The sequence below is a fragment of the Archocentrus centrarchus genome, unplaced genomic scaffold (assembly GCF_007364275.1).
Source record: "Archocentrus centrarchus isolate MPI-CPG fArcCen1 unplaced genomic scaffold, fArcCen1 scaffold_43_ctg1, whole genome shotgun sequence".
Lineage (NCBI taxonomy): Eukaryota > Metazoa > Chordata > Actinopteri > Cichliformes > Cichlidae > Archocentrus > Archocentrus centrarchus.
Window position 1 is genome coordinate 811,017 of NW_022060269.1, and position 144,179 is coordinate 955,195.

Here is a 144,179-nt window from a genome sequence, read left to right on the forward strand (position 1 = left end):
CATCTGGAAGGCCTGGGTTCGATTCCACCTTGGCCCAGGCCTCTCCCTCTCTCTGTGTGGAGTTTGCATGTTCTCCCCGTGCTTGCGTGGGTTTCCTCTGGGTACTCTGGTTTCCTCCCACATTCCAAAGACATGCACTTACTGGGGTTAGGTTAATTGGCTAATCTAAATTGCCCATAGGTGTGAATGAGAGCATGAATGTGAGTGTGAAAGGTCGTCTGTCCCTCTGTGTTGGCCCTGCAACAGGCTGGCGACCTGTTCAGGGTGTACCCTGCCTCTCGCCCTATGACAGCTGGGATAGGCTCCAGCCCCCCCCGCGACCCTTAACAGGATGTGCGGAAGCGAATGGATGGAAGGAAGGAAGGAAAGGTGGATGGACGGACGGATGGATGGATGGACATCTTTATGATCACCAAGACTTGAGAAAACATTCTGTGAACTGACACAACAAAAATGTAACTTTTTGAAAGGTTTGCGTGCCATTACATCTGCCATGAAACTAATACTGCATTTCATTAGCAACAGTCAAACATGGAGGTGGTAGTGTGATGTCTGGGGCTGCTTTGCTGCTTCAGGACCTCGATGACTTGATTGTATGGAACGATTAATTCTGAGCTCTATCCTGAAGAAGCCATCAGTTCATACCCTGAAGCTCAGGCACACTTAGGTTATGCAGCAGAACGATGATCTCTGGCCTTCAACCCAGCATGAGACATTGATCTTACCTGTTTTAATGTATTACAGTTTTTATTTATTTATTTATTTTTAAATGATTGCTTTTTTTCTCTCTCTTTTACTCATTTGGTGTACAGCACTTTGTATTTGCTGTGGCTTTTTAAAGTGCTTGATAAATAAAGCTTGATGATGATCTGAAAATACACCAGCAAGTGTTGGCGCATGTGATTGTGCACATGAACAATAGTGGGTCACAACTACTTCCAGGGGACTCCGCCCACTGCGGTGTAAATACCTGGGTCTCTCCACCTTTTGGTTTGAGAACTGAAGAAGCCTTTCAGATGAGAGATGAAACATCTTCAAGAAACAAAAAGAAGTCCAGTCGCTCCTTTTCAAGCTCCAGAGACGACTATGACCTGGAGAACCTACACAGACACCAGCAAGTCCAGCTCTGAGTGGTTAAAAAACAAAGACAAAATAAGAGTGGGCCAGAACTGCTCCACAGAGATTGAAAGACTCATTAGCAGTTGTTTCAAATGCTTCCTGCTGCTTTTGGGGTGGCTGTAGCTCAGGAGGTAGAGAAGGTCATCTACCAATGTGTGCTGTATAACCGCTTTGAGTGCTCAGACAGAGTAGAAAAGCACTATATGAGAACTAGTCCATTTACCAATCGGACTGCTCCAGTCTGCATGCCAGAGTATGCTTGGGGAAGATACTGAACCCCACGTTGCTCTCTGATGTCTCCACTGGAGTGTGAATGTCAGATAGAAAGCGCTTAGATGGAGAAAAAAGTGACTGAATCAGTATGAGTGGAGGTGAAAGAGGTGTGTTGTATAAAGAAAAGGGGGGAAAGGACAAAATTGATGTTTTGTAACTGAATCATAAAACCTTTTTATGAACAAGTATTTAGTAAGTGCCTGGTAAATAAAAATATCTATATATATATTAGCACTGTATGTTTTACAGGCAGAAGGAACCTAACAGAGCAGCTCTGGTCTGAGTCAGCCAGGAGAGTGTGTGTGTGTGTGTGTGTGTGTGTGTGTGTGTGTGTGTGTGTGTGTGTGTGTGTGTGTGTGTGTGTGTGTGTGTGTGTGTGTGTGTGTGTGTGTGTGTGTGTCATTCTCACTGATGACACTTTATTTTTTCAAAGAGGGTTTGGTACCTTTTTCTTCAAAAACGAATACTTCAAGCATCAACAATGAGTGTTAATATTCGTAATTACTAATTAGTTATTATTTAACAGTCCAACAACATGCTGTTAGGTTACTTGGTGACGCTAAACTAGCTGTGAGTGTGAATGGTTGTCTGTGTGTCGCCCCGTGACAGCCTGGTGACCTGTACGTACCCCACTTCTCACCCTAATGCAGCAGAGATAGGCTCATTGCCCAGTACGGAGCATACAATTTGGAATCTAGTGATTATTTCAGATTTCATCCAGACTAATATTTTTTTGATTGCATGTACTTTTATTTCAACCCAATTTCAGGCTGTACTTTCACCAAGCATTCAAGTAAGAGTTGCAGCAACCAGGTTAAACCTTACTGATGCTAAAAAAAATATTAATGCGTTTTACTTTTCAAACATTGAAAACTTCAAAAATTAAGAACCATTAACTATGACGTATTAAATCAAATATTGAGCTGAATCCCAAACTTTCCTCTATTACTACATTAAAGACTGTTAACACCAGGAGAAGAAAACCTACATTTCAAAAGCTTGTTTCAGGATTATTTCATGATAACATAATAATTAATAATAATTCACTTTCATTCAAAGTGGTTATGAGCACTCATTTTCGTCATTTTCGTCTTGGGACGAGCTGCAGGAGTGTGAGGCAGCCAGCCAATCAGATTACAGGAAAATAAAATCCAAACGAACAATTGGCTCGATGAGTTCAACAACGTGCCAGCTGACGTCACCGCTTTCCACAAATTATCTTCCAGACCACGCCTACAAAGATGAACGCCTTTCGAGCGCTCATTAATATTCATTAGGTTAGAAAAATTTGAATTCTGATTGGCCCGCAGTGCAAATCAATCCGACCTCCGCGGGTTTGAATGAATTAAACATAAAAATAAGAGTCCGTGAATGGACAAGGAAAGCATCTGAAACAGGATAAATATAGTTTTATTATCACTCTCACAAACTGGCAAACAGAAAAAGTATCTTTGCTTTAACAACATTCATATGTAAGCAAAATAATTCGTTTCTCTTTGGCCTTTTTCTCTTTTAAAATCTTTAATTATTAACAAAAAAATAATATTCTTTGTAACTTTGGCCACAAAATCCTGCACAATCCCATTGCCTCTAAAATGCATTCCCACGTACAGATTTTCATTCAATTCCTTTTTTCTGCAGCAGTAACACAGTGTCACAAAGCAGCAGTGTCAGAAAGCATCACTGCGTTTGCTTTCAGGCTTCAAATAAGCATTATGGAAAACATAAGTGGGAGGAGTCAGCTGACATTCAAAACAACAAACTTTGAGTATTATCTTGTGTATTCTTGTAGTGTTGTTAACATAGTACAAAATAATCTGGATGTGTAACACTGTCGCACAAAAAAAGAAGATTTTCAGCGTATTTTTCTTCTTCTTCTTTTTTTTTTTAAAGCAAAATACATCAAATAAACCAAATAAAGTCATGATCAGATCAGACTTCTTTTGATAAGGCTGGTACTGGATAGCTGCCTGGCTGTTACATTGTTTTTGGCCTGCTGAATGACATTTCTACACAAGTATGGGCAAAGTTCACTCCCAAACAAATTAAATATAGTCACACACAATAGAAAAAATGCTGTCACAGAAACAAACCAGATCGCTTATTTTCCCGGCTGGTGAGTTGCTGTATAAGGCAGCCTGTTGGCCATCACCTCAGTAACATCCTTCCTGTAAAAACAGCTTTGGGACTGGAATCATTCTTTTTGGAGAAACTCTTTTTTTTCAGTCATTTCAGTATAGACCATTTGATCTGCTCCTTGGCTGACTGCAAAACCTGGAAAAGGGAAAAGTCAAAAATAAATATTACATAATAATATAACAATGAATGACATCTGCTTTGTAAACCGTCTCTGAAGATTTTCTGGATGTTGCAGTAAAGTTGCTGCTGATGTAGTGTGTGTAAGTGTGTGTAAGTGCTGTGTAAGCTGTTTATGCTAACTTCTGCTAGCTATGTGGTTAGGCTTAGGCACCACAACTTTGTTAGCTTACAGTACAGTGAGCTGTAACTGCTCTTTACATGTGTATTTTCATATATACAATGGCTTTGACTAAACGGCCGTCTTTGATGACTGTCAGTAATAAACCCTTTATTACAAACTAAATAAGCTATTTTATGATCATTACAAAATGTGTATTATGCTAGAGAAGGTCAATGCCCTTCATGCTATTTTTTACTGCGCAAATTATTATCATTTCACAATCTGTTAATGGTAAAGTATCTACCCCAATTTGTTTAACTATGCAGTGGGAATAAGTGAGCCTCCACAGGTTTTAATAATTTACATAACCTATAAAGACTAACAATTCATTCACAGCGAGGAAGCGCTCAAGGAAAGAGGTTTTTGTTTATGGCTGCAGTGCGACGCTTCAAACACTAGAGGTCAGGCTGGGCTTATGTTCAGTCGTGCCACCATGTTAGAGAGCAACAAACCAAAACACGTTTTCATTCTCCCCATTCAAGAAATACAGTTAGTCAATACTTTCAAAATCTGCATGTTTCAATAATTTTATCTCTCCCTCTCTTTGTTGTTTATGTTTGGATTATTTTTCCACTCCTCAAACAGGCTCAAATTATAGATGATGCTGTTCCTCATACTGACGTTAGATGGCGACTTGAGCTCACTTTAAGGGTCCCTGGGACAGTATGGGGTTCTGGGAAATGCAGTCACTCTGTGAAAACCTTAAATCTCATCGCCTTATGATGACAGTGATCACTGGTCTTAATCATGGCACTGATCAACCAGTGGGGGAATGTAACTAAGTACAATTACTCAACTACGTCAACCTGACAGCATTAAAGGCACGTGGAATGCATATGATATTATAAAATACAAGTTGTTGTAACGATCAGTAATGGCAGTGTAGTAAATTGCTCCTGTTCTTTAAAGATGTGAATACTTTTAAATCCTGGTGTAGCTTGGTGTGTGCGTACTTTGGGAGGTAGTATATGCACCACTATGATTGTGAGACTGGGTTATATGAAACAGTACACTTCGTAGTCGTTGTGGGGAAACTACCCATGTTTCCGTTGAGTCAGTAGCATTGCACTGGCAACTTTCTAACATCACATACAGGCGGTGTAATTAGAAAACAATATAAATTAGATGAAAATTATTTAATTTTAGTAAATGGGGAAAATGTGGGAGGGCAGGATCTTTGAGTTCAATATTCAGTTCTCCTCCATCTATCCATCAATCAAGACCAATAAAATCCCACAGCATCGCCCCAGCTTTAAAGGCTAATCCAGCTCTAGCTGATAGCCAACAACTGGTGTGCTGCAAAAATCTTTTGGGTGAAACTTGTGCTTTAAAATTGGGAGAAAGATGACAAAGAGAGATGAGTGATCTAAAACCCAAAGCTGAGAACCAAAGGGTTTGGGGTTGAATGCTAGTACTTCCACTGACACGTTCTAATATTAAAGTGTGTAAAGTGCTGCATTAGAATATGCTTTGTAGTGCAATACAGGCTTGTTGTGATGTTGGCAAACACTTACGATAGCGGTCAGAGCCAGTTTCTCTGTTAGGTGCTCTCAGCGTGAAAGCAACAGAGTATGAGTACACACACAAGAAAGCTATTATAAGCAAGCACAAAAACATGTCCATGCAAATGTTCAGTCCTGCACACAAAAAGGACACATTAGCAGCTAACAGCAGCTAATTTAGTGATTTGGAGATGAAGCCATGCTAGCTGCTGCATTTACTCTGCATTCACTCTGCAAGGAACACTGAGCTTTGGGCTGAGGAGTCAGTGTGTAACTGTGAGTTAGTGTTAAGGTGTTGCACTATAGACTAAATGTAGCAGAGAAGTAGCTATAGAGGAAATATAGAACTAAGATAAGAATACTGTGCATGAAGCACAATGTGTGTATGGAGAGCATGCATGTCTATATCTGTGCATATCTGCTGGTGTTTACAAGCGAGGCTCGCTGTGTCAGTGAGGTTCTGACATCAGTTGTCTGGTCAGAGTGATTTGGCCCAAGTGAGATTTATTACAGAGCTTTATATCTGCCCATTTTCCCAACACCATAACTACTACAACCTGCCAATATTATTCATCTGTGAGTAGCTATAGTGTTTTGGCTTATTGTGGAATCATCCACTGAAGTTAATATAATGGAAAGCTGTTATTTTTTATATTCAGTGATCTAAAGCTGAAACAGAGAGTCTTGGCTAGGTTGGATGAAGAAGCTCTCTAACCCTTACTGTATTAAAGTCCATGTCAAAAGCTTCCTAACATGTGGGTCATTAAACTGAAAACCAAACGAGCCATGACCTGGCTTTAAAATGAGTGACTGAGGTATTTTTAAGTCAGACATTTTCGGCACATTACACAACAGGTAAAATATTGACCAAAATGACTGTGATAGTTACATAGAGCAGCAGGCTAATGTAAACTTAGCACAAAAAGTAAGTGTGTTTGGTTAATAATTTCTTGTTGTAACAATACTTAATGGCAATAAATCTTATACTATTGGAAAGCCTGTTTATTGGCCCTTAAATGATGCCAATTTATCCACTAATGTGTTTGTGGGTTTAGCAGCAGAGCTGAGTATGTGGGTTGTGCCCAAGAAAAACTTGCCAAATCTTTTCTGCCAATGCCAAACAGCTGATTCTGTTATGATTTATTTATCTTTATTAACAAGCTTTTAAAGTGGTGGTAGTTAAACCGTTAATTAAAAAATCTGTCATAACTGTCATAATTATAACCAATTTCTAACCTTCCTTTTATTTCAGAAGTTCTTGAAAGAGTAGTTGCCAAACAGCTAACTGATCATTTGCAGACGAACGGTTTATTTGAAGATTTTTCATCAGGAGTTAAGAGTTCATCAGAGTACAGAAGCAGCATTAGTGAAGGTTACAGATGACATGACCTTCTTATGGCCTCTGACAGTGGACTCAGCACAAGGTTCAATATGAATACCCAGCTGTTGTGGTGGCTGTGGTTCAGGAGGTCACCTACTAATTGGAAGGTTGGCGGTTCGCTTCCTGGTTGCTTTGGGCATGCCAAAGTATCCTTGGGCAAGATACTGAACCCCAAGTTGCTCTCCAATGAGTGTGAATATTAGACAGTAAAAGTGCTTAGTTTGATATGGAAGTTTTTGTGTGAATGCGAACGTGTTGTATTAGCGCTTTGAGTGCTCAGATACAGTAGAGAATATAAGAACTAGTCCATTGTTATTAAAGGTACTGCACTGCAGTGGTTTGAATCATATTTATCTAATAGACTCCAATTTGTTCATGTAAATGGGGAGTCTTCTTCACACACTAAGGTTAATTATGGAGTTCCACAGGGTTCTGTGCTAGGACCAGTAGTTTTTACATTATACATGCTTCCCTTAGGCAGTATTATTAGAAAGCACTGCAGAAATTTTCATTGCTATGCAGATGATACTCAGCTTTACCTATCAATGAAGCCAGATGACACACATCAATTAGCTAAACTGCAGGAATGTCTTGAAGACATTAAGGCCTGGATGACCTCTAATTTCCTGCTTCTAAATTCAGATAAAACTGAAATTCTTGTACTCTGCCCCACAAATCTTAGAAACATGGTGTCTAACCAGATACTCCAGTAACACTGTAGGCCACTGGAGTCATTTTTGACCAGGATATGTCCATCAGTGCACATATTAAACAAATATGTAGGACTCTCTAAAATTAGAAACATCTTTTCTCAGAGTGATGCTGAAAAGCTAATTCATGCATTTATTACTTCTAGGGTGGACTATTGTAATTCATTATTATCAGGCTGTCCTAAAAGCTCCCTGAAAAGCCTTCAGCTGATCCAAAATGCTGCAGCTAGAGTACTGACAGGGACTAGAAAGAGAGAGCAGATTTCTCCCATATTGGCTTCTCTTCATTGGCTCCCTGTTAAATCCAGAATTGAATTCCCCTCTCATACAAGGTCTTGAATAATCTGGCCCCATCCCAGCTCCCAGTTGGATTCAGGAGACGGCACCCTTTCTCTTTTTAAGATAAGTGACCCTGAACCCTCCCTTAGTTATGCTGCAATAGACCTAGGCTGCTGGGGGGTTCCCATGAGGCACTGAGTGTTTCTTCTTCACTCTCTTTTCACTCTGTGAGTTTATACAACATCACTGTATTTAATCATTAGTAATTATTAAACTCTGGCCTTCTCTCTCCCACGGTCTGCCTTTTGTACTGCCTCTCTTTGCTTTTGTCTTTCTCCCCTCACCCTCAACCGGTCGCAGCAGATGGTCTGCCCCTCCCTGAGCCTGGTTCTGCTGCAGGTTTCTTCCTGTGACACGGGAGATCATTGGGGTTCTTTCTGATATTGTAGGTCTTTAACTTACAATATAAATTGCCTTGAAGTGATTGCTGTTGTGCATTAGTGCTATATAAATAAAATGTAAGTAAACTGAACTGAACTGCATTTGTGTATGCATGTGGTGCCTTCATGCTTGTGTGTGCAGCTCTGGCAATGCTATTTACAGAGTTTGTTTGCGTGTGTGTTACCTGGGCCACACTTTGTTCAGTTAATGGGTTCTCATCCGCCTGCAACACACAATGACATTGTGTACATAAAAGAAAAAAATGCAAAAGTCAAATGCTTAATGTACACACACTAACACTCAGTGCAAAAACAGCACACTGCAAGCACTATTAGATCTGTGGAACAATGATATACTACAACCCAGTGACATTCAAACAGCGCTAGTTAACAACTCAGGCAATCACAACTTATAGTGGAGCTGGTAGCCATGCTAGTGGTGTAGCTCCAGGGTAAGCACTTTCTGCCTGGCAGTCAGTCTGTCACTTTAATTACTGGATGGATTGCTATTACATTTTGTACACAGTCCGCAGAGAATAAATTCTTATGACTCGGGTGATCCCTTCAGTTTTACTACAGCACCACCAGCAGGTCAAAGCTTTAAGGTATAGATTAATGACCTATATTAGTTCACATGCTCTCCCATCATGCATTTACCTTTTCTGTCTCACCCATTCCTCTTCAATCCCTTCATCGTGTACTCATTCATTCTCTCTCACTCTCTCTCTCTCTTTCCACTTTACTATCTTTCTCATCGACTTCCTCCCTCTCTCACCCTTGGTCTGTCTACAGCAGCTGGCTCCTGTCTGTTTGTGCCTCTAGGTTACCGGTGATGTAATCAAACAGGACGAAGCCATAGGCTGGCTCTGACATTAGCTGACACCAATCAGAAGAAAAGAGACAGGGACAGAAAGTGAAACAGGGAAGAGGAGGCAAGAAGGCAGTGGGAAAAGCTTTGGAGCTACAACAAGTCCTAACATAGCATTTCTGAACAGACCTGCACAGATCTGTAATTCTACAATCTAACACTAGTTTTCTATTAGAATTTACAATACAATGATATGATTTTTATTCAGATAATTGGTTTTTGGGGATAAATGACAGAAGTCTTACCCTATAATTGACCTTCTGTAGGACCTGCTGTGGGTCACTCTCCAGAATCACCCTGGCAACAGGAAAAAGCAACCAATCAGGACTGAGTTCTGTACGAGCTGGCATTTTACACACTAAACATTAATTTAAACATTTAATAATAGATTCGGCAATAGTACACTACAGGCAGAATGAACAAAATATACTCATGTGAACTATGCTAGCTGGATACATTTTATTTATTTATTTTCCTCTCACCCCCCATCAATGATTTCATCCACAATGAGAAACACTCCTTCCATATTGTCCAATAAACACCTCCGCTCCACATTTTTCCTGCAGGATAAATTCAGAAATTAGATGCATCCCCTTCATGTTACTCTGGATCCCTTATGATACATGATGTTAAGCTGATTTTTTGTATTGCTCTAACTTTCAGCAGGTTTACTTAAGAAATTTGGTGAAATGTGACTTTTTGTTTTCTCCACATATCTAGCAGCCGTGCAGCACATCGCTATCATCACAGGGGTTTCCAAATAGAAGTATTAAGGTTTGAGCCCCGTTCAAAAAAGCTGGCAACATACTTGCCAACAAAAACAGGAGCTTTACTTATAGCCAGAGCAAAGGATTCTGGCTCTGTTTACACCATATTGTGGGCTTTGATCACAAGTGCAGGTATCAAAGAGTTGCAGGATGCTTGGAGACATGATTGCTCAGCCACACTCTGAGGTGGTCTGAGCACAGGGGTCAGGGATGTTACTAACCTCATTTATGAGCATTTGCTCACAGAGTAGAATGCCCAACCGTGCCATCCAGTCTAGTGTCAACCAGCTTCTGATGGCATATTCACTAAAGAGGCTGCTTAGTACAACCTACAGAAGTGTTTTAAAGCCCATTGTTGCTTTTTGCGCTCACACTTTGGAGCTGTTACTCATTTCTGATTGTTGTTTTGTTTAATGAATAACCCTAAAGGATCATTAGCTCTTCAACACTCAGCTTAAAGCTGTTTGCTGTTGAATATTTAAAACACACGTTCATAGCAATGCTACCCCATGCTAGTCATCTTTTCCTCAGGGGATTCAAATTCAAATAAAGATTTAACAAGTGCATTATTATTATCTGACAGAGGTAACTGAAGGACACGGCACTGCGTTCACAGTTGCTCGAATATAACTGAGCAGCTTCATGAATCTTATACTGTTAAACTAAACTGCAGATGTTTGCAGCTGTTTACTGACTTCAGTAAGCTATTTAGAATAGCCTATAATCTTTTATACTGCATAATAGCTTAATCTCTCCTTGTCTCGATCATTCACACTCTACATTACTACTGCATCAGTTCCCATAGTAACCACATCCGGCACCGTTTGGCTAATAATGTTGCAATAAACAGTGAGGGATTGTGGTGTGAAACATACACACATACACAAGAGGCATGCAAGCTCTTTGAGCTTTAACAGGTTAAAATAATTTTAAAAAGAGCACTAGTCATTCAGTTAAGCTTGTTTGTTAGATATCATCTCCTAAAGTGTTGACTGCGTTTCCTGTAAAGACACACAGTACCACTGAATTCTACATCCAGTTCAACATGGACACTCATTATCTCCCTGAGAGGCTCTTATGGAGAGATGGCAGTGTTAGTGGATTTATATGACTTATTGCATTAATTTAATGATTCTGAGGCTACATGGATTAAAAAAGCTCTGATGCATTTGCATGGAGAAACGTCTAGAAACCAAGATTGTATATTTCTGTATTTGGGCTCTGATTTCCTCTGTATTATGCCAACTATCATTAATATATCAATGAAACCACTCACTTGTGTAATTTTTGTTTTTGAAAATTCAATAAGATTGTACCTGAGGATGTGACTGAGGGAGTCAAACAGGCAGTTAAGTACTGACATCAGCATGAGCTAGTGGGAGAAAAGGACAAAGTCAATATATGAGATACAAATTCATTTTAAAGCAGCATCAATCAGTTTTCATGGCCTAAATAAGGTAAATACATTCAATATGTAACGGCCTAGCAGAGTAGATATGGGGGTATGCTACATGGCTATTTCTTTTAGCAGACAAAGAGCAATGCTAGCATATACAGACATCAACAAAATTGTTGTTACGCTTCCATTAAAAAAAGAAAAACCCACAAATATCACTGACATCGTTAGTTGTTATGAATCTCTGGCTCTCTTCCACAGCATGTCTTTTGTCTTGTCTCTCTCCCCTCAGCCCCCCCTCAGCAGATGACCCCCCCTTCCTGAGCCTGGTTCTGATGGAGGTTTCTTCCTGTTAAAAGGGAGTTTTTCCTTCCCACTGTCACCAAAAGTGCTTCCTCATAGGGGGTCTTTTTGATTGTTGGGTTTTCTCTGTAATTATTGTGATTTGGCACTATCTAAATAAAACTGAACTGAATCAAAATAACTTAAAACTGAAAAAAATTATAATAAATCAAATTTCACCCAAAATTATTAATTATTAATTAAAAATCAGACATTGCTTTTGAATTATGGTTCAACAGAATTATTCTGAAAAGACAAATGAAACTGGCCTGGACAAACATGATGGTACCCTTAACTTGATATTTCCTTGCACAACCTTTTCATGCAATCACTGCAGAATATGGTTTAGATCAGGATTCATAGAAAGCCATTCCTGTGTGTGTTTGGGTCATTATTCTGTTGGAGGACCCATGCCCTGTGACTGAGACAAAGCTTTCTGACAATGGGCAGCACATTTCGCTCCACATAATCAAGCCTCCTCCATGTTTCACAGTAGATAACAGTGTTTTTTTTTCTTTACATACTTGGCAAAAAGCTCCAGTTTTGTCTCATCTGTCCAAAGGTCATCCTCCCTGAAGCTTTGTGGCTGTTCAATATGCATTTTGGAAAATTCCACTCTTGCATTTCTAAGATTTGCTTCAACAGTGGTGTCCTCCTCAGTCGTCCTCCATTAAGTCCAAATTAGCTCAAAACACAACGGGTGGTGCAGTCTGACACTGGTATACCGTGACCTTGTATTTCACCGCTAATGTCGTTGGAAGCTGTTCTGGGCTTTTTGGTTACATTCATATTATCCATCTCTTCAGTTTTTCATTAATTTTCCTCTTGCAGCCATGTCCAGGGAGGTTGGCTACAGTGCTGTGGAGCTTAAACTTCTGAATAATATGTACAGCTGTACTCACAGGAACATCAAGCTGCTTGGCGATGGTCTTGTAGCCTTTACCTTTAACATGCTTGTCAATAATTGTCTTTGTCATCTCCTGAGACAGCTCTCTGCCTCAGGAGATGACACCTGTGATGCTAATTACAGGACAAACCTTAGTTTAACACATTCCTATGGTCAACTTTTTTTTTTATGTTTTCTGTGGGTACTATCATTGTCGTCCAGGCCAGTTTCACTAGTTTGTTTTTAAAAATAATTCTGTTGAATCATATTTCAAAAGCAATGCCATCCATCCATCCATCCATTTTCTGTTTAGACAGCACCATAAGCAGAGAAGCCCAGGCCTTCCTGTCCCTGCTACCTCCACCAGCTCATCTGGGGGGACCCCAAGGCGTTCCCAGGCCAGCTGAGAAATATAATCTCTCCAGCGTGTCCTGGGTCTACCTTGGGGCCTCCTCCTGGTATGACACACCCGGAACACCTCACCCAAGAGGCACCCAGTAGGCATCCTCCTCAGATGCCTGAACCACCTCCACTGGCTCCTTTTGATGTGAAGGAGCAGCGACTTTACTCTGAACCCCTCCCGATGGCTGCACTACTCACCCTATCTCTAAGGTAGAGGCCAGCCACCCTTTGGAGGAAGCTCATTTCTGATGCTTCCAGCTGAGGACCATGGCCTCAGACTTAGAGGTGCTAATTCTCATGCCGGCCGCTTCACACTGTTCCACACTGCGAACTGTTCCACTGGAGGCCACCACCTGATGAAGCCAGCAGGACTGCATCATCCGTAAAGAGCAGAGATGAGATTCTGAAGGTGGAAGTCTTCTGCCACTTGGCTACACCTAGAAATTCTGTCCATAAAAATTATGAACAGAATTGTGACAAAGGCCAGCCCTGGCCCTAGCCTCAGTTGAAGTCAGCAGCGCCCCACCCGCACTATAGACTATAGAGGACTGTTATCGCCTCCTGAGTCGCCTGATGGTTTGCCAGAATCCCTTAGAGGCCCTCCAAAAGTCTTTTTCCATGGCCTCACTGAACTCCTCCCACACCTGAGTTTTTGCTTCGGCCACTACCCGAGCTGCATTCCACTTTGGCCTGCCGGTATCCGTCAGCTGCCTCCAGAGTCCCACAGGCTAACCAAGCCCGATAGGACTCCTTCTTCAGCTTGATGGCTCCCTTCACCTCCGGTGACCACCCTCTGGTTCGAGGATTATTACCATAACAGGCACCAACCACCTTGCAATCACAGCTCTGAGCAGCAGAGCACGGTCCATTTGGACTCAATGTCCTCAGCCTCCTTCAGAATGCTGCTGAAGTTCTGCCGGAGGTGGGAGTTGAAGGTGTCGTGGACTGGGGCTTCTGCCAGGCGTTTCCAGTGCACCCTCACGATACGTTTAGGTGCGCCGGGTCTGTCCAGCATCATCCTCACCACCTGATCCAACTCACCACCAGGTGGTGATCAGTTGACAGCTCAGCTCCTCTCTTCACCCAAGTGTTTAGAACATACGGCTGCAGATCTGATGATACGATTACAAAATCGATCATTGACCTGCGACCTAGGGTGTCCGGGTGCCATGTGCACTTATGAACGTCCTTATAATTGAACACGGTGTTTGTTATGGACAAACTGGTTTGCACAGAAGTCCAATAACAAAACACCATTCGGGTTCAGATCGGGCAGGCCGTTCCTCCCAATCACACCCCTCCAGGTCTCACTGTCATTGCCCACGTGAGTGTTTAAGTCTCCCAGCAGGATGATGGAGTCACCAGATAGAGCACCCTCGAGCACCCCGCCCAGCGACTCCAAAAAGGGTGGGTAATCTGAACTGTCATTTGGCGCATAAGCGCAAACAACAGTCAGGACCCGTTCTCCAGCCCGAAGGCGCAGGGAAGCAACCCTCTCGTCTACCGGTGAAAACTCCAACGCGCAGGCAAGCCGAGGGGATACAAGAATACCCACCCCAGCTCGCCGCCTCTCACCGAGGGCAACTCCAGACTGGAACAGAGTCCAGCCCCTCTCCAGGAGACTGCTTCCAGACCCAGGCCTGAGGTGAGCCTGACAATATCTAGCCAAGGGGTCTTCAACTCCAGGCCTCGAGAGCCGGTATCCTGCAGGTTTTAGATGCGTCTCTGCTTCAACACACCTGAGTCAAATATAGAAGTCATTAGCAGGACTCTGGAGAACTTGACTGCATACTAAGGAGGTAATTCAGCCATTTGATTCAGGTGTGTTGGATCAGGGACACCTCTAAAACCTGCAGGACACCGGCTCTCGAGGCCTGGAGTTGAAGACCCCTGATCTAGCCGGTACCTCTCAACCTCACGCAGTAGATCAGGCACGTTCCCCACCAGAACGGTGACATTCCATGTCCCACTAGCCGGGGATCAGTCCGCCACGGCCCTTGGCCACTGCCTGACTGATTTTCATTAGTTTATTTTCAGTAAATTTTTATTTATTATTACTTTTGTCAGTTTTGTTTCATCAGTGATCATTGTACCAACAATCTGTATTTCTCTGTTTTTATTCCTTTTTTACATTGTGCATATGAGCATTTATTGAAACATAAGGAATTAGTCTACATAGGAGACACGTTAAAATATGTTTTATATTCTCAATGCTTTGTAACGCTTCGTAACAGCTTAGTTACAATGAAGCAACAGTCTGAATGAGTTGCTGTGTTCAAACATTTGACTGGTGCTATATGTTAGAGTTTTGAAATATTTCATGGTGGTATTGAATGTTCCTTCTGACGATTCTTAGTGTTAATCTTGATAAAGTTTTGGATAAAATTTTGTCTATAAATGTATGATATTGCATGCATCCCTTAGTGTGGACTTTAAAAGGACCCTTATTCTTTCAAGTGATTGATTTCATGTTATTTTATTAACTTTAAATAGTATTTTACTCCTTTATTATTATTATTATTATTAAAGAACAGATAAAATAATTTAAAAGCTTTCATAAAAACCTTTAGCGAAGCCATGTAATAGATTTATAACTTATCCAAAAAACAAAAAAAAAACATTTCCCTAAAAGATTCAATTACTTCAATTCAATGCATTTATTTAGCGCCAAACCACAACAGCAGTCATCTCAGGGCACAAAGATTGTTTCTTATAGTCCAAAACCCTTTTTCCCATTTTGACTCAGTTCCATGTGTAACATCCCAGTGAACATGCTGACCTATTCAAATTTTTCTCTTTGTTTTTTCACTGTCATTAAGGCAAACAGCCACTGTTTGCCTTAATGACAGTGAAAAATTTATACAACTCTGAAAATACTGCCTAATAAATGCAACATTTCTCATATTTGAGTATAATTTGCTGGAAACTACATGTAGAAATGATCAAAATTCTGCAGATGAACATGATATAACACCTTTCTGTAAGGCTCGAGCAGTTACCTCAATTTATTACTGTAGAATTACTCCTCTGGCAGAGAAAGCTTAACTCACCTCATTTTCCTGAGCACTTCCCACAACATAGAAGAAGAGATCTATACTGCTCTTGTACACGATGGTCATCCCTTCCAGAAACGCTATCTCATCTACACAGAGAAGGAGAAGGGATAAGGGTAGCATAAGCATGACTTTATCCATTTATTTCACATTTCTATGCAGAACCAAAGTTCATTCAGTGGCACAACTGCCAAATACATATCCAGTGATGAGCAAGCAGAAGGGTGAGAGGAGAGGAAGGGAGAGGCAAATGAGGGAAAAGAAAGATGACAGGAAAAAATGTGGTAGAAACTTGGTAGAAAGAGAGGAAGGAGATGAGAGAGTAAGGGAAAACATACAAATGAATGTTGGGGTGGATGGCAGGAAGGAAGTGGGAGATAACGTATAAAAACAGAGAAGAAAGACAAGAAAGAAGCGGAGAAAGCGAGGAATGAAGAAGAAGTTTAGGACAAAAGGGGAGACAGCTCTAGGTGATAAGGAGGCCGGGGGCAGAGACTCAGGTATCAGTTGTTTAGAATCCTACAAAAAAGCATAAGGGTAGATCAGGTGTTTCCTCCAAATGAATGAAACAATCCAAAAGTCACCACAGATCTACAAAGGTAACACTAACTGCAGCGTTCTGTCACAAATAATGGGCTAGCGTGGTTCGTGGGTGGAAACCAGGCCAATGCAAGAACTGCTTTAGGTTACAAGTGACAAGAGAACAGTTGACACTGGAGACGTCTGTGAGCATTCAGCACAATACACGGGGAGGGAGCCGTGGGGGGGGCATGCAACACACAATAGAACAGATCCAGAAAAAAAACAGAAAAGAGTGGAACCTACTGTCTGCTTTGTGCGTCTTGTTGAAAACATTCCTCTCAAAGTTTTTCTGCTCCTTCATGGAGGGGTAAAGCTCTGGGTCATAGTACTGAAACAGACACATACACGACTTTCATGACTCAAACCCTGTTTTCTCCCACCTACAACAGATATGTCATTCATTACTCACACAGTAAGTGATAACCATGGCTAATTCATTCAAAGATGATAATTCAACTTTATCAAGTAGTTTTTTACTGTTACAAAGAAATCAATCAATTAATCAATCAAATTAACTTCTTAAGAATGACCAAGTGATTGGTACTTGGTGATATGGTTTGGTTAAGTCTGCCCCTCTGATTGAATTTTCATCTGTTCTGAACATCAAAAAGTATAAAAACTTGCTAATAAAACTGTATTCCCCAAATATATGACACTTAATTAGTGAATGTAACATATTCTAGTTTCTGAAAATGTTCTACTTTAGCATTTTGCTGAAACAAGATCCAACTCTACTCTACACACACTAAAGCTGCCACACTGGAAGCTCAGAGCACACCACTTTACTGGTCGCTTCCAGTTCATCTCAGGTTTGTCGACGTCACCCACAGCCACTTATTATGACTATTTACAGTCAACATTTATTCCATAAGCTTTTTAAAACGCTTACATCCAGTAACTATCAGTAGAGCAGTTTTCAGTGCTAGTGGAGTTCGACAGTGCAGAGCTGGATTCAAACTGATTTCCTCTAATATACTTTTAGGTTCCTGCTAAAAGAATTCAACATTTCTGGCAGCAGTTGGTGAAAATCAAGCCGTCACAGAAAACTCTGATTTTATAAATTTACAAATTTCCAAGCTAGCTGCCTCTTCTGTCATGTCCTGGGCCGTTGGCCCAGCGTTTTGTGTTAATTTCCTGAGTGTGTCCTCCCAGTAGGTTGATGTGTTATGATATGTCTGCGTCTCTGTCCTGAGTCTGTGCCTGTTTAGTCAGTATGTTCCTTGGTTTGTCACTTCCTGTTTATTTTGACAGTCTGGTTTTCCTGTGCTTTGTGTTCAGCTTTGCTTCCCCTGTGTAATTAGTTTCATTTGCCTCACCTGTTGTTCCCTGCTGTTTCCTCTTGCCCTGATTACCCAGTGTGTATTTAAGCCCTCAGTTTCCATGTGTTCCTTGTCGCGTCGTTGATGTTGTGTGCCCGTGTGTTCCCTGTGTTTGCCCGTCGTCTCCCTTCCAAGATTTTTGTATTTGTTTTTCCCCTGCTTAAATAAATCCCTTTTAAGTTACGCTGACTTCTGGAGTCCTTCGTGTCAGCCATTCCTCGCCTGTTTCCTCCCCGGCCTTGACAGAACGACGCGACCAGACTATGGACCCCGCGGATACCAGGAGCCCCTCCGAGCAAGAGGAAGTGATTTTGGAGCTCATAGATCTCTCCAGGAACATCATTCATGCCACTGATGAACCCCGTCAGATTATTCAGGCAATTTTCTGCTGCAGACTTTTTTCTTCCTCCACTTGGCTCCTCACCCATCCTGACACTGCCTCCCTTGCCCATTCCATAATCATGCTCCGGAAAAACTTACAAGCTAAACTGTATAATATTGGTCGCCCTGTCCAGGGCAAAGACACAACCTTTTTCCTCCAAGCCATCACTAATTCACCTCTCCTGCAGCCGGTCATCTCACCTCCGTCGTCTCCTCCGCACCACTGCAGCTCAGCACCACAGGCGCTGCCTCGCTTTCCGGATCCGCCGTCATCCCTTCAACTCACCTCTCCCACCTCGTCATTTTCATCCTTTCACCCACAGCCCACCGCCTCCCCAGACCTCTCTTGGCTGCCAGATGATGTGGAGATTATTGATTCACCTCTGCTGGTGGACATCCTGGATGCTGAGAATCGTGCTTCCCACTCCACCAGAACGCGAAGGAAGCAGCGCTCCCGGCGTCGCCGTGCTCCTCCCCAGCCACTCTCGCCTCAGTCAGCTGTAGCGCCTGCTCAGTCGCAGTCTTCCCAGTCAGCTGTAGCTCCAGCTCCCCCTCAGTCGCAGTCTTCCCAGTCAGCTGTAGCTCCAGCTCCCCCTCAGTCGCAGTGTTCCAAGTCAGCTGTAGCTCCAGCTCCCCCTCAGTCGCAGTGTTCCAAGTCAGCTGTAGCTCCAGCTCCCCCTCAGTCGCAGTGTTCCAAGTCAGCTGTAGCTCCAGCTCCCCCTCAGTCGCAGTGTTCCAAGTCAGCTGTAGCTCCAGCTCCCCCTCAGTCGCAGTGTTCCATGTCAGCTGTAGCTCCAGCTCCCCCTCAGTCGCAGTGTTCCATGTCAGCTGTAGCTCCAGCTCCCCCTCAGTCGCAGTGTTCCATGTCAGCTGTAGCTCCAGCTCCTCCTCAGTCGCAGTCCCAGACCCCTCAGTTAGCTCCAGCTCCCTCTGTTCACCCTGCTCCAGCTCCCTTAGCTCCAGCTTCCCCTGCACCTGTACCTGTTCCGCGGGTGGGGGCGGCCACGGACGGGCTGACCTCGGCACTCGCACCTGTTCCGCGGGGGGGGGCGGCCACGGACGGGCTGACCGCGGCACTCGCACCTGTTCCGCGGGTGGGGGCGGCCACGGACGGGCTGACCTCGGCACTCGCACCTGTTCCGCGGGTGGGGGCGGCCACGGACGGGCTGACCTCGGCACTCGCACCTGTTCCGCGGGTGGGGGCGGCCACGGACGGGCTGACCTCGGCACTCGCACCTGTTCCGCGGGTGGGGGCAGCCACGGACGGGCTGACCTCGGCACTCGCACCTGTTCCGCGGGTGGGGGCAGCCAGGTCCAAGCCTTCGCATCGGTTTTCTGTGTTAGCTGCAGCAGCAGGGTCTCAGTCAGCTCTAGCTCCAGTCGCTCTCCCTCGCCTTCAGTCAGCTCCAGTAACTCTTCCTCGGTCCCCAGTGTCAGCTGTTTCAGTGCCCTCTCAGTCAGTTCCCTCAGCCCCTGTCTTAGTTCCTTCGGTTTTGGTCCCAGTTCCCTCAGCTCCTGCTCCTTCTGTAGTGTCAGCTCCCTCACAGGCCCCAGTGTCAGCTAGCTCTCGGTCTGCTTCCACGCAGCCAGATCTCCCTAGCTCTCGGTCTGCTTCCACGCAGCCAGATCTCCCTAGCGCTCGGTCTGCTTCCACGCAGCCAGATCTCCCTAGCGCTCGGTCTGCTTCCACGCAGCCAGATCTCCCTAGCGCTCGGTCTGCTTCCACGCAGCCAGATCTCCCTAGCGCTCGGTCTGCTTCCACGCAGCCAGATCTCCCTAGCGCTCGGTCTGCTTCCACGCAGCCAGATCTCCCTAGCGCTCGGTCTGCTTCCACGCAGCCTGCTCTCTCTCGCTCGCGGTCTGTTTCCACGCAGCCAGATCTCCCTAGCTCGCAGTCTGTTTCCACGCAGCCAGATCTCCCTAGCTCACAGCCCGCTCTCTCTGGCTCCCGGCCTGCTTCCACGCAGCCAGTCGTCTCCCGGCCTGCTTCCACGCAGCCAGTCGTCTCCCGGCCTGCTTCCACGCAGCCAGTCGTCTCCCGGCCTGCTTCCACGCAGTCCCCTGCACCTCGGCTATTCCCCGAGCAGCCCCTGCTGCTCAATAAAGCAGCAGTGTGCCCTGTTCCGCGGTCCCAGCCTACGCATCCGGTGCCTCACTATGTAGGCCCCGTTCAGCCCATGGGCTCAGCTCACTCCGAGCCGATGGGGGTCTCCGCTCACTCCGAGCCGATGGGGGTCTCCGCTCACTCCGAGCCGATGGGGGTCTCCGCTCACTCCGAGCGCTCCGCGCCAGAGGGCCCCGCTCAGTCCGAGCGCTCCGCGCCAGAGGGCCCCGCTCAGTCAGAGCGCTCCGCGCCAGAGGGCCCCGCTCAGTCCGAGCCGATGGGGGTCTCCGCTCAGTCCGAGCCAGGGGGTCCCGCTCAGTCCGAGCGCTCCGCGCCAGAGGGTCCCGCTCAGTCCGAGCCGATGGGGGTCTCCGCTCAGTCCGAGCGCTCCGCGCCAGAGGGTCCCGCTCAGTCTGAGCCGATGGGGGTCTCCGCTCAGTCCGAGCCAGGGGGTCCCGCTCAGTCCGAGCGCTCCGCGCCAGAGGGTCCCGCTCAGTCCGAGCCGATGGGGGTCTCCGCTCAGTCCGAGCGCTCCGCGCCAGAGGGTCCCGCTCAGTCCGAGCCGATGGGGGTCTCCGCTCAGTCCGAGCGCTCCGCGCCAGAGGGTCCCGCTCAGTCCGAGCGCTCCGCGCCAGAGGGTCCCGCTCAGTCCGAGCCCTCCGCGCACGAGGGTCCCGCTCAGTCCGAGCCGATGGGGGTCTCCGCTCAGTCCGAGCGCTCCACGTCACCCGAGGGTTCCCCACCAGAGCCCGGGGTCGCCCTTCTCCGCCGCCGCATGCCCCGCGGTCGGCCTCCAGTGTCTGCTCCCCGTCGCCGCCGCCGCATGCCCCGCGGTCGGCCTCCAGTGACCCCTCCTCGTCGCCGCCGCCGCTGGGAGCGCGGTCGGCCTCCAGTGACCCCTCCTCGTCGCCGCCGCCGCTGGGAGCACGGTCGGCCGCCAGTGACCCCTCCTCGTCGCCGCCGCATGCCGCGCGGTCGGCCTCCAGTGTCTTCTCCTCGTCTCCGCCGCCGCCGCTGGAAGCACAGTCAGCCTCCGGTGCCTGCTCCCCGTCGCCGCCGCCGCTGGGAGCGCGGTCGGCCTCCAGTGACTCCTCCTCGTCGTCGTCGCCGCCGCCGCTGGGAGCGCGGTCGGCCTCCAGTGACTCCTCCTCGTCGTCGCCGCCGCCGCTGGGAGCGCGGTCGGCCTCCAGTGACTCCTCCTCGTCGTCGCCGCCGCCGCTGGGAGCGCGGTCGGCCTCCAGTGACTCCTCCTCGTCGTCGCCGCTGGGAGCGCGGTCGGCCTCCAGTGACTCCCCCTCGTCGTCGCCGCCGCTGCTGGGAGCGCGGTCGGCCTCCAGTGATTCCTTCTCGTCCTCGCCGCCGCCGCCGCTGGGAGCGCGGTCGGCCTCCCTCGTTGGGACTTTGCTTTGTGGCCCCTTGGCCTCTGCGGCCTCCTGAACTGTGTGTTTTTTGTTTTGGATTTCCCACTGACTCCCCTGAACTGTGGACTGTTTTTTTCCCCTGCTGTTTTTGTTTTGTCATAGCTCCTGGACTGTTCCTTGTTTCGACCCCCTGTTTTGGACATTGGAGCTCTCCGGCCTTGTGCCGTCGCTTTTTGTTTCATCCGGTTGTTTTTTTTTTTGTTTTCTCATCCCTGTGTTTTTGCTCTGGTTTTTGGACTGTATTCAGCTTGTGCCATTGCTTTTCATGGTTCGGTTCCTTGTGCTTATTGTTTTTTGCCCTTGTGCTCTACCCTTGCTCCAGTGCTTCCTTGTGTTTTTGGGTTTGTTCCTGACTTTGTTTGCTCCCTGTCTGTTTTTGTTTCGGGCCCTCCTTCCTGGTCCCCCGCCTCCCGCCCTGGTCTGGTTTTGTTTCTTGTTTTGGCCGTCGGGAGCCGGCCTTTGAGGGGGGGGTACTGTCATGTCCTGGGCCGTTGGCCCAGCGTTTTGTGTTAATTTCCTGAGTGTGTCCTCCCAGTAGGTTGATGTGTTATGATATGTCTGCGTCTCTGTCCTGAGTCTGTGCCTGTTTAGTCAGTATGTTCCTTGGTTTGTCACTTCCTGTTTATTTTGACAGTCTGGTTTTCCTGTGCTTTGTGTTCAGCTTTGCTTCCCCTGTGTAATTAGTTTCATTTGCCTCACCTGTTGTTCCCTGCTGTTTCCTCTTGCCCTGATTACCCAGTGTGTATTTAAGCCCTCAGTTTCCATGTGTTCCTTGTCGCGTCGTTGATGTTGTGTGCCCGTGTGTTCCCTGTGTTTGCCCGTCGTCTCCCTTCCAAGATTTTTGTATTTGTTTTTCCCCTGCTTAAATAAATCCCTTTTAAGTTACGCTGACTTCTGGAGTCCTTCGTGTCAGCCATTCCTCGCCTGTTTCCTCCCCGGCCATGACATCTTCCAGTCTTTGCACTAAGGTAAGCTAACCGACTGGCCTCATATTTACAACCACATTAATCATTCCTCAAAATGCTACATTACCCTACATTACATTACCCTATTGAACAATGTAAGTTTCATTTTTAAGTCTTATAATACTATGACTTCTAGCCCCTTTCACACTTTTTTCATACTACATAAAGTTTAGATTTAAGATCTTTGTTTCTTTTCCATGTGTAAAGATCACTTTAAACTTACCTTTGACAAAAGTCTGTTGCCATCATTGTCAAGAATAAAAACAGCCTTTACTGTGTAGAGGGAAGGTTCCTGCAACGATAAACAGGAAGAACATCTTAAATATTTTAGCTCTGCTGAGTCACTTTGGGGAAACATCTAGGATGTAATGCCGCAGCTACAGTCACATCCATTCTTCTCATACCTGGATAGTGTGTGATATCAACCCTTCAAAAATAAAGCCTTCTTTTCCAGCAACGCCCTCTTTTATGTACACTCTGGGCTACGCACACACACTGAAGCTGCCCAGTCCAACCAGTTTCTACACTTTAGGCTGCAGTTGCAGTTTATTCCATGTTTATTTTTGGTTGTTCGTCCTGGTTTGTTTAACAGTTTTCCAGCTGCGGGAATGATGACATATTTATATTTAATACATTTTCCATTCTCATTTTCCACATCTGTACAGATTTTTGTCCGTCTCTGTGATGATTTTTCAGACCCGGGACAAAGTTCTGTTATGCACTGACTTGCATAGATTCACAGTCAGAGTGTATCACAGAACTTAGACCAGAAACTTAGAACATCCAAAGTCCAGTATTCCCAGCTCACATTAGTCCCAGTGAGGGGACAAGGATGTAGACACTAATTATTTTATCAAACATGTTTCTTCCAATAAAAATACTGCCTTGCTAGTCTGATTGAACTTAAAGCAATGAGTAAAAATACATAGACTGACTCCAACATACTCTTCTAGCATAACATCTGTTGCCAGTAAATACTATTATTACCATATAGCATAGCAGTCATATTTAGGTGGGGGTGCCCCACTGACAAGTACTGTAGGGCTTTGGTTTTAACTGGTCGTGTAATAAAATCATTTTTTTTGCCATTTTTCTCTCTTTTCCCTTCTTTTCCTTTCTCCATGCAGCGTGGAAGCAGGTGAAGCTGCAGCAGAAATACCTGCTCTTAGCTACCTTCTTATTAGCATTCAACACAAAACGCACCTGAGGTTGATGGCAACATTTACGCTTCAGTGACAGCTGGCTGAAGGGAAGCTGGCAGCTAGCTCAGGTCATGGGGGGAGGACATCAGAATGAGTTGTCAATAATTTTTCTTCAGGAAAGCACAAACTCCAAAGTACAAAAAGAATCCCTGCAATAATTTTCTCCCCTCTTTGAGGCCAGGTCATGGCGTATAGGTTATTGTCAGCCTATAGGGTAAGACATATTCCATAAAAAAGCTCCCGTCAAATTGTTTTCATGAAGACTTTGGAGCACGTCTTAGCCTGTGAAGATGTCGCTGGAGACAAACATAGCGCTGTCCAGTCGAGCAGATGTGAGTTTCAGCCGTGAGCGTTGATGCTCGATATGACGCTGTGTTCTAAGCTGGAGTACGTTCAAGATCGAAGTTTTGTTAAGAGTTGAAGGCCTGTGAACCGCACAGCTGTGCTGAGCTCTCACTGAGGCCACGCTTGCTTCTGTTGGAAGCTCAGTACGTTATTCCAAACTTTAGGACCTGCTCCTTTTATACATTTATCCCCACAGTGAACTAAGCTTTTACATGTTAGCTTAGTTAACAGCTGCAACATGTAAATGGTCTAGTATCTAAGTGATGAATCCTATTTTGGCAAGAAATTTGAATATTCAAACTTCAGTGCAATCTGATCCTGTCTGTGCACATATGTAAGAGAAATCTGATATTTGTGAGTGTTCAGAAATAAACATTACAAATGTATAATCATTTAGTTAACTGTCAACTATATAGTCCATTCAACCACAGCCTTAGTATCAAATGCATCTGTAAAGGGAGGATTATTCACTGTATGTGAACCACTGTGATCAACAGCACAGTTAAATATAAAGCTGGCTGTCCGGTTCAAACATGTGTGCTTGTTTGTAACTGGATTATGGATTCAGACAAAACCAAAGGACAAATTTAGACATCTGGAGACTGTTTTCCAAAGTAAAAACCAAAAACAACATAAAAGACTTTCAGTTATTTGGACTTGGCAGTTGTCTCAGCTGGTATTTTGCTTTACTTTTAAATTATACCACAATTTGCACGATTTACTTACGATTGAACGCAATTTGCCAAAAAAGGATATTCTGAGGATTTAGCCAAAGTGTAATAAAAGAAATGCTAAGAGTGGCTCAGCCCATGTTAAAGTCAAACAATGACCGTAATGAAAAATGTTTAACTAAACTTTGCTGTCATCTGTTTTACTGAACAGAAGCAGCTCTGCACGAAGAGCAGGTTCAAAACCGAGCTTTCTGTGAACCAAACCCTAAATCTGGCACCGCACCACAACTTATACCAAGAGATTTACAGCACACGCACGCACGCACGCACGCACACACATATCATTCCCATCATCTTGTCATTTTCAATGAGGACATTTTTTTCTCGTTCCTGTTTGCTGATTTATTGTGTTTCTTCTTCGCTGAGGGGTTTGTGGGATGTTCGATATCGATTTTATCCCCATATTGCTTCGCTCCTAAAGGTTGTCCCCTGTGGCTGATAACTTTATTGTCCTCTGAATATGATTACACCTTCTAGCTTCAGGGTGCAACCAATGGCCTTCAAGTGAACATCCACTGCTTATTGGAACTGTTCTGGGACTCTGATATAATGTGAAACTTTTTGAAATGCTTTGTGGCTGCTTTACGTCTTTAGGACTCCCTACTGCCAACACACTGTCAGTCTCAGCTCATCAAATGCTGAGGAACCCCCTCTTGTTCCATATAATAAAACACCCACAGAGGTCTGCATCAGGAGATGGGCAGGATGGCAGTGGAATATTTCAGCATTTTCAAACAGGGGATTTCATGGTTTGTAAAAGTGAAAAGGATAACTCATCTCTCTGTGAGATGTGTGACGTGTAGGGGCTTTGTTTCCCTGCAAGTTCAGTTGTTTCAAATTACTCCATTTTTTAGTCTGTACTGATAACGGTGACCCAAAATCAGCAGAAGTCTGACAAAATAACCTGTAATGATGTCATCTGGGTTACAAAAAAAAAAGGAACCAGAAAAGCTCAGATTAATAACAGTTACTGCTCTATTACATTTTGGGAAATGTGAGTTTAACATCGCAGACATGCAGCAGTAAACTGCTGATGTGACTCTATAAGTAACTTGTGAATGCACGAGAAAGGAGCAGGACAGAGAGGAGCAGAAAGGGGCAGTGAGAGCACAGGAAGGCAGGAAAAAGAAAGAAGGAGTATGAGACAGACACATAACCAAAAAATCTGAACGGAAGTGAAAGAGCAAGATGCTGAGAAGAAGAAGAAAACCAAAAGAATGACTCAGATCATTAATTTTAGACAGGAGCAAATAAAGCTGCACAGCTGGCAGTGTAGGAAGAGTAAAACATGCTGAAGACGCAGTTCTGAGTATCATACAATAATGTACTTATGTCACTTCAATTCAAATGTCACCATCAGCACAAGTCAACATTTAACATCAGCAAGTGTGAAATGTTACTCTGCTGCATGTAAAAGTCCAGCACCTACAGTTACATAAAAATAAAAATATTCCACATGCAGCTGCAGACGCACTGACAGACATAAACACAGATGCATCAGGCCACTCGCTTTACATCTGAGTGTTCCCACATTTTGGCATTGATACTTTTACAAAAAGATCTATTTTTTCTGAGTAATGGCTCTATTTCCATTACTCAGTTTAAGCTCTAAATCAGCCATCTTCAACCGAAAACGACGGGTTACTGCTCAGATTGTTATTTTAAACATTGGCACTCATATCAACCATCTCTGAACATTTAGCCAGTGGAAAATGGTTGTACTAAAACAAACAGGCTGGTATGAGCGAACATATCGGTTGATATCTGCGTTTTGCCAAATATATTAATTCCTGTTATAAACATGTGAGCAGCAATTTTCTGTTGTAGTTGTTGAATCCAAATTACAGCTGAAAGAAAGGGACAAAAAAGCAGAGCTTTCACTTAAGTAACTACATTGTAGTACACACTATAATTACTTGAGTAGCAATGCCACAGTGTACTCAATAATGTAGCTTTATTACAACTATAAGACTACTTACATGGAGAGTGATAGGTAGAAAAGTGCACCTGCTGAGAGTATAAAAAATAAAGCACTTTTCTAAGTTTTTCTGTTGTAATTCATTCATGTTCAAGTGTTTCCTGTAGCGGATATCTGAGCTTCCAGGATAATAACAGGTTCTGTGTGCATGCCTTTGCTGCCTCTTGTTCAATAACAAAGCAACACACTGCACAGACTTATCGTGAGTTTTCTATGCAAAAATAGAGCAACGTAAAGTCATTTATGAGTAAAACTGTCATAAACAGGCTAAAATCTAATCTTGTGACTTTAAAGCGCTGAGAAAGAGTAAAGAAAGGATTGGAGTAGATGGAGTTATTTTGGAGGGGCAGGAAAGAGACACACACACACACACACACACACACACACACACACACACACACACACACACACACACACGCACACACAGAGAGAGAGAGAGAGAGAGAGAGAGAACAGTGGACGTGGCACCTGCTCTGCTCTACACGTCAGTCCACATATGCTCAGCACACGCAGACATTTAAATACGCAGACCCGCTTTAACTATAACACTTCTTCTATTAAAGATCACAGTCTCCTCTTTATACGCGAGATCCCTGCAGGAACCGAAGCTTCGCCCGATTATAGTGTAACGCCGTCCTGTTGCGCTCCACGCTGGACTCTGCGTGGATGTGGATCACAGCTGTGGCTCATCCGCTCCATTGGAATGGAATTCACTTAACAACGAGATAAGTTGTCGCACTGTGACCGACGCTCGCAATATCTACTATTTTTACACGCATACAAAAAAGTGTGACTTTAGCTTTATGACAAGCAGCGATCAGGCCTGCGCGCCCACAGTCACACAGTCAGAGTCCGCTCGCATTAAAGAAGGAATAAAAGCTGTTTCTGCTTTATGGACAATCTGCAGCCCCCCTCTCTGCCTCCCTCCCTCCCTCCCGCCTGCCTACCACCCCCACCTTCTTGCCCAACACCTTAACTGCTACAGTGCAACAAATGTCCTGCACACTGCTCAACAAAATACATAAACTCCCGAGCACATTAACATCCAGCCACCTACAAATTAAAGGACGCGGTTCCCGTTCCTGCTGGTGAAACGGCGGAGAAGCTCACCGGAGACGTGGAGTCCATTGCTGCTGCTGCTGCTGCCGCGGCTCCGCTCGCTCGGTGTGTTGACGTGGACAGCTCTGAGCTGTCACGCCGAGATCAGCGCTTTTATTTTTTTCTTCCTCTCTTTTTTTTTTTTTGACGGAGCCGCCCGGGCGCGCTCCCGCTGCCCGCAGCGGCCAACCGGATGGAACCACAGGAGCACAGAGGCACCGGCGGAGCGCGAACCCGATACATCTCCTCCTCCTCCTCCTGCTTCTCTACTCCAGCCTTTCAAAATAAAAGTCGAGGTGAGCCTGCAGAGGCTACTTTAGTTTAGAGCAGGGGGATCAGACTCACTTGCTCCAGTTTTTGAGTAAAATACTTGTTTTTAATCCTGCTGTGGTGATGTCACACATAAAGGAGGGAACGTGATTTAACAAATTAACGCTGGAAAAATTTTTGTTGTCAACGTTTTGTGTCTTTCTACTGTGATGTGTAAACTATCATGTAATGACAGCAGACTCAGTGAATTTGTAACACAACGTATTTTTACATTTTAAGAAAATATATTTGTATTTTTCTTAAGACAAAACTAATTATGGTCTGTTTTGTAAAAATGGCTCTCTCGGAAAATGAGAAAGATCAGAAATAAATCCAGAGTAGAAATCTGGCCTGGGAAACACTGGGTGCAATTTTGAATTGTTTCATGGAACAATTATTCTGATTCCTGAGTATTCATAACCCCACTTCATTAACAGTATGCAAGGTTTTGCATAAAAATATAACACCTATAGTAAAGAGTAAAGTACTCATTATGCAGGATCCTAAAATTATATTACTGGATTCCTGGACTATATTACTGGATCATAATAATAACAGATTGTTGCAGTACTTATGGCAGGATGTAAACCTAACCCTAAAATGGGTCTGGTGGACCTGGTGGATGTTAAGAGGTTTGGCAGGTTAGTCAAACAAGACCACTGCAAAAAAAAAAAAAAAAGTAGAAAAAGTAGAAAAAAAAAGTCCAAATTTGCTTTGGAAAAACAATCACGTTTTAATGAACTATCCACAAAGGGAGAACAGCCTGAGGTGTCATTTCAACAGTATGTGTCAGTTTTTCCACATTCATACAGCACAAACCAAAGGAGTTCACTGGTACAGCACTCTGTCAGTAACAAGGCTGTAAAACTGACCAAAGCATCTGGCTTGGAAGAATTCCCGACTCTTTTTTCTTAATGAATTGCAACACAATGCTTCTTTCTCTCCTCCTCTGCATCTTTCACTCTTTGCAAAGGCATAAAATAAATCAGTTCTCGTTATTGATAACTCTTGGTGCAGAGTTATCAATATGTGTGTAGCCTCTATAGGGTGAGTGGGGTACTTGAGGATAGTTGAGTGTGCGAGCAATGACAAGCAATCACACCCACTGTTCTGGTGTTAGGGTACTTTTAAATATCCACTGGAAAAAGAAAAAACTCCCTCACATGTTTCACTCTGTGAAATGTCAGTCTGTGGTCATGTGGTCTTAGCTGTCGCCTCTCATAAACTTGTACCCTAACTGCAAAACTCAAAAAGCAGTTTTATTTGCTGTTATCTGTCGTCCACTGTGTCCTTACTCTGATTTTCTGTTTGATTTATCAAACTTTTTATCTGATTTACTGCTCAGTTCAAATAAAAGAGCTACACTGGGTGATTTTAGCATCCATGTAGATGCTGAAACTGACCGCCTCAGCACTGCATCTACAACATGCCTCATTCACACATTCATACTAATTTCTACATATAAGTGCTTTCTATCTAACATTCACACTCCAGTGAACAACTTCCATTGCCAATGGCACGCAGACTGGAGTAGCCAGGGATCGAACTACCAACCGTCCAATTAGTAGATGTAGCCAGTCAGCACTGTAGCCAAGCTGACCAAGAGTTAGAGCTCTCCATAAATTTCTTCACAAATAAAATTTTAATCATTAGAAAAAAATATTCAGAACCATCTCACAGACAAATCATTGTGTACAGCAACTTTCAGTACAACTAATATTTATTTAGACTCTTTCTCTTCAATTGATCTTTCCAAGTTAATATCAGTAGTTTCTTCCTCCAAGCCATCAGCATGTCTATTAGACCCCATTCCTACTAGACTGCTCAAAGAAGTCCTACCATTATTTAATGTTTCAATCTTGAATATGATCAACCTGTCTCTATTAATGGGCTAAGTGCCACAGGCCTTTAAGGCAGCAATAATTAACCATAACATTTTATTACAGAGATTAGAGCATGTCGTAGGTGTTAGGGATGTGCATGATTAGTAAACTAGACAGCTAATGGTCATTACTGTCACTAGTCAGTAGCAGACATGCTAGTTTCATCTAAGTGTTAAGAGCTTAAAAAGTTCTTCAATTGTTGTTATGCAGCCATGTGTCACCAGATGGAGCTGCAGCCCAGACATCATTGTAGAAAAACACCATAATGCTGTTAATCTAGGCCTGAAATTTTTGTTATTGTTCATTATTATTGTTCATTATTTTGAAGACAGAAGAATGATACAAGCATGAATACAAGTGGTGGGAATGAGCTTTCTCTGAAGGCTGGCTGGGCTCTGCCTTAGAGACTGGGTGAGGAGTTCATTCATTTGGGAGGGGCTCAGAGTAGAGCTGCTATTCCTCCACATCGAAAGGAGCCAGCTGAGGTGCTTGCCTCCTGGGTGAGATGTTCCGGCCTCCCCTACTGGGAGGATGCCCAAGAATACCTTGGTGTTCCCCTGGATGAGCAGAAGGTGGCTGGTGAGAGGGAGGTCTGGGCTTCTCTGGTTAGGCTGCTGTCCTCAAATTGAACTTGCTATCTGAGTTTTTTTTGTTTGTTTGGTTTTTTTTAAGCTTAATACTAGTTGGTTAGGCTAATTTTTTCTTAGTCAACTAAGAAATTAGTTGCTAGGACATCTCTAGTAGGTATTAAAGGAACTGCGCTCCAGTGGTTTGAATCCTATCTCTTTAATAGACTCCAATTTGTTCATGTAAATGAATTAAGGTTAAATATGGAGTTTCGCAGGGTTCTGTGTTAGGACTAGTTTTATTTAGATTACAATAGCCAACCTGGGCAGCACCATGGTGTGGTGGCTAGCATCTTTGCTTCACAGCAAGAAGGTCATGGGTCTGAATCCACCATCTAGCCGGGGACTGCATCGAGTTTGTATGTTCTGCCTGTGTTTGCGTGGGTTCTCTCCAGGCATTCTGACTTCCTCCCACAGTCCAAAGACATGCAGTAAGTGGAGTTAGGTTAATTAGCAAATTACACACTTTTGCCATGTTTTAGAAGCTTTCTTCCATCTGTCCCAAGCTTTGTAACCTACCAATTTCTTCAAATTGGAAGAAGATAAAGTACAACATAGCTAATCCTTGGAGAAACTGGTTGACATGTCTGCAAGGCCACAGAATCAGCACCCTCATGTCTCCCCACACTCCAGTACATGCAGAAGAATAACCCATATGCTTCAACTGTGCTTCAACTCAACCCAGGGCTCTATGGTGCTGTCATCAAAATTTGATGGGATAAGAGTATCATCTCTTTCAGGGATCTCTGTACCGATGAACGTTTTTCAGCATTTGCAGCAGGCAAACAAACTCCCACTTTTGCAGCTTTTTAAAGGGCTCGTGGAACCTGCTTTGGATAGTTTCTTGACTACTGAACCCACTAAATGTACAGATTTCCTGCAAAATTCTGGTAGTCCATTATCAAACACATTTAGGGCATTCTGTCACGAGGAGTCCCTGACTTTAAAACATCCTCTGTATTTCTACATTTGGCATACTCTGATAGAGTTTAAAGTTGTGCACAGATTGCATTTTTCCTCCGCAAGATTACATCAAATATTCAGAAGTGTGAAATGTTCAGCAGAACACGGAACTCTGTCCCATCAGTTCCTTCAGTGTAATAGATTACAAATTTTCTCTGGTAATTTATTCAATTATTTTGCTATGGCTATTAACAGTGACTTTCCTCTTGCCCCTCTAACCATGCTTTTAAAGTTACAGTGTCCAGGATCAGTATGAAGATCAGGTCTATCCATACTACAGTGGAGAAAGTCTGAGATTTCCCCTACATTTCATAGATGTCTGAAATATTTAGGAAAATATATTTATGAATATATTTATGATCAGTTACATTTATATAAAATGAGTTAAAAGGAATAGTTGATGGGTTACATATTAACATTATATTAATGTAATATGCAAACACTTATTTGGTAGTTTAATTTCTGTCTCATGTCTCAGCAGTGTGTACATGTCTTTTGTGGTTTTTCTCTCATTTTTCTTTTTGTTTGTCTGTATTTTTCTCAGTAGGGGTGATCGGCTATGGTCTCGTCTCGCGGTATGCCTGCCAGATGGCTGGGTGTGGGCTGAGGGATTCGGGTGTCTGATGGAACTTGAACTGGAGACGGCGACTGCTGTTCTTTGGTTTTTGTGTACGGGCCCTGGTTGGTGGCCCCGGGCCGGATGGTCGGCTTCCTCTGTGGGTGTTGGGGTGCAGGGTCTGGGGCCCTGGTCCCCGGGGTTGCCCATTTCCCGGTTGGGCTCCTCCCTGTGCTGGAGGGGTCTGTGTCCCCTCGGGCACACCGCCGTGTGGGGTGGGTTGGGCCGGTTTGGGATGTCTGGCTGGCATTCCGGGATTCTGGGGTGCCCGCACATCCTGGGTGGGGCATGGGGCGCTCAATTGAGGGGGCAGTGGTTTCCACAGGGGGCCGGATGGTCCTGGACTCAGGACCACTGTGTGTGTGTATGTGTGTGGGTGTGATGTTTGTTGTAGTGGGTGTGGGTGTGGGTGTATGGGTGATGTTTGTTGTCTTTTGTATGCATGTGGGTGTGTGTGTGTTTGTGTCGTACTTGTGTGCGCTGTGGGTGGTAGGTGCTGGCCTTGAGCGTGGTGGTACCCTGACGGTGCCACTTCAGGCCCTGGACCTGCCTTCCCTGCCCTGCAGCTGGGTGTAGGGAACTGGGGTGTTTAGTGAGCCAGTAGTTAGCTGGCTCACTCCTTCCGGGAGTAGTTTTCTGCCTCCCTGTCATATATCTCTTGGCCCTTCCCCTCCTCCCACTCAATCAAACATTACATCACAAACACGTAGGGTCTTGGGGGAGGGGGGCTCATGCCTCAGTGAGTAGGGCCACTTCCTTGGCTCTGCTCGCTGTGCTGCATGATGTCCCACTCCTCCTTTTTAATTACATCATACAGCTCACGACACATCATGCTACACATAGGGCCTTGGGGGGCAGGCGTGTCACACAGTGCTTGGTGGGTGGAGCTGCTGAGGTGGTCCCACCTGTCTGTTCACTGCTGCCTGCTCCTCAATTTTATGTTTATGACTGTTACTCAGTGCTCATATTACATCTGACGCTGCGATTTTAATAGCACTGTAGCTTTCATACAGTCATACACATTCTTCCCACCACGTACACTCACATACACCCAACACATCACCCCCAATACATTGAGTGGGAGGAGGGGGTGGGCGGGTTTTCCCACACCCTGGTTTCATGCACCCTGCCTTGGGTAGGGACTGGCTAGTGGTTCGGGATTCTGGCTGCGGAGGGCAGGATTAACCCCCCCCCCACACACACACACACACACACACACACACTGCTCCCTGCTGCTCCCCACTGGTCGTCGCTGCCACCCCTGGGGTGTGGATGCCTGTGGATTCCGGGGTGCATGGCTGGATATCTTGGCATGGCTTTTGGCCCACTCCCCTAACAGTTGTGGCCTGGAGGTGGCTTGGGTCTCTTTGGCATTGGGGGGGGTCTCTGCTGGGTGTCGGGCGGTTCACCGGTGCCTGGGGCCTCGGGGCCGCATTCTCGGCTCGTGCTGGGGGGGCTGGCCTACGGTGGGGTGGGCTGCTCATTGCCTCTGGCTCTCTACGTTCTTGCCCTTTGACCGTGGGTGCTCCGTCTGAGGTCTCCCTCCTTCCTCCTCTAGGGTGTGCACGTGGTTGCCATCAGGATGTGTGGCCTCAGGTCTTCTGGGCTCCTGGTGGGCCGTGGATTGCCCGGGTCCCCTGGGTCCTTCCCTGTTTGCCTCGGGATCATGAGGGCAGTGGTTGCAGCTTCTTGGCCTCATTACTGAGTACGTTCCATGACAGAGGCACACACACACATTACTACAAACCAAAGCTATATATGTGTATGCGTATATGCATGCGTATAGACATGTGAAGATGTATATGCTTGTGTATTCACATTTCTGTATCTATTTTTCTGTTTTCTCCCATTTTTAAAATTTGTATTTATTTATTTATTTTCTTTCCTTCTCTCTTTCTCTCTCTTCTTACCCCTTCTCTCCTGCCTGTCAGGCCTGGCATGAGCAAATAAAATTAAAATTAAAATACAAGCATAAACAAGAGTAGCCTATTATTAATAATTCATGTCTGAAAATGGGCTGGTTGTTCCAGGCTTACTGACCAATCAGAGCGTTCTCTCTATCTCACATCTGCATTTAAAGGACCAGTCACCCTAACACACGTTTACTGGACTGCAGGTATAAGCCAAACCCACATCTGGGTTTAGAGCCTTCTTGCTGTGACGTGACAAGCTTCTGCATCATGTCAGCAGAGGTGGGAAGTAACGAAGTACAAATACTTCGTTACTGTACTTAAGTAGATTTTTCAGGTATCTGTACTTTACTTAAGTATTTATTTTTCTGACTACTTTTTACTTTTACTCCCTACATTTTTACACAAGTATCGGTACTTTCTACTTCTTACATTTTCAAACAGACTCGTTACTTTTTAACACGTCAGAGAGAAGTTTGCATTTCCGGTCAGTGCGCCTTCAAACATAAAACGATTTGAGCCTAAACGGAGGAATAATAACATATAAGAGACAATCGTACTGCGTATCCTCCATCACCGGGGCTTATCTCGTACAAAGGGATTAAATACGCACACCCATATAATTAATGTATCATTTATAGCGCTATAATCGGGCCGGACCGAGTCCGTAAGTTGCGCTGCGGCACATAAACAGCTTAGCTAGCGCTACTGAAGAGGAGCGAGCATGAAGGGAGTAACGTGTGGCAGGTAAATGCAACGTTTCTAAATGCTCAACAAATATCAGCAAACACACAAAGTATGTGCAGTTTGTTACACAGCTAGCTAAAAGCAGAGCTGCTGCATTTCAGGGAGAGCAAAGAGAGAGAAGTTCACTCAGAGATGGAGAAAGAGGACAGGAGAGGAAGGAGAGAGGTTTGAATTAAAGGTAAGGACTGGAAAACAAACTGAAGTATGCTGACTTTGTGTAATTCAAAGATTCTATGAAAATACTGCAGTTTAGGTTAGTTTGTTGTACTGTATTTACAGTAAAGCTCTGTGTTGGACTGGAGCACAGTGTTTCTGTTCATGGTCAGAGTTACAGGTTACATCAGTGCAGCAGAGATGAGTTTGAAGCTGCTGATGCTGAGATTCATTCACTGAATCCAACATTTCTACAGCCTGTATGCTGTCAGTGTAGGGGATGGAGATCAGCTCAGGTAGCTGTGAAATACTGGGTTACATCTTTGTGAGTTCACTTCATCCACACAGAGCAGTAAACCTCAGAGCAGCAGCAGCAGGTCAGCTGATCACAGCCTGCACACCAACATAATTTACTGCAGCTCACAATAGAAAGCTGTGATTCTTCTCCCCATGCAGAGCCACTACAGCTGATCTTAGGGTTCCTCCAACTTCTGAATCCCACTGTAACCCCTGAGTATCCTCATGTTGGTGTTTAGGTGGAGGCACAGTCACCCTCTACTATGGAGGACACAGAGAACAGAGCTGTGTTTAAATTCCCTTTCACAGTTTGTGTCCTACATAACAGATTCAAGCTGAGTGCATTCATTAGGATTAAAATTTAGATTGGAATAACATTTGTATTCTCATGTACTATTTTATATTATTACAATAATATATAATGAGGTTCGGTTTGTTTTACACAAAAATAGCAGGTAGAAACATCCTCCAAAGAACTACTTTTACTTTCTTACTTTGAGTACATTTCAGAGCCTGTACTTTTTTACTTTTACTTAAGTAGAGAAGTTGAACCAGTACTTTGACTTTTACTAAAGTATTTTTTAACATAAGTACTTGTACTTCTACTTAAGTACAGAATGTCAGTACTTTTGCCACCTCTGCATGTCAGCAACATACACCATAGATAGAACTTTTCAGAATGTGTTTAAAAATGTTTTATTTTACTTAAATAACCTTTGAAAACTTTAAAATTTAAGAATAAAAATCAATATTTTTACCTGATTGAAATAAAATAAATCACAAAGCAAATATGAATCTATTACAGCACATTACATGAGGTTCACCAAGGCTCATTTAGAGAACTTTATAGACATAGTGTGGTGGGTGCCTTTCAAAGTAATATTGTATAGTTTCCTGTGGCACATGTGCACTGTGTATAAATACAATCGATTATACTCCAATAGCGCTGCCACAGTAATCCTGATAAGATGAAAACTTTGGAGCTGACTGATTAAAATGTAAACATAGTAAAACTACATAAAAAAAATGTAACATGCTAAAATATGCACTCTATCCACTGCTTTAAATGAGTCCCATCCAAACAGGCAACAGGTGAGCCGTAATAAGAGGTATTAGTAAAAGTATTCCAGTATTTCCCGAGTACTGCAGGGCCGAGTGCGCATTCCCGGCGCTCGGGGGCGTCTCTGTGAGCGTCCCTCCACAGCGTTTCCGTCCCGCGTTGCACTCTGGGAAATCTAGTTTATTTATCCTTTAGAAAAGATGGCAGACGTGCGGCCGCCACCTCTCCGGAGTCTGGATGATTTCCTCCTGTGTTCGGCCCGGTTCGCCGTGCCAGATGTGCACAATCTGGACCGCTGGAACAACCGCATCATCAACAACCTGCTCTATTACCAGAGCAATTATTTCCTGTGCGCGCTTGGCTTCCTGCTCATAGTGGGGTAAGTTTCATTATTCTGACGTGGTCAGCACCCACCTCTCTCATTCCCCTAAACAGTGAAGTTGTGTGAATTGTCACTGTTTTGCTGAGCTGCTCTCAGGGCCTTGCATTTCAGCAGCAGCCAGAACGCGCAGCCTCCATGAGCGTGGCACAGTCTGGTGGCCACACAGTTTACCACATGGCACAGGTTTGAGTTAACCGATGAGCACTGAGTCAGATCTTCCACCGTCCTGTTCTCGGGAATGGAAGAAGGCAGCGGAGCTCCATGAAGTTAAACGCCACACCTTTCCTTCCAGCTCCATCCTTAAACTGTGCTTTGAGGTTGTGAAGCAGGGGCGATGCTAGGATGTTTTAACAATAGGGCAGCATATTGGGGACAAAAAACAAGTAACAGGGGACCCATGATGAATCAGAAAAATCTATCAGAAACAAATATGAGACCAAACAACCTGAAATGCAGTTTGAGTCTAATGATTTTAATTGTGGACAGACCTCCTGCCTCCATAAACATGCATGGAGATGAACCACACTGAACCACAAGATTGAAATTCAAGTTACCAAAATGCCGTGAACATGTTTTACTGTATTTAATGACAGAAGTCAAACTTTATATTCATGTAGAAGTTAGTAAATGTTAAGGAGCGGAGCAATTGGAGGCTTAAGAGGCATCTCATCTGATTTAAATTTTGTGTAGCTTGGTACTGTTTTCAGCACGGCTGCTTTTTTTTGTTTAATAATTCATTGAAAAATATGTTGTATTTCCACTGTAGCTGTTCCAGCATGTCAGAACTATGATCATTGTCCACTTCCCAAAAATGGGAAAAAAAAGTCACAGTTGAGTTCAATTTTATTGACAGAGCAGTTAGTGAGTCAGATCTGTGAAGTGAAGTTTGTGTTGCTGTGACCAAAGAACTCTCTGCTGGCACGATATGGCAGGTACGCACCACTGCTTAGACTGTTTCTGCTGAATGTGAGAACAACACTGTTTTCTCCAGAAACAGCAAATCCAACAACGTAGTCTTCAGCACAGCCTGAACCCTGAGGACGCTTTCATTGTTTTAGTAGCCTTCAGGAATAGTTCTCCGGTGCTTTTCAGATGGTGAATGGTGGATCAAAATCTGACAGTACTTTTCTGTGTTCATCATTTCATCAATTTTGACAAGACCATCAGCACCACTGGCTCAAAGGCAATTCAAACTATGACAGAGCCTCTGGTTTAAATCAAGACACTCACTTTTGAATTAAACCAGAGATTTCAAATTTGGATGCATCACTCCATAAGACTTGTTGTCACTGATTATTGGTCCAGTTTTTGTGTAATTTTGCATACCGGAGCCTTTTCTCCCTGTTTCTCTTCGTTAAGATGGCTTCCTGACAGCCCCCGTTCCACTCAAAGTATTTGTGATGAGGCTTCGGTGAACAGTAGATGGATCAGCTGAAGGGCTGGACGGATTTCTCGGGTCTTTGCTGGGTTTTTTCTGTTTCTTCCTGTTGATGCAGCTGTTGGACAAAATGTTTAATTTCCTCATTCATACAGTTGATCACATGTAAAAGCGCATTAATCTGCAGAAGCCTCTGTTTTTAGAACTATTCAAAGTCACAGTTATCAAGGCTCCTGTCTTTAACATGTGCTTTCATTATCAGTTCGGCATTGATGTGCACAGAATCAAATATGTACTTTGTTCTTTTTCATAACGTTGTGACTCTGTGGACAGTAAGGCAGCCGTCACAATGTTTGTTTTAAAAAGGGCTAATGATGTATCAGAGGAACAGCAGATGACCGATGTCTCAACCTGTAGCTGCTGGTACCTGTTTTATCTACAGGTGCAGAACACCTGTCAATACTTTCCTGAGGCCCAAAAGAAAAAAAAAAGAATGTTGTACTCATAAATACATGCAGGTTATAATGACATCATCCAACAAAGCATTCTCATAAACTTGGAATCTATAACAAATACATAGGAGTGGGCGTCAGTTTATGGAAGCCGCCATGTTACCCTGCCATTTTGAATACAGTGGCTGAGATGACATCACCATTCTGCCTAATTGTGGTTAATATATGTGGCTGGACCGGCAACATATGCAGTACGCCAGAGTTATTTGTCCTATAGCAGCCACTGTAGCAAGGAGGGTAAGTAAACCAAACTCAGTTATTTTATTAAGATCCCTGTTAGCTGCAGCAATGCAGCAGCTGTTCTTCCTGGTGTTTCCTCATCTTTGAATTGACTGCAATTTGCAATCTACTGACAACTAATGGTGAGATTTTCCACCCTGTAACATGAAAAAAGACATCTAAAAATGAGCTTTCAGTATGAATCTCATCATATTTTTAACTGCAAATCACAGTTTAAGTAAACTGTCACATCTGCTTGGTCCATATTTCGTTATTCAGCTCCTGTCACCTACAATTTGTCCATCAGGTTACAGCTTGATAAAAATCACATTTTGTCCTTTTAAGCTTTGGGGAAAATTCACATTTAAAAACTGTGTTTTTAGATAAATGTTATGGTCCACATTGACATTTGTATTTCTAAATCCACTGCTTTGAAATGGAGGTTCTCCTCCTCACTCATTCCTATTGTGAATCCTGGTATTGGAGCTCCATTGACAATGGCTTTTTTTCATGATTGACACACATGCTTAACCCAAAGTACAGTTCAAAGTTGAAAAGGCACAGACACGTATTTTGTAACAGTCTATATAGACAACAGGCATGCAAATGTAATATTGACACAAATGGAGCCTCGTAGAGGTAAATCTTGGAACTGTCCCAGGTACCAGTGCTCATATTAATAAAATAAAATTTCATATAAAAGCACAGAAGGTTTTTCGTTGAGTGGGAAGTTGAAGCCAGTGAAACAGTGTCAAGCGCGGACTGTGAATATAGGAAAAAAAAAAAATGACATTGCATATTCTCTGTCACTAAAGCCTCGTCTGCATCTGTTGTTAACCTCTTAACATCGCCACATGAGCAGAAGCCCATCTAGGGTTAGGTGAAGGTGAAGAGGTGAAGAACCACCTCTTTTTATAGAATTTTCACCTGTTTGCATCATCCAACTGCACTAAAAAATGAATGTAAAAATACTTCATTTTAAAGATTACATCTAGTTTCTGAATATTTACCTATTTAGCACGTGGCTAAAGCAAAACCCACCCCTAACCCTATAGATGGGTTGCTGGTGACCTGATGGATGTTAGGCCTCATTAACAGACCTACATACCTGTCAACAACCATCTGGTAGTCACCAGTCACAAGTGAAAAATGTATATTCCCCAACTGGGTGAAATCTGCAAAAATGAGGGTGTTGCATCAATATCCTCCTCATGGTTGCTTTGCTCATTAGTAGATTGCCACGGTTGCCCATAGTTTTCATGGAAGATGGCAACTTGTCTGCAGAGACTCCCCATTTGATCTCCAAGCTGCAGTGAAACTTGAAAAACTAAACATACATTTCAAAAGGCTCAGCTCCTGCTAGTGACCAGAGCAACCCAATGAGGTTTTCAGTACAACAGTGTATACCCCTTTCTGATGACTTTCACACCAGTGACTGCCTTCAACCAACGGGTCATGGAGTGCACACTTCTCCCTAGAGACTGATGGCAACCAGGGGAGTCACTGACCAGTCTATAGCCTTGAGTGAATGGGGCTTGAGCAATCAATTTCACTGTGACTGCCAGCAACCTCCAGAAACCACCGGCAAACTGTCAGGAATACATATTTGTTTTTCTCCTAAACAGATGGTTGCCAACAGGTCTTCAGGTCTGTGTAACTGAGCGCTTAAGATGCTAATCTCATCATGTCTAGCCATCACTTACAGTTATTTCTTTCTGCTCTTAGGTATTTCCAACCCTTCCAGCTTTTCACTGGGATGACGGTGGTCACCTTGTTGTTCATTGGTTTTGTCTGGGCTGCAGAGAACCAAGCTCCTATTCGCCGTTTCCGTAGAAACCACCCATCAGTCTCTATATTGGCCATCCTTGTGGCCAGTTACCTCTTCATATCAGTGCTGGGAGGAGTGGCCGTGTTCCTGTTTGGGATAGCCTTTCCTATATTCAGTAAGACAGAGAAACACACACTAAAACATACACCATAAATTTGACCAGAGCATGAAAACAGCTTCACCTGTTTGGGGTACCTGTGAACCTGGGTTCTTTTCAGAAGCGTAGGGGCCTGGTTTTGGTCTCCAGATTCAGGACAGTCGCAGAGAACAACTCACGGATGACAAAGTTATGAGGGGGGTCTTGCATGTATTCAAGAGTGGAAACTTTAAAGACATGCTGGTGAACATTTGCGTGGGTTTTCTCCTCCCACAGTCCAAACACATGCAGTTAGTGGGGTTAGGTTAACTGCTGATTCTAAATTGCCCATAGGTGTGAGTGTGAGTGGTTGTCTGTCTCTCTGTGTTAGTCCTGCGACAGGCTGGTGACCTGTCCAGGGTGGACCCTGCCTCTCGCCCTATGATGACTGGGACAGGCTCCACCCACCCCCGTGACCCTGAAAAGGTTAAGTGGAAGAAAATTGATTAAGGGATGGATGGAAATCAACATCTCTAAAGACCTTTTCAAAAATTGCTGGCTTCATCAGTCTACACTGCTCAAAAAAATTAAAGGAACCTTTTTTCTAATCAGAGTTCAGCATCACGTCAACTGAACCTCTGTGATATTGATGTGGTCAGTACGTATCAGGGGGGGTTATCAATCAGTTTCAGCTATTTTGAAAAAAATTACCAACAGGTGCACTAGAGGGGCAACAATGAGACAACCCCCCCAAACAGGAATGGTTTCACAGCTGGAGGACACTCACATTTTTCCCTCCTCATCTTTTCTGACTGGTTTTCACTAGTTCTGCATTTGGCTAGGGTCAGAGTCACTGCTGGTAGCATGAGGTCATACCTGGACCCTACAGAGGCTGCACAGGTAGTCCAACTCCTCCAGGATGCCACATCAATACGTGCCATTGGCAGAAGGTTTGCTGTGTCTCCCAGCACAGTCTCAGAGCATGGAGGAGACTCCAGGAGACAGGCAGTTACTCTAGGAGAGCTGGACAGGAGAAGGTCCTTAACCCATCAGCAGGACCAGGATCTGCTCCTTTGTACAAGGAGGAACAGGATGAGCTCTGCAGAGCTACAAAATGACCTCCAGCAGCCACTGGTGTGAATGTCTCTGAGCATCCACTCAGAAACAGACTTCATAAGGGGGGCCTGAGGGCCCAACGTCCTCTAGTGGGTGCTGTGCTCACTTCCCGGCACCAAGGAGCCTGATTGGCATTTACCATAGAATACCAGAACTGGCAGGTCCACCACTGGAGCCCTGTGCTTTTCACAGATGAGAGCAGGTTCACCCTGAGCACATGTGGCAGATGTCAAAGGGTCTGGAGAAGCCGTGGAGAACGTTACGCTGCCGGTAACATTGTTCAGCATGATGGGTTTGAATTCAGCCTCTGTAGGCTGATAATTTTCATTTCCATCAAATAATGTAGCACATTACTCAGTCCATATCAATATAGATATCCAGCATTTTTTCACATTGAGATAAGATCAGATAAAACTTTAATGATCCCATGATGGGGAAATTTGTGCATTACAGCAGCTCAAGAAGAAGGATGAATAAAACAAATGAAATAAAATAGAATAGAAACCACTATATACATAAAATATATATCAATACACATATACACACATATACATCAAAACACTATATACAGATATCACAAACACTATATACATTTGTAGCAAGTAAAGTATACAGCATACACAGTATGCATTATGTGGCTGAGAGTGTTCTAAATAAAATGTATATGTACTGTGTGCATAAGTGATGGCAGTGGGGGTAAACTGTCCAAGTGATTCATGACATGATGTGTTGTACAGTCTAACTGCTGCTGGGATGAATGAGCTGTGAAAGCGCTCCTTCCTGCAGCGAGGACGTTTAAGTCTCTGACTGAAGGAGCTGCTCAGCTCACCCACGGTCTCGTGCAGAGGGTGATGGGGGGGTCCATGATGGATGTCAGCTTTGCTAACATCCTCCTCTCACCCACCACCATCACAGATAGTACAGTCGTATACTGTGAAAAGGCTCCTGGACTGAACATCTGCAGCTGATGGCCTCATGTTTCTGTTGGACTCTCCTGAATTGTAGCTAACTTTTAGATCACTCAGGTCACAGGTTTGTAGAAAATGTGAAAGATAAAGGCCTTTATTGTAAAGTAATGTGTTACAGAGAAGAAAAGAGCTGCCTGGTCATCCAAACATACGTAACTTTTAGTGTCAGTATGGACATGTGCTAAATTTGAACAGAAGCTAGAAGGAAAACAAACAGTATGCAGAACTTGCCGATGGGTTAGTGTGTGTCTGAATGCATTGGCATGCTGCAGTGTGTCTGTGTGTGTGTCTGATGGAAACAAGAACCAGACGAGTTCTCTGCTGGACAGAAAGCCTTGTCTCTCTCTTTTCCAGTGGTTCTCGTCCATGCATCGGTGAGGCTGCGCAGTCTGAAGAACAAGCTGGAAAACAAACTTGAAAGCATCGGTCTGAAGAGGACTCCAATGGGACTTCTTTTAGAGGCCCTGGGACAGGAGCAGGAGGCGGGATCTTAAAGATGAAGAAGAGAAGAAAGTTTGAAGGAGAAGTGGAGGTGGAGATGTAGGTGGGCAATGGGAGGGAGAGAAAACAGAGCTGAAGAACATTACTACAGTGGGAAGGGGAAGTCATGAAAAAAATGACAAGTTGTGGTTTGATTTGTTTACTAAAAAAAAATCAGAAGGAAGAGAAAAAATGATGTGCTCAGAAGTCAACAGATATGAAGCCATTTCTGATCTGTTTTCATCTTGCACTTTAAGCACATCTTTTTGCTAAGACCCCTGTCACCCTGACACAAAGAAGCCTGCGGAGGGCTGCGGACGAGCGACTGTAAGCAATCCACAGAAATTCCTGACAGAAAGGAAATACGAACAATTGATAGTGTGCACTTTGCATGTGTCGCACAACCTGATGGCACGTGTGGAAAATTCTGCAGAGGGGTGGTGGACGTGTGTGCAGATGGCAGACGTTTGCAAAGAGTTGGCATGCTGAACACGTGCATTGAGGATGGCAGCTGATCAGTGTTGGTAGGACGTACTGACAGCAGATGTAGCGGAGTGAACACGGCATCCGCTGCTCGTCCGCGCCAAAAATCACCATGGGAGGGCTATAAAAAGTTGTTTTTCACCATTTTTCTGAAGCCTGCATTGTCCACCACCTTCAGCCTGTCTGCAGACGACTGTGGGCTGATGGCAGACTGAACACGTGCATTACAGAGCCATCACATGCGCTGCAGACTGATCAGGAACTCACCAAGTGCACTCCTGTCTGCAGCCGTCCGCCGTGTCTGCAGCCAAAAATCAACAAACTTTTGAAAACTCGTTCTGCAGACACGGCGGAGCATCGCGGACAGTTTCTGCCTTCTGTCTACGTGTGGCTGTGCATCGTGGTCTGCAGCCCTCCGCAGCTGACTTTGCATCAGTGTGACAGGGTTTTAGTTTATTAATGCACTATGTGTGAAGTGATGCACCCACAGTGTATTTAGCTTTCTGTGGATGACATTCCCAAGGGGCTTTTTATTATCTATTAAAAAAAACACTCACAGTGACTTAATCTTATCTATCCAGGATGTGATATTTAGAAATTTAATTTTACCCCCCAAATTTTGTATTTTGAAAAGAAAATATGTAATATGGAACAACAAAGCCATGTCTTAGAGGTTTGGATTTGATTCTGATGGCACAGGTACGCGTTTCTGCACACTCAGCTCTCTGAACCAGAAAACAGCAGAAACTGTCCTCCACCCTCTGCCTCACACTCAACATGAAGTTATCCTTTTTATTTCCATATTTTAAACTATGCGAGAATGCTTATTGTTAAGACCTACAATTTAAGATCATCAGCAGTATTCTTGTTAAAAGTGCCCAACCTGTTTACCATGAAGTATTTATTTAACCATGTTTTCTCACAGAATTACAGATTCATTTCATTTCTAGATTTCTGTATGTCTATGAGAAAGCAGCTCTTGGCTCCTTTGCTCTGTGAGCTCAGTAAACACTTTCCTTATGCTTTCATAGGTGCAGTGGCTGTTTGTAGTCATGTTAAATAAGCCATGATGATCATTTTGTAAATAATGGTGATTAATTGAGGCAGAAAGTAGGGTATGTTCATTAGCTAACAATGTGTCAGGGACTAATCAGCCAATGCCCCCCCCCCATGTTAAGTACATTCTATGGACATACAAATAAATATGTGTGCGCCAATGCAAGACAATAGAAGACAACATTAAAAACTATCTAACAATATAATGTAAGAGGCATATCCTGTAAATGTAGTGGAAACATTAAACTATAGCATTTAAGCTAATCCCTGTGAGTGCAAGCAGCAACAGAAACGACTAGACCTCTTTGTGTGCTAAACATGGAGTGATGTCAGAGGAAATCAGAGGTTTTCTATGACAAACGAGGTCAGGAGGAAACTGATTATTATAGAGGGAGCAGGAGGAGTGGTTATACGAAGGAAACAAGTTCACAGTTTAAAAGTCATTCTTTTGGATACCTCATTTCCAAGCTTGTTTTTCTCCAGGAGTATGCATCTCATTCACATAACTTTGCCGGTCTTTGGGATCTCCCAGTGCTGGCTGCTGGGAAAAGCACTTCAGGAAGAAATCAATAACCTAGAACATTCTCATCATTTCCTAATGAAGTAAATCTTTGTTACCAAAAATAACCACTAAAATGTATTTGTGGCTTTGATAACACTTGTGGTAACAGTACTGTGTTATAGCAGGCTGCTGCTTTGGTCCAGACTGACACGTCTCAGCACAGACCGGATGAACAGAAAGTCTGCTACAGTATTTTTCTGGAGCCTTGAGGACAATGATGATAGATTTTAGTGATCTTGCTTGCAATTAAATAGAGAGCAGAAGTCCTACATCACATTCTGATAGCTGACATTCATTTATCTGGTGGTCTGAAACACAGGTTTGCCTTTTTCTTTCTTTCTCTTTTTTTTTTTCTTTTCTTGTTTTGGATCAATGGAAGAAATTTAATGTGTTTCTTGATATTATTTGGGACCACATATAATGGAAAATAGTATAACATTTAGTATTAAAAGTAACTAATTAGCTAATATGAAGTAATCGTAAATGTTCATATAAGCAAAACTACGCTGCAAGCACTGAAGCTATGGATAAAACAAACACCCATTAATATCTGATTTGGATGTATGCATGGGTGGTTAGCCATGGAGGCTAATCTTAGAAACAGCCTAAATTAGATATTTTCTTAGAAAAAAGATCATATTGTTTCCTAACAGGTGAAACTAAATGGAGTATAGAAAAAAACGAGCTGAATGAGTAATTAGTGTTAATACTGGAGACCCTTTACATGCAAATCTGTCATGCATTTGATGTAAACTGTGTGCATGCTGGAGGCTAATGTTTGGCTTATTTCAGTAATATTTTTAATGAGTTATTAGACCTGTTTCACTGCCACTCCAGAACCACTCAGAGAAGTTCACATTCAGTTTTCATTAAACATGACTTCCACTTATAATTTGAGCTACACTGTCTGTGATTTCACATGATGTTTTCTTACTAATGGAACAGGACTGACATTCCAGTCAGCCTCTCCTACTTTGTACTTCATATTTATCAAATCTGCCAAAGTGACATATTAAAGAAATAAATGCTGATCATTAGCTGCTAATTATTGATAGCTTTGATAACATTGTGTGTTAGCATGTTATCATTTGCAATGTGCTAGATTACCTACACAGTCCCCACACAGGCGACGGCTGAAGACTTCTGTTGTGTGTTGAGGGAAGGAGGGGTTTTCAGTGCATGCTCATGTTCAGTCTAATAAGTACTTTTTTAAAAAACCTTTATTTTACCAGGTAAACTGTTTGAGAAGCGGTTCTCATTTACAAACGTGACCTGGCCAAGAGGCCCCAACAGAATCAGGTCCACAGTTTTGTCCTTTTGTACAAAAATCAGCTGCATTCCTCATATTAAAGATATTTGGCTAACTGAAGGCTGTTGTGTCACGCTCCAGCTGCCTGTTATGGGAGGTGTGCATCACAGTGCTGAGTTTAAACCTAACGGGGAAAAATGGAAAACTTTGTTGTAACCGTGCAGATGCCCGCCTGTGTCTTTTCATGCCTCTGGTGGCTACACTGACAGCTTATTCTGACCATTTTAATGTAAGTTTGTAAAACTGGCTTCATAAATTAAGAAGCGACGTGTGCCAGTTTTTGCTTTTATGTATGTAATTAATGGTATTGTTTAAAGAAGTTGTGACCCTGTTGTATGTGTGCCATTATAGCTTTGAACTTCTCTGTTAGTACATGTACAAACAGGGATTATGGTTCAGATACAGGTGATGATTCTGAATGTTCTGTGTTGCCTTCCAATCAGCTCAACATTTGAATTTTATTTCTTGAACAATGCGTCTTTGACTGTTTTGCCAAATGCTGAATATTTATAGCATTTTTATGAATAAAAAAGAATGTTTAAACTGCAGTCTGTGTTTGCTATCTAGCAGTCAAAACAAAAAGGGAAATATATTAAACTAAGGAAAGGGGATTTTCCTGGACTGAACATGTTCACTCAGCAAGACAAACACATGAACATGAAGTGAAAGCTGCTGGGAGGTGATCGCTTTAGCAAAAGCTGGAACTTTATTTGCTGTTGTCTGTAAATTAGATCCATGGACTTTTCATTGATGCCACTCGGGGGGGGGGGGGGGTTGCAGTGTTACTTCACTGATGAGGTTGTCGGGGCATCGTTTACATTTCATTTAGCATCAGATGAAGAAATATGCTAAAACTAACTAGCAATTGACATGCCTGTTTTTTTTTAATTAAACTGCAATTTCAGTGCCTCATGTGTTACCAATACACCGGAGCTGCAGTGTGTACTTTCCTAACAGCAGGCAGTGGTCTCACTCTCACTGTCATTCACACACAAACACACTGACAGAAAAACACACTTAAAGCGATTTTTCAAAGATTTTTTGGTTGGTTTCACAGCTACATCTGATTTGGTCATCAGGTTAGGATATTGATGATACTTGTTTAGTCAAAATGACATCTGAGCTGGTAAAAATGTTATAAAAAATGTGTCAAACACTTTCCTATCTTACCTCAACCAAAGTTATAAAAACAGTGTTTACTTTAACACTGTTACATTTAACTTGTGTCTGTACCTGTGGTTTTTCAGGTGAGTGGTGATTCACGGTCAGAACAAAGTGCACACAGGGAAAAGGAGCAGTATTGGTTTGTGGCCCCTGAGGGGTATCTGAAGGTGTGGAACATCGACTGTCAAGCACTTGAAAACGTTGATATTGTTTAGCTCTGGAGAAACTCCTTGTTTGCTGGAAGGTGACGGACAACAATGTGAGTCTATGTAACCCTAACCCTAACCCTTTCATACTTCCACAACTGATTTGTGTCTTGCTTAGTGCTTCTGTGCTCTGATTGGTCCATTCCTGCTGGGTTTTTGCAGGTGCATGCTTAGGTTCAGACTTGCTTGTTAGCCTCAGTTTCTTTGTACAACTTTGGTTGTAGACAAACAGAATATTTTCAGTCTTGGGGGTGTTGCTATAAAATCAGTTATACGCAGTACCGGTGAAAAGTGTGGTAGTGTATATAATACCCGTATAATGATTTGTTATACAGACACCTCCATTTAGTCTTCAGTCTTATTTTGAGCGTTGGGAGAAACAGACCAATCACGAGACCAGCTGACAGCAGAAATGTTCCTGCTTGTTTTCAGTAACACGCGCCAGTGATTTTTTTTTAATGTATTTTTTTTAGGGCGTGTTTATTATGACACGTCATCACGGGGGTGCAGTTTTAAGAAGGTCCCGCCCTCCGTGCCGGTTCTACTTAAGTGAAACCGAAGCCGGGAGAGTGGCAGAAATAACGAGAGCACGTTGATGCGCTGCGAAACACCCTGAATACACAACTGGTAAGACCGCTTCCTTTCATACCCTCCGTTATCCTCGCTTGTTCAGATGGTGATGCTTTTGTGTTATTAGCTCATGTCTACCTTTGTCTGTGTCCGAGGGTGCGTTTGGGAGTCGCCCGCGGAATCACGGCGGTAATGTTGTTATGATGTAGCCACACGGGCTGAGCTCCTGTTGTGTTGTCAGTGTGTTTTTGTGGGGTACTTCTGTGACTGCATCAAATGAGAGAACAGCGTCTCCGGGATAAAGTGTCCCAGTTATCGGGATGATCGGAAACATTGTGACCTGTTGCTCCGACTCTCCCACCGCTAGATTCCCGTCATATTTACAACCCAGCCTGATCTCACTGCAAGAGGCAATATTACATAATACATGCAAAAGGCAATAGCAGTTTACAAATGAACTCAAATGAGGAACATAGAGGGAATACTGCCACGTTTGCTAGGTGCCACATACAGTGCCAATTGATTATGGATCCAGCATAAGAGAACAGTTAAAAAGAACAGATTAAAATTACATTTTTTAAAAACTGAGCCTGTGGGATGAAAATCTTAAAGCTGATGTTACACCAGACTCTCTTTCATTTCCCCAGCACTAATACTACAGTTAGTTTTTTTTTTTTTTTCCTCTGGGTTTTAAGGTGGTACTGAAAAGTTTTCAAACTCCACTGTCAGTCTGTTGTTCAGTTCCCCTTCTCTAAACAGGTTACCAGGGAGGAAAAAGTAAACCCAGTTGCTTGGATGGGGTACATGGAGAGAGTTTTTCCAGGCAAACATTGGCAGTTACATCATGTGGCTGCTGTGAGTAACGCAGGCAGGGTGGGACAGGCAGGTGGTTACCAAAGACTTTCTAGAAGTAGGTCGAAGTTACTGAGAGTGGCGATACAGGCCAGCCCTGCCCAGTCAGTGTGCCCGTCTGCCTTATCTCCTCATATTAACTGTCAAAGCTCTCAGCTGCTCTCAGGCAGGATACACTGACAGTAGAAGATTAGATTTGATAGCTATTATTAGTTATTATCAACAGCGTAATGGTGGGGATGTAGTAAACATAGTAGCTGTAATTATAGACTAATTGAAAACTAATTCTAGTAGTGATACAGAGAGTATCAGTAACAGAGTTCTAACTAAAACAATCAGACTTTGTGAACTTGTGGGAAGGACAGAAGCTGCCTGGGCAGCATGGGTCTGCACGGGTTTGCACTGCTGCTAAAAGTAAGAAGGTTCTGGTTTGGAAACTCTTGGTCAGCTGGGGCTTTTCTGTACTCTGGGAACATTTCACCTTTCTCCCACAGTCCAGGCGTGTTAGGTTATTTCATGATACTAAACAGGCTGTAGGTCTTGATATGGGTGTGACTCATTTAGTAAGACGTGTCTGTATGTTTCTACAGGTTATTAAAAATGCATTTTCATATGCAGTAGACAAATATGTATTTAATATATTGTACTGATTATATAAGAAACAAAATCTAACAACAATTGGCAAATTGCCTTTTATAGTTGTTGTGTTAAGACTTGGTGTATTTTGCTTCTCTACGTTTCCACTGAGCCATCATACAGAGCAGAGCCTAAAAGAGTTTCCTTTTGTTTCTTGCAGAAGAACCACACAAAAGAAGAAACACCACAGTGGTGGTGACCAACATCAACCTTTATAGTCTGGTTTCCATCCAAAACCATGCTGTACCTCAAGAAATACTTTACTGAGGGCCTTATCCAGATGGCCATCATGTTGAGCCTCTGTGGAGTGATGGTGGACGTGGGACTGGAGCCCTACCTCCCTCCCTCCTTGCACGAGATGATCCTGGGTCCAACCTCAGCCCTGACCCAGACGCAGTTCCACAACCTGCGTAATCAGCTGGAGGAAGGCTTGCACCCCAAGAGTGTAGACCTGGATGGGTTCTCCAGAGCACAAAGGCTGTTGGGCTGGACCTGGTCTCTGGACAGACTACAAGTAGAAAAACATTTATTTTCTCTATCATTATTTCTTTAGGTTTATTTACATGGGATTTCAATTACAAGATTGTAAGCGTATGTAATACTCAGGATTAAAAGAACAGTTTACCAGTACTCTTACATAAGGCTATAGATAGATGTTGGGCTGTACAATAAGAAGTTGCAGCCAGCAGCAGATTTGCCTGGCTTAATATACAGACTTGAAACAAGGGAAACATGGAGTAGCTCAGTCTGAGCCAAGAAACTTGTCTGCTGACACCTTTAAAGTTAATCTCCTTAGCCGATTCATTTACCTCTTAAAATCCACCAGGTCACCAGCAAACTCCTTAGGGCAAGGGTGCCCAAACTCCCGGCCCGCGGGCCGCTTCCGGCCCTGCCCCTATATCCGGTCTGCGAATTTATGTCAAAAATAACATATAATTTGGCCCTTCAAGTTACTTTTTTGACATTTCGCCTTCCCCTCCAATTTGGAGGGTTAAGCGAAGGAGAGTCATGCACATGTAAATTAGGCATTTTATGATTTTAATAATGAATTGTGAAAGAAAATATGTACATTCAATCACAAATGACTTTTTAATTGATTTATGTAGTAATTAATAAAGTAATTATTATTTGGTAATTTAATGGACAATAAGAAGTGAAATTCATTAATAAATTCATTAATAAAAACTTCTAATGGAAAATTGATTTACAGAAAAAAACATTAAAATCTCAAAAACATCATTTAAAAAAACATTTTCAAATTCAGTATTATGAAGTGTAAGAAGCTGAAGTGTTTGGCACATTTCATTCGTTTTATCATTCCATGGCCCTGGTTTTGATGGTTTTCTCTTTCTTCAAGATATGGAGCTTAGCTTTTGTGGGAGAGACCAGAGTGTTTTTGGTAGGATTTCTGTAGTTTTATAAGAAAAAATGTGTAGAATTTTGAACCTTTCGCCACAGGTTCCACGTGCAGAACTGGAGACGTGGCTGGTCCAGCGGGAGCCTGATCCCCTCCCCATCAGATGTCCAGACCAGGCCTCCCCGCTTGAGAGAGCTCCTCTTGAAGCAGAGAGAGACCTGACTGTACAGCCTTTGGAGCCACGAGCTGGACTTGAGGATGAAGAGGAGGACGAGGAGGATACAGAGGTACATCAGCTTCATTCAAACTGTGTTGAAAGGTGTAAAAATGGTCTTCAATTATTTTTGTTTATTTTCATGTTCTGTGTGCAAACCAAAGTTTTGTCCTATGTTTGAACCACTGTGCAAAGTTTATTACATATTCTGTGATAAAATATCAGCGTGGTCCCACACGAAAACGCACAGCCTTAAATCCCAACAATCGCTGTATGAAACGGCCGTGAAAGTTCCACTTTTGGTTCATGAAAGTGGAAGTGTTTTGTACCATGTGCCTGACAAGCACTATTTTATATGCACTGAGGCACAGCAAGGATGAGTGAGCATGCTGATATGCTTGAGCTGTACCCATCCATCAAATAGTTCCACTTAAAACCACAAACGTGCTAAAAGAAAAAGTCGGGGATCTCCAAATCATTAGGATACGCTGTGTGAGTAAAGTCAAGTGAGCTGCTCGTAGAAGTCAAAATCATCTGCTTGTAAAACATTAGCAAATTCTAGAAGTCTGTGGGCCCAACCATACTGGCCCTGAAGTAGCAGTGTAAATATTTATGAATGAATAGAAACCAACAGTCATTATTTACATACAGTACCAGTCAAAAGTTCATACGAATGGGTAAGTGTGTCCGAACCTACTGTCTACAGTGCTGTTTTTGTTATTGACTTTCACCAAAAACTGAGCTTAAGTCATGTGAGAATGAGTCAGAGATAGATGAGTCACTAGGAAACCTCACCTCACCACACATGACCTCACCAGGAAACTGAAGCAATACAATCAATGCAGCTGAAACTGCACAATAGAAAGAGCCTGCTGAAGAGAAAATGTGCTCTGGCTCAGCACTCATTCAGCTGTAGCTGCCGACCCACCAACCCAAATGTCTGCAGCAACTGGATTGCTCTAACTTACTGTAAATAAGAACGGGAATCTAAAGTTTCCAACGAGCTTGAAAAAGGTCGTTCTTTTCCCACCGCTCCAGACCGACACACTAACCAGGGTTTTAAATAGAGAACTGTGACGATGATGATAATTTGTTGTTACCTGCCATAACCGTTTTCCTCAGCCCTGTGCAGCTTTTTAGATCTTTTGGCACCTTGTTTTGGTCGTGTGGCCAACAACCTTCTATCTTTTGGGTCCTTCTTGCTGTTCTCGCAGTGACGTTTTTTTCCCACAGTAATTAAATGTCATTTGTGTGCTTCATGTGCAGCACTTAATGGTACAACACATTAGGAAACTGCAAGCTGAACTTGTCCATTTAGCTCAGGCTTAAAAGTTAGGGCCCGGCCTCTTTGACAGGTGTCCAATTAGCAGTGTAACCCATAGCTATCTGCTAGGTTTCACTGCTAATTGGACCTCTCTGATGCGTTTGTGCCGTTGGTACCTTTCGGAGCATTACTAATGACAAACAGTGTGGCCTGCTGTGAGATATAGAGTCTGTTACTAAGCACTAATTCAGAGGTATCTGAGTCTGTGTATTGTACCCATACAGTCTATGGTAGCAGCTTGCTAACCGCTCCACAGTGTAACTTGTTGAATTCATGGCGATCCATCATGCAAGCCCCAAGACTTACAGTGTTAAGGGTTTAGACTGGAATTGTGGTTCTCGAAAGATCCATATAAAGATCTCCATGGGTCTCTGCAGGAAAAAAATATTTTACAGTATTTAGTAATCACTATGGACAGGGTTACACACACGAAGTTATGACTAAACAAAACACTGTGACCAATGCCAACAAACAGAATGTACAGTATAAAAATAGCCCACATGCTGGCTGGCATGTCCAGTCAGGACATGACACACACACACACACACACACACACACACACACACACACACACACACACACACACACACACAGGCAGCATGAAACAAAATTATGTGAAGCAGTGAATCAGGGTTCTGGTGTCAAACAGCGTAACAGGAGAAAATTTGTATTACTGGGAATGTTACTGGAGCACTGCACAACATCTGGGAAATTGTTCGTACTGACACACACGGCTGTTTGTAGGAACCCTGATTATTTCAGCTTGTTCACCATATGGTCTCCTATTAAAGCATACTGTTAAAAACAGGACATGTTTTAAAAATCTTAACACAACTGAACTTTGCATGTGCGGTGCATTCTAGGTACAAGTTTCTGTGCTTCAAAGCTGTAGTTACAAAACTGCCAGTTCGAAGTTTACAAAGCGTAAAAAAGCCACTGTGCTGCTCGTGGTTCCAGTTCCAGCTGAATGGAATTAATGAAAGTGATATTACTCTTTCCTGTTGATAAGAAGAGGACAAAGAAGGGGAAAATTCTTGTGTTCATGGACAAAGACCTGTAGCTGTGGTCTAGACTTTTCTGTTTTGATGGATTTAGCTGGAGAAAAGAGCTCACAAATCTTATTGGTTATATGTGAAATGCTCTGCCAGGATCTCCCAGGATTCTACACACCCTTGAACAACTAAAGAAAACTGATGTAAGAAATGGGATTCTGTTGCTTGTGCTCTCTGAAGCTCATTCTTGGGCTCTACTGTATGCACAAACTGAACAAAACAGTGATAAGACATACACAAGGTTTTCCTGCAGTATTATGTTGCACTGTTGTGTTTGTAAGTTATTCGGTAACTGACACGGGCGTGAAGTCGTCCTGCACCCTCAGCAGAAAACCACAGCAAACCAAAGCATAGTGTTTCCACCTCCGTTCTTGACTGTCCGTGTTATTCAGGTCATACTCAACATTTCTTTTCCAGTGACCACGGCACTTTCTCCAAAGCCTTCTCTGAATCATTTAGATGTTCTCTGGTAAACTTAAGATGGACCTGCATGTGTGCTTTCTTGGGTAGGGGGGGGCCTTGCGGACACTCTACTGATTTCAGTCCATTACAGCGTCGTGTGTTACCGAGGATGTTCTTGGTGACTGTGGTTATTAACAAGCTCCTCTTGTGTAGTTTTGGGCTGATCCACCGATCATCCTCACCCCATGAGGCAAGATCTAACATCTAGTTCCAGACTGAGGGCGACCAATGGTCATTTTATATTTCTTCCATTTCTGAATAATCGCTCCAACAGTTGCCACCTTCTCACTGAGCTTGGTGCCTGTCTTAGCTGTCACAGGGCAGAAGGTGGGATAGAAAATGAAAAAATCTCTGATCATACAGGACTGTTGGTTATGAGGAGCTGAAGCTCAGTGTCACTTTACTGCAGTCTCTCTCTCTCTCTCTCTCTCTCTCACACACAAACAGAACATTACCAACTTGATAGAGCTCTGAGTACATGTGGGTCTGATATCCCCTCTTCATCAAAATGAAAATGAATGGAATGGTGTTTTTGAATTCCCCTTCAGCCAGCAGTATCAAGTAGCACGCGTACACACAAGCAGGCACACGCATACAGAATAAACGGCTTATTAGTGTCCTTTAGCCTTGTGACTGACTGGCTTGTTTTGAAACCTGATAACTAACTTATTGCTTATTGACACACACTGACATCCCTGGGTTTTGCAATCCCTCCTGTTTACAGCAGCACTTCAGACATTCGCAAACAACGAGCCAGCATGCTTGTAAATAAAGGCACACTGAAATATGGAGTAAACAGGAGCAGCAGGTAGCAGGGGTGGTTCTAAGGGCGGGGCCACAGGGGCATTGGCCCCATCTGAAATCTGATTGGCCCCCTGAAGTGCCCCTGTCCTGTCACTCTTCTGTCCTTTGTCCGAGAACGAGGATCAAATTATAGGTGGATGCAATTCCATGCCGAAACACCAGTAGCGCTAATGAGCCAAATAGGAATGTCCAGCGTGAATAAAGCTTACAGAAGAAAAAGATCTGAACGATGTCGTAGAGAGTTTTTTTTAACTGACAACCGATGCCAGTTTGAGGAGTTTGTTGGTAATGATAAGTCATAAATCCCTTTTTACTCACAGCTGTCACAGCGCAAGTCTTATAAACATTAAAGTAAGAAGCAAAGTTAGTTAAGAGTAATGTTAACTGAGGCACTACTTGTGTTTGGACATGAATGTTAGCATTTCACTATTTCATGTACTTCTTTGTCATTTGCATTTGTGTGTTAACATTAACTATAATGTTTGGCAGTGATAGAGAAGAATATGAAAAGAAAGGGTCAGTCTCAGGCGGGTATATCACCACATCTACCACAAATACTTGGCCCCTCTATGAATACTGTGGCCCCTTGATGGCCCCTTACTCAGAAAAATCCTAGATCCGCCACTGGCAGGTAGTGATAAACTGATAATTGAAATGAGTAAATAAATACATAGTTACATTTCTAGTCACCACTGAAACAGTTTAGCAATCGTGATGAACGGAATGATCAGGATTCAAAATCAGGCACTGAGTTGGACTCATGTTATGGAGCAGCAGCTTAGCCATGACCTATATACTGCATGTTCAAAACCACATGTTTGTCCCTGCCGGCCAGCTGCTGGGGGTCTTAGGTTTGTCTCAATAGCCCCCAACCAGGTCAGGATAAGGTTAAAGATATTCTGAGCCAGCCTGTCTGTCTGTTGCCTGGTAAAACAGAAAAATGATTTGACTTCAAAATGACCAAATGTAATGTGATCTACATTAGTAATCTACAGTGTGAAGCCTCCTGGGAGCAGTAGTTGCTGGTTTTAATGACATAATCGCTCGTTTATCACGTATTACTGCATGGCTGTTATGGTAAATTATTACAAATCAGTTACCATCTTAGACATTTTTTGGTCATTTTTGAAAGTGGCCCCTCTATTAACTATAAGTAAAAGCTGTTTTCACACATAAGGTATGTGTGAATTTCACTCGGGGCCACAGAGCTCTGTTTTGCCTGTGGTGCGGCTCTCCTGAGCAGGCTGCGGTCAGTCCTGCCAGTGCTTGGGATTGCATCAGATGTTTCAGAAGCAGCTGTCCACTCTGCTCTCATAAAAAATAGATGTTGGCATATTTTTGAGGGAATCCTTGTCAAGCAGCAGAGAGCAGATCAAGCTGTACAGGAAGAATATGTCAACGATGCAGCCTCTAAAATTTCAAAATAAAACATTCACTGCAGACTCCTGTCTCATAAATCATTAACAAGAGAGAAAGCATTTTAAAAAATAAAATAGAGCCACCAGTCCTTGATCTAAGTTTTTTTTACCAAATACCCCAACTGTAACCCCCCTGCCTTCAAAATATGAATTTTTGAAATATGAAATTCTTCTCCCAGGTTTTGGCAGTTAGGGAACAGAAAAAAAATCATTCAAACTCGAAACCTTTTTACATTTTACAACAGTCTTTTTGTTCTTTTGCCAAACATACAGGGTTAGGTTTAGCCCTAACACCAAATCAGACCACTGATGTGTCTCATTGTGTGCTCAACTGTTAATGGAAAACAATAAAAAAGAAAGGAACACCATTTATTACAGTGTTCAAGATAGACCATTGGGTCTGCATTTGGACAGTGAAACAATGTTCCTGATATTACAGCAGGTCTGACATTAAAGTATATTACATGTACTTTTGGCCTTATAGTTCTTCAAATATGAGATTTCAATTTGTGGCAAAGTCTTTAGCAAGTAGAGTGCACAGCTAGGCTAGCAGCTCTGTGAGGGTAAACTGAGGCACAGTCACAATCTTAGCAGCCTGATGTTTAAGAGATGTTATGTTGACTATATTCAATGCCAATGATAACATGCTAGCAAATGATGCTTGGCTCCAAAACATAAACTACAACTGAAGATGAATAAAGAATAATTTGTTTTGCATGAAAGTCAGTGACAACTGTAGGACTTTTTCATTCTTTGATTGCCAGCAACTGGAAGAACAATCCAAAAGTTATCCAATAAAGATATGTTACTGAAAGTTAAATGCTAACATGCTGCCATCAAAGTCAAGTGCTAACTAAGGTTAATAACTTTCAGGACAGAATTTCAACGGTGGACTGCTAGACACCCAGATAAGTCAAACTCAGTTTTCTTTTTTCTTCCCTCAGACTTCCCTCCAGGAGTGTTTGAGGTTGTTGGAGGAAACCTTTCTCTTCACAGAGGACCAACAAGTAAGCTGCTACCATAGCCCTTTGTCTGTGTAGATTCTCAGTCATCCAGGTTACGGTAGTCTCAAGAGCTTGAAAATAAGGCGACTGGATGTCTTTAATTTTTTTGAAGAGGTTTCACTTCATCCAAGAGGCTTCTTTAGATCTAACACCAAAAGTTGGAGAGTCCCAGGTATCTAAACCCTACTGGAGGTTGTCCCTTTTGGAGGTGGTGGTTAATCATATGCATCATCACATGAGCCAAGGTGTGAAAAAAGGCATTTCGAGTGAAATCACTTTGAGGCCTTGCCCCACCCTATCATGTGACCTATTGAGGTCACCTGAAGTAAGGTGTGAGTCGGGGTTGAGGTGCCTGGGACGTTCCACTGTGAACGACCATTATCAAACAGGTGGCTTACCATACCAGCTATCAGCCCCCTACAATGTAGTCTTGAGGTCCTTTTCCACCCGCCTCAAACCCCACTCACACCTTACTTCAGGTGACCTCAGTAGGTTACATGATGGGGTCCAGTCGCCTTTTTGTTTTTTTCTTCCAGGCTCTCGAGACTACCATAGTCCCTTCTATTTTCATTCATTTATAGTCTTCTTCTTACCCTTTAACAGTGCTCAGAATTTCTTTTGGTTACTTTGCCCTCAGTTAAGTGATGTTATTGGTAGAACGGAGGACCTGGAGAGTCAGCCCTCAAACAGAGAGTCCTTCCTGCCCCCCATCATCCCCACTGATAACCCTTCCATGGACCTGGAGCTCCACTGGCAGGATCTGCTAGCTATCATGGAGCCTGAGGTGAATAAAAATAGATGAAAATATATTTGTTAAACAGAATGAGATAAAAGTATAAAAATCAATATACAATGAATTTAGATACATTTCTCATCTTCACCCTCCAGAACACAGACGTGGACATGACATTCGACCACGATCTAGATTCAAGACAGTCTGGAACCTTTCGAGGTATTGAGTCTGGAGCAGTGTCTCAGTACACCTGTGACAACGTTGTTACAGAGGCTGATCAGGATGCCCGTTTAATGGACACTCGTTTGCAGCACGGTAATTAATTTAATTATAAACACCATCCATACACTTCAAAACTTCAAATTCAGTTTTAAGGGTTTTTCTTGTTCTTGGAAGCCAAACGTTGACAAAAAATTCTCAACACAAGTTGTTAACTACTTACTGTTTCCATAGCTTTTAAAAATATCTTCTGACCTTCAGTAATGGGCGGAGGTGCTTGATAGTAAGAGATTCAGGACCTTGAGCTTAACTTAAAGAATTTTTTGGTCTTTAAAAATAGTATAAACATTGACCACTCTCATCTGAACATGTGACTTCACATAACCTTTGGAAACCTTTAGAAAACTATCATATAAGGGCCAAACATTTTATAAAAATATGATATAATTGGGTTCTCTTGTTTCCAGAATATCCTGTGAGTGATTCTTCCACTCTGTTGCAAATACTACATTTTTTAATTTTTTGCCACCATACCCAACTCTCTCTAGGTTTATTGGAGCCTCAAAACCACTCAGAGCCAGCCCTGCTCCCATTGACCTCTATTGCAGAGTTGGACGATCACGATTCAGCACTGAACATACAGGAGACTTTGAATACCATCAATGCACATCCCTTGAATAGTCCTCCAGACCAAACAGATCTGCTTGCAGAAGATCCTTCTGAAGACTTCGGCATGGGACTAACAGCAGAAGAAAACACGTCTCCCTTCATTATCGATTTGTTAACACAAGTTGCCGTGGCTCGGATGGAACCTGAAAATCTTCCCGGCACTGATGCTTACTTTCAACCTGCCGGTTTCACCCCAGCTTTGGAAGGGAATGTTATGACCCAAGACCTTCTGGGATCTCCTTCCGGTCGTGTACTTGTGGACGAAGACAATGATGATGATCTTCCTATTCCACTTAGTGATCTCTTAGAGGACGCTGCCATTTTGAATGAGATTAGATTGTTGGACCTGGCTCTGGAGGAAGGATTCAATCCTGAGATGGCAGCCAGGTTGGAAGAAAATCTTGGCCAACCATCAACACATCATCAAGGCAATTTCACAGGTAGACAATATAGTAACTATTTTATTTACAAAATGTGTAACTGTGTACAGTTCTTTAAAGAGCTTGATCATTCAAAAATTCAAGTAAACACAATGAAACTGTGAAACTTACTTTGACCTTCCTTTAACCTTAACCTTCCTAGATGGTGAGGATGAGCCAGATTCAGACTCTGGACTTTCCTTGGACTTCAGCCACAGCCCTGCTTCTCCATGTGTTTCTGAAGCCTCTTATTCCTCCTCCTCTTCATCAACATCCTCTTCATCAGCTATGGGAAGTCCCTTCTCCAAAGATGAGGATGAAGATGCTGAGGATGGCTTAGTTGGTTCAGATATGGAAGTAGAAATGATGATAAAGCAGGAAGAGCTGGAAGAGGAGGAGCTGGGGGCAGTAGGAGGGGCGTATCCTGAAAATGAAAATAAGCTTGTTCCTCCCAACTATGGTGATCACTGTCTATTTCATGGGTTTTCCCAGCTAGAGCATATCGGCCATGACCACACATACAACCAGCCCTGGTCCTCTGCCTGTTCTCTCCCCCTTGGCAAGATGCCCACCAAACACACCAAATCTGCTCCACGACACGAAAGTGCCAAACCTTACCGCTGCTCCTTTTCTAGACCCATCTCCAAGAACAAAATTTGGAGTCGGGATAAGCACCATGCACAAGCTCTGAAGATCCCTTTCTCCAATGAGCTAATTGTTAATCTGCCAGTAGAGGAGTTTAATGACCTGCTGTCCAATTACCAGCTCAATGAGGAGCAGCTTACTCTCATCAGGGACATACGACGTCGTGGTAAGAACAAGATAGCGGCCCAGAACTGCAGGAAAAGGAAACAAGATGTGCTGCTGGGCCTGGAGGACGATGTGTCCACTTTGAGGCGTCACCGTTCACGGCTACTAAGAGAAAAACAGGAAACCCTGAGGAATCTGCAGGAAATGAGACGCCAATTGGAAATGCTGTACAAAGAAGTCTTTTCCAGATTGGTGGGCGAGGAAGGGAGTCCCCTGGATGCTACAGAGTACATGCTTCATTTCAAACCCAATGGAAGAAACCGTAAGAAACAGAACCATAGGGACAAGAAGGAAACGTCAAGAATGTAAAGAGGTTCCTTAAAAGGGAGTGTGAACACACCAAAGGAAGGAGGGAACGGGTTGGTGAGGAAGGACCCCGGGAGTTGTTTACCTCTTCTGAAGAAATGTTCCTGAGTGTCCAAAACCTCAAACAAACAAGCATGTACCCCTGGTGGCAATGACTTTTCGGGATGATGGATGGATAGAGGAAGCTGAAATGGAATAGGAAATAAAAAAAGACTTGAATTCAGTCTCTGTTAAGCTTTGGGATAATTTGAGCGTCTACTTAAGTGGGTAGAGAACCTGGGACCATCGTTCTAGAATGCTAGTTCAGTGCCTAAGAATTTATTTTGGGCGAGACTCATAAAAATATTGTATTCAACAGCCAGCCAGGCTGGATCCTTGCTGCCAGCAAATAGGGCCCAGCAGTCGTAGACACTACGCTGACTGCAGGCCAGTGAAGACGAGTAGTTGATGCAGGAAGTCTACAGGGTGGAGACTTGGGTTGGAGATTGAACCTGAGTGTAGTTCCCAGACTGCTCTGTAACCGCACAGACAAAATTAATTATGCCAGTCACCAAAACTCAAAGACAGGTAGAATATTCAGATGTATATTTTAAATTATAGCCATGTTGGAAGCTTTATGGTATTGCATGTAAAAAAACAAAAACAAAGAAACTTCCTGAATATTGTCCCTACTTTAAATCAGTGTGTTAAGAACACGTAACTGACTGAGAAGGTTACTGAGGACATTTCACAAAAAGCTCATTTTTGGCCAAATAAGCTATATGAGAAAATTGTAGCATTTCATATATCCAACAAAAATATTAAATGTTACCAACATCATGCTCCATGATGGATAACGTCTGACACTGGAAATGTTGAATGGATGACAGACTGAGTATGCTGCAGTCAACTGACAAAAGTGCAATGTTGTTGTATGCTTAGTGTTTCAGGACTGATGTCTCATAATGTGTGTCAGACTCCTCAAACACATGTATATTTAACTGTAGTAGTATGTACATTTTTACTGTAGTAGAAATGACAGATTTTGCCATTAAACCATGAGACTAGATGATGAGTTTTACTGAAGTCGTGCAAACTGTTAAGTAATTGATTTGTTAGCAAAAAAAGGAAAATTAACAGGGATTTTCTCAGGAATTAACACAACCAGGTAGACTGTGATATACGCATGCAGTCAAATCTCTGGAAAACACTGGAATGGGCTTTCAGTGCGTCACATAGCGGATGGAACCAAAGGACTGTGATTGTCTGTGGTCCCTTTAAGGCAGAGAGGAGCAGGGAAATGAGAATCTTTGAAAGCTTGAACTTTCCCACCTGCATGTTTTACTACCACTGATGGCATAAGCCTCGATGAGTTTGTATTTTGTTAATGCCCAATGTGCTTGCTGGTATTCAAGGACTTGGGAACTTTTGTAATATTATAAAAACATAAAAAATAAATGAAAAATAAAGTGTTTCTTTGCAGTGAGCAGTGTTCTGTCTCTGGTCATGGGAGACACGGGGGCCTGTCCCAGCTGACTCCTGGTGAGAGCAGGGTACACACACAACTACACAAGCATGTCTCCAGACTGTAAGAAGAAGCCAGAGCAGGTAGAGGGAGAACATGCAAACTCCACACAGAAAGGCTCCAGCTGAGCACATGGTTCAAACCAGGAGCTTCCTTGCTGCTAAATATTTAGTACATATGCCTGGTATAATTTATTTATATTGTCTATACCGTACATAGTTTATAGTTTTTATCAATTTTTTTATTATTATTCTTTATACCCTACCTCCTGTATTTTTTATTGTTTATTTATTTTTATCTTTTTATACTTACTTATTGTGTTTATACTTACTGTGCTGCACCTTGCTGCTGCTACATTGAAATTTCCCCATTGTGGGACCAATAAAGCAATTTCTTATCCATTTAACTTAGGAGCTGAATATGTTGTCATTAACCAGCTGTAGTGTGTTGGTCTGAGTATGAGCTCCAGCACAAAGTAATAGCCAATTCTTCTGCTGAGTTCAGTTTCCACTTCTAACGTGACCTCGAACAAATTATAAAGAGATGATAAAATTCTGATGACTCTTAACAGTCATTGATCTCAGCAGCAAGAGTGAAAGGGAAGGTTCACAGGACAGTATTGGATGCTTTGGAGACTGTGGCACAGAAAAAGACAGGAGGCCGAGCTGGAGGTGGCAGCGCTGAAGATGCTAAGATTTTCACTGGGAGTGAGCAGGATGGACAGGATTAGACATGAGCACATCGCCACGTCGAGCACGTTGGAGGCAAAGATGGAGATGTAAGGTTGAGATGGTTTGGACATGTGGGGGTGGGGGGCAGTGGATACATGGGACAAAAGCTGCCAGGCAGGATGAAAAGAAGAAGACCACAGTCAAGATTCATGGTTGAAGTGAAGGAGGACATGCAGAGGGTTGGTAATGATGAAGATGCTGGGGACTGGGTGAGATGGAGGCAGATGTTCTGCTGTGGAGACCTGTAAAGAGAGCAGCTGCAGGATGAATTTTGGCATTATTTCTGGGGCTTTATTCTGATGTGCTCTTACAAAACTTGATCTTACTGTATCAACTTAGATTGTACTTATGTCCAAGTTCTCATCTTCATCATAAGATTAGAGCTTGGAAGATACAAAATCTCGAATCTTTTCAAGCCCTTATAGAAACCCAAAGTTTAAGGGTCCAAACTAAGCAAAATTGCCTTGTGCCATACCTGATCACGACCCCCGCCCCCCCAACACTCCCCTGCATTCACACTGCACTTGACCCAGACCTTCAGTTGATTTCAGCATCTCAGCTCCTTTTCTTTTGTTTGCACTTTCAAGTGTACAAACACTTCAACAAATTTTATTTTATGGCTAATATAAACTTGTTATGGATATTACACCAGGAGCCCACTGAAGCAACTAAGTTTGATTCCAGCAACTAAGGAATCAAACTACACAAACTGGACTTTGGAGGTCAGCCAGTCATGGTTTGGATTGTCTACTGCATTTGCACCTTCAATATTTTATCCTTGTGAGAAAAATAAGCAATCTGGTTCTTCTACTTTCACCCTGTACCAATATGCTTTTTGTATACATTAAGACTCTGAAGCAAAAATATTAAGAAAACGAAAAACATTTTATTGTTCAAAACAGTTAAATGTCCATCAGAAACATTGCAAAAGAAAAACATGCAACAGGACAACACAAGCTAACCCACTAAAAACAGAAAATACGTTTCTGAGACGAGATGGAAAAAGCTAAGCAGCAGATCCGGGTGCAGATAGTTCAGTTCCTTTCAGTCAGTGGTGAAGCAGTCAGGGTGCAGGATGTTTCAGAAACATACCTTCAAGACTTGCAACAGTAACAAAAACCAAAAAACTAGTTTAGCCTAATATGCTGGATTTAAATGTTAACTATAGAGACCTGTATCTGGTCTGGTTGCATGTAGCCTCAGGGGTTACTAGATTATGTATATAAAGATAAGCTAGACTATCCAAATGAATGGAGACACTGTAAAAGAAGAACATCAGGACAACTCATCCATTATCAACGACAACAGCAAAACACCACCTACAGTATGAACTGGTTTGAACTAGCTTACCCAGATGTGCCAGCTACTTCTCTAACTTTAATACAGTATACATAGAAATACACACAGCCGGGCTACATTCAACACAAAGTACATGACAAGTATTTCCTAAACTGATTCTGCTAAGCATGAAAACATTTTTAAGATGCATCCCATTTTATTCACCAAAATGTGTGTTAAGCAGAGAATGCCAAAGAATACTGTGTGTTGAGTGTTGCCCGGGCAGTGCGAGCGCAAATAATACAGCCCAGAGAACACAGGTGGCTGAATGTGTGAAGGTTAAAAACAAGGGAGTGGAAACGAGGATAATTTGATACACGTTCCAGCGTCTCCTGCACGAGCAGTGAGCCCCACCTGTTTGCTATGGAGCCAGTGTCTCATCAGGAAACACCGCCACCTACCAGCCAAAGTGGCAGCAAAGTTAGCGCGATGCCGCCATAGTTCAGCCAGCACTTCATCATCGTGTGGCTGCTTCTCTCTTCTTTTCCCAACACTACAGCTGACTTTTAGTGAATTTAGTTCACTGAAATGTTTCCACAGATTATCTCCAATCAGAACAACTTAAGTTAGGCCCCTTCAGAGATGCACTGCTTTTCTGTAAAAGTCAAAGTTAAGACAGCAACCTATTACTAGATGGGGCTAATTTGGCACAAGCCTGAAGGTGTGTGGTCACATGACTAGTCAGGAATCTTAGTCACTCTCCTGGTCTGTGCAAGAGGAGGTACACTTTTTTGTTTTTTTGCCCAAACAGCACAGTTACACATCCCTCGAGTCAAAGCGCGCTGCCAAAAAGCATGAAGTCTTTGCACAAAAGACAAAACAAATCACATGTAGCATATGAGCGCTCGGTGTCTTTAACAGAATGATGAAGTCAGCAATGTTACATATGCTATATCTGAAAGGGCCTTTAGTGTTATTATAATACTCTAGTTTGCTTACACGAAACACTGCATACAATGTCCACAAACAGCTGGGTTAAAGAGGACAGCAGTATTCCAGAGGTTAGCATAAGACACGGCCAATTGGGGGGGGTGTTTCCATTCCAGCTGATCTCCTCACAGTTCAAGTTCAATGACTGAGTGAAAACCTGCAGATCCTGAAGGAACTTAAGCAGAAATTGGAAACTGTAACCTGCCAGTTGAGGCTCTCACTGTAGCTATAAAGGTGTGCACACCCCACTCAACAGTATCAGGTAACAAACAGCTCAATTCTAAAATGGTAACACTGGCTTGAACAGTCTGGGAGTCAAACCAGCCACCAGTGCCAGGTACCAGTCTCCACATTTGAAATACTTGTAAACTAGCAGCTAATAAGAACACTGACAGCTTATAGCATGAAGTAGATTTGTTTCATCTGAGCTACTGTCATCGCAGCTAGCCTTTGTAGCTATACAGCAGTTTTTTTTTGTGGAAATGCTTTTATTTATTTATTGGTATTGAATCTGGCATTGGGAATCATGGAATTCCACTGGTCCACTTGCACTGTGACATCCGTAGCTGCCACACTGGCTGGTAGGATGTGTAAGGCTCTTCATGAAGTCTGTAACCTGTCACTATGAACAGTCAGTATGCGGTGATTGGGTTTAAAATCAACACGTCAACAATGATCAGAAAACAGGTGGCACATAGAACAGATACCAAAAGGACAAATGGTTTGTCCACTCTTTCACTCCTCACACCCACTCCATCCCAGTCAAAAGAATTTCCCACCGATGTATCCTGACAAAACATGAGGATGTAAACTTTGTTCTCTCTGCCACAATTCGGCACCTTCTTTCACGGCTTTTCTGTCGTTGGGGTTTCAAACATGGACGTCTAAAATAAGGAGCGCTGACTGGGAGAGGAAACAAAGTTGCGAGTCACAGCCAAACATTCAGCTTGCTTCTGCCACGAATGTGTGGCAGAGCGGTAACTCGACAGCTAGCTTTCATTCTGTGCCATTTTTCACTAAGTGTAGGAGACAAACACTCCAGTAATAATTTTCACTGTGTTCACTTGATTATTAAATGTGGTGGGGGGGGAAGGAACAAACTAAGTGTCACCATACCTCTTTTTTTTCTTTTTTTTTTAATTAATAAAAATCCATTTTCAGCAGAGATACAGGTGGGAGCATCTTTTGAAAACTCCTTGCAGGGCAGGAAAACAATTCTTACCCCCCCTCTGTCAGCCACACTGGCAGTTTTCTCCCCGCTTCTGCTGCCAAAGTTGCTGCTAGAGGTGGCCAACTTGGATGAAACTTCATTGTACAGTTGATTTCCTGCCCTGCACTGCCACACTTCTTCCTCATTCTCCTCTAAAAATCTAGTCTTTTTTGTCCTCATCTTTCTTCTCTTCCTCTTCTGTGGGGTACGAGTGCCATGTGAGGCGCTCCTCGTAGAAAGAGATCACCACTTGGGGACACTTGACGTTTGCCTCCTTGGCTGGGACAAGGTCGGCCTCATCTGAGTTTTTCCTGTTGGTTTTTATCCAAGAGAAAAATCGAATTACTTTCCAGAACCATGCTTTTATTTTGAAACCATAGCCAACTGACTCACTGGCCTACATACACTGCATATATTTGCTATGCAGATCATAAACAGTGCATTATTCTGTAAAATCAAAGCGGTGACAATATGAGGATTTCTTAAAGACACAGAAATGCCACACGTGTATTTTTAATTTAATTATTGTATTTGGCCACAAATGATCAGAAACAAATCAGACCAAACAGACACCTAACCTGGATGGGATTACTTTAACCTGAACAGCCTTCTTACATCTGTGCATTATTAGGAACATCCCGTCTCAAACTGTTGCTGAAAAACTAGTTAATGTATTTGTTACTATTAAGCTGTACTGTTGCAATTCCTCATCTGGTATTCCTTAAAACTCCCTGGAAAGCCTTCAGCTGATCCAAACACTGCAGCAAGAGCGCTAACAAGTAAAGAGTGACCATATTTCTCACCATCAGCTCCTCTTTATTGGTTCCCTGCTAAAATTTAATTTAAAAAGAGTCCTGAATGTGAGACCTCACACACTGCAGGCTTATTTGTGATTACTAATTTCCAGAAGAATAATCAATTTTCTAATCATGAATGAATAAACTTAACATTTATGGTAAAGCTCTGAGATGGCTTGAATTAGAATGCACAGGTGTTCCTAATAAAGTGCTCAGTGAATGCACACAGCACATTACATAAACCTCTCAGTGAGAGGAAAGCGTTTGCATTTCAAGACTTTTTTGTGAATTTGGAGACTCCTGATTTAATTTAAATGGGATTCATTATACGTTTGCAATGCGACAGTGAAAACCTACCACTTCATAAGGAACATCAGCTCGCCGCTCGAGTCTGTCGCTCCGATAATCCTCTCGGGCTGCAGTCCTCTGCCGAAACCTCGAGCCTTCTCACCCTGGACACAGGAAGTCAATCAACAAGAGATGGAAAAACAAGCAGGCAGGAGATTTCGCTGCATGGACAGTAGGGCTGCACGATATATCGAAAAAATATCGTCATCGCGATATTGGCACGTGCGATAGGCATATCTAAAAAATGCGCGATAATTTCTAATTATTTAATGTATAAATCACGTCTTTCTTTATGTCCGCCCTTTGACCAATCCCGCGCGACCTTAAATGTGAAGGTGCCGCGTCGCTATTGGCCAGAGCGAGCACATGCTCTCAGCGGCGCAGGGAGCACGTACACACACAGAAGGAAAACAAGCATGGCGGGAATTGATGAGACGAGTCGAGACGAAAACAGAGAGCATTTGGGACGACTACGGTTTTTCCACACAGGACGAGTCACAGACACAAGTTCTTTGCAAGTCATGCCGAAAAATCGTGGCTATGTCAAGAGGAAACACGACAAACCTCCTTCAATACAACCACAAGGAACTTTACAACGTATATTTAACATCTAAAAACCCACAGCCTACTCCGGTAAAGTCAAGCAAACGAAAGGCAAGTTCACAAACTAACATAAATGATAGTTTCGCTTCTGCCGCTCCTTATAAGAAGGCAGAGCTCAGTGAAGTGGATTTTTATGCTAGCACTACTGACTTGTGGTCCAGTCGAACCACTGAGCCATACATGAGTTTTACCGTGCACTTTTTGACATGCAAATTTGAGCTCATTACACGCTGCCTATAAGTAGCATACTTCCCCGAGACACACACTGGTGAAAACATTGCTGCTGCCCTGCGGGATGTTTTGAACAACTGGAACTTGCCCGAACACAAACAAGTGGCCATCACAACAGATAACGGAGCGAACGTGGTGAAGGCTGCTGAGGTCAACAACTGGTTCAGAGTGCAGTGCTTTGGCCATCGCCTGCATCTGGCAATTGGTAAGTGTTAACCACTTAACTGGCGGCTAAAAAAAACAAAAAACGCCTGAAAAAGCATACCCAAATTAAATCAGCTGCTGTTCCTGAACTCTTTGGAGTACACACAAAAGTTTAGTGTCTTTGCGAAGCAGACAACCTATATTTTTCATTTTTGTAGTCAAAAGCACTGTAACTGTAATGAGTTTGTAGCTATTAAGTTTGGAACACAGAAAAAGTAGACAATTTTTGCCTCGCCTAGATTTTTCCTGATTGTTATCATGTAACTACACACTGAATATAGAAGGTAACGACTGGAAAATACATTGGAGCTGTAGAATGAAGTCTTTTTGTCGTGCATGTCGAATTTCATCAAGATAGCACAAAAGCCTATTGTTTTGTAAAGGTTTTTGTGCATTGATGCCCTGGCGTGCTCTCTCATGTGCCATTTGGATAGTCCAAGTGCCGCATCTAAGCCCCCTTTGACATGCAAATTTTAAAGGGCTGTAACTCCTCAATGCTTCAACATACAGTCATCAATGAGGGCTCTAATCAAAGATACTGTCCTGAGGAATCCTGTACTACACACAAAATTACTGAATAAATCATAAATAAAGCCATATTAATCCAATAAAATATGAATGACACTATTGTACATTGTAAAAAAAAAAATAGTCACAAAACAAATCACCATTTCTGTAAATGCTATTTTATTTTTCAGAGTAATGTAAAAAAAAAAAACACAGCACAGCAAACTGCAACTATTTACAATTATTCTGCTCTACCCCCACCCCCCCTCACATGGAATTTTCAATGTGCCACTGGTTATAGCAGTCTCTGTTTGGGACAAAGCACAATGGCTTGTCACATGTGGTGCACTGGCCCTTCTGGCCTGTGCTGTAACAGGCATTAGATCCTCTTCATCAGATGAAGAAGCCTCTTCCACCATCTTCTCTTTGGCTGGCTGCCACTCATGATCAGAGGTTCCCCTAATTTGTAAAAGAAGGAAAATGTCAGGCCTTCATGCACCAAAAACCCAGTCATTTTTCAGTGATTCCCTTACACACACAAATAAATACATTGTATATCAAAAAAAGTTACAGTAAATGCAGACAGTGCATACACACATAAAATAAAAACCACACAATCCTCCCAGTAGTCCTTGTCTGATACAAAATGTACAACCTCCTCCCATACAATAACCCCCACCCCCAACTTGTAAAACTTTAGACACTTACTGGTCATCTCCATCGGAAAACAAATCTTCTTCTGATGTTGGATCATCAGTTGAACCCAAAAAGTCTGATGCTGAAATGTCGCTCTCTCTCCGTGTGAGCAATTCCACAACCTCCTGAGCGCTGAACTTGGTCTTGCCGGCGGCCCGCTGTGCCATTTCGCAAAACTCCAAAACAACGATGCGATCACGACGAATCTCAAATGAAGCTCTGAGACGTTGTCCACCTCACCTTGCCCTTTTATCGGGTGATGCTGACGTAATAGAGAAGCCCACGAAACCCCCAATCGATACTTACAGTACACCTTTCCCTACCCCCAAACACCTGGCACATTTCAATACGTAAATCACACCACTATACAGCGCCCACGCAAACACACAATATAAGTGGCGCCACAGCGGCGCACGGTTATATTTTCTGTGTAATGGTGCATGCCAAGCTCAGCATTACATACATATTTACATCAGAACGGCATATAATACGAGGACGAGCTGAGAATAAAAACTTACCTTCTGCCTTCTGAGTAACAGGTGTTCATTTGCAGCGATAAAACTGGTCAAATCAGCGACGACATTCTCTAATACAAAATAATCCACTCTCGTGAGTCATTTAGTCACTTCGTTGAATAAATGTAGTCTGTTTTTGATGCATTCTGACAATCCATTGCCGAGAGAAAACATTGTAAATACTGTTTATGCACGTCAGCGCATAGACTCCTACTTCCTGTTTGGTTTACGCATGGAGGACGCAGCAAATACGCACTGAATACGCAGGGAGTTTATGCCTTCATGTGAAAACACACCCCATAGTGCCATATACCCACGTGTCGGGAATTTTATTGGCTATCCATCTGTGGTTTTAGATTTCAGGTTAGAGTTGACCAATAAGAACGATTGGAGAACATTTGGGGGCATGTCCTTAAATGTCACATGACGCTCTCTGGATATTATTGGCTCTGGAAAATCCATTTCATAACATGATTGGCTAAATGAGGTGTCAATCGAATTCTGAGGGTCTAGTCTGTCATATAAAAGCATCGTGAGGGCGAACGGCAGCGTTACTGTGACGCTATGAGGCTTCAAAGTCGGAAATCGCTACAGAGGGCCCGGGGGCGGGCCCTTGCCAGTTAACAGGTTAAAGATAAAAAATTACTCTCAAGACATATAGCCCTAATGTACTATAACATTTAAATGAAAAACAAACAAACATGTGAACATGTTTGTTTATATGTTAAATAAATGCAACATTTGAAATGCATATTTGTTGTTGGTATACATTTTATAGATTTTTTTTTTCTTATTGGTCATGTATATTGCATTTTTAGGTAAAAAGAAAAAATATCGCGACAATATCGTTATCGCAATACTAGACCTCCATATCGCATATCGCACTAATTTCCAATATCGTGCAGCCCTAATGGACAGTAAAGCAACTTTTTTGGGGGGATTTAACTCAAACTCAAAAAAAAAAAAAAAGGTTTTTAAAAGTGAGGTTCTCACCTCCTCCTTCTTTCTTTTGCTTCCTCGCTCTTCTCCATCTCCTGAGGCCTCACTGGCTGCTTTCCTTTTGCTTTCCTTCTTTTTCTCTTCTTTCTCTTTGTGTTTCTGCATGTACTCGGCAATAAGGTCAGGACAGTCCAAGTTTTCCTCCGGCTCCCATGTATTGTCCTCACTAGACACACAGGTGCAGATGGAGAGATGTGATTTACAGAGACTTTAATTTAAGAGAAATTGATCTTTAATCTGGCAATTCCTCCTATCTCCAGTTCTGTTTCATGTTTCAATCCACTGCTTTGTTCTCCTAATGAGCATATTAGCAGGAGTAATGTAAAAGCTTAGGGGAAAAAAAGAAGATGAAATCTGGAATGTGGAACACTCATGAGCACTCACTCTGAGAAGCCCTTCCACTTTAGCAGAAACTCCACTTTGCCCTTTACCACTCGGCGGTCCAAAACCTTTTCCACCACATACTCCTCCTCTTCTTCCTCCTCAGCTGCTGCTGCTCCTGCTGCTGCTCCTGCTGCTGCTGCTGCTGCTGCTGGTGGTGGTGGTGCTGCTGCTGCTGCTGCTGCTGTTGCTGCCACAGCCGCCGCCGGCTGCTCCTCCTCCTCGGCCTTCTTGGCCTTCTTTCCTGCTTGGGTTGCCAGCTTGACGTCTGCTAAGGGCACCTCTGGAGGTCCCAAGAGAAAGCGTGCACAGGCAACGATGAAACGGTTAGAAAGTTAAAGTTATGTTTGATTCTGATTAAAAGACATTCAAAAGACACCACAGAGGACTTTGGGGTATACTTTATCCCCTGGATCAAACACTGAAATTAGGAATGAAATTTTATCACAGCACGTGTCTGATCAGCAGCACCTGGTCAGCCTGTGGGTGGGGAATGACATGTAGTTAGCAGAGACTAAACTTCTATAATGTGAGTGAATGGGCTGTCTCCAGGTAAAACAAATATCAACACAGATGCTTCTCAGATTGAAGTTAACAATAGCACACATGCATGAGTGGGACACACTAAACTGCATTATCCTTCTACAGTGCCCAGCATAATATTTTTCTCTCAACTGGCCCGACAGCCCAGCAGATCAGACTTTTACTGACCCACAAAAAAGCTAATTTATATTATATACTGCCAACTTAACCATTAACAACATAGCATAATTGATTAGAATTTATATTACATCTTAATATAAATCTGCAAATAAATAAAGCTTTAAAATAAATGTAGACTCAGGCCTGCCATACTAGAGATGCAGCTGTGTAAAACAAACTGGAGGTGGATCAGAACAGGTGAAAAGATGGTTATATGCCTGCCAAGCTGTATCACTCCAGCAGACAACTATACAGCTTACTTTAAACATCTACATGGTTGGCAAAAATTGGGATACCGACATTGGATTTATTGAGATTTTCGATCAACTGGAAGCATGGTATAAGAAAGGCGTTCCCCAGGTGTTTACCAGGGAACACCTAATGATTGTCACATAATACTACAATTCCATGTGAAATCCTAGACTGCTTAGTTTGTCTGATTATTAGTTACACTTTATGTGTGAGAACTTCAGTGTCTAAGGACAACTGACTACTGAGGAGCTCCCAGAAAACTGAATACCTTAAAAGGGCTTCTTGTTTTCACTTGCACTTCCAGCTGGAATGTTAACATTAGGTTTTAGCCTTGCCCTGTGACAGCTGGGATAGGCTCCAGCCTGCTGCGACCTTGGATAAGCAGAAGCAGATAGATGGATGGATGGATGGATGTTTTAGCCAGCTAAAAGCTGGAACTGCAACAACTGAGGCTACTCAGCTCATTTATAGAAAGAAAAATTCATTTCATTTTTAGTTTATGCCCTTGAACTGGAAATATATTTTAAATGAAAAATTAAGTGATGAGGACACAAGGCCACCTGATTTGTAGTTAACAGACTGGCAAACTGGAGAATACTGCAATTATTAAGGTTTGTGCTGAGAACAGGTGGCAGGATTGAGCTTTACTTCCTATGTAGAGATCTTTTCATTTACTCAACCAAAGGCTCTCTTTTAGAGAAGTGAAGAATGTGGTGGACTGTGTTCAGAGAATAATCTGTCTCTGAACACGACAAAGACTAAGAAGCTCATTATCAACTTCAGGAAGTCAGGATGTTGTTGGACACTGTGGTCCTCTTACACAGTGTGTGTGGGGTGGGGTGGGTGTCCAGTATCAGGTTCCTGGGAGTTCATCTCTTAGAGGACCTCACATGTACTCAAACCAACATTGCACAGGGAAAAAGGCACAGCAGTGGCTGTTCTGAGGACTCTGAAAAAGAGTGGTCTTCCAAGAGAGAGAGATGCTGGTCACTTTTACCGTTGCTTCATAGAGAGCCTCTTAACATGCTGCAGCTCATCTTAGTACCTCAGCTGCTTTGCAGGATTCGGCTCTCAGTACTGGAGAAAATCTACAACACTCTGCATCAGGAAAGCCATCAGCATCCATGAAGACCCCACACACCCATGCCATCACCTCTTTAAACTACTGCCACCTGAAAGACCTTACAGAGCCATTTGCACCCACACAGCCACACAGAACAATAGCTTTTTTCCCAGAGCTGCGGTTGCTCTGAACCAGGCCAGAAATAATAACTTTAGAATACTGGAAATATTCTTGCAGTGCAACACACTGTTCTGTATGCATTATCCACTATTCATTTTCATAGAAAATGCTGTTGCACATGCCACTTTATTCATCCTGCTAAACTGTTGCACAATATTGTATTACTACTGTTGCCTGCATGATTATTTTTATATTTTTTAACTTAATTTTTGGAACATCTGTAGGTCTGCAACCCAAATTTCACTGCACTGCATAATATATGCATGGCAGTGACAATAAACATATATTCTATTCTACTCAGAGCCAAACAACCAGTGACTTTGCACTTTCAGCTAGAGGTTTAAGGGTACCACATGAAGACTTAATGTAGAAAAAAAAGCTATACTGCTAAAAACCTAGCAGCATATCAGAGGCATTCAATTAGGACTGCACAATAATATAAGTAACACGGTAGTGGCAAACAAAGACCAGCTGGAGTGGGAATCAGTTTCTTGTTTTGACCATACTCTACAACTGAACATAAATGACAGATTAACAGCAGATGCCATCAGTAAGTTCTTTGGTGCATCTACAAGACTAAGCCACTTTCACCATTGTGGCACTAATGAAAAAGCAGGCGTAACAAGAGATGCACACAAAAACCTCCAAAACACACTGGAACTGTCAGCGACATGTTCCAGCACATCCACCAACAGTGACAGGACTAAGATACCAGGACTTTGGAGCAGTCGGATAAAAACCGGTACACAACTGAGCGTATGCTCCCTCAAAAGGGCTACCTCTGCTTTCTCCGGCAGTAAGATGAGCTGGAGCACTACAGGATGGAAAGTTGCATTCCACCTAAAAAAGATCTACTTCAGCGATGGCACAGGCAGGAACAGTCTGCATCCCAGAACAATGCCAGCTTGCAACATCTATTTCTATTTTTTTTCTATTGCTTGAGGTACTCTCAATAGCTATAGTCTTTCACTCAGAGATGTTGGGTGAGTGGCTGAGTAAATACTTTGAACAGTATGCTGTTGCAGACAAGCACCATAACTCTGTTGATCTTGGCCTGATGGGTTTTTGTGGGGCAATTATTTTGAAGGTTGAGGATTTTTTTTATTTAAGATTTTAACCATCATCAAGGCGGTTTATTTTCAGAATGCATGAACAAAATAATTTATTTCAAATATTTTTTTTATTTTTAAAGTAAACCTGATTCTTAAAGCATGTGACTAACAGATTTGAATGGCAAATACACGGAATAGTTATTCAGACAATGTTTATGTCAATCAAATTGCCCTCAATTTAGAATAATTACAGTAATTTCTTACTTTTAGACTAGTCGATCTTTTTTCTCACGGACTACAAGTCACCAGGATCATCCTTAAACTAGACCAGCAGCTGTACACACTATCAGTTACGACGGGTTTGTGCTGCATCCTGATGTTGGAGCTACAAAAACTGTGTTCTGAACATTTTTGCAACCTCTCAATACTGAATACCAGCCAGTAATAAAGGACGGTGCTGTCGGTTTAATGTCTTGACCAGTTCACATAATGGCATGCTGCTGTTCCACGTGAGGCAACAAATGGATGTCCGCCTGCAACCAAAGCTAAACTTTTCCCTGCGGTTTCTAGCATCAAACTCAAACATGGATTCACCGAGGCGGTAAAACGCCACTGGATGCATACAAGTGTTCCCTTAAACGCGTAAGGATATGAGACGAGCCTCAGTCGGCGGCTAACGTCTACTTGCACGGAATCCGTTTAAATATCTGGAGCTTCGGTGGTTTGCTAGCGAAGAAAAACGCCCGCCTCCATGTTGCCTGTAACACCACGATTGTAATTTGCAGCCTGCTACCACAGACAAGCGCACACTGCGACAGCCTGAATTTCACACACAAATTCAATCAAGAATCATTGCACGCTGAATAAAGTCAATGTGTTCAGTCTGTTTTCAAGCGCCAAAGATGACCAGTGGGGTTCACACGGTTTGTCCATTGTGCATGCACACGACGTGCGCCCCTTGCGCTGCACTAGCTTAATAATGGACGAATGCTAATATTATTTTCAGACTAGTTGGTTTTACTCGAACTAAACTCAACAGAAATTTGAAATTCAGAACAGCATGAGCACGGAGACTTGCCAGCACGGTCTGCCTCCTGCAACGAAAGGGCAACATGGCTGGCGTGTTTTGCCTCAGCAAGCTAGCGAACACGAGCCTTACCTTTGAGGAGAAAGCTTCAGAGCGCTTTTACGGGTTAATGGCAGGCCCGAGGGAGAACACTGATTCAGCCGTCTCCTACAGCCGAGTAAAAAACTGGAGGCACGCCAGTGGCTACAAAAAAACTATCCGCGGGCTTAGCAGCGTGCTTTAGAGCGATGTTTCTGAATGTGCTTTACTGATGAATCACACAATAACCTCTGCCGCGCTGCTAACAATCCGCACGACCACCTTCTGCCCGCCAACAGCCACCGGATGTTACGTCAGTAGGTAGCGTTACATGCAGGACATTGTGGGACTCTTTTATAACGTTTATGCTTAGAACAGTGGGACAGTGGATTAAATCACAATTTAATGTTGCCTACTTTCAGAAAGCTAAACTATTGGTAAACACAGGTGTCAAACAAGTGGCCACCCCCAGGGCAGAAAAATGTGGAAATCATAAAAACTGCAGTTCCTGTCAAAAAGTGAGTCCCCATAACCCTCAGCTTTATAAAATGCCCAACTTTACTGCAGCCAGATGCAAAAAATGTTTTGGCCTCTATGGATAGTCTCCCCCTTCATAACAACTCCTTCATCTACCTGGCACTTTCTTAGGCAGGTGCTCCAACACAGTCAGGTGTTGGAACTTTGTGTCCTAGGCCTCACTGCCACTAACTGGAGTCACTTAACTGGACCTCTCCACCATGTTTCTGATTGGTTTTAGAGAATTTTAATGGATTTATCTGACAAACAATAGGCTTGCTGTCTGACACAGTATGTAAATGTTAAGCAGTTATCTGTGTCTGTGCAAGCAACCTAGCATTAACTTAACAGTTCATTCTATCATCCAAGTATGGTAACTGCTTCGTCTAAATATATTTAACCTCCTGAGATCTGAGCTCCTGCATTTTTAATTTCTCCTGGATATTTGTGATTAGATGGACCTGATATGTATATAAACTAAGCTGCCTCTTTGAACAGGAAGTTGTATTTTGTTACATGGTTGTTACATAATTTTCTGGAAAAAAAATATCCTCAGATGTGGACAATGGGATTATTTTATAGCATAACACAACAAAAACAACATGACTTAACAAAGTATAAAACACTATTGAGCAGAATGAAGTATAAGGTGCAGCAATGCCAAAATGTAATATCCGCATATGTGGACGCAGGGTCTCAGGAGATTAAGATAATCATTTCCTAGACCTGATGTTTGCCTTTTTAGATTCTTCACATCAGGTGGAAGGGACAGTGTAGGCACAGCACTGATCTGTTGTACACTAGTTTTTATTTCATGTCTGACTTGAGGAAGCAGGGTCTGTTTCATCAAGATATAATGTTTTAATATGTAGTATATTGTGTAATTTTCCTTTGAATTTAATGTACTTTTGCTTAATGAGGCCAGCGAGGATGGAATTTTGTGCCTTTTGTACATGATTATATTATTAATCATATAGCACCACCAAATGGTGACATTTTTGAGACATCTAGCATATGGAAGCTGTTGACATGCTGTGTGGCTTTTTGCAAAGTTTAAATGAAATGAATCAAAGATTCCTTGTAGATTCTGAGTTCCCCTGCGTCATGAAACGCTCTGTAGCAGGCAGGATATGGACCCAAATGCAGAATTTGGGCAACAGAACTTGAACTTAAACTCAGCTTTTATTACTGGTAACTCACATAAAGCAGAAACTAAAAAACACGAGACACAGACTCAAACATTCAAACTTGACACAGAAAAAAAAGGTAAACAAACACAGAGACAAGACTGACTTCCCACAGAAGCCACTAAAGGAAAGAACACCGAGGTGAAACTAGGACAGAATAGACACAAATGGGAACTCACTAACCTAACATCATCTAAAGAAGAACTAAAAACTAGGAGCATAGATAACAAAACTCAGAAGCACTAGGAAATAATACCAAATCCAAAGGACTAAATAATATATACCTTGAATATGAATCACTTCGCAAACCCAAAACTCAAAACCAACCATGACGCCCTAGGTGTCATACAATCATTGCCTACACAGTCTTTGCCTGTGTAGGCAATGACTGAGTGTTGGAAAACACACTCTACTCAAAGGCATGTTTAAAATGTCCTCAATTCTTTGTTGATATAGAGTAACCTATTTTGTCATTTGTAGTAAATATTTAATCTAATGACACTACATTACAAAATAATGTATTTGTTCAAAAAGTACTTAAGCCCTGCCATCAGGATTTTTTTAAAACGTTTTTTTGATCAGTAAAATTAACCTGTTCTTTCCCCATCTCTGGCTTTACTTTACTTTACTAAGTCTTCCTGTATCTGGGTGCAGAACTGAAGTCCATCGTTTGATTGTTGGGTTTTCTCTCTATTATACTTTACAATATAAAGCACCTTGAGGAGGCTGTTGTTGTGATTTGGCGCTTTATAAATTGAATTAAAATGAACTGAATTGGATTGGATTAAATTGAATTAAGATTGGCTGGTACAAAAAAAGAAGACCCTGTTTTGACTGTTGGGTTTTCTCTGTATTATAGTCTTTACCTACAATATAAAGCGCCTTGAGGTGACTGTTTGTTGTGATTTGGCGCTATATAAATAAAATTGAACTGAATTAAATTGAATTGAAATGACTGAAACCCTTCAAATAAACCATTGCTCTGGTTTGTAAAACTGCAGTGGTTTGAATAATATCTATCTAATAGACTTCAATTTGTGTATGTAAATGGGGAGTCTTCTTCACAGACTAGAGTTGGTTATGGAGTTCCACAGGGTTCTGTGTTTGGACCAATTCTATTTACATTATACATGCTTCTCTTAGGCAGTATTATTAGAAGGCATTGCATACATTGCCATTGCTATGCAGATGATACCCAGCTCAGCCGACAAGAGCCAGCTAAACAACAACAGCTGGTTACAAGCTAACATTATGCTAGCTAATGTTGGGCTCCAGTATCCTATAAATCACACTTTCTCTCTGATAAACAGTTTGATTACATTCTCACATTGTATGAGAGTTTATTCACAAAGCATTAGAGTCCAAAACAGTTGCATCCCCTTCAAAGACAGTTTCACTAACACTGGCTAACAAAGCAGCTAACAGAAGAAACTGCATTTTCTGGTACAATTCTGTAAGCTTCATTTTTCAAGCCCTGAGGTTGCCACTTGGCTGGCACTAAGACAAAACAATGGAATAACATTTATTTCTGTAATTCCATCATTACTTGGAGGAGGATTTCTCTGAATGTTTTCTTTCACTTTACATGTCTGCATGTTTCTCCCAGACAGTGCACCAGATATTGGAGACGTCAAAGAACCCAGGAGCTCTGTCTGTTCTGCAGGTAAAAGGATGAAAGTAAAGGTCTATCAGTTTTCTGTGTGAGTGGTAACTCTACCACTCTCAACTGCAAACAGCTCAACAAATAGCAAATGCACAAGCAGGTTCTCTGGAGTTTGACACAGTCTTTCTGTGGGCTAAAGGCACACTGGCTATTTTTATTAATCAGATAGTAGATCTGTTGCTGAAGTTATTTACTGTTGTGATGAGTCTTTTTTACTGATAAAAAGAACTATAACGTTTGAACTGTATCATAATTTTATTCAGTTCAACGGTTATAGTGGGCAGACCTTTCCCCCTACACACAGCCATTGTACCAGGAGCTAACAGATAGTTTGTGTACCAAACTGCACAGAAATTGTGTGTTTGTGATATTTGTTGAGCTGTTTGAAACTGAACATTTGAAATCACCTGCCACTTTACAAAAAGTGACTCCATTTATGCTCATTCCCCTTATTGCCAGCTTGATGACTAGATGCTAAAGATAAATACTGTAAAGCCACTTGAGTGTGTTTTGCTTGCATGAAGGTATGGCGCAGATGAGAAGGAAAAACTAAAGGTGCCATTTGGGACCATTCTGACCCAATTTAACTCGTGGGTGCTGGCTAAACCGAAAATTACAGTGTGGTACATTTTACAGGAGGAGTGCTGGGCAGACTGCATGATCACTATTAGGTTAGGTAGGACAGCAGTCAGCATGAATTTAAGCTGATGATGCTCTTCACTTGCCAAATTCTACCTTCATACTAGCTTTATACGGGCTTGGAAAGCAGTCACGTAAAAATTGCTTACATATTATAAAAATCAGTTTGCTAAACCTCAGAGCCACAGCAGCACATGTCAGCTAATGATAAATGCAGTGGTTCTTATACAGTGGCTTGCAAAAGTATTCATAGCCCTTGAACTTTTCCATATTTTGTCACATTACAACCACAAACATTATTATATTTCACTGGAATGTAATGTGAAAGACCAACACAAAGTGGTATACAATTGTGAAGTGGAAAGAAAATTATAAATGATTCAAAACATTTTTTAGAAATAAAAAACTGAGTGCGGTGTGTAAAAGTATTCAGCCCCCTTTTCTCTGATTGCAACCAGTTGCATTCAGAAGTTGCCTGATGACTGCTAATGACTAAAAAGAGTCCACCTGTGTGTAATCTAACCTCAGTACAAATACAGCTGCTCCGTGACAGCCTCAGAGGTTGGTTTAGAGAATATTGGGGAGTAAACAGCATCATGAAGTCCAAAGAACACAGCAGACAGGTCAGGAATAAGTTTGTGGAGAAGTTTAAAGGAGGCTTAGGCTATAAAAAGATTTCCCAAGCTTTGAACATCTCACGGAGCACTGTTCAATCCATTATCTGGAAATGGAAAGAGTACGGCACAACTGTAAACCTACCAAGACAAGGCCGTCCACCAGCTGAATTTCCTGAAGGAGAGAAGGTTTTGTTTTGCAGAGCATATTCACAAATCCATCAGGGATAGTTGGGATATGCAAGAGGGGGCTCTTAATTCCGTCTTCACAAAACTGTAGGCATCACGAAGCACCAACTGTGATGAGAGTAAATTTAAACTTCTGTTTGTGATTGATTGATCAACTTAACACTGACTTCTGTGTGATGGTGACTGTTCTATAAGTGAGTTGATATTTGTGTGTGAACTCTTATACCTTATGAAGGAGAATCTTCTCCCATCTGCTCACCACTGGAGCACCACCCAGCCAGCAGCCCAGAGAGTGAGCTGCCATGGTGGACCTCATGACCCCGTTCATCTTCATACTACAGCTCTCTTGTTGACTTTAATGCTAATACTAATTACATCAGAAAATGACAACTAATGGTTATTCAAAGTATTTATAAAAGTGCTGATGTTTAAGACTTGCTAATGAAAACTTATACAATTTCCCCACCTAGTGACCAAACAATAAAAGTGCAGATTTTGTGGCAAAAGTAAAAAAAAAAAAAAAAAAACTAAAAAAATAATAATAGCAATACAAAAAAGTGATCTTGGGATTAACATGAAGTATTAAAACAACAACAACAAATAAAAAACAAAAGAACAAAAAATTAAACAAAAACAGATTAATTAAAACACACACACACACACACACACACACACACTATGTAAGGATGAGGTCTCAGGTTTTCTAGTGTTCTCTAAAATATCAGTGGAGTTTCTTCATTTAAAATTTTGACTGTTGGAACATAAAACAGATCCCAGACCAGTTAAGAGGTCGGGACAGTAGAGCCTTACTAACCATCAGTATAATTTAAAATATTTTGTTCCACAAGAGAGGAAAATGAAATAATAAACTATGTGAATCTGAACCTTGTCTTATGGTACAGCAGCTTGGTCCCGGTCCTGTCACTGCACTATAGCAGTCAAGCACAAATTCTTTCATCCAGGACTTCAAATAAATATTGATGTTTATATTGGATTGTATGTACATGCAGTACAAGTCAAAGGTTTGGACATATATATATATATATATATATATATATATATATATATATATATATATATATATATATATATATATATATATATATATATATAAGTGTGGACAGCCATCATTTCATTTTCGCTCTTTTTCTTGTTCCTCGCATTTTGTGCCTGCAGTGTCGGTATTAACCACCAGATGTCACTTGGTAGCCAGCTACGCCTCGGATAACTCATCCAAGCCGACTGGTAGGTACCACAGGCAGCTACAGTGATCTCATCATCACCACTTCTACAGATCACAAATACACAACAGCTTTTTACTTTGGTGTGAGCAGATCTGCAGTGACACAGAGCAGGGGATGTGTGGGAAGCTCTTGTCTGAGGTAATAAAGTCAGAGAGAATGCTGAACACTAAATAACTGCAGGAACTCTTGAACACCGCAGACTGCTGGTGTGTAAGAGCACTAGAGGATCAGCAGGGGATTTCATCACTATAAAAGACCGTGAATAAAGTAACATAATACTTCTCTAAATGGTGTGGAAATGCATAAATATAATTTCATTTGGCAAACACAATATGATATAATTTGAAATATGTAACCTTGTTACAGAAGTAACAGTTTATTTATTTTTATCTTCCAAGCAGGAGAGACACAAACAAACAAACACACAGTTAAAACAGAGTCTGCATTTTTAAACGTGGAGCCTTTTTATTGTTTTCTGTTATAAAGTAACCTACACATGATGTGTGAGACAGCCTACGTATTAAATGTTACCTAAGTTATTTGTTCTTTACTTATTAAAATAACTCTTTTATGCATTTACAATACACATCTTTTCATTAGAAATAAATATATTAAAATATACATCTGTTTTCTGTCTACAATTCCTGACAACCTAATGTTAACTACATTATTCTAATATTTTTACATCTAATGTTGTTAGGTTATTTTATTATGTAAATTTAGGCAGTAAATATTTAACTTTGTCAATTTTTAAAAGTCCTGTTAAATCATAATTTACAATTTTATATTTTTAAAACAAAAAATGTATTAAATGTATTAGATAATAAAACAGAATGAATGTGTTTTAATATTTTCTTTTGTGTATAACATAAACTTTAATGTTTTCTATATAAACCAGATTTTGGAATTCTGATGATTTTTAGGGCAGTGACATCACACACACACACACACACACACACACACACACACACACACACACACACACACACACACACACACACACACACACACACACACACAAACTATTACATATGCTTGTACAAATATTGAAACTTTTAAATAAATATTTAAGGGCTTTAAAAGTATTTCAGCAGTTTAGTTAGATTCTAGTTTTCTGCTGTTTAAATAGACATTAAAGCAACATTAAGATGACCCCATCTGTTAAATATGATATGAAAGTACACACATATAAAATAATTACAATTACGTATAATAATCCTGTTCATTGTGTTTATATGTTTATTATGTATAAAAATTAAAACAGTATTCAACATTATTATGCATGTTTTAGATTATGCCCATTTTCCATTTTACCTAATTAATTCAATTTAAAGGGAGTCATTTGATGTAATATTATTTTCAGGCAGCAGAGGGCGCAGTGCTGCAGTCCAGCCTTTGAGGTCAGCAGTCAGTGCAGGCAGATTTTTCTGATGAAAGGAGGATCGTTATTAGATCTTCTGTTTATATCAAAGCAGAAAAAACACTTCAAACAAACAAACAAACAAACAAACAAACAAACAAACAAACAAACAAACAAACAAACAAACAAACAAACAAACAAACAAACAAACAAACGTCTTTCACCTGCCACCTTGTCTGTGTGAAAGGAATGCAGACAGTTAGCAAAGGGCCCATCTGTGCCTCCTGCGTGGTCTTACCCACAGACAGGGCAGCTTTCTCACAGTCTGAATCTCCTGGCAGAGTTTGGAGTTCAGGAGTGAAAACAGCTGAATACAAGATACTGTGGGTAACTATTAAATAGGGCCTGTTTAATAAGCTGCTTAGTCCGTCTGTCCGTCCGTCTTCTGCTGCTAACCTTATTCAGGGTCACAGGGGGCTGAAGCTGAGAGGCAGGGTACACCTGGACAGGTCACCAGCCTGTCACAGGGCTAACACAGAGAGACAGACAACCATTCACACTCACACCTTTGGGAAATTTAGAATCAGCAGTTAACCTAACCCCACAAACTGCATGTTTTTGGACTGTGGGAGGAAACTGGAGTACCTGCAGAGAACCCACACAGACACGGGGAGAACATGCAGACTCCACACAGAAAGGTCCCAGCCAGTGCTAATCACTGTGCTGCCCCCTATGCTACTTAGTTTGTTTTATTTAGTTAGTTTTTCAGTTTTATTTCAATTAAAATGTATTTATATAGTGCCAAATCACAACAGTCACCTCAAGGCGTTTTATATTGTAAGGTAAAGCCCACATAATTAATATCATAATGGTAAAAGTATACCATAAGCCCAGGTTTCGTGCTACCACCACACTTCAGTATATAAACAGTGTCTGCTTTTCTTCAGACACAGTGCTTGGAATTCTTCCAGGTTTCCCCCTTGGAACAGATTCCCTTTCTCATGCTGTGGAAATCCCTTAAATGCCATCTGACACCAGGCTGAGTGAGCTCCAGTGAAGACACACGTCAGGGGTTATTTAAGCAAACAGGAAGCACCTATAACCATAATTTGGAATATCACAGCAAAAAGTATGAATTTTAGAAACAGATTTGTTTCTGATTTTTAATAAATGTGCACGTTTCTAAACATCTGTAGTTATGGGTTATTGGACACAGCTAATGTAGAAAAATGTCAGTTTAAACTAAATATACACCATAACACTGTACTATAATTCATATGATTTTTCTCTGTGCTTGAAATAAAATAATTTAAAAAATGATGTCTTGTGAAGTCTCTCTCTCTCACACACACTCACACACACACACTGACACACACACACACACACACACACACACACACACACACACACACACACACACACACACACACACACACACACACACACACACACACGCAATAATCATTCTCACTCGGTTGAACATAAGCACCATCTGAAGGAATGATCAATATTAGTGATCAGTTAAACATCAGCTGCACCATCAGCACACCTCAGTACCTAACATGCTGTGTGAGTGTGTGAGATGGAGGGAGTTGATACTGACTGGTGCAATAGTCTATATGAAATCAGTCTCAATAACAAACACTGTGAAATTCTTGAACACTGACCCTGCAGCTGGATGCAGAGGATTACAGGGGAACAGCTGAAGGACCCGTTAGTTTGGTCATCAAACCTGTGAGACTACAGCATGGAGTCCTTACAGTTTAACCTGCTCTAACCCCTCAGTCCCCCTTTAGAGCACCGCAGGCTCCGCAGTGAAGTCAAAAACCCAGCTGAGGAGCAAACCAGTGAAGCACGGAGGACGGGTGGAACGTGGACAAATAACAGACTGGTGAACACAACCAGACAATCACAAAGGAGGGAAAACGAAATGAAATGTAAGATTTATTGAGCTTTATTGTTGCAGTTAATGAATAAATTGCTCCAAAGCTGCTTAAATCCTTTGAAACCAAATATTTTGGAACACTGGTACGTGAAAAAGCTTCATCCTGATCCAAGCTGGAAACACGCTCCAGCTGTGAATGACTTGATACCGTCTTTAAAATAATAATAATAATAATAAAAAATAACAGGACTTCTACTCTCCAGTTCATATTTCTATTAACATTTTACATCTTGGCATTTTGAGCTGCCTGTTTTTCTAGACCAGTCTACATTTTTTACATTTGAAATTGTAAATCCCAATAAAAATATTAAATGTGGCTCTTTCAAAATAGTGTAATCGCTGCAAGAGAAGATACAATACGTATAGATTGGCAAGAGCAGAGATCAAAGAGGAGAAGAGAGCAGAAACACGGGAGATACACGTGAAGATGAGAACACAGCAAGCGATGGGAGGATGAGAGATTTTCATCAGTGGCAAGCAGGCATCTCATTTTTCCTCCCGACCTCACAATGACCTGAGAGTCGATGGAGAGCGATGCAGGAGGAAGACAGATAAGCGCAGAGCGCTTCGCCGTATTGGAGAGACACACAGAGAGCATGAACACACTTACACACATGCATACCGAGCTGGTTATTGTTGTCTTTTTTCTCCCCAGTTTCCAATCTAGCAAACACACTCATTGCTTTCAGGATGGAGAAGAAAGGAAGAGCCCAACAGTGTGTGTCTGTCCTTCAGGTTACCATGACAACACGTGTGCCACCATGTGTTTAGCCCTAGGAGACGGTGTTTGTGTTTGTGTGTGACTTACTCCAATTCTTGTTCATATTTCTATCCTTGCTGAAAGGGAGGTGAGGTCATTAAAAGGTTAAGGAGAGCAAAAGCAAATCAGACAGTTTTTTTTCTTACACACTGAGTTGTGTTTATCCTCTGAGTAATCAAAGGTGACAACCCTAACCCTAAATAGCTCCATTTCCTGTTGCCTACATTGTGGATGTGTGACTTCACACCTAAACAAAAAAAGTAAGTGCAGTCAGGGGTTAAAGGGGGATTAGGCAGGTGTGGGAACCTTAAGATTGGTTGTAGTGGTGCAGCGTGGGGAAAAGATCACTGAGAAATAAGTCATAATAATCACTATTGTAAACACAAGGTCCAGCCTGTGATCAGCTGACCTGAGCTGCTGCCCTGTGGATTTAACCAACCAAATTCAATGAGATATGAGCAGATGTTACATGAGCAGCGATCATGACTGATTTCCCACCTAGACGACGTAAAGTGAATATAAAGGGGGGACACAGTGAGTGAATCTAATCAGCTACACATGATGTCTGCCACCCTTGATGGTCATCACTGCAGCTCTGCACCAGTGCAACATAGTGCATCACTGTACACTTCACTATACTACTGCCAAACAACTGTAGCCTGCACTAAACTGCCTGATATATTCATGCAACATCTGAATAACCCAAAGTTCGTATACATCAATTTGTTCTTCAGGATGTTTCACAATATGAAAAAAAAACCCTTCACATCTTGTCTTCCATCTTTCTCCATCTCTGAGTGAAGTTATCTCACCTTCTTTTCTCTCCCTGGAAGATACAGCAGCTGTACCTTTAGCTGGCAGATGCTGCTGGACATCGGAGCAGATGATCTGGAACTGGCACTCTGAATATAGTCTGAGTATAGTGCTATGAATGATGCATCTCTTCATGTACAATAGGCACCCTCTGCTCCCTCCATTTAGGTTCTAATGTTGAAGGTACACAGAGACAGGCATTAATGACTCTCCTCAAGTGTTTTAAACCTAAATTAACAAGTAGAAGGTAGAAAAATGTGTGTTAAAATGTAGGAAGTAAAAGTAAGAAGTTGTCAAAAAAACTCAAGTAGAGTACAGATACCTGCAAATTCTACTTAAGCAACAAAGTACTAGAGGTGGGAAGTACTTTGTTACTTTACAGCAATAACCTCTGACCATTTTGCAGGTTTCTTGCCTTTTCAGTTACACATGTGTTATATCACCATGTGCTGCACAATGTTTTCACTGTATGAGTACAGCAAACAAAATGTTTCACTGGTTTTAGCCTATTTAGTAAAAAGGTGTAAAACTGTTATAACACAGTTATTCATCAGCAGACACATTAATTCTTCGTTAAGTGCTCTCAGGGTCGTCCTCATCGGCAGACTTTAGTTTAGCTTAGTTCTTGCACTGAAGTCATTTTTGATGTTAGTGACTGATGTGAGGCTACAGACTGCATACCTCAATCCACACATTACATCCAATCTGTCACACTACAGCCCGATCCAAGGGGGGGGTGGGCAGCTAATCTCTGCACAGGCAGACCAGTTAGTTAGTTGCTTCACCACTTTGGCTCTCTGATACACGTCATAAACTGTTCAATTTTTATTTGTTTATTCATCTCAAAACACTTTACACTGTAAGGTAAAGACCCTTCAGTATTACAGCAAGAGCTCCAACAATTAGATGATCCCCTATGAGCGAGCACTTGGCAATAGTGGGAAGGAAGAAGAGGAAGAGAGCTTGGGCAGAAACAGGCTCAGGGAGGGGCAGCAATCTGCCGCAACCAGCTGGGCAGTAGGAGAAAGAGGAGAAAGAAAAGAGGAGCATGAGAGACCATGAACAAATGAAAGAGCCTCTTCTCTCCAAAAAGAACATGGCACCATGGCTTAGGTTTGCAGTTTGGACAGACAAGACTGAAGTGGAGATGTTTGGCCATAATGCACTGCATCATGTTTGGTGAAACCCATGCACAGCTTATCAGAACAGCAAACGCACAACTCATACCAGCTGCAAACATGGTGGCAATTTGGGCTTTTGTAGCCATGAATTGTATAGCAAAGTAGAGTCATTGCGAGGTCATCTGTCCAACAGCTAAAGCTGAGCCAATATTGGGTCATGCAACAGGACAATAATCCCAAGTCCAGCAGTAAATCTATAACAGAATGTCTGAAAATGAAAAGCTTCAAGGTGCACTGGCCCAGTCACAGTCCGGACCTCTACACGCATCTAATGCTATGGCAGGATCCTTAAGAGGTCTGTGCATAAACGCCCACAAACCTCAATGAACTGAAAGCAGAGTGATCCCAAATTCCCCCACAGCAATATGAGAAACTGATAAAATCATGCAGAAAAAGAATACTTCAAATTATTGCTGCTAAACACGATATTAAATCATTGGCTGTATGCTTTTTTCACATGACTGTATATGACCTACCCAAATGGAAACCACATGACAGAAGACCTGTGTGGGTAAAATGCTCAGAAGAGAGTTGATTTCTTCTAGTTTCTGAAACTAGAAGAAACTGAACATGCCCGTTTAGCATAAGGCTACATTTCAAAAACTTTACCCTTTATGTCTTGCTAGTGACCTGGTGGATGTTAAGAGGTTAATCTGAAAGAACCCAGTGTACGATAGCTTTCTGCACTCCTTCTCTTTCTATTACGCACACCTCTCCCTCCACAGTCACTCACTGAGCCAGAGCAACCAGAAGGTGCTCATTTGGTGTATCTGCACACTCACACGCACACTCCTTAATGCATGGCAGCATGCTGTGTCGCTTATCCCTAGGGTGTGTGTGTGTGTGTGTGTGTGTGTGTGTGTGTGTGTGTGTGTGTGTGTGTGTGATGGAGAATAGGAAGAGAGTCATTGCCCTGCTCATGAACCCACTAGGCTTCTGCCCTCTTCCATCTCCTTCCTGGGTCTGACATACGCAGTGCAGTGATGGCAACCCTGAAACCTTTCCTGTCCGTCTTCATTTCCAAAACATCCAAATAAACTAAAGGAGTTTACAGAATTAATGTGAATATCAGCCCTGTAGGGGTGTGTGTGCACACCTCTCCTCTCCATCCCCTTCTTGTGTTGGTGCCAATGTGAAGCTGTCCTCATAAATTTGAAAATGTTAATATAGATCAGTCTATATGGCAGAACAACTTTAAACACACAAACTGGCTCATTTACTGCAGTCAGAGCCATTCTCCACACATCCTGCTGTTCAGCTTGTTGTTTTGCACCTGTCCAAAACCTTTATTGGTACATCAGTAAAATTGTTGCAAAGCTGTAAGAAGGTTCACTTTTGGAGTTCCTAATTCATAAGAAATGGGAGAACAGCTTAATAAAAACAAAAATTACATATTTGGTTTGCCTAGGGTTAAAGTTATGGTTAAGGTTGGGGTCATCATTGATGATGACTTAGACCTCACAGGGTTAAACTTGGCTAGCAATTAACCAGACTACCAATGGGAGTGAAGGATACAACTGAGTGACATATTATGAAGTGCTAAATGCATACAAGTTAGTGGAGTTAGTGGAATGTCCACTAGCAACCACCTGCCTCCCATAAAACAATTAATAAATCACTTTATATGCAGATGGAGCTCTATGGAAGCCACACACAGAACCTACAATTTAAATGGCTTTTCATTTTCTAAGTGTCTAAATTGGGTAAACGTACTCATATGCTTACTCACGCCAATAAGCTACCACACATGTTAGGACCACAGGAAGAAGCTGCAATACTTGCAGGAAACTGATGCATCCATCCAGAATCTCTCTGTGCTGTAGAAGGTCCTCAACCCATCAGCAGGACCGGGATCTGCTCCTTTGTACAAGGAGGAACAGGATGAGCACTGCAGAGCTACAAAATGACCTCCAGCAGCCACTGGTGTGAATGTCTCTGACCAAACAATCAGAAACAGACTTCATGAGGGTGGCCTGAGCGCCCGATGTCCTCTAGTGGGCCCCGTGCTCACTGCCTGGCACCGTGGAGCCTGGTTGGCATTTGCCATAGAATACCAGAACTGGCAGGTCCACCACTGGAGCCCTGTGCTTTTCACAGATGAGAGCAGGTTCACCCTGAGCACATGTGAGAGAAGTGAAAGGGTCTGCAGAAGCTGTGGAGAACGTTATGCTGCCTGTAACAACATTCAGCATGATGGGTTTGTTAGTGGTCAGTGATGTCTGGAGAGGCATATCCATGCAGGGAAGCACAGAACTCTACAGGCAACGACACCCTGACTGCCATCAGGATAAAATCCTTGGAGCCCTGTCAGACCCTACGCTGGTGCAGTGGGTCCTGGGTTCCTCCTGGTACACAGAACAATGCCCAGCATCATGTGGTGAGAGTATGCAGGCAGTTCCTGGGGTGGCTCTGGCTCAGGAGGCCAAAACGAGACTTGGTCCTCAGAGTGTCATTGTGTGCATGAATGTTAGAAAGCTCTCTGATATAGGTATGCTAAGAATACAAGCATTGCTTGTATGGATATTTGTGTGAGAATGGGTGAATGAGACATGTTGTATAAAGGCCTCTGAGTGTTCATGTAGAGTAGAAAAGTGCTGTATCAGAACCATTTTCCATTTCTGGAGGATGAAGGGATTGATACCACCGACTGGCCCCCACACTGGTCTGACCTAAATCCAGTAGGACACTTCAGGGACATTATGATGCAATCCATCTGACTGATGCCGCCAAGTTGCACCTCAGACAGTCCAGGAGCTCAGTGATGCTCTGGTCCAGGTCTGGGAGGAGATCCCTCAGGACATTAGGAGTCCCGATGTTATCAGGCATGCATACAAGCACGTGGGGCCATACAAACTACTGAGGACCATTGTGAGCTGCTGCAGTGAAGTTTCAGTAAAATGTTCTCGCCTGCTGCATCATTTTTTCAAGGTCAGCCTCTGTAGGTTGATTATTTTCATTTCCATCAAACGATGTGGCATCCTTTCATTCATCACTCAGTCCATATCAGATATGCAGCATGACTTTTACCCATTGAGATCTGATGTGCTTTCACATTGTTCCTTTCTCTTTTTGAGCAGTGTATGTTGACCTTTATGCACCCTCCTGGATGAGAATGAACTGGTTATCAGTGAAAACCCCAAACAAACTAGAAGAGCAGAAAAAAATTAAAAAGTACACAAATTCAATTGTGATGATGTAGCTGAACAGACTGATGAGGAGATGAACTTTGGATGGCTTTCTCTTGGCTCAATCTGACCTGGATTTGAACCCTGGATGAACCCTTGTCGACCCGCTTTGTTGACCTGCGTGACAAGACACAATAGAAGCCAGTTAGCATATTTCTGTGAACAAACATAGCCCACTTACAAGGGTTACCCCACGTTAATACCCCATTTTCCTAAAAAGGCCTAATGCTCATTTGTTTTGGTGCCATTTAATTGACACTTGTATTGTGTTAAAGGGCAGCATCTTCCAGTACTTTGAGAGCTCTATTGTAGTATTTTTATTGTTTATAGTACAGAACTTTGAACGTGAAGGTCAGAATTTGTGCCCACTGTGAAGTTTGGTATTAATTACATGAAGAAAAATTCAAACACATTTGCAGACAACCTTTGCTGAAGATGCTGAGACATAAATGTACACATGGATTATCTTCAGTACCGATAAATGACACTAGAAAGGGTTTTGAAAATAAAAATAAACAAACTAAAATCTATAATGCTTCAAATAATTAACATGGAAAATTTAGGAGAGAAAATTACTAAATTACTAATAACTGATTTAAAACAGTTGGTTATAATTAGAAAAATGGGTATTGATTAAATATGAACATGTAAATGAATCTTTTTACGAAACGTTCCCCAGTTTCAGCCACAGCAGATATAGTATCAGTGAACCCTGTAGTTTTCTGGATAAGCCAGGTATTATTGTTTATTAAATGCTCATATAATTAATTTCTTCATCATGTCAGATTTTTCCGTTTTTCATATTCCAAATTAAATTGCATATCAATTAAAATTTAGAGCAGTGTTTTTTTTCCTTTTCTTTAAAAAAATAATAATAAAAAATAATGATAATCATCTCCAGTGATAGTAATGGCAATGGAGAAAATTTCACATTCAAACATCTAAAGTTGGTAATTGGATGTTTTTTGTTTTGTTTTCCATGCACAGCACACTTATATGTGCATAAAAATACAATCTTTTGAACTTTGTTTGACCCCATTTAGAACCCACGAGGACTCTCCCAGTGTTCAAAGCCTGAAATTTATGAGGCTATTATTGTAGCAAAAGCATTTCTATATGTGTGTGTGTGTGTGTGTGTGTGTATCTCAATCTGCCTATGTATATTTCGATTTGTTTGTAGAGCTGTGTGTGCAAACTGAGATCCGTGTGTGCGTAGTCAGGTCTGTGTGTGCATACTGAGATCTGTCTGTGTGTATTCAGATCTGAGTGTGTGTAATCAGATTAGTAAATGTATAAATAAATGTGCATGGATATTATTGGCTGAAAAGTCTTAAAGTTTTGCCCGAAGCACTAAAAATACACAGAAGCCATCAGTTACAGGTTGCCCAGCTTTGTAATTGGCTGTCTTTTCACACGTGACATTTGCTACCCTCCTCCCACAGCAGATCCGTGCAGTGATCTGTGTGTGTGTGTGTGTATATGTGTGTGTGATTGTGTAAAATTGTAAGTCAAGGGTTCATTGACCCTGAGCTCTGGCTCACAGGCTCACACTGCCTCTCTCGCTCTGTACATACCACCAGGTGGCGTATTACTCAGTTTTCAAGTGTGACATTCGTCAGCTTGTAGTGATTGCTGTGCCGATGAAAGCCTGGCTCAGATGAACAAACCACAAAAATGACCATTTGGCTGATGTAAACACATGTTTAGCTCATACTGGAGCTTTATAAAAAAAGTTATCTGTAACTGGGAACAGCGGTGATTACTCAGTTTATGGTTCACTTAGCAGACTGTAACATCTAACTAGAAGTGCGAGTGATGTGCCTGAAACCCACAGTTTAACCTCAATGCAGATGCTGAAGAGAATATGAATTAGCTTTGAGCCTGCACAGCTCTGGCTCATCATATAGCTGCAACAGCATGAATGGCAATAATTGTGCTATTATGATCACAGCATATGTGTGCATGTTTATATGCTTATATGTTCTCTGTCTCCTCCTGGACGAGCGGCACAGTCTTGACGAAACGTGGCCTAAATGTGACCTAGGGCACTGTGAGTGCCAGCAGCTATATGGCATATATATATATATATATATATATATATATATATATATATATATATATATATATATATATATATATATATATATATATATATATATATAATGGAATGTCATAGAATGGAATGGCAGATTAGAATGGAGTGTCACAATATAATGTATTATAGTTTTTATGCAAACCTCATGAGGTTTGCATAAAATCACTACAGCTATACACAGTAGGATACAGTTTATTCAGAGTAATTTAGAGTCAGAAGTTAACCTAACCCCACTACATGCATGTGTTTGGTCTGTTGGAGGAAGCTGGAGAACCTGGAGAGAGGAGAACATGCAAATGTACCACTATGCTGCTAATGTTGCTGGCAAAAATACTACATGATATTCATCTGACATTTATTTATTTTTGAATGAGTTCCACATGAAACTTTTTCTTTCTCTTTCTCCTGTTTGTATGGTAGCAGCAGCAAAAGTTTTACTCATATTTGGTAGGTAGCAGTGTTCATTAGTAGTATTCCATCTCAGTGACGTTAGTGTGATGGGAATCAACTGTCAGTCCCTAAAGCAGCTCTATCCAGAGCAGCAGGTGACCAACAGTACCTGCCCACTGACCACTCTCTGAACCCGCTTTGTGTGAGAGCGCCGACCCCAAGCTGAACTAGTTGGTAGGGGGTAGGGGAAAAGGTCAGGGTTGAATGCCAGGTCCCTGTGCTTCTGCAGAGGCACAGAGTTGAAGGCCAGGTCACTGTTGATGATTCATTCCCTGTGAGGGCAGAGCCTCCTGCTGGACAAAAATGGCTGCACCATTTTTAAAAAATCTGTTAGTGCCTGATCATATCTGTGCAAAGCAGTACTGCTTCTAATTTTATTCAGAAGCATATTGAGTGTAGCATAATATGTAAATCTGTAAATATATGTCTAAAATTAAAATGTTTTTGCTACATGTCGACTGTATATTAAATAGAAAATTATCATTGCATTCAGGATGGAAGTGGCCCAAGGAACGAGGAAAACAAACAAACAAAACCCCCCAAAACAAAAAACAACCAGCCAAACAAAACTATGTTTTTTTCTTCTTTTCAAAGTGAGTGCACACTAGAATTATTGGTATTTATTATAATTTTTTGTAGTGTTTGTAAGCACATTAAACCATTTTAGAAATGAAAAAGCCATACAATAAATAAATAAAGATAAGCATACAAATAAATACATTCAAAAACAATAGCATGGTGGCTTATTCCAGAACTTGCTGTCCTTTCATTAGTTATGAATATTGGTTTAGAACAGGTTTCAGAGGGTCGGATGTGGAACGAAAATGAGTCTGAATGTTAACACGTCAGGAAATTTTGTTTTGGGTTTTTTTAGAGTATGTTTCTTTTTATGTTAGATTGATTTAAATAAACATTTTAAATAAACATTATATTTGAAAAATTAAATCCAATTAAAACCAAAACAAGAGCAGTATTTACAGTACATGTAAGAATAAATTAGATAAATCTCAGTTTATTCTGTTTCACTACACTAACTTTCACAAAAACCGTTTACATCAAAATATCAAGCAACCAAATTATCTAATTTATTAGGAATGCACTGGTAGTTTAGTTTGAATGTGTAATTCCAGCCTTTCATAATGCAGCTGCGGTCAGTGTGATCCAGGTCAAAGCCCACAGCCATGACAACAACAGCATTTACTGAGGAAAATATTGATTCCAATGCAAAAAGTCAGCACTGTACTTGGAGATGGATGTAGCAATCTTAAACGATGGGACATTACTGATTACTGAATTACTGATGTTCTTGCTGTTAGTAGTATTGTTATTAATAAACTACAAACAGCGATTGTAAAAGAACCTTAAACATGGACTGCACTAACTACAAGATTATTCTTACTATCTGTAACTGCAATTTTAGTGTGTAATTTAGTTTGATTTTAGCTGAAAGCATTTATTTTTGCTTATACTTCATTTACAAAAGTAGGATCAAGATGTGAAACTTGATGGATGGTCCACAAACGTGTAACAACACTAGCAATGCCTCACCTGGCTCTCAAACAGGTTTAGGATATTGAAGAAGGAGAACACGAAAGCTTATTAATCTGGAGAGATAGGTATTTGTTAGTTAATGATGCATTTTATATTTTTTGAGAAACAGTTGTCACAGCTTTCTTATGCACAATTTCAAAATTTTAGACAATTGTATTTTTTTCTAACAAAACTCCCACAATTTCATGGACTCTGCTGTTTTTTGTTTGAAGAATCCATCCATCCATCCATCCATTTTCTGCTGCTTTGCTGTGTCTGGGGGGTAGCAGTCTAAGTAGAGACGCCTAGAGCTCCAAGGGGTCCCCAAGCCAAGAAATGTAATCTCTCTAGCGTGTCCTGGGTCAGCACCGGGGCCTTCTCCTGGTAGGACATGCTCAGGACACCTCACCTAGGAGGTGCCAGGGAGAGATCCCGAGCACCTCCTAGGTGAAAGTTAAAATCCCAGTTTTAGGAAGTTAAGATCTACAAATGTTTTGACATTTTACAATGTATGCTCATTACAGTTAATGATTTCCTTCATCAGCGTGAAAGAAGTTTGCGATCTTTGTGGAAACGATTTAATTACAGCTGAGGTTGAAAATCAGCTCCAGTGAATGGCAGGAGTGCACTGCAGTCCAGGTAGCTGATCCATCATTGCTGTGTTATTTTTTACTTTTTAAAATTTTTGTTTCTCACATGTGGTGGCTGCAGTCAGGAGGTAGAGCTGGTCATCTACTTATCAGAAGGTTGTTGGTTCAATCCCTGCTGCTGCAGTCTGAGGAGAAAAGTGCTACATAAGAACCATTCCATTTACATCCTTTGGGGTGTTTTTCTGCACAGAAGAAAATTGGGATGTTTTTTACTCCACCTCTGCCTTTGAAATGAACTGGGGGTTAAACTCGTCCCCCTCTGTGTACCAGGCTGCTCAGCTATAGCTCGGCCGGTGCGTTAACGCAGCCTTGCCTCCCTGCAGTCAGACTGTTAGGATCAGTTGCCATCTGTCTATCTGGTTTCAGATGAATTCACATTTGTTGAGACACTTTTGTTTTTGTGATATTATGTGTGTGTGCGTGTGTACAATCCAGTCTTGGCATTTGACCATTTACTGACCCTGGGCCGATGTTTGACCGCTGAGTGACTCTAGTCTCTGTTGCCTTGGTAACATAGTGACCCCAGACTGACCCTCGGATTGGTCACTGTGGCTGCTGACTCCTTTCTCAGGACTAGAAATGTGTGTGTGTGTGTGTCTGTGTGTGCGTGTGTCTCAGATGGCCACTGGGTGACCACCACTTTTGCTGGTCAATGTGTGTATGTGTGGGTACAGAAAAAGAAAAAAGTATAGGGTAGCACACAGACATAAAAAGCTTGAATACATAGAAATTCAATCAGTCCCTCCAAATACTGATTGTTTATTATTTCCACCTATCTGTTGCTGCCAAGATGTCTGCTCTGTTAAGTGGAATAGATGAAAGCATCCATAGGCCAACTCTATAAGATCAAGAGCCTTAAATGGCTCCTGCTGAGGTTGTGTTGTTGCTTTAGTGATTGAATTTAGCTTTCTCAGTATATGAGTTTTTAGGAAACAGGCCGCTTGCCTCAAGATAGATAAGAAGATAGATCCTGTTTTGTTGTCCTCGTGTCTTCTCTCCTCAAGCTTAGCTTAGTGTAAAAAGCGGAAATGCAGGAAGAAAGCTAGCCAGGTAACACAATCCAGCTAACAACTAACAACAGTATATTTTTATTCTTAAAGGAGGCTCAGGTATTTCCTGAGCTCTTGAGTTCTTATCAATCTTTGTTCAGACAGGAGGAAACGGCGCATTGGTTTGGGGCTGTTCTCAGAGTGGATAAATCTACTTTGGTTTTTTTATAGGGAACTGAGAGGAGAGTGTATGTGAGACTCAGCCAACACTAACTGTGAAATCATGGTGTGCAACAGTGTGGCCTGCTCATGTGTTTGCTGCTACGGCTCAAAGCAATAACTTAAAACAGGGCTTTGATAGCCACATAATATTATTATTAAGCAGAATACAGTTATTAATAAATTAGGTCTTTTAGGAGATCTTGTAAAAGCAATTTTTTAACCATTCTTTTAATTTAAAGCAAATCAACAAAATAAGCATTTCCTCTAAGAGGATAAATGGAGTAATTTTCCAAATGAATATGCCGTGGCAAAAGTGTCCGAGAAAGGACGACAGAAGTGTGGGAGCAAATTAACAGAGAAGGTCAGACAGAGAAAGTGAGACAAATGAGGAGTCATCAGGTCAGAGGTCAGAGAAGAGCCTCTTTATGTGTATATATGTTGAGGAGGAGCGTGGTCTGGCACCTTTGCCCTCTGGACGTCCCTCTCTGATAGACAGAGTGACTGCACACACACTGAGACAATATGGACTTGGTGAGAGACTCTGCATGTTTCCTCTGCTGCCCCAAAGCATCCACTGGAAAATTATGAATTCTGAATTAAGAAACTTTTCTTTTGCATCACTTAGAAGCCAACAGTGGGTCGTGGATTATCGATAATGATGATAAGTCGGCTCTTCTGTTCTCTTCTGGGATGAGGGAATAGCACAAGCACGTCTCTTCAGTCTGACTGAATTCTCCTAATAGAGGATGTAGAGTAATGATGGCATTCATAGAGGCATCAGTGCACTGCAACCAAACTCACTTCAGCCAGTCGCTGTTCAAATCCTGGAACATCTCAAAATCCAAATACAGCGTTTGAATGGTTCACTCGTTTTTGTTTTCTTTTTAATAAAGTGAGCCATTCACTTTGTAGTGATGTTTGAAATCTCAGTGATAAATTTCATGGGCTATACAGGTGCTACAAAATAATTAAAAATATGGAAGTCTTCATGTTCCAAATAGACACAACATGAAGAGAACATTTGTAGCCATACAAAAAAAAAAGGATGATGATAGTGATGCCAGACAGCAAAAGCTGTCCTGAACAAACATCTGTATTTTGAGGTAACAGAGGTGCCCAGCAGATACTGCATTTATTGTGTGTCTCTATTTGTCCAAACAGGGTAATTGTAAGCCTGCAGATGCAGAAGAAGGCAGATGCTTGCATGCTGCAGCTTTATACAGTTTCTCCATGTTCTTCAGTGTCCAGTGATTTCTCTATGATTGCACGCTGACTTTAAAGTGTGGCTCAGAGAACTTATTCAGACCTTTTTCAAAAGAGACGTTTGACTTTTCGTGACAAAAGAAGCACAGATGAAATCAATTTCTCCATTTGGAGGTTCAGTTCAGTGAAGGGTCGCCGTAAGCCATTTCAGTGAGTCAATTGCCAATTACTGCATCAAGCTCTGCCCTGTCTGTAAGTCAAAATGTCTGCAGTGCAACATTCCTACTGAACTCCTCTTATTATCCACATTTTACGGCAGTTTGTTCCTGTGAAAAATGGGAAAAAAAATCATGTTTATTCGCATGTCATTTTTCATGTTATTTTACATTAGACACAATAATTCACGATATTTCATATATTAAAAAAACAGGAAAATTCTGTAAAATTTATAGAATAAATTCTGTTAAAAACAGTTCTTTTTTTACAGTGCATGGTTTAATATTAACAGATATTTCAACACACAAAAAGGCATTATGGTTAGAATTCAGCACTTTTTTAAAGGTTTTCTTCTGGTTCTTTGTGGCACTGATATGATTGTTGGTCATCATGACATTGGCTGCATTATATTATCTGTACATTTGACATTGTTTCCTATTTTATGCACTTTGTATTTTATATTTTTCTGTTGCCCTTCAACACGTCAGATGCTTTCTGTTATTTGCTTGATCCTTAAGTCAAATTCTATACCTATGATGTAACATAGTCACTTTTTATTTTTGACTCACCAGGAACAAAACAGCAACAAGTTTGGTGAATTAAATATGTTGTTATGGAAACAAGGTAATAGGCCTTGTGGTTCACTGTCACATTTTCCTCCCTAAAAATGAGAAAAATTCACATGTAAGCTCCGTGTGATGGTGTCATTTCATTCTTATCTCTTGTATCTGTGTTTGCCACGTTACAAAGACAGTTTGTTTAAGAGGAAATGTAATTTACTGACAGCAGTGGTGATGAGAGGAAGAGGGAGTAATGATGGAGAAGACAGAGGAATGGAGGAGGAGAGAGAGGGGGAAGAAGAAGAAAGGCTGAAGGAGGTGTAAGCAAAGCAGATGGATGATGCTACTGGACAGTATTTCATGTCCGACTGTGCTGACTGCCACTGGGCTCGCAGCGGGGTGTGTGCATGTGTACTTGCTTATCTTGTGCTTCAAATGGGAAATGGTACATGTGCATGTGGGAGAGCGAGCATATGTGTTATCCTTAGGTTACAAAATCAGAGCACAGTGTGTGTATGTGTGTGGGTCTGCTGTGAGAGTAATTCAGCCCAATTAATTGGTTTGAGATTGAAAATGAGATGAGGACACAGCTGAGCTCATCCCTCCTGCTTTTTCGCTGTCCCTGCCTGCACACCCCCCTCTTTCCTTTCCCCCGCCTTCTTTCTGGCAGTCATTTGCTATCACTCATTTAAATCCTTTAGATTTAAATACATACATATGTATTTTGCATAGCACACATCTGGTAACCCACTTCTACACATACACACACAAAGGACACTGATTGTCAGTGGAATTACAGGTATTTCACACAAGAAAAGCCCTGAGAGGAATGCAGAGAGAGATGTGACATGTAGAAATGATGTGTGCATGTGAGTCTGTGTGAGAACAAGAGTAATGTCTGTGTGAGAGATGTGTTTAACAATGACCTTTTCAGAGAAAGGAGATGGACCAGTTTAACTCTGATGTATTGGCTGAGCATGTGTGAGTGCAGTGTGTGGAGCTCAGGCTCCCTCTCTCTCTGCAGGGTGACACACAGAGTGCTGATTGGTCCTCGGTCTGTTGAACAACTCAATTATTCCTCTTAATATCAGTAACACCATGAGACCTCAAACAGCGAGCCTATTAACACCACACACAGTAATGTTTCCATTACTTCAGAGGACATCATATAGACTTACATTCACTTCCTGTAGACTTACCCCAACCATAATCACTACTACTCCTGCTGGCTTAACCCTAAAGCTTAGACAGTACTGAACATGTGGGCTGTACCAGTAAAACCACTGCCTAACAAAACACCTTCCAATTTATTAATACCACCAATTTATAAAACTGATGATGAGCAGCCTGAAAAATCTAAGGAAATGTAATTTTTTTTTTTTTTTGCATTTTTGGCCACAGCAGCTTTTATTGACAGTGGAGAGAGAGACAGGAAATGGGGAAAGATACAGGGCAAGACACGCGGGCAAACTGGCGACAGGCCGGGACGCAAACCCGCGCTGCTCGCACCGCAGTGCGGCATGTATATGTGGTCGCTGGCTTCACCACTAAGCCACCCAGGCACCCAAAGGAAAGGTAATTTTAACAGTATGTCTCATTTTTTCCACAATATAAAGAAATACTACTGCAGTAAATCAAAGAAACCCATTTGTATGGCTCTTTGGGCTCGAACGAGAGAGAAAGCACAACAGCTCATTACCTGGACTTTTTCCTGTAATAATAGAAAACAGAAAGTCTCTGTAAATGAACAGAACTGACATTTCAAAAAAATATTTATGTATTTATTTTACTGTGGACCCATTGTAAAAAAATGAATGAATAAAAAGCGCAGACTTGTGAGCTGTTTTTCCAGTGTAACAGCAACAGCTTGATTTCTATCATTTCATGATAGAAGGTGTCTGTCTTGAGGTGTTCACTTACTTTGGTGTAGTACGCCAGATTAAGGTAACCTTAATAATTTAACTCACTGTTGGACAAAGGCAACTTTGTTTCCCAAAGATAAGTTAATTAATAGTTAGATTTATAATCTATTTTGTGTCAATTTTATTCTTTTACTTTTTTCTTTGCTAAGTAGCCACACTATGTATCAGCTACACTGTATCAAGTGGGGGTTCTGTCCTGGGTCCTGACAAGCATGTCAGTATTTCTTTTACCACTACAAGAAGCAAATCACTTCATTCCCTACACAGCTGCAGCAGGTGGAGTACGATGAGGCAACCGTAGGTGCGCCTTGGGATTTTGCAACAACTAAACGTATTACTGCAATATACAACAGTACGTGGATACACAAAGTAATGATACATTTTGAATTTACTCTATCAATACTTTATTGCACCCATGTGGTTTTAGAGTCAAAATACATAACCTATTTTTTTTTTTTCAAAAAACTTCTGTCAATGGGAACCCAAGTCAGTTTGGGCAGCAGGCAGATGGATGATTATTACAGTACGACACAGCTAACAACGAGTACAACCCAACATGTAAAGTAAAGAGAAGAGAAACCTGTCTGTAGAAAATATGATGAAAGCTACTTGTTGTAGGGCTTCAGCTATACCGAGGATGTCAATAGCTGGAGTCATTTGTTGGGAGAAGCTGGCTAATTCTGATGTGTCTCCAAGCTGAAGAAGCACTTTAAAAACCACACATTTGTTTTGCCTGAAAGAAAATTGGCCTACTTCAAAGAAGTGCTGAATCTGAGCCAGAGTCAGCAAGACTGTTTGTTGGACTGTGTGAAAGTGTCTGAGGCAACTTATATGCTCATTATTGCTCTAAACCACAGAAAGTAAGCCTTTGAATTCATTTGACAAAGTTACATAATTCCAATTAGAATCTCAGTGTGATTCTTTCTTTTTCAATTTTACCCCAACATTTAGCATCCTGACAGATCTTCTTCTGTACAAATGAAAACTACTAAATGATGTTAAAACACTGCATTTGAGCTAAAATACCACATTCTGTTCTTGGGAAGAAAACAGGCTACTGTTGGTCCATCTGGAGTCAAGCTATAGCTTAATCACCAGAATATGAAAGCTGCTTTTGCTGCATAAATGTTTGTCTGTGTGGTTCCGGTCAAAGGGTCAGACAGAAGGAATGGGTGGAAGATGTTGGGATTTTGGAAGAGGGATCCCTGTGGAGGAGGACAGGATGGATGGATGGCCGGATCACACGGAGAGGAGGGAGAAAGGGAGGAAAAATGGAGGGAGGCGAAGGAATACAGGATGGAGACAAGGAATGAATGGGACCCTGTGTGTGTGTGTGTGTGTGTGTGTGTGTGTGTGTGTGTGTGTGTGTGTGTGTGTGTGTGTGTGTGCGTGTGTGTGTGTGTGTGTGTTCATGCACATGTGTGTGTGTGTCTGCGTGTATGTGCGTGTGTGTGTGTGTGTGTGATGAGGTTGAGTGTGTTTTTTTGTAATGTTTGTCATGATAAAATATTGTCACAAAGATGACAAAAACTCATTTTGTGTATCCTAGCCAAAACTGAATTATGTAGTCAAAATAAATAAAACAGCCACACGTGTAGCTTTTCTCGAACAATCTATTGCTTTTCTAATAGTTAGTAGGTGTACTGTAACTACTTTAGAGCTCTTTGTCTCATACCTTTTGTTGAGGTTTTGTTTGGATTTTTTGATTAATGTCAAAAAAGCAAATAAAAAGCCACGTGAATGTGATCCAGAAATACTGCTGTCTGCTCTGGGCTTCTCTGCACTCCATTGAGTGCCCATTCAGTTTAAAATGGACTGAGGCAAAGCAGAAAACTGTTCTTTGGTCAGACGAATCTAAATTTGAAATTCTTAATGGAAAAAACGAATGCTGTGTACTCCAGTGGAGAGGGACCATCTGGCTTGTTATCAGTGCACAGTTCAAAAGCTTGCATGTCTGGTGGCACATTAGTGCCTGTGGAATTGGTAGTTTACACATCTGGAAAGGCACCATCAATGCTGAAGGTGTATACAGGTTTTAGAGCAACATATGCTCCCTTGCATATGACAACTTTTCTAGGAAAGGCCTTTTGTCTTTCAGCAAGACATTGCTAAACTGCAATCTGCATCTATTAAAACAACATGGCTTGATAGTAGAAGAGTCTGGGTGTCAATGCCAGGCTTGGCAACTAGGCTAAATGGACTCATTTGCAGGACCCAACTCATACTGGAGCACAAAAGGTTTATTTACAACAGAGAGTCGTGCACAGGTATTAACAGGGTAAGACTACAAGAGAATGGTTTAATCTGACATGGAAGTCTGGAAAAATGTCAAGAGATGGTAGCAATTTCTGCTGAACTGCTGAGGGACTGATGGTAAATGGACTAGCTCTTATATAGCGCTTTTCTACTCAGTATGAGCACTCAAAGCGCTATTACAACATGTTTACATTCACCCATGCACTCCCATTCATACAAGCACTTCCATATTTACTAAGCTAAGTGCTTTTTTTTAAGTAACTATCATTCACACACATTCATACTCCGACGGGACAGTCAGAGAGCAACTTGGGGTTAAGTATCTTGCCCAAGGATACATTGGCATGTAGCCTGGAGTAGCCAGGAATCGAACCACTGACCTTCTGATCAGTAGGTGACCTGCTCTACCTACTGAGCTACAGCCACCACTGATGACAGTATTGCGCTTGTACGGGCTGATGTAGCAGGAAACCACCTTCCTGGAGAGACACTTTAACAGAAAGTCTTTAGAGGAAAGTCAAACTTGCTGACCCGAAGAATATCAAGGGGCCGGGGTCCTCCGAGGTTCTGCCAAACTATGATTTTGTTCCGCTGTACGTTGCTGGCCGTGGCTTGCTGCCTGAACTGTTGACATCTCTGCAGGTGATGTTGAATCGAAGGAATGGCTAACTCCTCTTCTAATGAAGGGACCAGAGGTGGCTGATATCCCAGAGAAACTTTAAATGGTGAAATTCCTTTGGCTGAGGAGGTGAGAGAATTATGCGTATATTTAATCTAAGCCAGCTGAGAACTCCAAGAGGCAGGGTTAGTGGAAACCACACAATGGAGAGCTGCCTATAACTCCTGATTGATTCTTTTTGTTTTCCCATTTTTTTGTGGTTGAAACTCCGAACTGTGGCTCCTAAAGTCACACAGGATGTCTTCCAGACTTGGGAGATAAACTGGGGCTCTCTTTCTGAAACAGTTTCAATGGGTTTCCTGTGCAGTCTGAACACATGATCTAACTGTATATTAGCTGTTTTAGTGGCTGTTGGAAGTTTCACTAGGGCAAAGATGTGAACTGCTTTGGAGAATCTGTCCACTGTGGAGAGAATGACTATCTTCCCATAGGAAGTGGGTAAACCAATAACGAAATCTAAGACTATATGTGACCATGGCCTTCCAGGGACAGACAGGGGTTACAATAAACCTCATATGCTGCTTTTATTGTGGGAATTAATGGCGCATGGTGAAACGTATTCACTATTGTTCTTGTCTAGGATGGGTCACCAGAAGTACCTATATAAAAAAGATATGGTTCTGCTTACCTCTGGATAACAGGTGAACCTGGCAGTGTGGTCCCAGTGGAACACAACTGAGCATGTGGAGGAGGGCACATAACGACAGCTGGGGGGACTGTTAGCTGGATCTGACTCTACTTGTAGTCCATCCTGGATGGTGTTTTCTATTTCCCATGTTAGAATTCCAACTGTGCAGGTGGGTTGAAGAATGTTTTCAGGTTCAGAGACGCCTCGGTCTGCAGAGAATTGCCGAGAAAGAGTGTCAGGTTTTATATTTCTAGAGCCGGGGTGGTAGGAGATGGAGATGTTGAACCAACCAAAAAACTGTGACCAACGTGCATCTTTTAGCTGACTAGCGGTAAGAGAGGTTTTTGTGGTCTGTCCATATTACAAAATGTAACTCGGCCCCTTACAGCTAATGCCACCACTCCCCTAAAACCAGTTTAAAGGCTAATAGCTCACAGTTCCCAAAGTTGTAGTTCTGCTTGGTAGAAAAATGCACATGGGTGCAGCTTACCTTCCTGACCAGATCACTGAGACAGAATGACAGCACCACCGAAATCTGAATTGTCTAACTCAACAATGAACTGGAGCTTGGGGTCAGGCTGGACTAGGATGGGTGCCGAGGCAAATCTATTTTTTAGCTGCCAGAAGGCAGGAGTCAGCTTCAGGGGACCAATTGAAAGTAATATTAGGAGAGCTTAAATTAGTTAGGGGTGTGGATACCTGGCTGAAGTTGTAAAGCATCATCGATAGAAGTTGGAAAATCCCAGGAATCACTGCAGCTGCTTGTGAGTGACTGGAGTGGGCCATTCCACCACTTCCTTGACCTGCTCTGGGTCTCTGTTCACCTGCTCACCCTCAAATACATAACCCAGAAATGTTACCGATGTGGTCAGGGTCAGTTTTACATAGAATCTGCTTTCCAGCTTAGAAGAGGCAACAAGGAGCTGAGGTCATTGAGCCATATATCTTTTTGTTACAGAATAATAATCAAATAGCTAGGCTAGCAGCTATATAAGGCTGTGCTTCTAGATACTAGATTGGGTCCTCTCCCACAGGCCTGGGAGCTTGAGGATCCTGCGTAGATCTTGGATGTTGTTCCAGGAATCTGCTGGAGCCATTCTCCTAGTTTGGGGGTCACTGTCCCGAGTGTTCTGATTATCACGGGGATCACTGTTGCCTTCACCTTCTACATCCTCTCTAGCTCCTCTCTTAGTCCTTGGTATTTGTCGAGCTTCTCGTGTACCTTCTTCCTGATGTTGCTATTGTTTGGTATTGCTGCATTTATCACCACGGCTTTCTTCCTCTGCTTCTTCACCACTGGTTGCTTAGCCATCACCAATTTGTCCATCTGCATTTGAAAGTCCCACAGGATCTTATCTTGGTCACTCTCAACCACCTTTGGGGGCGTATCCCATTTTGACCTTGGATTTCCAGGCCATACACGGCACAGATGTTCCTGTATACTATGCCAGGCACTTGGTTATGGCATTCCATGTATGCCCTGCCTGCTAGCATCTTGCACCCTGTTGTTATGTGCTGGATCATCTCAGAGTCATCTCTGCATAGCACCTGGGGCCTTGCCTGGTGTGGTAGACTCCAGGCTCCATCAATCTTGTGCTTAGAGCTTTGGCCTTTTGCTGCCATGATTAGTACCTCTGTGCTGTTTTCAGTCCAGCTTTGTCCAACCATTGGTAGGATTTTTCAATACATATGCTGCAAGCACTGTTATCGAGACGGTGATCTCAGGTGGAGTGAAAGGAAACCTTTTCTAGCATCCACAACAGCAGTGCTTTTTCTTGTAACCAACATTAAAACCTTTACTGCGAAACAGCTGGAGGTCCTTCATCAACCACCTGATCAGTGTCAACATGAAGAAAAGAGAACTTTGTAGCTGCTCCATCCACTGCTGTTTGTTTCACACTGCAAAAAATCTACAGTAAATCTACAGAACCTGAAATACGCAGATAAACTGTTAACAAGGCAAAAGTATTTGTAAGTGCAGTTAACTTCTTTAGCCAGTAGGTGTTGAATCATGTCAGGGCCTGGTGCTGTCCAGCTGTTTATATTTGAAACTCTTCCTGGATGTCTGCCACTGTGATGTTAACTACTGGAACCTTTTCAGGGAGGTTGCTGTGGTCTGCTCTTAAATCCACTATCCACTTACAGTAGCAGTCCAAAGTTTGGACACAACACACACACACACACACACACACACACACACACACACACACACACACACACACACACACACACACACACACACACACACACACATATATATATATATATATATCCCCCACAAAGGCACCATATTTTGAGGAACAGAGAACAACTGCAACAACTGATTGAAAAGAGAGAGAAAGTACACAGTAGAGACAGATAGATATGTATTTTTACTTGCCCCCGTGCTGTGCCAAGTCATTGGTGTGTACAATTTTGTATGATTCTCACGGTGTGAAAAGTGTCCCTTGTGTCTGAATAGGAGGAGAATTATCATCAAGGAAATGACCTTCCTGACATCTCAACTCTGACCTCTGCTGTGAACCCTGAGAAAAGCAGGAGTGCGTTGCAGGATAAGCAGAAAGACAGTTACAACACAGTAGGAGGTAAAAATACTCACACAGACACACACACACACACACACACACACACACACACACACACACACACACACACACACACACACACACACACACACACACACACACAAGGAAAAATACAATTAAATGGTTTTGTGAGCATAAATACACATACAAAGTCCATATGAAAACATATAGTATTTATACACAGTATCAACACATGCACTGCCCTGGGAACTGCTGCTAGAACATATGAAAAATGTTCGACTTATTTCCCTTTGCTGTCTTACTGTGTGTTTATTATAAAAGAAGCCTAGGCTCAGAGGAATACAAAACATGGTATTAAAGCATTAGGATTACTTCAGACATTTTTATACATAGTTCGCCAATTTCAGAGACTCAAAAATAATTGTATAATTGGCTGACAAGCAGTTTCTTGGCCAAGCGAGTAACTAAATTTACTTATTTAGTGCAACAGCAGCAAAAGCCTGACCCTCCTTTCGGGACAGTTAAGAATGACTGGAAAGCAGATCTTAATGATCTTGAGGGAGGTATGACCCTGTGCATCTAAGCCGTGAGTTTTTCCTATGTTCTTTGTCATGTCGTCCCTCCTAGGTACCGTGTTTTCTTGTTCTGCATTTTCCTTACAATCTTAGTCTGGTGGATTATTTCCTTTCCATGTTACTTTGTATCTCATGAGTAACCAGCAATAACGCGGTGTGTTTTTGAGCTCACGTTCAGCCTCCTGAGTCCTGCATTTGGGTTCTATTTTGTTTGCTGCACTGTTGAACACTGACAGAACAACGTGTCCATGATGGACCCAGCGGACATCGGCACTGAGGAGCAGCTCCTGGAGAAAGCGGGGTCCTGGCCGCTGGCACACCTTGCTACAAATACTGACATGTGTATAACTCAAGAACCTGACATGCTAGAGAACTAGAGAAATGCCTTATATCAGGTATTTTTCTCCAGGTAGCAAAATCATTGTTGATCGGTGTAATAAATCAATTTGTGTGTATGAGCTGGCAAATAAGACTATAACATCTGTTCTTGAGCCAGCTCAAGTAGAGACTGAATATTGTGTTTGCTAACCTGGAAGAACTAAGACTTTTTCCAGCTCAGAGACTTTTCAGGTCCCACAGCATGCACCTTCCAAGACTGTTTATCATGCATGTGAGCAGGACTCACCACAGACTGTTTATGGGTCAGAGCCTGCACCTCAAGAGATTGTAAATCATCCTTGTGAACAGGCATTGTCAGAGACCATTTTTGTTCCACTATCTACCTCCTCAGGGACTGCTGGCTGCTTCACCTGCACCTAAACCTGCTCCTATGCTGCAGCATTCTGCTCAGCCTATCTCCTGTTCCTGTTCCCAAGATGAGAACAGGTAGGCCTCTGCTTCAGCCTCTGGACTCAGCAGTGGGCATTACTGAGCATCCCAAGTTGTTGGGAGAGACAGCTGTGTGCCCTGCTGAGCAGCATGAGTCTTCAGAATCATCAGAGCAACCTGCACGTCATGAATCTTCTGAGTTCTGAGCTACCTGAGCCTGAGGGTCCCGAGCCACCTGAACCTGCACTAGAGCCAAAGGGTCTGGAGCCTGAGCCTGAGCTTCAGCATTCTGCTCCGCCTGAGTGTCCCATGCCTGAGTCTAAGAGTCTGACGTCACCTGTGTCACAGGTGTCCTATCGCCCCCAGCAGCATTGGTCTCTTGAAGGACACCTTCGCTGACTATCAGAGAGACTGTAAAAACAAGACAATGAACAGGGCTATGCCCTCTGCTCAGTTTCAGCCAAATGCTACAAAACTGATTGGGCAGCACTTCAAAGCGCAACTGGACAGTGACCCAAAACTTACTTCAATAGTTTCTCAAGACAAGGAAATTTAATATTCTTCAACACAACTGAGCATGCTTTTCAGTTATTAAAACTGAAGGTAAAAAGACCCCAAACAGAGGTGGGAAGTAAACAAAGTACAAATACAGTATCTATACTTTCCTTGAGTATTTATTTTTCTTACTACTTTTTACTTTTACTCGCTACATTTTTGCACAAATATCTGTACTTTCTACCCCTAACATTTTCAAAAGAGACTCATTACTTTAGGTTTAAGACATTTGAGGGAAGTTATTTCCCAGCACTGCACTTTCTAAAGGGGAGGGAACAATAACACACAAGCCAATCGTATTGGTGTATCTATCACCGGGGATTATTGCATATAAAGAAATGAAAGAGGCTAAACCATATAATTTATAGCACTGTACTCAGGGGCTACTGTGGGCCAGATCGAGTGCAGATGGCTGTAAGTTGTGGCGATGGTACTTCAGCATCTAGCTAGCACTACTGAAGAGGCGCGATGATGAATGGAGTAATGTGTGGCAGGTAATTTTAAATGCAATGTTTCTATCACACTCAACAAATATCAGCAAACACACAAACTGTTTGTGTGAAGTTTGTCACACAGTGTGTCTGCTAGCTAAAGGTCCAGCTGCTGTTTCCAGAGAGAGAAAATATGTGAGATAACTTCACTCAGAGATGAAAGAAAGACAGGACAGAAGAGGAAGAAGAGAGGTTATGTTTAAAGGATAGGACTGCTCAACTGGATATTTAAAGTTTATATGTAATGTACTAATTTTGAAATCAAATATTGGATCTGTATATGATGTGAAGTTATGTTTTGTCATACCGTGAAACAGCCTGCAAAAAACCCTGAGGTCTACTAACTTTGTGTTATTCAAAGGCTGCATGAAAATGCTGCAGTTTAATGCAGGATAAACAGGTTTGCTGTACTGTGGTGAATTTACAGTAAAGCTCTGTGTTGGACTGGTGTGTAGCAGCTGTGGTGTTCATGGTCAGAGTTAGAGTACATGAAGTGCAGCAGAGATGAGTTTGAATTTAAGCTGATGCTGCTTAGATTCATTCACTGAATTCCACCTTTATACCGACTGTATACTTTCTAGTATAAAGACAGTATAAACAATAAACTGTCAGTGTAGAGGATGGAAATCAGCCAAGGTAGCTTGTGAAACATCTTCTTACATCTGGTTGAATTCAGTCCATCCACAAAGAGCAGTAAACCTCAGAGCAGCAGCACCAGCACATGTCAACTGGTCAGAGCCTGCACACAAAGAAAATCTACTGGAGCGCACAACAGAAAGTTGCGATTCTTTTCAACACATGGAGTCACTACAATTGATCTTAGGGTTCCCCCAGTAAACCCCTTGAATTAAAGCTGAAAGTCTGCACTTCAGTCATATCTTGATTGTTTAAAATCTACTGCAGTGAATTAAAAAATCGTGTCACTGTTCAAATGTTTATGGACCTAACTGTACATCAACGAGAGGACCCCCCCCCCCCCCATTGATGGTTTTAGTTTAAACAGATCTGAGTTCTGCTGGGCATTATATTTTGGGACCAGCTTTACTAAGATTTTAAAAATGGCTTAGCTCAAACAAGACTTTAGACAGTTGTGCTGTCACCACTGCTGCATCGATGGCTCTGAGGAAGAGGTACTCCCCTTTGTACTCCCTCCAAAATCAAGTTTGAATGTTTTTCGAGGGTAGCCAGCTCTTTAGCTGGTTAAATGTACTGCTTACCACTTTTGACTTTTAACATTTATGTACAAGGTGTGATCAAAGGTTTCCCAGAAGGGTTGTCTTAAAGTCCAAAAACGTTACCTGATTTAAATTTGTTGATCTTCTGTTCAAGAACTTGACATGATATTACTTTTCATTGTTGTTATTCCACTGTTTCTTTGCATATACTCGCTTTACCTTTTTACCATTCAATCCAATCTTTTGAGACACAGCCTAATTTATTTTATGTAAGTATACAACATCCCAGAAACACTAAGAAAGTATGAACCACTTACAAGAGTGGAATTATTCCCAGGCTGTAGGACTTTGTACCCATGTGGGACGTGGGGAAGGAATTTGATCAACAAACTCAGATGTTTTTTAAAGTCTAGTTTCACTAATGATGAAATACAAAAAAAAGGTCCAATTTATCAATCATAATAAATATTTTAGCTTCAAAATGATTTTGAATTCAGGAAAAATATTTGAAATGTTAAAATGCATTTTCTACTTTGAAATAGAAAAAAAGTATGTTACTGTGCTGGAAAAGGATGACTCAAACCTCTGATAATGTGACCATCCGCATAAACTTCTAATGACTTCCTGTCTCCTCTCCTTCCCCAAATTCTCCGTATTCTTCAGTGAACTGTGGAAGATTCTTTCTTTGCTTTCCTGTTTCTTTTACCTCCTCGTTTCCCTTCTGTCTTCCTTCTCTCTCTTCAAAGAGACTTTGGTGTATGCACGAGTGTGTGAGAGTCTTCTGCTCTCTTTAGGGGTGGCTGTAGCTCAGAAGGTAGAGGAGGTCACCTACTAATTGAAAGGTTGGCAGTTCAATCCCTGGCTGCTCCAGTCCAAGATACTGAACCCCAAATTGCAACCGCCAGAGTATGAACGTGTGTGAATGTTAGACAGAAAGCATTTAAGCTTAGAAAGAAGTGCTTGTATGAATGTGGGTGAATGAGGCATGCTGTGTAAAGCGCATTGAGTGCTCAACATAAAGTAGAAAAGTGCTATATAAGAAGCAGCCCATTTACCATTCTTTATTCCATGACTCTGTCACTGAGGAGGTATGAGAGAGAGAGAGACACTGAGATACACTGAGGAGAGAGAGCACTATGTCCTGGTTGGATGCAGGCACAGGCACCATTAATGGAACAGTTAATATGTTTACTATTAAATAGATCTGACTTTTGTTCTAATTGTTATGTATACAGTTATGTATTCAGTTGTCATTTACTACAGGATATTGTTCCACATGGCACTAACTGAAGAAACTGCTCAGCTCTTGTAATTCACTAACTACAGTCATGGTAGTAACTGTGTAAGGCTGCAGTCACATGTGTAAGGCTGGTGCTAGATTGGATCAGCTGAGGGACCTTTAGATGTGATTGGTTGTTATGGCATTAGCCACATCTAACTAAGGACTTTCTTCTTTGACCCATGTGGCAACCTGAATTGCCACATTGAAACCAGTCTTCATCTTGAAGATTGAAACCACATGAAGATGAAGTAAGATAGAGGGATAGGAAGGAAGGAGGAATAGGAGGAGGAGCAGAAGGTGAGAAGGAGAAAAGACTGAGGAGAGGAGGATAACAGACTGTTTGAAAGAAACAATTTGATTCAATTTTCCACTCAATAAAATACAACCATCAGCGCTGCATACACACACACACACACCCTCTTACACAGTGTATGTCTCCAGAGTGGTGTTTTAATTGAAGCAGGTTATGGTCGTATCTCGGTGAAATTGGAAAAATTAATCAGCTGGAAAATGGTGTGTTTTCTTCCCTTGGGCTTTCCAGCTATCACTCTCTCTCCCTCTCTCTCTCCATCAGTCTGATATGAGATAGCTGGCAAATTAATTTGCATGAGCCAACTTTGTGTGTGTAATGGTTTACTTGGTGTGTGTATTTGGATAAAGCCTATGTGCATATAAACCATCATATGTATGTGTTTTGTATGTTTATCTACTTTAGACCGATGTGTGTGTGTATACATGCATCATGACATCAAACTTTTGGTCCCAAAAGTCACCCTCTCATGGACATTCACACATCACTTTAGTTCTTCATGTGTGAAGTCATTATAGTAATGATGACTGACAAATTCATTAATTAGCTTGTTAGAGTTTGATGTGGCAGTGGTGGAGCAGAGTGGAATGATGCAAAGAGAGCATTATTTAGTTGTACTGCTTACTAGCACAAAGGCAGTCAAGGCTGAAACCAGAATTTTAGAAACGCTAACACCGTAAAAAGTGCCCTGTAAGAGATTTGGAAGTAGTATACCAACATCAGAAAATAGTCATATATCACTATTCATAACAATCACAGTATATGTTAGAGCAGACACTCAAACAGATGATGAAGATGTCTTTTTCAGGGTAATCATAAAAACCAAATGAATGTTGGGCCAAGATATGCAGCAATATTTGACTGGACACAAAGTCACCAAGAATAGTAGTTTAGAATAATAACAAAGTTTATCTGATATATCTGTGTTATGAACTGGCATACCCTCTGGAGCTCGATAAAATCGTTGTGTTTGAGCCACTTCCGTTTTACACAGATTTTTTCTAACCAAAGCACAGACCACTGGATATCCTTAGCTGTAGGTTTTTCTTTAAATGAACATCTTCTACTGTTTTGTAGTATCAATGTCATGTTGTGGTAGGAGAAAACAGGTAGAACTTTTGGACCCACGGAGACACTTTGGTTCTCACGGTCCTGAAAATAATACAAAATACATTCATGTTGTCCATGTATTTAGTATGTAAAATTCAAAAAATGTCGTGGGGATGTAAAGCAGAAAAATAATCACTCACTGAAGTCAACATTCCTCTGTGACTTAGTTTGATTCTCTGAGTAGGAGAACAACACTTTTGGGAGTGTGATGGTAGCTGACAGCAGTAATCTGATTGGTCGTCTGTGCTCGACTATACTGGAATTTCATCTCCTCTCCTTGTGCATGTGTAATGACCTTGAGAGTTAGAGACAGGTCAGCAGAATATATAAGTGGACAGCAACAGACAGATGGACAGAATGTGATGTAATCCTGTTTCCTCCAGTGTGAGGGAGGAGACAGACTGTCACCCCCCCGGGCTGGAAGTGGATGACTGATCGTCCAATCACTTAAAGTGTTGCTGTCCATGCAACATTACTTCAGCCAATTGAGCATCACTTTATATTAATATGGCCATCAGTCTGCCTGTTTACAATGAAAAAACAGTTAGAGGAATCTGGTCTGACTACAAAGACAATAAGTGGTATAAATTGCAAAGCACACATCAACAGCAAAAGTCATAATGCAAATGTACTAAAACTGTAATAATATGAGAAGGTTTAATTCTCTGTTTGGATGCATTAATCAGTATATTTGATGACAGTCTTTTTACGCCATCAAATTAATGTGTAAAATTTTGGGAAGGATAATCGTGGTTCATGAAAAGCTGAGGTATTCTCAGAGGGGTTTCGAGTGATTACTAGGCTACATGAATGCACTGGCAGCTAACACTGCAGTGCAGCACAGTCTGTCACAGAGCAAGAGCTGGTAACATCAACTTAAACTCTTCAATGCCATTCATCTAGATGGAGGGTGGATGTGCTCAAAATGAACCGTTAACTGTAGAGTTTACATAAAAGATTTATGTGGCCACTATAACATCACCCACTGGTTTGTTTACTGCCATTGAAACCTTTGAAGTTTGGCATTTTTGTTGTTGCCATCTTGACATGACCATATTTGGACAAGACAGTAATCAGCCTTGGTTAGCTGTAATAATAAATGAGATACAAACATTGGGAAAAACAAAACAAAACAAAACAAAACACACTTAGTATAAGTTGTACTTACTAGAAATACTGAATAGATGAATGTTAGGCTGTCACTGAAAACAGGAAAGCCTTTAATGTTAAACAGCTTTAGCCTTAATACAATTTAAATACATCAGTTATATATCTACCTATATATAAAACAATACAACCCCTATGTGCACTTTGATGTTTACTTCATTTATGACCTTGGAAGATTTCTGATCTTTGAAATTTGAAAAGAGTTTTTGTGGTATACCAGAAAATTTGCAAGCAAACACTTTTAGTTTCCAGACCACGGTGAGGTGTCCAAACAGGTGCAACTCAGTGTTTGCAAAAATGAATTACATAAATGCATAAATGAATGCGGGTGGTTACACAGCTATCAGTCTTTCTTTATCATTGCTATTCTGTACTATCATCAAAATCCTTAAAGCTCCAGATTTAAGGAAGTAGTTATAAAGCTTTTGTTAAAGAAGTGTTACAATCACCAAGTACCAAGTAGCTGTATTCACGTAGCTGTTTGAAATTAGTCATGGGCAAATGCATAATGTTTTACCTGAACGACTACTTTTTAATTTGATGTAATTCATATAATGTTACCACCAACCCTATACACAAAGCATAGACATTACCAAAAAAAATTACTTTCCTACCTTGGCAACCAGCATGTAAGATCAGGGAGGAAGAGGGTCAACACTTAAAAGATAAAATGACTCCTGTCTTATCCTTGACTGGTGGAATTGGTGTGTTACAACTATACCTTTTAACAATGTAAAAGAAACTATATATATATAAACTTGTGTGTACATATATATGTGTACATATTATAAAGTGCTCAATATAGTAACATAACCTCAAACCACATCCACATCCACCCATCTCTCCCTGGTTGATCTGTGTTTCCTGGTATCTAAATAATATCTTACCCACTATGAAATGAGATAGAGTTAAGCAGGGTGTGTGTGTGGGTATATATGCTCCTTTGCTTCAGCGCCTCCTGGGCTAATGTGCTTCATGATCTACAAGCCATCGCCTTCCCTTTGGCACTGCAATGCTAATGACTAACCCTGGGGTAACACACACACACACACACACACACACACACACACACACACACACACACACACACACACACACACACACACGCACACACAAACTAATTCCTTGGTTAGCTAATATCTAAGAGGTGATAGTGAGACCAAGCTGGAATCAGTGATGAGGATCTGAGTTTAAACCTCATTAACTAACCTAACAGAAACCCGAGGGAAAGAAAGAGAGAGGGAGAGAGCTGGAGGGAAGGGCAGGAGAAAAGTTAGTGAGATAAAGAAGGTAAGTAATATAAGAAGGAGAAACATAATGGAAAAAGGAAAGTAAAGTTTTTTCTTAAATATGATTGAGAGGTCCGCTTTGGTGATTGAATTATTGGTGAGGTAGCTGTTGGCTACACCTGCCTTTATTGGCACACCTTTTAATCAAAGCCCTGTACATTTAAGTGCTAACAAAATTCAAATGATTAAAAAAAAAAAAAATCATACACCTTACAGTTGTTGGTGTGGGGAATAGAGACCCAAACTGTTTTTGGTAAACATGTTATTTAATTCTGTTAGTTTGGGCATTTTAGCACTGAAGTCGACTTGCTTTTGGAAAGTGCTGGAAGTCCGAGGAATGGCAGTTTTTGGCACTTCCTCTCTGGCCTGATACTTCATTACAGCTTTTTTGTCTGTTTTTCAACATCAATACAATTTTCCATTCATGTACATAGTCAGGACATGATGACAATGTTTCCACTACAGTCTCACATATCAATTTTGCCTTTGCAACTTTTTACAACTTTTACCACCACCTCAAAGATATCCCCGCAACCAACCAACCAACCAACCAACCAACCAACCAACCAACCAACCAACCAATTAAAAATTTCAATTAAATTTTATTTATATAGCACCAAATCACAACAAACAATCACCTCAGGGCATGATATATAGTAAGGTAAAGACCCTACAGTAATTACAGAGAAAACCCCACAGTCATAACGACCCCCTATGAGCAGCACTTGGTGACAGTGGGAAGGAAAAACTCCCTTTTAACAGGAAGAAACCTCCAGCAGAACCAGGCTCAGGGAGGGGGGGTCATCTGCTGAGACTGCCTGGGGGTGAGGAGAGAGAGACAGGACAAAAGACATGCTGTGGAAGAGAGCCAGAGATTAATAATAACTAATGATTAAATGTAGAGTAAAGTATAAACAGAGTGAAAAGACGTGGAAACATTCAGTGCATCATGGGAACCCCCCCAGCAGACTAGGTCTATAGCAGCATAATTAAGGGATGGTTCAGGGTCACCTGATCAGCCCTAACTATAAGTCAGTCAGTCAGTCAGTCAGTCAGAATACTTTATTGATCCCAAAGGGAAATTACTACTGTTACAGCTGCAACCGTTTCATTTAAACGAGTAAACCTAAAACACAATAACATACACTAAAGGCATAAAAGTATAAAGACTATATACACATCTAAATCTATACACATAAGAAAATTGTGAGTGCAAAAATTTTTAAATAGGTGTCATTATATATATATGCACAGTCCTTTTTTGTACAATGTATAAGTGTATGTACAATGTACAATGTACAATGTATATAGTGTATGTACAATGTATATGGAAATTTAAACAATTTTATGTACAATTGAGTACTGATAAATGAATGACACTGATGAACCACAATGTCACCTATTAAGGGAGGAGTTATAGAGTCTGATGGCCACAGGTAGAAATGACCTCCTGTGGCGCTCTGTGGTGCATTTTGGTGGGATGAGTCTTGCACTGAATGTGCTCCTGTGTCCCATCACTGTGTTGTAGAGTGGGTGGGAGCCATTGTTCATAATGGCCTGCAGCTTAGACAGCATCCTCCTCTCCGACACTGCCATAAGCGAATCCAGCTCCACTCCCACCACATCACTGGCTTTGTGGATCAGTTTATTGAGTCTGTTGGCGTCTGCCGCCCTCAGTCTGCTGCCCCAGCATGCAACAGCATAGAGGATGGCACTCGCCACCACAGACTCATAGAAGATCCTGAGCATAGTCCGGCAGATGTTGAAGGACCTCAGGCGTCTCAGAAAATAGAGGCGACTTTGGCCCTTCTTGTATACGGCATCAGTGTTCTTAGCCCAGTCCAGTTTGTTGTTAATGTGTACTCCCAGATATTTGTAGTCCTTAACGGTGTCCACACTGACCCCTCCGATGGACATAGGGGCCACCGGTGCCTTGTCTTTCCTCAAGTCCACCACCAGTTCCTTTGTCTTTGTCACGTTGAGCTCTAGATGGTTCCGCTTGCACCATGTGACAAAGTCCTTCACTGTCCACCTGTACTCATCCTCATCACCCCTGCTGATACATCCAACTATTGCAGAGTCATCAGAAAACTTTTGAAGATGGCAGGTCTCTGAGCAGTAGCTGAAGTCTGTGGTGTAGAGGGTGAAGAGGAAGGGAGAGAGGACAGTCCCTTGTGGGGCTCCAGTGTTGCTAACTACTCTGTCAGACACACAGTGCTGCAGCCGTACATACTGTGGTCTGCCAGTCAGGTAGTCAACAATCCAGGACACAAGGGGGACATCTACCTGCATCTCTGTCAACTTATCACCCAGAAGAGCAGGCTGAATTGTGTTGAATGCACTTGAGAAGTCAAAGAACATGACCCTCACAGTGCTGGCCGGCTTATCCAGGTGAGCGTAGACTCGGTTTAGCAGGTAGATAATGGCATCCTCAACTCCCAGGCGGGGCTGGTAGGCGAACTGGAGGGGGTCCAGAAATGACTGGACAATGGGCCGGAGCTGATCCAGGACGAACCTCTCCATGGTCTTCATTATGTGGGAAGTCAGTGCCACTGGCCTGTAATCCTTGACGTCACTGGGTCGCGTCATCTTCGGGACCGGAACGATGCAAGATGTCTTCCACATCACAGGGACCCTCTGAAGATCCAGGCTCATATTGAAGACATGGTGCAGTACTCCACAAAGCTGGGTGGCACAGGCTTTAAGCACCCTGGGGGAGACCCTGTCAGGGCCTGCAGCCTTGTTTTTGTGGAGTCTCTTAAGTTGTCTTCTCACCTGGTCAGCAGTGAGACTAACTGTAGAGGTGGCGGTCTACTAACTGTAGAACTGTATGATAAGCTTGATCATAAAGGAAAGTTTTAAGCCTAATCTTAAAAATAGAGAGGGTGTCTGTCTCCCGAATCCAAGCTGGGAGCTGGTTCCACAGAAGAGGCGCCTGAAAGCTGAAGGCTCTGCCTCCCATTCTACTCTTAAGTATCCTAGGAACCACAAGTAAGCCAGCAGTCTGAGAGCGAAGTGCTCTATTGGGGTGATATGGTACTATAAGGTCTTTGAGATAAGATGGGGCCTGATTATTCAAGACCTTGTATGTGAGGAGAAGGATTTTAAATTCTATTCTAGATTTAACAGGGAGCCAATGAAGAGAAGCCAATATGGGAGAAATCTGCTCTCTCTTTCTAGTCCCTGTCAGTACTCTAGCTGCAGCATTTTGGATCAGCTGAAGGCTTTTCAGGGAGCTTTTAGGACAGCCTGATAATAAATGCATGAATTAGCTTTTCAGCATCACTCTGAGAAAGGATGTTTCTAATTTTAGAAATATTGCACAAATGCAAAAAATCAGTCCTACATATTTGTTTAATATGTGCATTGAAGGACATATCCTGGTCAAAAATGACTCCAAGATTTCTCACAGTGTTACTGGAGGTCAAAGTAATAAATCCAGAGTAAGTATCTGGTTAGACATCATGTTTCTAAGATTTGTGGGGCCGAGTACAATAACAAACAAACAAACAAACAAACAAAGAGCAAATACTGGCAGAGAGAAGGAGACAAGTGGAGTAAAGGGAGCAGTCAGATTGAAAACATGTATCTTCCTTGAAGAACATTTCTTTCTCTTTGCTCTCTCTGTCATGTGTTAGCCATATTTCCCTCAACAATGTGTGTATGTCTGTTTCTGTGTGTATCTTCTGAATATCTGAGACAAAGTCAACAACTGTTTTGTGAAGTTACCACAAAAGTGTGTTTGTATGTGTCAAGAGCTGTGTTAACTGAGAAGTGATCTCCATTGTGGGAACTATGCAATCGTGTGTGTGTGCATGTGTGTATACAGGAAATGGAAGAGACACTTTCAGATACCTTAGATCTTCATTGACTGATTGAGTATCGCTCTTTTCTTTCCTCTTTTTTAAACTGCTCTGTTCTTCTCTGCTTTATTGACAGACTGATTCCATCTCAAAGGGATTAATGGAGAATAGAGGGGAGGACCACAGTGGGGAAAAAGGATAAAGAAAGAGAGACATATAGAAATATAATTCATGGAATGTCTCAACAGACCACAAAACGTAATATTAGGTAAGTAGAAGCAAACAATGAACAGCGAAGAGGTCAAAGATCAACTTCAACAATGATATTTCCTGTAGATCATATTGTCTAGAATATTTCGATGGTCTGTAGGACTGGGTAACTAGATATAAGTGTGAGCACTCTGAGCACACTGACATGCAACAAAGCAAATGTCATTCATTGTATAAAGTAAAAAGTAATTTCAAGAAAAAAAATTGCTGCAGCACTAATTAAACCTCTAACAGGTGTAGTGAATGATGCAATTTTTCTTTTGGGAAACCCTGAGTCCCGGCATCATGAGGATGTTATTTGACATGGTCCACCCACTTACACATCGTTGCGGAACACATATAGATAATCCACACATAACGGCCTTCAATCTACCCAGATTCAATGGTTCTATGGCTCTTATTCTAGTGCAAGAAAGCTCGGAAAGGTCTAAGAGGTCCTCTATAACCTATTTGATGCTTTGCTTGTAATACCACTTAAATATTAATACCTCACAGAATGCTCCTTGGAATTTTCAACAAGCTGTTGTTAGACTGTGCTAAAAACCTTTTTGCTGCGTCCAAACGCTACAGAAGTGTTTAAATGTGAAGCCGAACTTTTCTGGGTGGCCTGATTCTTGATTGAGTCTGCTGGCTGCACTATTTTTTTTAGGTATCTGAGTGTGTGTTTTTGAGGGGGTGAAGGAAATCAGAGAGGCCCGCCCTGCTACCCTATGAGCATCATGACAGTTTTATAGTGACAGGGTGTGGAAGTCAGACAAGATGGGGGCACAGGAGACAGAACATAAGCCAAAGAAAACACACCAAAAATGCAATTAAAGGAGAGAATAAAAGAGAAAAGTGTGACAAGGCCAGTTTGTTGGTAGATTCAATAGAGATGCTATCTGCTCCAGACTGAGCCTGAGGGAAAGGATGAGTGGAAGAGGAGAGAACTGACAAATGAAGAAGACATAAAGAAAAGGTAAACAGGAAAGTAGGACACAAATTAAACAAAACAAAACAAAGCAATGGTCAAAAATGATAAATTCAAAGGTAAACATGATATATTAAAATATGGCAGAAGAGAAAAAGCAAAAGAAATGGTCAGTAGATAAACTGAAGGAAAACAAAAGAAAAAATCCAGGTGACAGAGGGAGGTTAAGACTGAGATTAGTAAGAGGACTGCATGGACAAACACAACAGCGTGGAAGGGAAACAGAAGAGAGAGCAATGAATGATTGAGGTTCCAGTGAGTAGTGGATGAAGTGGTGAGATAACCGTGACAGGGGTACCAGCGGACACTCCATTTATTACCAGAAAGAACGAGAGACAGACGGAAACAAGGACAAAGGTAAAAATAAAGAAAAAGGAGAAGATTTTAATCCAAAATGTAGGTCGATTCTATGTTTTCAACCAGAAATTAACAAAAGAGTTCAATTATTACAAAGTGGTGTGGGCAGTGGAATATTTTGAGACAATTCCATGTGTTTTATATATATTTTATAAATATATTATTGCAATATATAACCAAACATAAAGTCATGAAAGCTTGTTAATTTGCTGTATCTATGTTTTCTATAGACTAATTTTACATAATCATACTCATTTCCTTTAAAAAAATCCCTGAGCCTAGTTAACAGCTGACCTTGTAAAAAATATGACAAAGGTAGCTGTTCTATGGCCTTTGCTGCACCAGGGATGTCAACAGCCCTAAGCTCAAGTGCGTCATCTGTTGGCAGAGGTTGGCTAATGGTGTCATAAACTGAAGAGTCAAAACCAAAAATGTCTTCTTAATGAAACTTGGCCAACGTCAAGAGTGTGAAATCTGAAACAGAGACAGCACAGTCATTTGCTGGACTTCATGAAAGTGTCTAATAAGATGATGGAGACAAAGTACATGCTGATGGATTCATGGATAAAAACGCAAAGCTGCATGTCACTAATTGTCAAAAACACAATAAAAGGAGAAATGCTGATTAGTCCGAAGCTATTTTAGGGAGACACACACACACACACACACACACACACACACACACACCACACACACACACACACACACACACACACACACACACACACACACACACACACACACACACACACAGGTGTGACTTGAAATTTTGGGTGGTTGATTGGTGTTCCCTGAAGACAGAAAGTTTGAAAACCACTTGTCTGTAACATTGCTGGAGCTTACTTATGGTAAACCGAATGGACTGTAACTAGATTAGAAAGGCACATTTAGCACCAGTATATATGGATAATATATGGGGTGCACGAATCAAGACAAAAACTGAGCTACGAAAACCAGGGAAACCTGCAATGATCAACTGCTTGATTAGGAAGGGACCCAGTAACCCAACTAGCTACACAAATGCGACGGGGAAACCTCCCAGAAGGACAAACATGTCAGCAGCACATGATCAGCCAGGCTGTTGTAGCAGAACAGCTCCACTGAAGCTACTCTGAGTAAAAGGCTCGGTTTTGACAAGCACCATTTAAAGGACAAGTGTTCAGATATAAACTGAACTGCTGTGTCCAGTAAACTGTGGGCACTCCTCTTTGCCTGTCTGATACCACCCCAACAGTAAGGGGTTACTGTAAAGTAATAGCTGAATTTAGTACAGTAACATGTAACATTACTGCATTAATGAAAAATGTAAGGTGATTACACCCAGCACTGCTCAGAGCCTTAAGCTGCATATCTTCCCTCACTTTCTCTCACTGCTTTATTGCCTCCTCTTTACTACACTCTCTAATAAAGGCAACATAAATACTTAAATACATGCATACATAAACATAATAAAAATAAGCCTGCTAAATATAATGGATAAAGTGTGTGTATTTACACTTCAACTACATAAAAAAGTGTACAACTTATACAAATCAGTGAACAATAAAATACTGTTTATTTATTTTAAAGTGGACTTATTCTGCTCCTTCCCAGCTTCATATTCTCACTCTGGGACTCTCCTAAAGCAGTTTTCCATAACTCACAGTTTATCTCATTCTGGGAGTGTGTGTAGCCCCTCACTTCATCCTCTGTCTGAATCAAGCTGTTTCATCTACTCTCTCCCTTTTGGCCAATTTTGTTCTGATTGGCTCTCCCTCACAAACAGAAAGTTTGAACAACAGATAGGCGTGGCTTGTACTCCATAACAGCCAGAGCTGTTTGCCTTAAATGATTGTGTTAGCGATATCATACAGAATTTTATGTTCTGATGGATAAAACTATATGCTCTCACCACAGATCTCAAATATGCAGCGCAAACATTAACTTGTATTTCAGAGTGACCTGATTATGTGGAGGATCTTTGCTGAGGATGAGAGCTGGGCCACTGGCTAAAAGTGACCCAACATGGAGTTCTACTGTTCCATCCTGCAGTGTCTGAGGGAAACATTCAGCAGAAACAGTCTGAGCTGCGGTGTGTTTGCTGTCGTGTGTCAGCGCAGAACGCACTGAAAATCTACATTCTTCATCCACACCACCACAATAAAACTGATTTTAACAGGACTGTTTGGACAGAGGACACGGGAAGAGCTGAGGTTTTAAACCTCAAATTCATAGAAAATTAAACACACACACACACACACACACACACACACACACACACACACACACACACACACACACACACACACACACACACACACACACACACACACACACACAATTGTTTTACAGCCTGCCATCAGGGTGTATTGTCCAAACAGCAGGTTGTGTTTTGGACGGCTTGCTCGCTAGCTGGAGGGAGACAAATGATCACACACAATCACGCACCCACACACACAGCACTTAATCTGCCTGCGGGACGGTGGCTACAACTGACATCTGCTAAGCCTGCATGTGTGTTTGTGTGTTTGTGTGTGTGTGCCTTTATGTCATTTGATTTTCTTGCTACCACAAACATGTCTGTCTCAGTGTGTCCCTCTTTACTGCCAGTACACACCGGTTCAGACTACACACTGCACTCACACATAAAAAGGTCACATTTTGAGAGGATCCTAAATCACTGCTTTCATTTTCATATTAATGCCTTGGTGAGACTCGGGTCAGATCTGAATTACAAAAACAATTACACAAGATATATGAAAATTTATAGTTTGACAATATCAGTTTTTAAACCCAACTCTCCAGCCCAAACGCGATGGTGAGGGCCACAGTGTCAGCTATTTAAAATGAATGAACATGGGTTATCCTGCAGCAACTATAATCAGCAGAACTTTGGGCTTAACAGTGACCCTAGGTGCTTGATGTGGGCTGAACAGGACACTTTGACTTATGCCTTATGGTACTGCCCCAAAGTACACAACTTTTGGACATCAGTTTACAACTGTATCCAGGGACTATATATACCTAATATAGGGGTGTCAGTGGATCGATCCCCAGCTCCTCCTGTTCATGCGTTGAAGTATCCTTGGGCAAGATACTGTACCCCAAGTTGCCTCTGATGTATCCATCAATGTGAGTGAGAAAGGCACTATATAAGTACCAATTCATTCATCATTTATTACGACAAGATGAAGCAATATGAAATTTATTGACTACGTTGACAGCGTTGAAGACAATTTCTACATCGGCCCTCTTCCACCCAATCCCAAACCTTAATGTTTCTTAAACCACACAGTTTCTAAAGGTAAAATTCAAAAATACAAATGATAAAAGTCCAAAAACTGTCCCTCGATGGGATGCAGACTTCTGTCTTCTAACTCAAGTCCTGTGGCAGAAACAAGTTGTCAACAGAACATCAGTATCTTCAGCTTTAAGTCGATATTGTAATCTTAACACAATAATCTCTGTGGAGACTTGTTGTGTCCACCGTGTTACTGCTGTTTTTGGTTTTGATTTCTGAGGGGCATACCTGGCTATAAGGTCTTCACTGTGTTTATCATCTCTCAGAAAGTGGCTTCATTTTTTTAATATATAAAATAAAGAAAGATTTATTCCTAAATTAAAAGCTGAGAGCATTTTAACTATGTAGATGAGCAATATGCACATAAAAAAGCTTGTGGTCTATGCATATGCCAAAATATTTTTAAGAGAGCTTCACTTTACCACTGAATGCATAAAACATGACCCTCTGGTAGATGAACCTTTGCACAGTTCTTGGACCTCCTGTGCTATAGATTTAAATTACTTAAAAATAATGTTGTTAGGATATTGATGTACTTTCACTTGAATGTCCTTACCTACGTCTTACTTAACATTAGTGAACAGAATAAAGCCTTAAATAGAACCCTGCAGGACAACTTTATTTATCTCAGGAGACTCTGATTCTCTGCCCTCTGTACACTTCAAGTTTGATTATAGCTTCTGACAAGAATATATCAACCCTTTATCCTATAAATCCCAATTTTATGCTGTTACTTTTTCATCTGACAGATTGTGTCAAAGTAAATTAACAGCAGTTGTTGCAATTTTTGGTGGCGAGATGTGTGGTAATAAATGTGGGAAGTGGTTCCATTATAATTACAGTTATATTTGCTCAGGTTTGGTTATTGTTTGCAATGAGAAGTGTGTTTCTGTGAAGCTGAAGCCTTTGGGTTTGTACCTTTAAATGTATGTTACAGTTAATTAAGTGTGTTAAAAACACTATACCTATAAACATTTTATACATACCTAGAAATATGGCCAAACACTGCTGTAATACTGTAATGTTGATGATCAGGTTATTAGTTGGGTTTATTATGCATTTTTGTGAAAAGTTATGTACATTGAATCCATATAATAAAATGATATATCACACACACAAAAAAGTCAAAAACTCGCAGCTGGGTTTATGATAGCTACTGTTAAAGTTTCATTATACCAGCTGTGATATGAGTTTTTACATGTGACTTTATATAGTCACTTGGCTCTACAGAGTCAGAGCTCTGTAGAGCCGAGTATTCCTTTCACGTTAACTAGCAGTGACTTCATGGATTTCTTTACAAATAAAATTTTAGACATTAGAGAAAAAATTATTCATAACCATCTCAAAGATTATTCTTCATGTTCGGCTGCTTTCAGCACTGCTGGTATTTGTTTAGACTCTTTTGCTCCAGTTGATCTTTCAGAGTTAACTTCAATAGTTACTTCCTCCAAACCAGCAACATGTTTGTTAGATCCCATTCCTACTAGACTGTTCAAAGAAGTCTTTCCAATTATTGATGCTTCAATCTTAAAAATGATCAATCAGTCTTTATTAGTTGGCTATGTACCACAGACCTTCAAGGTGGCTGTAATTAAACCTCTGCTTAAAAAGCCATCACTTGACCCAGCTGTCTTAGCTAATTATAGGCCAATCTCCAACCTTCCTTTTCTCTCAAAGATTCTTGAAAGAGTAGTTGTAAAACAGCTAACTGATCATCTGCAGAGGAATGGTTTATTTAAAGAGTTTCAGTCAGGTTTCAGAATTCATCACAGTACAGAAACAGCATTAGTGAAGGTTACAAATGATCTTCTTAGAGCCTCTGACAGTGGACTCATCTCTGTTCTTGTCCTGTTGGACCTCAGTGCAGCTTTTGATACTGTTGATCATAACATTTTATTATAGAGATTAGAGCTTGCTATAGGTATTAAAGGTACTGCACTGCAGTGGTTTGAATCATATTTATCTCATAGACTCCAATTTGTTCATGTAAATGGGGAGTCTTCTTCACACACTAAGGTTAATTATGGAGTTCCACAGGGTTCTGTGCTAGGACCAATTTTATTTACATTATACATGCTTCCCTTAGGCAGTATTATTAGAAAGCACTGCATCAGTTTTCATTGTTATGCAGATGATACTCAGCTTTATCTATCAATGAAGCCAGATGACACACATCAATTAGTTAAACTGCGGGAATGTCTTAAAGATATTAAGGCCTGGATGACCTCTAATTTCCTGCTTCTAAATTCAGATAAAACTGAAATTCTTGTTCTCGGCCCCACAAATCTTAGAAACATGGTGTCTAACCAGATACTTACTCTGGATGGCATTACTTTGGCCTCCAGTAACACTGTGAGAAATCTTGGAGTCATTTTTGACCAGGATATGTCCTTCAATGCACATATTAAACAAATATGTAGGACCGCTTTTTTGCATTTGCGCAATATTTCTAAAATTAGAAACATCCTTTCTCAGAGGGATGCTGAAAAGCTCATTCATGCATTTATTACTTCTAGGCTGGATTATTGTAATTCATTATTATCAGGCTGTCCTAAAAGCTCCCTGAAAAGGCTTCAGCTGATCCAAAATGCTGCAGCTAGAGTACTGACAGGGACTAGAAAGAGAGAGCAGATTTCTCCCATATTGGCTTCTCTTCATTGGCTCCCTGTTAAATCTAGAATAGAATTTAAAATCCTTCTCCTCACATACAAGGTCTTGAATAATCAGGCCCCATCTTATCTCAAAGACCTCATAGTCCCATATCACCCCAACAGAGCACTTCGCTCTCAGACTGCTGGCTTACTTGTGGTTCCTCGGATACTTAAGAGTAGAATGGGAGGCAGAGCCTTCAGCTTTCAGGTGCCTCTTCTGTGGAACCAGCTCCCAGCTTGGATTCGGGAGACAGACACCCTCTCTATTTTAAGATTAGGCTTAAAACTTTCCTTTATGATAAAGCTTATAGTTAGGGCTGGATCAGGTGACCCTGAACCATCCCTTAGTTATGCTGCTATAGGCCTAGTCTGCTGGGGGGTTCACATAATGCACTGTTTCTCATTCACCTTATTTACTTTGTTTATACTCCACTCTGCATTTAATCATTAATTGATATTAATCTCTGGCTCTCTTCCACAGCATGTCTTTCTCTCCCCTCAGCCCAACCGGTCGCGGCAGATGACTGCCCCTCCCTGAGCCTGGTTCTGCTGGAGGTTTCTTCCTGTTAAAAGGGAGTTTTTCCTTTCCACTGTCGCCAAGTGCTGCTCATAGGGGGTCGTTTTGACTGTTGGGTTTTTTCTGTATTATTGTAGGGTCTTTACCCACAATACAAAGCGCCTTGAGGCGACAGTTTGTTGTGATTTGGCGCTATATAAATAAAATTGAATTGAATTGAATAAAAAAAATGTAATAATTATATTTTAATAGATCTGTTGAATTGGTATACACACATAATTAAAAAATTTATCAGAAAATCATTACTGCATACTGTTACTTCCACATTACATCAAGTACATACTGAGCGTTCAGATGTGATTTCACTTAAAATGACGTCTATTTCAAAAGATTTGAACCCTGAAGTTACACTTATTAAAAATGCAATAATACTGCTATGCAGCATCACTACATTTCAATTTACAATATTTGCTTTTAAACACATTTTTAAAATGTAAAAATCAACTGCTAATGTAGACCACTTCATTCCTTCATATAAATTTGAAACTGCCTCTGACAGTGTGGCTGAATGACCTAAATTATACAATGATGAGCTTTTGTTGTACAGTGACAACTCTTACACAGTAAAGACACACTTACTTCCCATTCTCAGCATTCTGTTAACCAGCAGACCTGAACAGAAAACATTTGCCAGTCTTTTAACATTATTGATGACAAAACATGAAATTGTGAAAATTCTAACAGTTGGTTATACAATACGGTGGTGTGGTGGTTAGCACTACTGTATCACAGCTACAATAACATCTAGAAGGTCTGGGTTCGATTCCACCTTGGCCCAGGCACCTCTCTCTCTGCGTGGAGTTTGCATGTTCTCCCCGTGTCTTCATGGGCTTCTTCCGGGTACTCCGGTTTCCTCCCACAGTCCAAAAACATGCACTTTCTGTTAATTGGTCACTCTAAATTGCCCGTAGGTGTTTGTGTGAATGGTTGTTTGTCTCTCTGTGTTGGCCCTGCGACAGGCTGGTGACCTGTTCAGGGTGTACCCTGCCTCTCACTCTATGACAGTTGGGATAGGCTCCTGTGACCCTGAAAAGGATAAGAGGATGGATGGATGAACGTGCTCTGTGCCAAATTGCTTTTAAGGAGCCACAGAAACAAAACAGAATAACAATGAAAAAAACATCTGTAAACTTATCAGGTTTACTCCAAACTTAGAACTACACTGAACACTGAACATGATAAGTCCCCCTGGAGCTGCAGACACCTCACGAACACTGGCCAGTTGTGGACAGAGAAATTGTGTTTCAATCTTGGTACAGTTGACCAGATACAATTCAAACAGCATGAAACAGTTGCACATTGTTAAGTGGCCAAAGACCATTGCTCTCTCCTTATCGGTCCTGACCCATTTTTCTCTAGTTCTGCTCTTTGCTATGGTTCTTGTCACAACTGGTACCTGCAGCGTATTCAGGTTTCATAGATATTCCAGCTCATAGATGCCAGCAGATGGACTGCTATATGAGGCTAGCTCAACAAGACTGCAGAAGGGCATCAACTCAGCCACAGGACCAGTATCTGTTCCTTTGTGAGACACAGAAAAGGACAAACACTGTCTAAGTCCTTCAAAATGGCCTCCAGTGGGCTACTCGTACATTTTCTGACCAAACTGTCAGAGGCAGACTTTATGCGGATGGCTTGAAGTCCCATTGTCCTTTAGAGGGACCTGTGTTAACAGTGGGACTTGATAGGCATCCACCAGAGAACACCAGAACTTGCAGGCCCAGCACTGACATCTGGATCTCATCCCAGATGAGAGCCAGCTCCCAGTTTATGTTTTCAGGAAAAGGCTGACTGCCAGCTGCTTGCTGGAAGTGTTTTTCCTTTTTGTGCTTTGCTGGGATTTTCTTGGAAAGGCATTTGTTGAATTAAATACAAAAAACAATCAGTTGTCAGTAATTAAACTCCATTGTGATTTACTTTCACACATATCAACATCAGTCATGTTCTGCATGTTCTTCCTGTACCGGTGAGTATGTATGCTAAAGAGGTTAGGTTCAGTGGTAACTCTAATTTGTCACATTTTTAATAATTAAACATGAGCCATCTATGGATTGATTGTACATTTAATTATGTAACAGCTTTTTATAAAAGTGCATCATTTTTATGTAGCTCTGTAGATAACCTTTTAGGGTTTTTACAGAAACACCAAAGCTATGATGGTGACTGCCCACTTTTTTTTAAAGGGTCCAGATGTGGAAATGAATTTTTTACAGTGACATTACTGAAAATCCTTATATAAAGGATTTTAAGCCTTGAACTAGGATTACTAGCTATGAGGTGAACAATAACCATAAAATGATTTCATTTAGATTTTTTTAAGTAAAGGAAAACAAACAAAAGGCAAACATACAATTGATTCCATAATGCACTGAAAATTTGACTTCCAACCTTTTCAACTCTAATCCTTTTCATTATTGTGTTGCATAATAACAGTTTAGAATATATTTTGTAGTTTGTGTTTTGAGTAGTAAAGTATAGACTAGTTATTGATATCATGCAGTGCTTTGTTCCCAACTGCATCACCGCTGTCTGTGTTTTTGAAGCGACCTGATATTCGTGGATTTAAACATTTCCACGGTAAGAATGACCTCCACCAATCAGAGACGTCACTATTTCACATCATGCATAAAAAGACGTTTTTGTGAAAACAAGGTTGATATCATGAAGCGCATTCCGTTTCACACTTTGGATGTTTATAACTTTATGGCTCATATTAAAAAAAGGAGAATGTGAATGGGTTCCTTACTGTTGAGCTCTACAGTGGCGTAAACTCACCTTATCACAATACTCCTTGACACCAACTAGTCATATAATGAATCTGCTGAGGGGAAGAAAACCAAGTTTATGTGAGTGCAGGGCACATTTCAATAGATTAATATGCCTAAATCCAAACAAGAATGTGTTTCCTGAATGCTAACTATTGTGTGCCGATAGCTAAAAAGGTACAACAGCTAACATTACCTCATTCATTAACTTTGCTAGAAAGTCCACTCTCCTCTCAACATGGTGAGAGGGAAGTTTTGGTTTAATAGCTTAATAGTTAGCGTACAATTCCATTAACTATATGCACTATCACTGGTCAAAGAGATTTAGTGCAAAGGTGGCGTAAACTCATTGTGGTTTATTAGCAAACTAATGCTACTGGAAGTGAGTTTGGTACACTTGCCTTGCATGTGTATCATTGTGTTCTAACAGTAAATGCTCCTCTTTTCTCCCTCGAGATGAACTTTTGTAGGTTTTGAGTGTTCCTGCATCCACTGCTGATCTGAAAGTAAAACTTTAACTCCTGTTTGTCCTCCTTCACTTAGTTCAACTATAAATAGGCCATTTTCACACCTCTTGTTAAATGCTAAATGGACTGGTTCTTATGTAGTGCTTTTCTACTCTACTTTGAGCACTCAAAACAGTTTGTTGTTGCTGCTAATTTGATAACAGTCTCCATATTCTCTTCCAAAATGTCAAAAATTCCATACCGCCCCTTCGTGTCCCAGAATTTAAACTCAGTGTAAAGTCTGTTTCCTGTCAGCTGCTGTTGTACCGCAGAGTGCCTGCCCTACACGTCTTCCTTTTATTCAATACTAAGATACAAAAGAATGGTTCCTGATTTAAACTTTTTACTGCTTACTGATATTTTTATACCTACAACTTAAACAACATTTACTTTGACTGATGCAAACTGTCCAAATAACACATCACTACAGCCCTCACAAAGTAAAATGGCCTAGTTCTTATACAGCGCTTTTCTACTTTGTCTGAGCACTCATGATTACATTTACCCCATTCATACAAGCTAAGTGCTTTTTTACTCCAACACTTGTGTCGGAGAGCAACTTGGGGTTAAGTGTCTTGCCCAAGGACACCTTGGCATGCAGCCTGGAGTAGCCAGGAATCGAACCACCAACCTTCTGATCAGTAGGTGACCTGCTCTACCTCCTGAGCTACAGCCACCCCAAGGTCTCTTTTTCACCACATCTGTTTAGTTTCAATACAGTGATTGTGTTTAATTACAGGTTAATGTGTAAAAAAAAGGAAAAAAAGTGTAATCAGTGCAGAACAGAGCATAGAGTCTTAAACTTTCTGGCTGTAACAGTCTTCCTGGAGAAGTTTTAATGTCACTTTGATTTGGTGGGATCATTGTTTTATTTGATGTTAAAATTAGCGGTGGGACTTTAACGCGTTAATTTCGATTAATTAATTACGGGGAAATTAACGAATTAAAAATTTTAACACATTTTAATTGCACTTTGCACTGTGGACCGTTTCTCAGTGCAGAAGTTCCCGGCATACAGATTATATCAACGCAAAATGTCCAAATTCGGGGGCCACATCCTTCGAAGGACCCGGCCCACGTCCTTCGCAGCTCAGGAAGACCGCAAAGATTGGAAGTGAGCGGCTAGCCTTCATATTAGCGTCGCCTGCCCTCTGCGTAGCTCATGTCGGCTACAAACCGTGAGTGTGAAGCACAGCTGTGTAAAAGCAGCTGGTTAACGAACTTTAGCTCCTTTTTGTGGTTTAATTTTAAACCAAAATAAGCTGTTAAAACAAGCATAACAACATCAAGGAATACAGCTGAGCAAATGATTAATTTCCAACTATAACAAGTGAGACATTAATGTTGACTAAAACTATCCAGTTATGATGCTTAACTTTAATTTCAGGAGTTTATCACAGGAGCACTTCCACCCTTCGTTGGTCTGTGTAGCAGACTGGTGGGAAAATAAAATTTTGAAGTTTAAGCTTATGTATATTGATTCATTCATCAACCAAACTTAAATTAATATTTATCATGTTAAATATTAAAATGTGATTAAAATGCGATTAATTTCGATTAATTAATTACAAAGCTTCTAATTAATTCGATTAATTTTTTTAATCAAGTCGCACCCCTAGTTAAAATCTATGTACTGACAAAAATACATGTTATGTGCTTGGGTTTGGGATCATGTCAGATTTGTTTGTGTGTTGAGTAGGGTCACTTTAGTTGTCCAATTATGCAGCTAGCAACATTACAATAATCATGTTCTACTGTGAATAAAATGTGCAAATATTGCATTCTTTTATTTACATTTTATACAGCATCTCAGCAAATTCACAGTTGGGTTTGTAAAAGATACAGAACTACTATAAAATACACAATCTGTGAAATTACAGTAACTGTAGCTGTTTCAATGATAAAAACTGTATTTTGTCAGTTTACACATAAAATGTTTTCAGCACTTTTGCTGTGAAAACCTCAATAATCACGCAACCCATCTGTTAATTAAGAAATTAATCTTTGTGAAATTATATGTCTTTTGTTATTAATTTTCAGTCATTGCATGAAAGATATGAATTTACAGTAATAAAATAGAAATGATCTGTTAAATAAAAATTGCATATTTGTGAACTTGTTAGATTTACAGCTTTATTTCTAGTCTTTTTAAGTAAAACCAAACAAAAACTTTTTCTTCTTCTTATTTTTTTTAGAGTTTTCCCTGTTATTTTATATTGGACTTGGTAATTGTACAATTTATAGGAAAAAGTTTGTTAACTTACAATTTTTTTTACAGTGATGGTTAGCATTACCTTATGGACATGTGACCCTTGACCTTTGCTGACAAAGGATGATCAGAGAGTCCGATTTCAAAGGACATGCAGCTACAGCTGCTGCTATTTCTGTACGCTGGTAAACTCTGACGTATTTTCCATGTTTCATTTTACATCATTGTTAAACATCAGATTACATTTTTGGCTTTAAATTATCTTAATGATGGCTACAGTATTTACATAATGCACAAAAAGGCTCATTTTGTTGATTATATATGCATATTTTCATTTTCCACTGCACAAGTAAAACCCTGAGAAAGATGAGGCCTTTCAAGCCGACGGTACTTTGTACATTTTTTTAATGACCAGCAATGCTTCAGTCATGTGACCAAGTCTTAACTCTGTCTCATCAGTCAGTCCTCTCCACCTCTTCAGCGGCTCTTTTGGTGTCTCTTCTGTCCTCAGCTTTTTGGATGTCAGGAGATGAAGCTCAGCTCCAGCCTGATTTAAATCCTGATGCTTCTGCCAATAACTGTTTAATGTAACAATTATTGTCATGCACATGTATGACTGGTAAACTACACGGGCACCTACTCGAGCACATTGCTCCATGAAAGTGATGAAAAAGTCCAGAGTTCTAGTTCTTTATCCAGATCTCGACCTTGACAGCTTTACCTTCTGCTTCATAGAACATTATTATGGGATCTAAAGTGTGTACACTAATTGCTGCAGTTTAAGGCTGTGAGTGTAGGGACTTTCACTCCAGGATATTTTTAACAAGGAAAATTTATTAGAAAGCCCCCAAATAATACCTTCAGTCCCCAGAGTGGTAAAAGAACATACATTACTTCAATAAAAATTAAAAGAAGAATGTTTAGAAATGATTAAATCTATGTGATAAACCCTGAGAGCATTCCTTGATATTATTCAAAAACAAAAAGTAAAAAATAACTTTATGAAGGCAAAAACTGTAAATCCTATGTAACTTTACTTTCTCTAAGTCTTCCTCTCTGACTCTGTCATCACTTTACTTCCTTCCCTCTCTCATGTCCTACCTATAAATCAGACAGGAGATGGAGCACCTCTTAGCCAGTTGGGCTAAACTGTGATTAATGTCACCATTAATTAAGCAGGATTTTCTTTTATTTCCAAAAGGCCCATCTCCCCGTACACTAAGCCTCATGACAATTATAACTCGTCCATTAATGGATGGCTTTCCTCCTCTTTTCTGATGGGATAGATATGGAAATGTGAAAAAAGGAAAAACTACCCAGTGACAAAATGAAAGCTTGAAGAAATTGCAGAGGTGACAGTAGGAGTGTTCTACAGAGAAAATGTTTGAGAAGAAATTTGAGCTGTATTAGGGCTGAGTGACTCTGAGAATCCGTATTCTTTGAAAAAACTTACTGTCTTAGTTATTATGAAACAATAAGTTGTACTTATGACATAAAGTGAGCTCCAGTGCAAACTGTAAATATGCCTATCATATTCAATTCTATTGTTTTATTTAGTTTTATTTAAATAGCACCAGATCCCAACAAACAGTTGCCTCAAGGCGCTTGGATTCATTATGTGAGAAATGTTTGAACCCACCTGGGCTATCGTGTATATGTTGGGCTCCGTTTGTGATCAAAATGTTTTTACGCTTGCGAAACTTGTGCATCCCAATCAAAGACTCAAGGTACAGTATGCAGTATTTCAATGTGTGAATACTAGCATCCCAAACTACTTAACTACAGCTTCAGTTTATCTTGTTTTGCTCCTCGTTTGACCAAATCAGGAGCTGACGGAAACAAGGAGCCAAATCACACCACAGCCTTAGCTAAGCTAGCACACAAATTCTTACAGATATACACACACCCTGATGTGTTTTGCTGGGAGCTAAAGTCAAAATAATACTTGCAGCCTGCATTAGTTTAAATGCAGAAAGAACAAAATGCAGTGCAGACATCAATTCTGTGGCACTTCTAAACTGAAATCAGCAGAGTTTTGTTTGTTTGTTTGTTTGTTTTCGCCAACAAAAACATCAAACATCAAAATACGTCTAAATGCAGTTGGAGTGCTCACAGTGTTAGTGGCCATTAGGAGAACTGCGTATTACATTCACAGAGATTTGTTATTCAGCCTCTGGCTGCAGTTGGTGACTGCTTCCCACTGCAGTCAGTGCAATAAATATTACATCCAGGTGCTATTACAATGCTGCGCTGAAAAGGAGGACGTCTGGCTCTAGCTCTTCAAACTGGTCTTGGTACAGTAGTTCATATTATTTGATAGATTTCCAATTTAAAGAAAAGCTCCACTCAAAAAGTTTAAATGTGAGGGAATGAATGAAAGAACTAGAATTATACCCCTAGAAGAAAAACTGGAATTTCAAAACTTAATAAGATTCATGCTTCGGATGCAAAATTTCAAAAGCTCTTCTGATATGCACAAATTCATGTGGTCACTTTTTAGATTTTGACATGTAAGTTAATATGGCCTTACACTGCCTCCATAGACTTGACAGTGTCCTAGATTCCTACCAGCGTGGCTCGATCCACTGCGTAAAAGGAGAGAGCAGTGTTGGAAAGAGCTACTGGAAAGGAAATGAGAGCTGAGGCTGAACTGCAGCAATGATCCCAGTGTGGAAATCCACATTATCATGCTCTTTTAATATAGTTCTTCTCTGTGTGTAGTAATTGTTTGGCTTATTATAGATATTCATTATTTGTGACATTCTGTACATTGTATATAGATCATTCCTGCGTGAGTTTTTCAAATGGAGAATTTCTTTTTATTTTGTGATTTGCAGTGATTCATACTTGTTCCATTTGGACTATATGATAACAGTTATATTATAATAAGTGGATATAATCTAAAATATACAAGTAAAATCATTAAAAAAATCATAGTGGCTTAAATTCAAATTTCAAAAGGAATCAGTATTGTGATCACAGAAATATTACACATATTAATGCTATTATAATTATATAAAAAACTTGATAATTAAATAACTGAAGATAATAAATTAAACAGATACACTGTTATTTCTAGTGATAATTTTAGAAAACATTAATTAAATGTCTTTAAACCCCATTTCAGCTTTTTCCACCTTTTTAGTATTATTTAATACTCAAATGAAAACTACTTACTAATTATTACTTTAATAGAACCATAATCAAACAACAGAACTGTATTGTAATTGTTTCAAAATAATAAATAATTAAAGTTAAAATAAATTAAGAGCATCATTTACTGACTGACTAATTTTAAATTGGCATTAGCAAATTTATTATGAATATAACATTCCCAAATAATGTAAAATAAAACCTATATTGTATTTAAAATACATATAGTGATTATGTTTTTCATTAGTTGGGATTTTAATTTTTTTCTTACTTTCTACATTAATCTTTTATACTTGTATATCATAATTTGTAATACCATGATTACATTTGTTTGATCAAATGTGCATAACAGAAATGCAGAATGTAAATTATGTGACAACTGAATAGCAGTTGGATAACCTTTAATAGTAACAGTAAACATGATCAGTACCGTTATATCAGAGAAAAAGACAATGTAGCGAAACAATTGAATACAATATTCCTAATTGAGACAAAAAGTTAAAGTGATCAGTGTGCTTATAGGAAACATTAAAAGGTAGGACAAAAAAGTAACTCATTAATTATTATTATTATTATTATTATTATTATTATTATTATTATTAGTAGTAGTAGTAGTAGTAGTAGTGTAGCAGTATATTATGGAATAAAGACTAGGGACAATCTTGGGAGGTGAAGAAAAACTGAAGGCCAACACTCACATAGCTTCTTGTGTGGCCACTTGGAGGCACTCTGACATCACCCATCTACACTGCCTCTATCTATCTATCTATCTATCCATCTATCTATCTATCTATCTATCTATCTATCTATCTATCTATCTATCTATCTATCTATTAGTCAGTCATGCTTGATGTCAGCCAAATTTTTGCAGTCAACAATATAATATACAGTATTTTATTTTTTCCAACACTCACAACCAGCTCACATTTATGTATGTGTGTTACTGTAAACAACATTGCATTATAACTTTGTTTTCCTTAGTTTCTCAGTTGTAGCTCTTAATCATATTTAGTACTTGCCAAAATCGTACCATAACCTTTAAACCAAGTCTTCATATTAAAATGTAAAGTTTCATGTTATGAGGGCTTGCTTTTTGCCCTCAAAGGGAAGCAAGTCAGAATCCATCCATGGGTTAAATAAGCAAGTAGATAAATAAATGAATAAATAATAAAACCAGCCTGACTAGGATTCTCCTTTATCCAAAAATAAAAAATTCAGCAGATATGTCACAGAACATGTCAGGAGAGTTATTACACCGTCCTGCCATCACAAGTTGTTGTACATGATCTGCTGCAACACTCTTTCCTGTGCAAAATCCCCAAGACTTGATTCCATTTCCTACATTTGACTCTGCAGAGAAATAAAGTTTATGTTTTCCTGTGAACAATTTGGTGCCTTGTGCTCTTTTCTTTTTGAGGTGTCAGATATCTACAAACATCAAAACTGACGTATGGTTATAGAACAAATACATTTTTAAATTCTAGTTGTAAATCACAGTAGCAGCATTAAAATTCTACCTACTGTATTTTCACTAATGTAAAGTTTTGAATCTCATATCAGTGCTGTGTATAGCATTTGTAAATCTTGCTTTAATGCAAATCTGTGTATTTTTGTTTGCCTGCAAACTCCTCCTATGTGATTAGGAGTTGAACAACCAAAATTGGTTCTTATCTATATCAATTATTTTATGGCATCAGCATGTTGCCTAGCAACCACCTACCAGTGGATTCAAAGGACCCATTTGCAGCATTTATGTACCTTTAACACCTTAGAAAACAATTTACACCATTTTAATTTTCGGACAATAACATCTACAACAAACATTTCGGTCTTCTACAATAACATGAAGAACAAGAGCAACTTTCAAAGCAGTCACATTGACAAAGAGGACTACTCTCAGTTTTTTAAACTGGACATTAGTGGTTCTCTGTCACCCCCCCCCCCCCCCCCCCCCACACACACACACACACACAATCATTAGGAATAAAAAAGATGGATTTTGGCTAAAGAAGAATCTGCACAGTAGGATCAGCAAACTCTTGTGTATTTTCAATAAAACATCATATTCAATCAGCTCAGTTTAGCTTCATGTTTTTCTCTTGGTCATCACACCTTACCTGCACTGGGTCCACACCCCAACAGCCTGAACCTCATTTGCTGCACTTCACCTGTATCCTTGTTATACCTTCATACAATGAAACACAATAGGAGGGAAAAACACTACTCTTCCAAAAGATATTTCCTTGCTTCCTAAAATGTTGTATTTCACTAACTGCCACAAGATGGTGCTTTCCCAGAAAACACCACAGATTCACATCACCACTAGATGTCACTTAACTTTAAAACCTAATGATATGTCATTTTTAGAGGACGGTAGGCTTGTTGCAAACATGGCACTAATTGCCCAGTATGTCTGACTGAATACAAACACTGTAACCACCTGGAATGGCAGTTTAAGTGTCTCAACTTACCATCCATCCATTTTCTTCTGCTTACCTGGGACCAGGTTATGGGGGCAGCAACCTAAGCAGAGAAACCCAGACTTCCCTCTCCCCAGCCATCTCCTCCAGCTCATCTGTGGGAACGCCAAGGCATTCCAGATATGCTGGAAAGATTTAATCTCTCCAGCATATCTGAGGTCTACTCTGGAGCCTCCTCCCAGTAGAACATACCCAGAACAGCTCACCCAGGAGGCACCCAGGAAGCATCCTAGTCAGAAATCCGGACCACCTCAACTGGCTCCTTTTGATGTGGAGGAGCAGCAGCTCTACTCTGATCCCCTATCGAATGATTGCACTCTTCACCCTATCTCTAAGGGAGAAGCCAACCATCCTTCAGAGAAAGCTAATTTCCACTGCTTGTATTCACAGTCCCATTCTTTTGGTCACTATCTAAAGGTTGTGACTATAGATGAGCTTCACTTTTACACTCAGCTCTCTCTTCACCATAATAGACCAGTACAGAGTCCACATCACTGCAGCCATTGCCCCAATCCCAACCCTGAGATACAATACTTAAACTCCTCCACATGGGGCAGCATTCCTGGGTGGAGTGGGCACTCCACTCTTTTATGGCTGAGGAACATGGCTTGAGATTTGCAGGTGTTAATTCTCATAACCGCTGCTTCCAGTGTGAGCTGGAGGACAGCACCTGATGGGGCCAACAGGACCACATCCACAAAAAGCAGAGATGAGATTCTGAGGCCACCAAGGCAGAAACCTTCCATCACTTGTTGATCCCTAGAAAGTCTTCCCATAGAAATTATGAACAGAATCAGTGAGAAAAGGCAGCCCTGGCAGAATCCAACACCCACTGGAAGTGACTCCAACTTATTGCCGGCAATGTGGATCAAGCTCTTGCTGCAGTTGTACAGGGACAGAATGGCCTGCAACAATGGGCCAGACTTCCCATACTCCTGCAGCACCCCGACAGGAAATGCATGTACACTAGTCTGGCAGTCTCCCATATACATTTGAATATCCTTGAGAGGATAAAGAGCTGGTCCAGTGCTCTGCGACCAGGATGAAACCTGCTTTGTTCCCCTTGAATCTGAGGTTTGACTAATGGACAAACTCTCCTTTACAGGACCCTGGCATAGACCTTCCCAGGAAGGCTGAGGAGTATGATCCCCCTATGGCTAGAGCACACCCTCCAGTCCCCCTTCTTAAAGATGGAAACCACCACCCCAATCTGTCCATCCAGTAGCACCACCCCAGATTTCCATGCAACACTGCAGAGGTATGCCAGCCAAAACAGCCCTACAACATTCAGAGCCTTCAGGAACTCAGGGTGAATCTCATCCACCCCAGAGGCCCTGCCTCCAAGGAATTGTTTAACTACCTCAATGACCTTGCCCCCAGTGATGGGCGAGTCATCCCCCTCATCACCAGACTCTGCTTCCTCTACAGAAGACCTGTGTGTCAGTGGGATTAAGGAGGTCCTCAAAGTTTTCCTTTCACTGCCCGACCACATCCTCAGCAGCGCCACACCCACACTATACACAGTGTGAGTAGAGCACTGATTTCCCCTCCTGAGCTGCCTGGCGGTTTGCCCGTAATTACTTGAAGGAGGCTGAAAGTGTTTTTTTTCACGGCCTCACTGAAGTCCTCCAACACTCGAGTTTTTGCTTCAGCCACCTCTGAGGCCGCGTTCCACTTGGCCTGCCAGTACCTATCAGCTGCCTCCGAAGTCCCACAGGCTAACCAAGCCCAATAAGACCACTTCATTAGCCTGATGGCTCCCTTCACCTCTGGTGTCCACCGTCTGGTTTGGGGATTACCACCACAACAGGCACAAACCACCTTGCATCTGCAGCTCTGTGTGGTGGCCTCAACAATGAAAGTGTGGAACATGGTCCAGTCGGACTCAGCGACCACAGCTTCTGTTGGAATGCTGTCGATGAGGTGAACCCCTACTACTGTATATCTAGCTGGTATCTCCCAAGCTTGTGCACTACTTCAGGCTCCTTCCCCACAAGAGAAGTCCCAGTCACCAGCCTCGATAGCTGGGGATTGGTCCGCCAGGGCTTCTGCTCTAGGCTGAAGTTTGTTTGGTGCATGAAGAAGCTGTAAAAATAGGATATTTACTAACAGAAAGTGCTTGTGAGTAAACAAACAAAATGAAACAAAATCCCCCCCAAAAAGCCCTCTGTTTTGTGGTGGACAGGAACTGTTTTATGGAATGACACAAAAAATTTGTGTGGCATCTTATTATGACACGTGATTGTTTTGCAAAAATGAGGTGTTACCTGCATTTTAGCTTGCCACCTGACCTAATCATCCTGCATATTCATCTATACATGTTTACAGGTTGACCGTTTTCAGCTCTTATTGGAGGATTACTGCTGTGTTCCCAAGCCACTCGAGAGACACACTTTCAAAAAATTAAATCTGACTCTCACCTGAACAAACATAATTTGAAGAATCTGAGTTATTAACATGTTATACTTTTGAAGATCTGAGATGAAGTAGGCCTGTATTTTATTTTATTGATTTATTTTTAAATCTCAGCTACTGCCAAGATTCCAGTAACACAGCTTGAACTGCTTTAATGGCTTGCAATGAGGGCTTAGCATTTTTGCACTTAAAAGAAAAAATTAGTGACAATGTGCTGAGCATCTTTTAAATGCTTGGCATTTTGTTGATGAGAGTTGAAAGAGCAATTTTGATCAAATGTACACTTGTCTCTGCCACTATTTACCCTGAGACAGTTACACCAACCAGCCACCACATCAACTTGTATTGCATGCATTGCTGATTAGCAGTGGAGGATAAGAAAGTACTGCTATTTATTACAGTAGGTGTCAATGTTTGCATATGCAATAACAATAATATACAAAATAAAGTTTGGAGCAACATTTTGAATGTCTTCGGTTGACAGCAGTTGTCAGGTAAGAGCTATAAATTATATATGTGGATATTCTATATCACAGATGCTCAGAAATAAGAGTACACTAAAAGTCCGTACCTGTACTAGCTACAGTTGACACAAATGTGTCACTTAGGGCTGCTGATTAAAAAGGTTAATATGTTACTAATGAGTAAAAATGGCATCTCCACTGTTTCTTCTAGATTTTAAGATACAGTTTCAGTAGACTATATTCAGACAAATACAAAAAGAAATTAGCAATGAGCATGGTGGTTAGCAGTGTTACCCTACAGGAAGATGGTCCTGGGTTCAAATCCACCACCAGGCCGGGGCCTTTCTGTCTGTCTGGTGTTTGTATGTTCTCCCTGTGTCTGCGTGGGTTCTCTCCAGCTTCCTCCCACAGTCCACAGACATGCAGTGAGTGGGGATGCTATATAAATAAAACTGAATTATTGTAGTATAAATGAATATCTTCTTTTTCTTAAAAGAATTTATATTTCTAGTGATGAAATCCACACACTCTGAGACAATGGTGTACCCGAAACTAATGAAGGTGACATCAAATAAAAATACTGATGTATATGCATATATAAAAGTACATAACAACTGAAGAATATATTGGCTAAAGTTAAAGTCTTTATTTCTAATTCCATTCTTTAGCCTGAATATATTATATAGTACATGTTCCAATATGAGGATATAATATGTACAATTCAATCTATTAAAGAAATCATAAGGAAATCATTTTCATATTTCTCAGTGTTTGTAACACTACATAAATGTGATCAGTGGAGGGTCTTGAACACTGTCATGGAGGCAGACCATGACAACTACTGATTCATGTGAATGTCTGTGTAGGTAGACAACAACGGCACTTTGAGTGTTCATGTGTTCAAAAGTAAGAGGTCATAGTTTCTGTTTGCATTTGGGTGTGTGTGTGTGTGTGTGTGTGTGTGTGTGTGTGTGTGTGTGTGCGTGTGTGCGTGCAGATTTATCTTTCTGTAGCTGCCTTTGAGATCAGCAGCATCTCCAAAACAATTTACAGCCGACACATTTATAGTCCTCCATCGTAAAATCACCAGATTGATCCCTCCACTCTCGCTCTATCATATTCAGTGCTGTACGCTCCATTAAAAAACTCAGCCTCAATATTTTAGGGTGTTTCAAGTGGGCGTATTTCTGGATGTCCCCAGCAGCCGGTACCCTAGGGTCCTGTAAGGGCTCCCAAAATATTTAAAGAGATATAAAATTGTATGTGTTTATAATATAAGCCAATACAGAGTATGGCTGATACCATTAATACACACACACACACACACACACACACACACACACACACACACACACACACACACACACACACACACACACACACACACACATTCTTACAGGCTCTTAGAGAATGTAGTTGAATAAGTAACAGAAGGATTTCAGTGTAGTTTTTGAAGCTTTCTGGTCCTTTTCTTTTTTAACCTTTTACTGGATTCAGGGCTTTTATTGTCTCATGATTGACATTCTGATTCTGGGAGATATTTTTTGTAATTATTTAAGGCGTTGCTGTGTTAGATGCTGTCTTTATTTGCAGGGCTGAGGACTTTGGCTCATATTTTCACTTAATATTATGCTGCTTATATGCTGATAATGGTTGTATTTACTCTAGAATTATATTCATTGAAAAGAACTAAGAGGTTTTAGAGAGACGATTTTAAAAAGGGGAGAAGCATGAAAATGAGAGAAGATGAAAGGTTTATATGGACTGTTTCACCATTCATAACAACTGAAAT

At 41.5% G+C, this 144,179-nt stretch overlaps 4 protein-coding genes across 5 annotated transcripts; 2 read left to right on the forward strand and 2 right to left on the reverse strand.

Moving 5' to 3' along the window:
• Positions 1 to 2,814: 2,814 nt before the first annotated feature.
• On the reverse strand, positions 2,815 to 28,133 carry copz2 (COPI coat complex subunit zeta 2). 2 transcript variants are annotated; one of them, XR_004019589.1, is made up of 10 exons: positions 28,036 to 28,133; positions 22,893 to 22,961; positions 16,723 to 16,807; positions 15,895 to 15,986; positions 11,135 to 11,190; positions 9,534 to 9,611; positions 9,297 to 9,348; positions 8,959 to 9,059; positions 8,369 to 8,407; positions 2,815 to 3,666 (listed from the first exon to the last, which is right to left on the reverse strand). XR_004019589.1 is itself a non-coding variant. In XM_030724966.1 (9 exons), the coding sequence occupies exons 1-9, from the start codon at positions 28,051 to 28,053 to the stop codon at positions 3,619 to 3,621; spliced, it is 537 nt and encodes a 178-aa protein (XP_030580826.1). In that variant the 5' UTR covers positions 28,054 to 28,124; the 3' UTR covers positions 3,617 to 3,618. The 2 variants fall into 2 exon arrangements, 1 of the variants encoding a protein (XP_030580826.1); XM_030724966.1 differs by lacking the exon at positions 8,959 to 9,059 and having other exon boundaries at positions 3,617 to 3,666; positions 28,036 to 28,124.
• An 8,651-nt stretch (positions 28,134 to 36,784) lies between these two features.
• Positions 36,785 to 46,271, forward strand: praf2 (PRA1 domain family, member 2). Its single transcript, XM_030724932.1, has 3 exons — positions 36,785 to 36,966; positions 40,804 to 41,021; positions 43,421 to 46,271. The coding sequence occupies exons 1-3, from the start codon at positions 36,788 to 36,790 to the stop codon at positions 43,558 to 43,560; spliced, it is 537 nt and encodes a 178-aa protein (XP_030580792.1). The 5' UTR covers positions 36,785 to 36,787; the 3' UTR covers positions 43,561 to 46,271.
• Positions 46,272 to 48,870: 2,599 nt separating this feature from the next.
• LOC115777101 (endoplasmic reticulum membrane sensor NFE2L1-like) lies at positions 48,871 to 62,551 on the forward strand. Its single transcript, XM_030724931.1, has 8 exons — positions 48,871 to 48,953; positions 50,545 to 50,898; positions 51,843 to 52,028; positions 57,960 to 58,022; positions 58,657 to 58,803; positions 58,908 to 59,067; positions 59,520 to 60,080; positions 60,223 to 62,551. The coding sequence occupies exons 2-8, from the start codon at positions 50,623 to 50,625 to the stop codon at positions 61,176 to 61,178; spliced, it is 2,349 nt and encodes a 782-aa protein (XP_030580791.1). The 5' UTR covers positions 48,871 to 48,953; positions 50,545 to 50,622; the 3' UTR covers positions 61,179 to 62,551.
• Positions 62,552 to 64,276: 1,725 nt separating this feature from the next.
• Positions 64,277 to 106,842, reverse strand: LOC115777084 (M-phase phosphoprotein 8-like). The gene is made up of 8 exons (XM_030724904.1): positions 106,721 to 106,842; positions 106,442 to 106,619; positions 94,474 to 94,587; positions 91,891 to 91,936; positions 72,173 to 72,452; positions 71,783 to 71,954; positions 68,043 to 68,137; positions 64,277 to 67,199 (listed from the first exon to the last, which is right to left on the reverse strand). The coding sequence occupies exons 1-8, from the start codon at positions 106,840 to 106,842 to the stop codon at positions 67,049 to 67,051; spliced, it is 1,158 nt and encodes a 385-aa protein (XP_030580764.1). The 3' UTR covers positions 64,277 to 67,048.
• Positions 106,843 to 144,179: the final 37,337 nt, after the last annotated feature.

Bases quoted from the DNA above. Each gene is read 5' to 3' on its own strand.
- copz2 (XM_030724966.1), bottom strand. The intron at 11,191-15,894 runs GTGAGTTAAGCT...TTCTCCCACTAG, and splicing joins GAAGTGCTCAGGAAAATGAG to CTCATGCTGATGTCAGTACT. The intron at 8,408-9,296 runs GTAAGACTTCTG...TGTGTGTTGCAG, and splicing joins TACAGAAGGTCAATTATAGG to GCGGATGAGAACCCATTAAC.
- praf2 (XM_030724932.1), top strand. From the start codon at position 36,788: ATGGCAGACGTGCGGCCGCCACCTCTCCGGAGTCTGGATGATTTCCTC. The intron at 36,967-40,803 runs GTAAGTTTCATT...TTCTGCTCTTAG, and splicing joins GGCTTCCTGCTCATAGTGGG to GTATTTCCAACCCTTCCAGC. The intron at 41,022-43,420 runs GTAAGACAGAGA...TCTCTTTTCCAG, and splicing joins GATAGCCTTTCCTATATTCA to TGGTTCTCGTCCATGCATCG.
- LOC115777101 (XM_030724931.1), top strand. From the start codon at position 50,623: ATGCTGTACCTCAAGAAATACTTTACTGAGGGCCTTATCCAGATGGCC. The intron at 52,029-57,959 runs GTACATCAGCTT...TTCTTCCCTCAG, and splicing joins AGGACGAGGAGGATACAGAG to ACTTCCCTCCAGGAGTGTTT. The intron at 58,804-58,907 runs GTGAATAAAAAT...TTCACCCTCCAG, and splicing joins TAGCTATCATGGAGCCTGAG to AACACAGACGTGGACATGAC.
- LOC115777084 (XM_030724904.1), bottom strand. From the start codon at position 106,842: ATGGCAGCAAAAGGCCAAAGCTCTAAGCACAAGATTGATGGAGCCTGG. The intron at 94,588-106,441 runs GTACACGAGAAG...GTGCCTCTGCAG, and splicing joins ATAGCAACATCAGGAAGAAG to AAGCACAGGGACCTGGCATT. The intron at 67,200-68,042 runs GTAGGTTTTCAC...AAAAACCAACAG, and splicing joins CTGATGTTCCTTATGAAGTG to GAAAAACTCAGATGAGGCCG.